Source organism: Diceros bicornis, chromosome 18, assembly GCF_020826845.1.
Source record: "Diceros bicornis minor isolate mBicDic1 chromosome 18, mDicBic1.mat.cur, whole genome shotgun sequence".
Lineage (NCBI taxonomy): Eukaryota > Metazoa > Chordata > Mammalia > Perissodactyla > Rhinocerotidae > Diceros > Diceros bicornis.
In genome coordinates, this window is record NC_080757.1 from 57,223,322 (window position 1) to 57,345,217 (window position 121,896).

At 46.1% G+C, this 121,896-nt stretch overlaps 1 protein-coding gene and 1 non-coding gene across 4 annotated transcripts; both read left to right on the top strand.

Moving 5' to 3' along the window:
- Window positions 1-24,398: 24,398 nt before the first annotated feature.
- Window positions 24,399-24,583, top strand: LOC131417988 (small Cajal body-specific RNA 16). Its single transcript, XR_009222787.1, has one exon. It is a non-coding gene; the product is annotated as a small Cajal body-specific RNA 16 (non-coding RNA).
- A 36,220-nt stretch (window positions 24,584-60,803) lies between these two features.
- Window positions 60,804-111,939, top strand: SEC14L1 (SEC14 like lipid binding 1). 3 transcript variants are annotated; one of them, XM_058561734.1, is made up of 17 exons: window positions 60,804-60,921; window positions 62,062-62,166; window positions 62,989-63,081; window positions 92,238-92,387; window positions 92,533-92,631; window positions 93,918-94,046; window positions 95,394-95,625; window positions 97,159-97,268; window positions 98,697-98,886; window positions 101,295-101,383; window positions 102,503-102,573; window positions 103,443-103,614; window positions 103,947-104,081; window positions 106,816-106,950; window positions 109,193-109,444; window positions 110,634-110,812; window positions 111,139-111,939. In XM_058561734.1, the coding sequence occupies exons 3-17, from the start codon at window positions 63,019-63,021 to the stop codon at window positions 111,242-111,244; spliced, it is 2,112 nt and encodes a 703-aa protein (XP_058417717.1). In that variant the 5' UTR covers window positions 60,804-60,921; window positions 62,062-62,166; window positions 62,989-63,018; the 3' UTR covers window positions 111,245-111,939. The 3 variants fall into 3 exon arrangements, with proteins under 3 accessions (XP_058417717.1, XP_058417715.1, XP_058417716.1); XM_058561732.1 differs by having other exon boundaries at window positions 60,805-60,921; window positions 92,500-92,631; XM_058561733.1 differs by lacking the exon at window positions 62,062-62,166 and having other exon boundaries at window positions 60,805-60,921; window positions 92,500-92,631.
- Window positions 111,940-121,896: the final 9,957 nt, after the last annotated feature.

Genomic DNA, 121,896 nt, shown 5'->3' on the forward strand with positions numbered 1-121,896 from the left:
TTAAGAACTAAAACGTCTTCACTAACCTTCCCCGCTGCCTCTTTGTCACCGTCAACACTAGGGCCAAAGAGCCTGTGAAGCGCCTTGCAGGATGGTTGTGATTTCAGCTCGGGGAACCGAACATGGCCAGGCGTGCTGGCAAATAATAATTGATGCTTCTCCCAAGGTTCTCAAAGATCTGGACGAACTAACCAATCTGGAAGGATCCTGTCTAATTTACGTGAAATGAATAAAGGACACGACGCTCAAAGTGACCAGGAGGCCTCATGCTTTTTACTTACTGGCAATTTCTTCCTTTCAGCATTTATGGAAAGCAAACATTCAGCATAGAGCTGCTCGTAGAAGGGACACACAGGGCCCTGACTTAACCCGTGAGCATCCTCCACTCCCTCCGGAGAACCAAATTATACCCCCACGAGCTTGGCAAGGGCACTCCAGGCTGTGCCTTCCCTGCTGCACCCTCCCTGATCGTCACTGTTCAGCCTCATTAACCAGCCAACCATATCAACTGCAGAACGACCTAAGAGGCACCACGTGTCCCACGTTTTCTCACCCTGCCAGACGCCCCTCTGAGCCTCCATGCCCTGTGGCTCCTCGGACCTTCCGCCCACCGCATTGCTTTCCCATTTGGCTGTGCTCAACAGCTCCCACTCTCAGCCTGGCCTTTAGACTGATGTCTGGTTTGGGGCTTGTTCTCTTGACTTTGCACTTGGGGCCCCTCAGGACCCAACTCCTGTATCACCTTCAGTCATCACAGAGAAAGGCAGGTGGATGCCCTCCCTGGTACCCCCGGCATGTGGCATCCTCCTTGACAGTCAGGGAGGGAGCACGCGTACATCTACAGACAATGCTGAGCGATCCACAAGAAGGGGTCATCCTGGGACGGTATCTAGGAAGAAGCAGGGTTGACCACGCTGCAATCCAAAGCTGGACTTCTCGTGCTCATACTGTCCATGCATGTGGACGAGTCAGGTTTTGTTTTGTTTTGTTTTGTTTTTTTACACTTGATACATCTTTCTGAGATCACCCTATGCCGTTAAGAATAATGAGGGTGATGAGGTCAGTGATACTGACAATGACATGTGCTCTGGGCTGGACTGGGTGCCAGGCACTGTGCATCCTTTCCTTGCACTGCCTCATGTAACCCTACCAGGTACATACTGTCATTACCCCCAACCCACAGGTAACAGGTTAAGCAACTCATTTGGGGTCACCAGCTGGTAGGTGTTGGCACCAGGCTTTACCCCTAGGCCTGTGTGCCCCCAGTGGCCTCTGCTATGCCCTGTGCAGTGGCCCCAGGCCCATCTCCCTGGGTCTCCTTGGCTTGACAGGCAAGTGGGCATCTTCCGGTCAAGCAGCCTCTGCTTCTGTAACGCCCACAAGGACTGCCTGGGGTTCTGGAAAGCCACCTGCTTCAAAATGGAGGGCCCGGGGGGACTCCCTAAGGAACCTTCTTCCAAGAGGCTCCTGTGCATCAAACCATTGGGCTCCCAGCCCATCCTCACCGCATGTTGATCCTTTGGTCCCCCTTCCTTGGTCCCTCAGAAGCACAAGTGGCTCAAGTGCCCTCTCTTCGCCCGCCCTGAGTCTCCTGGGTCTCCCCCACACCCCCTGTTCATCCCTCACAGTTAGACTTGCTCCAGGCTCAGTCTTGACTGCCATCTAGTGGCTCCCAGCCTCGCCACAGGGAGGAGTGTTCCAGGACAGAGACCAGAAATCAATGCGCCTTTAAAATGGTGCTGTAGAGTTCAGCTTGGTGGAGCCTCAGACGCTACCCTGGGCAGACTCAAGCACCAGCCCTCTGGAAAGCAATAGGCTTGGTGTGCCCCTGGGGTGACCTGTATGGGGAGTAAGTGGCTGCAGCTGGACATCCTGCTGAGGACCTGAACTAGTGGGCACTTGCTGTCCTGTGTGTGGAAGGACGTTTTCCAACCTCAGATGGTGGGCTCAGCCTTCCCTCTGGCATCCAGGCCCAACCCCTCTAACCACCAGAGGCCAGAGGATAGAAAGGGCAGTGTGCGGCCAAAGAGAAAGAGGGACGCGGAGGGAGAGGGTTAGCCCTGCCCAGGGGAGGAAGGTGTTATGGGCGAGCCATCTGAGTGGGTTTGCACCTGAGTGGGTGGGAGAGGAGAGGCGGAGGGGTATCACCGCCTCGGGCTGACCCTCCGAGGAGCCAGGCGGCCAGGGTTCAGATCCTGACCCCAGTACCAGACGATTGCTCTCACCCCTACCTGGTCTCACCCTACTTGGTCTTCTGGACTGGTGTCCCAGGTGTGAGTGAGTCAGGTGAGTGAAGGCGAGGGAGGAGAGGCAGGAGGAACAGGGCTGAGTAAAGTGAACCCTGTCTCTTAAACCTAGTCCGTGCTTAGCCACACTGGGGAAACTGAGGCAGCCTCCTGCGCTCTCTAGACCACACAGGGGCTTTTCCAACAACATATGAGTTTCCTGTGGCTGGCATAACAAAGTACCACAAACTGGGTGACTTACACAATGGAAATTTATTCTCTCTCGGTTCTGGAGGTTAGAAGTCTGAAATCAAGGCGTTGGCAGGAATTGGTTCCTTCTGAGGCTGTGAGGGAAAATCTTTTCCAGGCCTCTCTCCTTGGCTTGCAGATGGCCATCTTCTCCACGTGTCTCTTCACATCATCTGCCCTCTATGCGTGTCTCTGTGTCCAAATTTCTTCTGTTTATAAGGACATCAGTCATGTTGGATCAGGAAGGCTGCCCGTGAAGCTGAACGCTGCGCTGTCCCACGAGCAGGTGGGCTCGCAGACTCGCTGTGCAGTCACACGAGGCTCTCATGAAACACTGCTTTCAAAGCACCCGATCTGTGAGGGTGTTCCAGGCAAATTAAATATACAGCATCCAAGAAACCAAGTGGCTTGCAAAAACACATTTACCGCTTAACAAAAGATAAAGAGTTGGACAAGCAAGCAAGACACAGCACTAATTGGCAGCCACATTTTGTTTTCTCCCCACAGTTGCCTCATGAAGTCGTAAAAACAAACGAACGTGTCAAAGTCTTGAAATTAAACAAGTTAAAAAATGGGCTAATGTCCTCAGAGCCCATGTTTTAAAGACAGTTTTTGTTCCGTATTCTGGATTTCTCAATCAGCAGAAAACACCGTCTCCAATTGACAGGGGCACAACGAGATAAGCGGAGACACCGTCTTAAACACTTCTAGAGTAATTTTCTCTTCTATCTTATCACAACCTTCAAGATGCATTATTTCATCTGAAGTGTGGTTCCAATTTTTGGAAGAAAAAAAGCCTTTTCATCTCTCCCATGCCTCACTTCTTTTCCTTGGGGGAAGAACATGCCTCCACTCGCCACGGTTTTGGAATCCCATAAAACATGCCAACAGCTGGAGTGTTTGGGCCTGATAAACGCCTCTCCAGCCCACCATGCGGCTCCAGCACAAGCTCTCATGGCCGTTATGCAGACCTGGTGTGGGGGAACCAACACAGTCTGGCAGGAAGCAGGTGGGAGGTGCAGAGACGTGTGACGAAGGGCCTGTTTGCCACCCTCTGTCCCCACGCCTCCCACCCCCCGATGCCGAAGTGCCAAGGAGTAGGGAAGCGGTTGAAGGTCCCAAGTGCACTTTATCGACAAGAGCCCCACGTGTACCCCGTTTCCTCCTCAGGCATCCGTGTTCTCCTCGACCTGTGACCAACATAATCGCAGAGCTAGCCTTCCCACTCCACTTAAGTTCCTGTTCCTTTGAACCCTTTCTGCACAGAATTGGACAGCCTGGAGGCTAACCTTTCCCTGTCCTGTTTCCTCTCTGCCCCCCAAACCGGAGTAAGGGAGATTTCCAGAACAACCTGACGGGTGATGGTGGGAGTCATTCTAAGGCAGTCAGCCTCAGGATGGTCTGAGCTCTGGGGACCTCACAGAGCACCCACGCCGTTTGGGCAGATGAAGAAAAAGGGCCCACGTGGGGCCATGGTCTGTGGAGAAGTGGATCCCAAGCTTCAGCGTCTGTGTAGTAGCATGAAGTAATGTTGGGATAACGCCGCCTTGGGTGCCTGTAGGAGCACCACCCTCATCACGACTCATTCCTTCCTTCGTTCATTCAAAAAAACATCCTTGGTACCACTGTGTGCCGGGCCCTGCTCTCATTACTGAGGTTATAATAATTTTAAAAAAATCTTCCCTACTCTCATGGAACCCAAACTCTATGGGGGTGAACAGACAGTAGACAAAAAAATTTACACTGATTACATTTGGTGATCCATCAGCGAGGTGTCACCAATGGATTAGAATTGTGTCCTGCCCGGCCATTGCCAAGCGAAGGAAACACAGGCTCTCTCCGAGGCTGGTGCTACATCTCGCGTCACCCCTTCCCTCTAACTCCAGCAGGCTGTACCTTGCTCCTCCCTAGGTCACACGATCATCCAGCATCCTTACTCTAGGAACCCTGGGTTAGAGCCAGAATAGCAGGGTGACAATGGTGGCTCCAGGAGGGCTTGCAGTGGCCCACATTGAAGGGGACTCCCAATCGTGTCCTTGTAACATACCCCTCTCGCTGGGCACTTATGCAAAGAGAGCCCCTGTTTGGGAAGGGCCGACATCTGTCTAGTGAACCCATGGCTGGGTTCGCTTGGTCCCCTGCACTCTGTCTGCAGAGGTCTTTCCAGCAGGCAGGAGAGAGATGGCTTGTACGGCGAGTGTGGGGTTTAAACACTCTGCTCCCTCAACCATGACTGATGGATGAGGCAAGAACCTGGGCAGAAGAACAAATGGGTGATGTGTCACCATACCCAGGCTGTGACGGGGCACAGGCGCTGCTGCGGGACTGTGGAGCACTGCGTTTGCATGTGAGCGCTGACATCCACTGACACCCCTCTGGCAGCTTGAAAAACGAGAACCTCTAGAGAGACAAAAATTGGACTTTCAATTATTGTATTATCCTGCGAGTCCTCCCTTAGCCTGCGCACTCTCTCCACGCCCCCATCTGTCAGTCTCTCTGTGTCTTCGTCTCAGTCTCTCTCCAGCAGTAATTACAAAATCACGTGGAACAAAAGGCAACTTGTGTCCCTGTAGCTTATCGAGATGACTTCAAGACCTGGACTCTTAGACCCCTATGGGGTGTTGACTTTTGCTGGTGGTGATCCAGACTCACAATTCACTGCTGAGGGACACTCCTGCAAGCTGAGGAGGTGCTCCAGGAAACCTGGCTCCCTCATAAACTTGTACAAATCGGCTTTGCTGGCGTGTTTCTGTTTTACAATTGAGAAATGGGTCCATGTGGGAATTATTTTGCTCCAACCAGCTGGTGCCACGTTGGTTCCTAAAGTCCCCACGGCCCTGGAGGGAGAGTTTCAGACCTCATCATTCTTTCCTCCAGTCACAGGCCATCTGGAAGCGGCAGACAAATACCAGCTACAGAAGCACGTACTCTGGGAAAGGAGGTGCAAGTGTGCTGTTGGGGCTCCATTCCCCTGCAGGGTGGGCGTTATAGAGAATTCTGCTTTACAGACCGAAGCACCCACACCCACGCATCTCACCACATTATCTCAACCCCACAAGCAACCCACCCAGAATGCCTTTTAATCCTTTTCACCAGAAGAAATGTGTGTCTCCTTGGGTCCTCAGCATAGCTTCCCTCTTGTGGAATCAAAGGAAGAAGGAGGAGAAGAAAAATGAACTAATATCTTAGCATCTCCCAGGCACAGGGCACCACGCTGGGAGCTCTGTGTGTGTTCTCACCTAATCCTCAGAACAACCCCAGGAGACAGGAATTGTTCCTAGTTTACAAAGGAGGAAATGGAGGCTTTTGAGGGAATGTAGCTGACCTGGTCAAGACGACTCAGCCAAGCTAGGATGAGACAGGATGTCAGACCCCAAAGCCCACGCTCTTGCTTCTGCAGCGAGCTGCCCCCAAAAGGCTGATGAGATCCTGGTGGCAGCAGAGACAACTCTAGCTGTCAGGCTGCCCCTCTGCATGGTATTTGGTCAAACTGCCTGCTACACTGACCCTCTCGATTCTTCCCTAAGCTCTCCAACCAGCCTGTTATCTTGAGGGCTCTCCTTCCTGTTTCCGTTTCCTCGCCCAGGCAGTGCCCCTGAGTTTGGTTTTACACACTTGCTCTTCCCTTTCTGTGACTTTCCTTGGAAAATGCCGCCCGTCCCACCTACTCCATTGTCTCTGTGAGAATGGCCCTCCCTCCAGGCCTGGGTCCTGTCCTCTCTCCTAAGTCTCCAGCCTTCCGCTCAGCCCTGCACAGCCTCCCAGGGGTGTATCACCCATGTAAACATCATCCATCAGGTGCAAGATGGAGGGAGAAAGCTGAGAACTTCTGCACGACATGATTCAGGGGAACACAGATTTGTTTCAAAATCGTGCCTCTCATCACCCTCCTTACACCAAAATTAATTCAATTTGGATCATAGATATCAATTTAAAAAACAAAACCATTAAAGTACTAGAAGAAAACCTGAGTGGATATCTTTAGATTCTTGAAGTCGTAAAGCTTTCTAAGTGTAGTGGGTATAAATCCAAGTTAACACATTTAGGAAGAAAAGAATATGTCGATATTTTTTGTAACTTAATTTGCATTTCAAGGAGGCTGGTGGGGGCTCCACTCCATTAGTTAGGGCTGTGCCTCAGTTCCTGAGTCTTAAACTGTGCTGGTGGAGAAGATAGAGTTCAAACTGGGTCTCAAATGATGCATGGAGATTTTTAAGGTGAAAAGCAGGGAAGGGACCCACAAAGGAAGCAAACATTTGGTTCATTTGCCCTCAGAAGGGAAAACTCCCTTTATAGCTGTGTTTCCATGGTTTTACAACCCACGTGGATCATAACCAGAAGTCAAGTCACCTTAGGGGTAGGGTAACCGTGGTTACACCTAACTCAGGGGGGGTTCGATGATAAACGGCACTCGCCAGGCCTGAGTGTGTCCTTTCAAATAGCCATTCAACTCTATTTGCCTTTCTCTCTCTCTCTCCTTTCCTTTCTCTTCCTTCCTGTAGCAAAAAGGTGAAACCAGCTTGTAACATTTCTCCACTGGGAGGTGAGCTAGGGAGACAGGGTGGAGGGAAAACAGGAGGATTATAATCAAATATTTCTCTGGTTTATTGAGCAGTCTCAGACTCAGGGGATATAAGCATAAAATGGTTTTATATTTCCTCTAACCAATGCCTTCAGCCACACTCTGTCAAATTCCACTTTCTGTCTCCTACTGACATCTCAGGCAGATCCCACTGTTTTCTGATCACCTTCAGTTGTTAGAAATCCTTCTGGGTTTAAACCACCACCTCATGTCCAGTTCAAAGCTCTCAGGTCCCAGTCTCCAGCACCAGCCCAGCTGCAGCTCTGGGCTTGCTGCCCTTCTCTCTCTGACCTGGTCTGGCTCCATCCACCCTGAGTAGCTTCTGCTCTCAAGGTGCCCATCACTCCCTGAATCTCCTAGCATGTTCTTTAGACTCACGCTGGACATCTCCACCATTGAGGTCGCCCTCTGAAAGGTACTTTGGGCCCTGCCTGTCAGCACTTTGTGGGTAGCCTGGGCAGTCCATGACTCTGACCTCTTCTCGGGTCATTCACATGGTCATTCACATGGAACCACAGGAATCCATGCAGTCTCTGTAATGCCTTCCATGTGCCTTGGAGATGTGAGTTGGAGGATCGCCTCTCCTTTCTTCCTGGGCAGTTGCACCAAAGTCCCTACTTGCCCAGCCATCACCAGCTGCTCTGACCATATTCCGGCCCTCACAATGCTCCAGGGGGAAGCAGACATCAGTGTATACGTTTTCATACACATCACGCTCCAGAGGACCCCAGCCACACTCTCCTGGGTGCACCTTTTCCACGCCCCCATCTGTCCTGAGAGCAGGAATGGAGGAGACTGCGGCTCCATAAGCACTCAGCGGGGAGTGACTGCCTTGGCCCTCTTTGTGGACACCCCCAATCTCTAAGAGTTCTCCTCTGGAGTCCCACTTGTTTGATTTGCTTGGGAGGGAAACGCTCCCTCACTTGCCTTGGGTGGAAGGGAAGAGCTCCCCTCCCTGACTCTACTGGAATGACAGGACCATAGAATCAAATCCTAATAGATTAGACGCTCATCACCCACACAATTCCTATATGTGATTTCAGTTACCCTGAGAGACACATCCTCTTGTTACTTCCATCTTATGATGAAAAAGTTGAGATTTAGGGGACACAACACAAAAGTGTTGTGTCCAAGATTGTGCAATCAGAAGAGTGTATTAATCATTTTTGCTATATAATAAAACAACCTTATACATCTCAATGAGTCACAGTGGAGTCTGGCAAATGAAGGCCAATGATCCAGCCCCCAACCGGGTTTTCTACGGCCCACGGCTAAGAATGGTTTTTACAGTTTTAAAGGGTCAAAATAGTTCAACAGAGGAATATTTCATGATGTGAAAGAATTATGTGAAATGCAAATTTCAGTGCCCTTAAGTGAAGATTTACTAGACACAGCCACACTCATTTGTATCCGGATTGTCTATGGCTGCTTTTGCACTACAACAGCAGAGTTAAGGAGTTGCAACAGAGACGGTGTGGCCTGCAAAGACTAAAATATTTACTATCTGGCCCTTTAAAGGAAAAGTTAGGCAAACTCTGCCAACATTTATTTTTCTCACTCACAGTTCTCTGGGTTGGCAACGATTATCTCTGGGCTGCAGGGTGAGATCAGGTCGGCTCCATCTGCATCGTTCTGGAACCAGCAGTCACCCAGGGCATATTCTTCTCATGGCAGGGAGAGGCAGCGCAGGCAGAAACAGACGACACCTCTGGAGGCCTAGGCTGGGGCCAGGCTCACAGTCACTTCCTCCCGAGTGCCATATGCTCCCGCATTCTAGCGGGAGGGACTGCAAAGTCACTCGCCAAAAAGCAGCAGTTTCTAGTTCTGATACCAGGCGTGAGGAAAGGATTGGAAGCAAAGATCTCATGGACCACAGTTGGGTATCCAGGATTTGAACTCAGGGCTGTCTCACTCAAGAATCTGTGTGAATGTCCCTGTGCTACACCGACTTCTGTCCTGGGCAAACTATCATAGGTGCAATAAAGAAGAAAAAAATGGAGCCGGCCTGGTGGTGAAGCAATTAAGTTTGCGCGTTCCGCTTTGGCAGCCTGGGGTTTGCCTATTTGGATCCTGGGCGCGGACATACGCACCACTGATCAAGCCATGCTGAGGCAGCGTCCCAAGTAGAAGAACTAGAAGGACCTACAACTAGGATATACAACTATGTACTGGGGCTTTGGGGAGAAAAAAAAAAAGAGAGGAAGATTAGCAACAGATGTCAGCTCAGGGCCAATCTTCCTCAAAAACAAAAAAAAGGGAAAACCCCAGAAAAAAGGATGTAGAAAGATTTTTCCATGATCCTCTATCCACAAGGGCTATTCCGGAGCGCCACTGGGCACCATCCAGCACACCGCCATCTCAAGTAACCAAAAGAACCAGCAACTGTAAACAAAGTCAAAAATGGCTTCTGAAGACCCTGGAAAGCCTCAGCAAGTGCTCGCAAGAGCAGTATATTCTTCAGGAACGCCATTGTCAATAACTGAATGCACACTGACAGCAAACTGAAAAATTCCGAAGACCATCATTTCAATTACCCAGCAGGCATTCTTGGAGCAAGCTCCTTTCAGAGTCAGAATATAAACAAGTCATGTGTGTCTGGAAGCCCTTACAAATGAGAAGAAGAAGATGGGAGAATAAAACTTTACGATTACCCCTCTGCCAGTTTTCCACTAAAGCGGGAAGGAGCAGACCCACTGCAGAGCTGACTGGTGGTGAAACATGAAGCCCCGCAGGAGTTGGGAGGCGTTAAGTATTTGTGGTGTTGAGTGACAAGGTCGGAAGCAGCATGAGGGGGGATGATGAATAAATGCCCAGGCATTACAGACACTCGATGTGCCTCCCGCAGCCCGGAGTTGATTCTCCACGTCATAATGGAATCAGACACTTGCCAAGAAATCGACAGGAGGGAGAATGAATTTATAAAACACATACACGCTACTCGTTCTGTAGCTGTTGTTTTGGAAGAAGGACGTGAGAAGAAAAGAAACACAGCAAATAATTTAGTGACACTGACATGTTGTAGAACGTGGTGAGAGGGAGAAGATCTCTTCAAGCTCCACTGAAGATCAAAGAAGCTGAGAAATGGTGGACGGAGAGGATCTTTGAATAAACGTAGGTCAGAAATATTGTACTTGATGAGATGTCTTCTGGGCTCAAATTCCCACGATATTGTCCTTCTGAATTGTGTTCCAGGTAAAATCAAATACTTCTCAGCAAGTATCTTTACGTACATATATAGGGGAATGAAAACTACCATTTATTGAGAACTTTGTACCAGGCACAAATTACAGACGGCCCTACCTATGGGGTGGGCACAACCACGCCCACACTACACCTGAGGAAACTAACACGGAAACAGAAAGATTCAGTGACTTGCCTAAGGCAGCCCAGCTCCTAAGTAATGGAGCCAAGGCTGAAAATTGGACTTGTCTGAGCCCAGACCAGTGTTTTTCGTTCATTTCACAGCCTCCCAAAAGAGTAGATTAAAACGCGTTACCTCCAAGTGGACATGATTTAGTCAATTTACGTTGCTGTGAAATTTTTTTGCAAGATTAAAAGGTCGTCCTCCCAATTATGAGCTCCCTGCAGCCCTGACTCACCTACACATCAAACCCTCGAGGAGATCAGAACCAGCCCCAGTCAGTCCCCAATTTGTCTGCTCCCTTTACTACTGCGCTGAGGCTCCCTGGACCAGAGTGAGCCTACAGACCCACACTCGCTGGGTCCTCCCACCAGCTAGTTCCCTCTCTTTTTTTATCAACATTTTGTTATGAGCATTCTCAAATACAGCAGAGTTGAGAAAATTGTACAGTGAACTCTCATGTATCTGTCCCCTAGACTGTACCATGAACATTTACTGCTCCTGCTTTATCTGTCCATCTCTCCATCCCTCCACCCCATCGATGCATCTTATTTTTGATGCGTTTCAAAGTAAGTTGCTGTCATCAGTACAATTCCTCTAAATAATTCAGCATGCTTATTGTTAGCTAGAACTCCATATTTATTTACTTTTTTTCTTTTGAGGTAAAATTTACACACAATGAAATGCCCAAATCTCAAGTGTACCTTCGCTAAGTTTTGACAAATTCACACACTGTGTATCCCAAACTCCTATCACCATATAGAGTATAGGGGAGCAGAATTTGCCGCCTCGACATGTGTCTCTTTGGCTTGATTGCTTTTTTTTGGGGGGGTGAGGAAGATCGGCCCTGAGCTAACATCTGCCAATCCTCCTCTTTTTGCTGAGGAAGACTGGCCCTGGGCTAGCATCCCTGCCCATCTTCCTTCACTTTATATGGGACGCCGCCACAGCATGGCTTGACAAGTGGTGCGTTGGTGCGCGCCTGGGATCCGAACTGAGGAATGTCGGGCCGCCACAGCTGAGTGCACGCACTTAACCACTTGTGCCACCAGGCCGGCCCCTTGATTTTTTTTTTTTTTGTGACATAAGCAGTATAAGTAGATTTATTTTACTGATGTCATAATAGTTTATAACATTGTGAAATTTTGGTTGTACATTATTGTTTGTCAGTAACCGTATAAATGCCTCCCTTCACCGCTTGCACCCACCCCCCCAACCCCCTTGCCCCTGGGAACCACCAAACAGTTCTGTCTGTCCATGTGTTAGTTTATCTTCCACATATGAGTGAAATCATGCAGTGTTTGTCTTTCTCTGTCTGGCTTATTTCGTTTAACATAATACCCTCCAGGTCCATCCATGTTGTTGCAAATGGGACGATTTTGACGTTTTTATGGCTGAGTAGTATTCCATTGTATATATATACCACATCTTCTTTATCCAATAATCAGTCAAGGGACACTTGGGTTGCTTCCACTTCTTAGTTATACTGAATAATGCTGCGATGAACATAGGGTGCACAAGCCTCTTTGGATTGTTGATTTCAGGTTCGTTGGGTAGATACCCAGTAGTGGGATAGCTGGATCATAAGGTATTTCTATTTTTAATTTTTTGAGGAATCCTCCATACTCTTTTCCACAGAGGCTGCACCAGTTTGCATTCCCACCAGCAGTGAATTAGGTTTCTCGTTTCTCCATAACCTCTCCAACATTTGTTGTTTATTGTCTTGGTGATTATAGCCATTCTAACGGGTGTAAGGTGATATCTTAGCATAGTTTTGATCTGCATTTCCCTGATGACTAGTGATGTTGAGCATCTTTTCATGTGCCTATCGGCCATCTGTATCTTCCTTGGGAAAGTATCTGTTCATATCCTCTGCCCATTTTTTGATCTGGTTGTTTGTGTTTTTGTTGTTCAGTTGTGTGACTTCTTTATATATTATGGAGATTAACCCCTTGTTGGATATGTGATTTGCAAATATTTTCTCCCAGCTGGGGGGTTGTCTATTCATTTTGATCCTGGTTTCATTTGCCTTGTAGATAGCTTGATTGTTTTTAAGAACAAAAAACTCAGGAGGAAACTTTGACCTTCCCCTTAACTGCCTAAAAGAATTTAAGATAGAAGGCCTGTTTCAGGAAGGAGTTAATACCATAAGATAACTACGGTATAATATGAACTCAGTGTGGTAGACAGAGAGGAACCTAGCAAAGCCCATTTGATCAACATCCTCTCCATGCTCCATTGTCTCTGGAAGGCATGGCAAACATTTATTTACCAAACATTTGCTTCTCCTTCTCCATGTGAATTGCCTTCCTCCCCTTTGAAGCCCCAAACCACTACCCCCAACCTTCTCCTTTGTCTTTAGCTGAAGATGGTATTTAAGGTGATGGCTTTGGCCATTTTGGCGAGTTATTCAGTTTTCCTGGGTTTCTCCCATGTATGCATGTTATTAAACTTTGATTTTCTCCTGTTATTCTGTCTTATGTCTATTTAATTCTTAGACCAGCCAGAAGAACCTAGAAGGGTAGAGAAAAATTTCTTCCTCCCCTGCAAGAGCATTACTATCACCCTGGAAAAGTTTTCTCTTGTCCTAATCAATCCCCACTCCCAAATCCCAGAGGCAAAGGAGATGTGATAATGTGCACATGACCATGAGACCCATTGATCCTTCCATATACTCCATCACTGGAAATATGTGGACTAAGAGAACAGCCGAATGGCTCACTAAAGGCTCATCGAAGGCACCTGATAAGGGGTAACATCCTGCAGCATCCTATAGGACCCAGTAGACATACTAGATTGACAGCTGAGATATGGTGCTACGTCTACAAGTGCTAGAGCACACAGGTACTACACAGGGCTGTGAATACCAGAAAGCAAGAATCACTGGGGGCCACCTTGGAGCCAGCTATCACACCTACGAATGACCCAAAAGTACCAGAAAGTTAATGCCTAAGAAGTCAACTTGGACCCTCTGGGGACAGGAGCCAATGGAAAATGCTTCCCCTCTGCCCTTCCAGGCAGACAGTTGTGAGCTGCATTTCACGAGGCTCCTGAGAAGGCCCAAGCACCGGTCACCAATGGCAGTGGCAAAATCGATGATGCATTCTTTTTTTGTGTGTGTGTGTGAGGAAGATTGGCCCTGAGCTAACATCTGCCAATTCTCCTCTTTTTGCTGAGGAAGACTGGCTCTGGGCTAACATCCATGCCCATCTTCCTCCACTTTATATGGGACACCTCCACAGCATGGCCTGACAAGCAGTGCGTCAGTGCGCACCCGGGATCCCCGGGCTGCTGCAGCGGAGCACGTCCACTTTACCGCTTGCGCCACCAGGCCGGCCCCTGATGACGCATTCTTGTACTGGTTTTCCCTCCTCCCCTGTTCCACTCTCCCAGCCCCTGCTCTTTGGGATTACTTTTCAAATCAACAAGCCTTTGTCTCTGGCTGTGGTTGTCATATGTGTGTCTGTGTCTGTTGTGTGTGTTGAGGAGGAAGAGAACTAAGGTTAAGAGAGCTGTGTTTTTGTTGTTGGCTATTTATTTATTTATTGAAGTACAATTACATATAGTAAAATGCACAGCTCTTAAGTGTATGGTTTGAGAAATTTTGACAAATGTATATACACCCATGTAACTAACACCCCCAATCCATATGTAGACTCTTGCCAGCACCCTATAAAATCCCCTTGTGTCATTTTTCAGCCTATTCCCACCCTCACCCCCTAGAAGCAACCACTATTTAGATATCCTTTCCCGTAGATTCACTTTGTCTGTTTTTGAACTTTATATAAATAAAATAGATATGCAGTATTCTCGTGGTGGTGGTGGATGAGGGAAAGACGGCTGAAAGTTCTTTGTCACTTTCTGACAAGAGGTGGAGTCTGCTTCCCTTTCTCTTGCATCTGGACTGGCCCTGTCACTTGTTTTGACAACAGAAGGCTGCAGAAGGGACACTGCGATTTCCAAGGCTGTGACTTCAGAAATCTCAGCACCTGCATCCTCGACCTGGATGCTCCCTCTTGGAAGAGGTGGTGGCGGAAGACTGGCAGCAGCTGGAGGAAAGAAGTAGGGCCACAGAGACCCGCAGGAGGGCATACAGGTGTCCATACAATATCAGGACAGGGGAGACGCAGCCAACGTGGTACCGAAAGGTCGTCAAAACCCCTGAAAATGTGTATTAAAAATAAGAAAGATGGAAAATACGAGTCAAGCATGCAATTCAAGAAGCTAAAAAAAAAGACAGCAGAGCAAAGGTAAAGACAGTAGAATAAAAGAAATGATCAATGTAAAAGCAAAAAGTCGTGAAATGGAAAACCAACAATAGAGCATCCGTAAAACAACTAAAAACTAATTAAAAAGAAAAACTGGAGCCAACTGATGCAAGAAAAAAAGATAAAAAGACAAACAATATCAGGAATAGAAAAAGGGATCTAATTCCAGATGAAGCGGGGATTTTTTAATTATATGTAAATACCATGAACGACTTCACATCCACACGTTTGAGTATAGTTGGGAGACAAGCAGGTGGGGCCACAGGGGGGCAACTTGACTCCTCCCCCATCAGAGCTGTGAAATAGCCTAGTCAGCAGAAAAGCCATCAAAGGTACAGACTCTGCCAGAACCAGGCAGCCCCTGGGGAGGGGGCTGCACCCCGACTCCACTGAAGGCATGCCCACCCAGGAGCTCTTTGCCCATTTCAAGGTTTGGACAATTTCTCTTGACCAGGGCTGTCTCAGTCTGTTCACACCTTTAGGACCACCTAGAGCACCTCGATTTAGCTCCTTAGAATTACCCTGGGAGCTTCTGTTATCCTGATCCCAGGCCACACCCAGACCCCGAGAATCAGTGTTTCTGTGGGTGGTGCCTGGAGTTAGGCTCTTTAGAGCTCCCAGGTGATTCTGATGTGCAACCAAAATTGAGAACTGAGGACCATAGATAGAGTGGCTGCCCACCCTCCACTCCCATCCCTTATACTTCCACCCCCACCCCTCCCACCCTCTACCTCCCTCCCCATCCCACTCCTCTCTACCTTCTTCTCCCCAGGGGGGCCTGGCTTCCTTTGTGCCCCAGGAGGGAGTCACACAGACCTCTTGGGCTCCTAAAACTTCCCTACTATTGTGCAGAAGGGGCCAGTGGGGGCAGCCTAGGACAACTCCCTTTCCAAAGCCCCCTCCCCCAGGGGCAGTCCCAGGAGATGGCATCTTTTGAAAGTGTTTTGCTCCAGGACACGGAAGGAACCCACAGCTTGAGAGCAGCAAATGAGAAGAAATCTATCATCCTCAGAAAATTGGTTCCGGCCACCCTGCAGAGTGAGAGGAATTACAGAGGCCCTTCAAGTGCCGGCCAAATGAATAGGTTTAATAGTTACACACCAGCTGCCACCAGGAAGCTTGTCACCACGAGGTGGGTGGGCTGTGGGGCTGCTCGTATTTGCTCTGGCAGGGGCATAAATCCAGGCACCGGGGCTGGGGGTGGGGGTGAGGGGTGGGGGGGTGGAGGGTGGGGGTGGGGGTGAGGGGTGGGGGATGGGGGTGGGTTGAGGGGTGGGGGGGTGGGGGGTGGGGGTCGTGGAGGGGCAGCTTCCAGTGGCTCCTATACAAAAAGCAGAATGGAGCAGATATGCTTTCAGCCTCCAGAGAGTTTTCAGCCTGGGGAGAGCGGCAGTGCTAACCTCCGCAGGCTCCCGTCCCACCCTGGGGAGCAGGCTGGGGAGACAGTCTGGGAGGACAGGCCTGGCCACGACGGGAACTGGCCAGCTTTCCTGGCAGCCAAAACCCTGAGCAAGCCAACAGCCAGAAGGCTGAAGGGGGAGTACGACTGGTCTGGATGACCTTGAGGACATCACTGAAGACGTGGGGGCAGTCAGTTGGGGGCGGGTTCCAGGGTTTGTTGAGTGACCTCAGGCAAGTTTGAGCCTCTAAAAAGAAGGCACAATAATATCTTGTTCCCGGGGTTGCTTTGAAGGTTAAATGACTCGTGTACACAAAGGCAACTAGCACAAAGGCAGGAACCTAGCCAGCCACCTGTCAATGTTACTCTCCCTCCCCGCTCCGTCCCTCTGTATATCCCAAAGAATCAGGGCATTGGGCTTGGCTAGCCTCCATGTCCTAGACATAGCTTTCCCAAGGTGGGAAACTTGCGACCACTGAGTGCTTGGAATGGGGCTGGTGCAAAGTGAGACGAGCCGTAAGTGTAAAATGCACACTGGATTTCGAAGATTTAGTTTAAAAAAAAAAAGCAAAGTCTCCCATTAATTTTTATATGATTACATATTGAAACAATAATATTTTTGATATACTGGGTTCAATAAAATATATTATTAAAATTAATTTCACCTGTTTCTTTGGACTTTTATAATGCAGCTCCTAGAAAATCTAAAATTACGTATGTAGCTCGCATTGTATCTCTACTAGCCAGAACCGCTCCAGGTGGAATCAGAGGGAGTCCATCCAGGACCCATAGGGGAGGCTCCTGTAGGCTGAAGAGGGGCTGATGGGGTCAACTGCCACTGCAGAGGCTCCTGTCCGCCTCTGAGAGCTGGCGCTTCTGGCATGCCTTCAACATGCTGTACACAGCGTGGGGGAGGAAGACTGTCCTCTACCCACTCTGGGTCCTTCTGGCTGGGCTGCATATTAAATTGACATGAGACCGAACAGCAGGAGAAAATCAAACAAAGCTTTATAACATGTATACATGGGAGAGACCCAGAAAAACTGGGTAGCTCCACAAAATAGCAGAGGTTCTCATCTTAAATAGCGTATTCAGGTAAAGACAAAGGAGGATGTCGGGGATGAGGGAGTCAGCTATGGGAGATTACCCGAAAAGCACAGTAAACAAGAATATGCAGATTTGAGTCCTTGCCTTCCCCCTTGATAAGAGTTTCTAGAGATAAGTTCATCCCCTCTTCTTCCTGGTACAGAGAGGGAGATAACTTTACAAATGGAGATTTTCCTTACGAATGTAAATGTCTCTTACAAGGGATAACTTCTACTTTTACTTGGTTTTCAAAGCTTTGATAAGAATGGGCTTAGCAAGAACTCTCCCAGTCTATCCATACCCAGACTTATATATGGTGATGGCCTGTCCTGGGGACAGGCCTTTTATCTTAAATTTTTTTAGGCAGTTACTGTGGGGAGGGGGAGGTCAAAGTTTCTTTTAGAGTCAAGGTAAAGAGATATATTTTGAGGTGGCCAATTCTGATCCCCCACAACAGTAATTCTCAATTCTCACCAGAGAGAGAGAGAGCTGGCCCTGGGATTTGAACCTGGGAGCTCAGCTCAGTGCACGTGCTCTTGCATGCTACGTCACCCCGTCTCTCCCAGGTGGCCCCATGGCAGCCTCCCCCAAGGTTGCCACCGTCACCTGGGCAGAGGGGCTGTCCTCCCCTCTGTGGGTGCTTCTAGGCACAGCTTTGCCGCCCCTTCCTGTGGGTCTGAAGACAGACCCTCTCCCCTCCGAGAGGGGAGGCCAGGAGTTCCCAGGAAGAGCATTGTGTGGGCTGATGGGGTCCCCCCTTGCTAAGTTTCATTTGTCGATCTAAAATGTAAGCTGGGCTGAGTGAGCGATTACACGCCTCATATATCTTGAGCTGTGTGTCCGTGGGTGGGAGCATCATTCAAACCCCAGGCGGGAGCATTCTATAGAGTGCAGATGAATGTTCCCAAAGACCTCATCTCCTGCCTTCAAAGCCTTTTCCTTCAGGTCCCACAGCTTTGGAAGGGAGGAGAGTGGTCTGTTATGCAGGGCTTAAAAGCAATGGCTTAGGAGCCGGCCCCATGGCTTAGCGGTTAAGTGCTCGCGGCCCGGGTTCGAATCCCGGGTGCGCACAGACACACAGCTTCTCCAGCCGTGCTGAGGCCGCGTCCCACATACAGCAACTAGAAGAATGTGCAACTATGACGTACAACTATCTACTGGGGCTTTAGGGGGGGAAAAAAAAAAGGAGGAGGATTAGCAATAGATGTTAGCTCAGAGCCAGTCTTCCTCAGCAAAAAGAGGAGGATTGGCACGGATGTTAGCTCAGAGCTGATCTTCCTCACACACACACACACAAAAAAAGCAATGGCTTAGAGATGGGGGTTCAAACCCCAGCTCTGCCACTCATTGGCTTTGCGATCTCAGCAAAGTTACTTAACCTCTCTGAGCCCCCATGTCCCCATCTGCAAAATGGAACTATTAATGGCAGCCGCCTCCTGGGTTTTGTGAGGATTCGAGGAGCCATAGTAACCACACAAGACAAGGTAGCTTCCATTACCACAGGGTGGGGAGGTGGTACATGGGCTTTGGCCCACACACCTGCAGGAGGCTCCTGCACACAGGTGCTCCTGCATAGCTGGAGGCACAGCTGAGAGAGCACCAGGGCCACGGTGGGGCTCGCTTCCTGGCCCCAGCATCACGGGAGGGGAGCACTTCCAATGTGCCCGGTATCGTGTGCACTATCTTATCTCCTCCCCGCAGCAATCGTATGAGCTGGACGTTCCTCTCTGGAAGGACCCAGACTTCTGCTCCAACCAGATGAGCTGAAGGCTTGCCCAAAGCCACTGTGTTTGTTCCCAAACCTGTTTGTGTCAATTGAACTTGTTCAAAAATTACACAAATTAAGTATTATGTAGACTGGTGGATAGGGTAAAACAAACAGAATGGTTGCTCCTATTCAAAAACAAAAGAAAGAAATCCAAGTTGAATACTGCGGAGTCTGCAAAGCTGAGGATACTTCTTGTTGAATTAGTTGTGAGCAGGACAACTCTAATAGATTTAGGGTGTCATAACAATCTAGATGAATTTGCTCTCAGATTACTTTGCAAGCATATTGAGGACCTCCCTAGAAAGATACACTCTCACTAAAAGTAAAAGGCCTGAGCTTCATAACAAAAGATCGATGAATGGATGTTATTTTCCTCCATTTTACACTACAATAAAATGTATATAACATGTCTGCTTTTTTTTATGCCCTGCTTTTTTGGAATCAGGTTTTTGGATAAACTGATTCCAATCAGATTGTGTTGGTTAAAATGTTTCTACTATGCATGCCCCCAGCTATCAGGTTAGTTTCACATTTGGACCCTGGGAAAACTCTAGACAACATAAGGAGGATGCTGTATGTGGCCTGTGGCCCTGCTCTCTGCCCCTCCTCACTCCCATCCTCCCTCCACCACCTAGAGGGAGAGGAGGGCTGGCAGCCAGAGTTCCAGAGACCTGCCACCCTCCTTTGATTGGGACCTTGAGCCCCTACAGCTCCTCCAACCCTGGACACATCAGTTACACGAACCAATAAATTCACTTTTTCATTTGAGTTGGGTTTGTCACCTGTTCCAGCAAGACCCCAGACTCATTCAGGATGCTACCGGATGGTCCTGAAAGAGGAGGCCAGATGCCAGAGGGTGGGCAAAGCACAGAAGTGGGACTGGACAGGAGAGAGAAGACTGTCAGGTGAATTGTTGCGGATGGGCCTTCACTCTCTCTCTGTGAGATCTTCCCAGGAGGAGAAGCTTGCAGCGCCTGAGCTGGGGCCGGAGGGTGGCTCTGTTTTAGGAAGGACAGCCACTGGGCAGGACGCAGACACTGATGCAGCTGACTGGGCAGTGAGGAAGGAGGAGTCCCCAACGTCAGGCCCCCAGCTCTGATGGGGAGACTTCAGGAGAAAGGCAGTCTCTGTTCTGGCTGCTCAGGCATTCTTTTGCTGGAGAGGCCAGAAAGAAAGTAGATGGCAAGTATTTTTTGCCTTCCTTAGGTCAACTCCTTCTGGAGTGATGAAAATGTTTTGGAACTAGATAGAGTTGAAAGAACTAGTTTTGATAGTTGATAGATCTAGCTTTGGAACTAGATAGAGCTGATGGTTACACAACATAGTGAATGTACTTTAAAAACTGAATTGTACACTTTAAAATTGTGCTCAGCATTACCTGTCCCTCTCGGCTGATTCTGCCTATAACTCTGTATGGTCCCTGCTCTTACACGTTTGGCCTGCTCTTCTGATTTGCCCTCTGGACATACCCTCCTTTTCATTAAACGTGTTTGTTTAACGTCCAGTCCTCTAGAGAATGCCCCAATGGACCCCCATGTCCTTTCTCACAATTATCTGGACAGCTACATTTTTCTAATAGCTTCCTGTGAACTGGATTTCCTCATAGTGTTTTGAGCATTTGGTTTGATACCAATCTTTCCCCTAAACCTCTGCTTCCCCCAAAGCCAGTGGCTGCGTCTGACTCTATCCAGGGTTCACTTTCAGGTCATTTTCACTCTGAGATCATAGACTGTAAGAGCTGGGAAGAGCCCTGGAGGGTGTCCCATGGCTGGCACCCTCTGCTCTGCGGGCTGAGTGGTCCACAAAACCCTATGGGAGACCTCTGGGCCGAGGGCCACTCAAGGCCACAGGGCCCTGTCGTGTTTCCACCAGAGCAACTCCTTGTTTATCTAGTTTTTTTTTCACATGTGAATATTCTTTTTTATTATTTTTTAAATAAATGGCTGCATGCCAAACACATTGTTCTGCACCTTGCTTTTCCTTTCCCCTAAAAATGTACCTTGGAGGAAATTCTATTCACTTTCTCCCCTGTTTTTATTTTGCTAAAATATATATGTCATAAAATTTGCCATTTTTTTATTAGGAAAAAATTTATTGTGGTAAAATATACATAACATAAAACTTACTATTTTAACCATTTTCATATGTACAGTCTGTGGCATTAAGTACCTTCACAATGTTGTACAATCATCACCACTATCTACTTCCAACACTTTTTCATCACAAACAGAATTAAGCAACACCTCCTCATTCCCTACTCCCTCCAGTCCTGGTATCCTCTAATCTCCTTTGTCTCTATGAATGTGCTCACTCGATATATTTCATGTGAATGGAATCATACAATATGTGGCCTTTTGTGTCTGAGTTTTTTCTCTCAGCATAATGTTTTCAAGGTTCATCTGTGCTGTAGCACGCATCAGTACTTCATTCTTTTTTTTTTTTTTTTTTTTTTGAGGACAATCAGCTAACATCCATGCTAATCCTCCTCTTTTTGCTGAGGAAGACTGGCTCTGAGCTAACTTCTATTGCCAATCCTCCTTCTTTTTTTTTTCCCCCCAAAGCCCCAGTAGATAGTTGTATGTCATAGTTGCACATCCTTCTAGTTGCTGTATGTGGGACGCGGCCTCTGCATGGCCGGACAAGTGCTGCGTCGGTGCTTGCCCGGGATCCGAACCCGGGCTGCCAGTAGCGGAGCGTGCACTTAACCGCTAAGCCACGGGGCTGGCCCCATTACTTCATTCTTTTTAAGGCTGAATACATTTCACTGAATGTATAGATCCCATTTTGTTTATTCATTCATCAGTTGGTGGCCACTTGGGTTATTTCCACCTTGTGGCTGTTGTGAATAATGCTGCTATGAACATGGGTGCACAAACACCTGTTTCAGTTTCTATTTTCAATTTTTTTTTTTTTTGGTGAGTAAGATTGGCCCTGAGCTAACATCTGTGCCAATCTTCCTCTGTTTTGTATATGGGACACCACCACAGCATGGCTTGGTGAGCGGTGTGTAGGTCCGAACCTGGTAACAGAACCTATGAACCCCGGGCCACCAGAGCAGTGTATGAACTTAACTACTACACTACCAGGCCGGCCCGTATTTTCAATTCTTCTGAGTACATACCTATGAGTGGAAATGCTGGATCATATGATAATTCTGTTTAACTTTTTGAGGAACTTCCAAACTATCTTCCACAGTGGCACCACTTTACATTCTATCAGCAATGCACAAGGGTTCCAATTTCTCCACATCCTCCCCAACATTTGTTATTTTCAGATTTTTTGATTATAGCCATCCTAGGTGTGAAGTGGTATCTCATTGCAGTTTGGATTTGCATTTCCCTAATGACTAATAACATTGAGCATCTTTTCATGTGATTATCATCCACGTATATGTCTTCTTTGGACTAATAAGTTTATTCAAGTCTTGGCCCATTTTTAGTGGGGTTTCTTGTCTTTTTGTTTTTAGAAAGTTTATCTCTTGTAACTACTAGATTTCTGAAAAATATTGCATCTAAAAAAAGGATTTCACTGGTAAATGAAAGTTGGCACCCGGTCCAGCCTCTTCATCTCACACATGGAGAAACAGAGGCCTGTGAGGTCAAGGCCGCACAGTAGCAAAACGGCAGCAGGCCTGACAGATTGCCTCACCTCCTCTGACGTTCACTCAGCACCTGGAGTGAGCATTGACCAGGTACAGGCTCTGTGAGGTGCCAAGACCCCATGTCAACAAGTCCTGGTTCCTGCTGTGCTCTGTGGATTTCAGTCTGGGGGAGAGATAGCATAAGTGGAAGGCATTCCAGGCCAGAGGAACACCATGTGCAAAGGCAAATCGTGTCCTTCAAAACTCAGCTTCAGAGTCACTTCCTGCGGGAAAATGAGGCTGGGAGGGTTTGGGTATTTGGGGGCATGGTGAGAAGTTCCCTGTGGTTGAGGGAGAGAGAGAGTGGTGGCAAATGAGGCTAGATTCTGAAGGATTTGAATGGCAATAAGTTGGGATTTTTAGCCTAGAGACCCCAAGCCACACCTTCAAACACGTTCCTTGCACCACAGGTACTATACATGCGGAGAACAGTGGGTATAATGCAATAGAGAGTGGAGGGGGCTTGTGGCTAACCAAAGGGTTACCTGCCCTGCCTCAAGGCAGAATGCAAGCCTGCTGGTTTGTGATTCCTACTACAGAAAGCAGGGGCCGCTGATGGTGATTAAGCCAAGGAAGGTGGAGATCAACTATCTTGCAAGATGTGTTATTTCAACAGCTCCAGAAAACTCTTCCTCCATCACGGGATTAGACCCAAAGTAAAATGCTGCTCATTGCTTCCTCTTCCCGTTGAACCATCGAACTGTAGGGAATTTATCAGATGCTCAGTTTTTGGCAGAATAAGATTTCAGTGGATATCTCAATAGGCAAAGTCAGCCTCCGTCTTCATGTAACCCCCCTCCTCCTCAGCTCTCTGCTTCCTGCCACCTGGGGTGGTCAAAAGTGCACTGGATTTGAACCTGGCTCTGCCACTGCCTGGACGGCAGAGCTTGGGAAAGTAACTCAACTTCTCTGGAGCATCACTTTTCTCATCTGGAAAAGAGGAGCGATCATTGTACCTACCCCCTTCACAGGGTTGCGTGAGGAGTGAAGGGACAATGCAAGCTCGGCTCCAGGCACCGAGCACGCTCTCGAGAGACTAGGTGTTCCTTCTGCTTTCCTGGCTCTAGGGCCCTTTCCTCTGGCCCACGCTCTCATCCGCGCTAGTCAACATCTCGCCGGCTGCGGCCCCTTTAAGACGGCCTTGGAGGACCCAGTTTCAAAGCCGCGGGCGACCCTCGAGCCCCCGCCTCTATGGTAAGTCGTCACTTCCGGCCGGAAGTGCGTGTGCGGAGCGGCTTCGGCTCAGGCGCGGGAAGTGGGGCGAGAGGCGTCCTCCGTCGTGTCCGGGGAAAATACGCCCTCCGGCTTGTGGGCGACCCCCGGCCGCGGGGTGACGCGAGGCTCCGGCAGGCATGGCCCAGCCTGCGGCGTGGAGCCCCGCGTCGGGGCGATAACTAAGCCTCGCGGCGGGCGGGAGGCCGCTCCGCGGGCCCGGGACCTCAGGGACTGCCCCCCGCATAGCAACTGGGCTTGGACGGAGGAGGCCGAGGGAACTTGGTCCAAGCGCAGGCCCCAGGGCCAGGGTGAGGGGTGGTGGGATTCGCTGCGGCCGGCAGAGGAGCCTCGGGCCCCCGCTGCGTAGCCCGCGCGGCTGTGTGGGCTGCGCAGACCGCGAATGGGGCTTGTCCTCCGGGAGCACGTGGTATTACTTACTCCTTTTCCCCAGGGTTTCCGGAGAAAATAAGCACTGTGTAGCCCCCGGCGATGGGGTAAGGCATGCGACCATTATTTCCTCTTGCTCCGTCGATGAACGCATTCCCAGTGACCTCAATTTGGGCATCCAGGTATGTCAGGCGTGGAGACAAAGTGTCCTCGGGCGGATGGTCTGGGGAAAGGCTCCTGTGTTGTTGAACCCGCCCAGTGGTGGGTGCAGCCTTGTACCAGGCAGCCCGACCCTGACCTAAAGTAAGTTCCCAGGAGAAGTTTTCCTGGGTTTGAATTTGCAGTAACAGGTGTGAACATTCTAGCAGCAGTTTGATGATCATGTATGATACTGCAAACAGGCCCTTTGCTGAAGAAAACCGCTGTAGTTGGCACCAGAGAGCTGGTGGTTTTCAAAAATCTGTCAACAGTGTTGATTTAATAAATATTTATTGATATTGTGGCCAGGCACCATGCTAAGTGTTAGGGATACAGAGATGAACGAAACAGCCATGGTCCCTGTTCTCAGGGAGCTACAGCCCAGTTGGGGAGACAGGATTAAGTGATCTCACTCAAGAGGGTATAAGTCAAGCTGAGGTGAATGCTCTGAAGGAAAGCACAGTCCTGTAAGAACATATATCCCAAGGACCCTGATGGAGACTAGAAGGCTTTTCTGAGGATGGGATCCGTAAGCTGGACTCTGAAGGATGAGTAGAAGTTTCGTGGGAAGGCCAGGGAGCAGCATGTGCAAAGGCCCCGGGGCCTAGCAAGTGTGGCTAGTGGAGGAACTGAAAGAAAGCCATTGTAGCTCAGAAAGCAAGGTGGAGAATGATGTGGAATGAAGCTGAGAAGGTGGGGTAGGGCCAGACCACACAGGGCCTGTGGCTCATGTGGGCATTTTGGTCTTTCCTAAGAATATGAGAGGTCATTATGGGTTTTAAACAAGAGAATGATGTGCTAAAATCTGGAATCTCGAAAGAACACTACGTGCAGAATAGTTGTCCGATAGAACTTTCTGCGATAATGGAAATGGTCTATATCTGCATTGTCCAATAGAGCAGCCACAAGCCACACGTGGTTATTGAGCACTTGCAGTGTGGCTGGTGTGACTGAGGACTTGGATTTTTAGTTTAAATGTAGGTAACCACATGTGACTATTGGCCGCCACGTTGGACAGCGCAGATCTAGAATGTATTGGAACGGTGATGCCTTTATTGGAATCGTGACACGCAGATGCCCTTTTGCATCTCCTGTCCCCAATCCTTTCCTGAGTAAAGGCTGAGATGGATTCTGCTTTGGGGAGCATCCTCGTGGTGATCTCTCTGAGGATCTCACACGTGGGCGATAACTGCTTGTGGAACTTTTCGTTTGTATATCCTTGGCTGTAGTTTAGCCTGTCCTCGTGGAGCAGCTTGCTTCCTCCTGTCTCTGCCGGTTGTGTTGTCAGCACACAGGTTGGGAAGTGATACCTTTGACACATTGAAGTGCCTACTGTGGTCAGAGCGTTGTGTCTGTGCGTTGGAGGTCATGTGAAGAAAAGAGGTCCCTGGTGGTACAGGGCGGAGAGTCTAGAGAGGCAGGCGTCAGTAAGTGCTGTGGAACGACAGGAAGGGGCATTTTCAGTGGGACTCATCAGGATGTGACCCTGCGAGGAAAGAAAGACTGTTTCCACTGGTGAAACATGTGACAAAAGACAGGAAGCCTGAAAGTGCTTGAGAGGCAGTGGGGAGCTCATGAGTTAGGTCCGAACTGGGGAAATACATGGCTAGAACAAGGGAAGAAAAATATGAGAATACATAGGTTGGTGTTGGGTTATTGGGGGCTTTGTCGGAGTTCAGGTGTATTGTGGCTGTGTTACAGGCGGGTCTCTGAGGACGGCCCCGGCTGGGGGTGTGCAGGTTACAGCCTGCAGAGAGGTGGGTTAGGAAATGCTGTAATTGCCTCAAGGTAGGAGGTGACCAGCCTCCAGTGGAGCCCACAGACTTGGAAGGAGGAGGGGCTGATAGAAGCGGGTCACTCCAGGGCACCTTCCACATCGTGTTCTGGATGGAAGGTAGATTAATATTAGACTTTGGAGGGTATTTTATGGTGCTAACAGTTTTAGATTATCTGTTTGGACTTGCTAAAGCAGAATAAAAACTGATGAAGTGTACTTTCTTTGCAGATGAGTCTACTGGAAGACTTGTGTGTATGCTGGATCAAAATCTGCTGATTTCTTTTCTGCCTGGTTCTGTGTACCTGAAATGTAATGTTTTGGCTGAGGACTTTCCATGTTTTTTTGGTTTAATTCTTAACCATGTAGTTTTTGAATGCTGACAGGCTTAAGACCCTGTTTTGTATGGATATAAATAAAAGGAATCAGACCCCAAGGAGACTTTTCTTTTTTTTTTTTTTTGTGAGGAAGATCAGCCCTGAGCTAACATCATGCCAATCCTCCTGTTTTTTTTTTGCTGAGGAAGACCGACCCTGAGCTAACATCTATTGCCAATCCTCCTTTTTTTCTTCCCCAAAGCCCCAGTAGATAGTTGTATGTCATAGTTACACATCCTTCTATGGCCGGACAAGCGGTGCGTCAGTACGTGCCTGGGATCCGAACCCAGGCCGTCAGCAGCGGAGCACGCGCACTTAACCACTAAGCCACGGCGCCAGCCCCCACAAGGAGACTTTTCATACGCTTGATGGTTTCCGTGCCCAGTGACCCAGGGTTGCCTCTGCTTGAGATACAATGTTAGCAGCACTATTCCCAACTAAAGAGTGACTTCCAGAGCCACTCACAATTCTCTATAGGAAGTGTGAGCGTTGGGCACTGCTCACCCTTGAGGAGCCTGAACTCTCAAGAAATGGCACATGGAGGGAGATGACCATTGTCTTGGTAATCTGATGGGACGGGGGTGGCAAGTGTAGTTAAGGGTGGTGTTCACCTTGTTCAGAAGAAGGACCACTTCACTTTGGGTAGAATTTGCTAGAAAATGACCGCTGACTTCAGAACTGGTCATTGGTAGCTGCCACGCGCTGCCTGTCTCTGCTTCCTCATGTTAGTTGCTAACCCCGTGCCGAGCCCTTGCTCCAGCCTGCGCTCCTAGGTCTACACTTCACTGAGCACACTGCCAGCTTTCTGCAGGGATGAGCAGCTCCTTGCCTCGGGGGCTTAGTACTGTGGCTGTCAAGGGTCACACACCCTTTGGGCTGCCAGTGTCCTGTGCTGATAACTTAGCACCCCTGGCCCCGGAGGTTCTCAGTGGGAGCAGAAGACCCCCCCAACCCCCAGTACACATACATATCTGGGGGGGTGTTACAGAGATTGGGGTACTGCTGGCCCTGGGGGGTGGGGCCCTCCTTCACAGCAGAGAATTCTCCCCGATCCTGCTGTCTTGATGTGAACAAAGGACAAACCAGCCTGTGTTTTTAGCTGTCACATTGATGGTGGTTCTTCATGTAGTGCAAACACCTGACTATTCATGCTTTCTTCGTGTTATGGTTAGGGCTTTACAGATAAATGCGTTTTTTATGTGGTGGAGAAAGGTTACCTTAGACTTCAGACCTAGGCATGCCACTGAGGTACCTGCCTGTCCTCCTTGCTTGTATCTGTGTTTTTGGACATATGTGGTGAACCTCGACTTAACAGCCTCTTGCCCAACCCACGTCTTGTCCAGCTCAGCTCCCAGGAGGGTCTGCCCTGCTAGTGCTTGCCAAAGCCAAGAATATAACTTTGAGACTGCACGGTAAGCCGTTGGTGGGTTTTATAATAGACCAGAAACCTAAAAGAACTCCAGGTGCAGGGGGCAGACACAGCCACGTAGGCAGTTCAGGAGCACAGCAGCACTTCAGGTCAAGTGACCCAGGAGCCTCCTCAGCACCGGTGGGCAGAAGAACCCAAATTCTCCACGGCCTGCAGAGTTAGCTTGGGGTTTCACAGCCCAGCCCTACCATGGGCTGCTGTGTGACTGCGGGCAGGGGCTTCCCTGTTGGTACCTCATCCTCTTCAGTGAAGTGGGCGTGACGATGCTGACGCTGACTCCTGCCAGATGGGCGGTGGGTGAGATCGCGTGAAGCGCTCAGGAGCAGCCTGGGCCCCAGGAGCACTTCAGACCCTGTGCCGTCACTATTGTCATTTACATTTTTCGTCAGATTTTCAGAGTGTTCTCAGTGTTTCCAGCTCGGAACTTGTAGGGTGCTGCAGTGTGGGAAAGTGCTGGGGGCTTTACGAGGGCTGTTTGCCACAGGAAGACGGCCTGCTCCCAAGGCAGCGGACTAGCCTTGGAGCCAGGGGGGGCTTACTATAGGCTCTTGGCTTTTTACCGTTTTAGTGTTCACGTTTGGGCCACTCACAAGAGCATACAACTCGCTGTAGTTAACCTACACTCTCTCTACCTACTTGTCTGTAGAGGGAGAAAGTGTAATTACTGCCTAACTCCACATGCTGGGTCAAGATGGATACTGGGGAAACAGTATGCATTGGTATTTCTGGAACAAACAGTTTGGATGTCCCAGTTGCTGCTGCATTCCCCCCTGGTGGTTTTCTTGAGTGCAGATGTCAACTTCCTGCAGTGGCTGTGGACAGGGCCTTGTCCGTCTGTCCTCAGTGTCAGTCTGTTGAGCAGCTGTGGGGCTTCCTGTCTGTTATGAGAGGTTCGGGGGATTCGATCGGAGACGTAAAAGAAACTTTCCAGTCCAAACAAATGGACTGAAGGTATATTTTATTATATGGAGGATAGTAAAGGCGATAGTCTGCAACAGATCCGAATAGGTCAAATATTAAGGGGGAAAAATATCAGCTCTACTGGAAAGGGAAAACACCCACATCGACTAACGAGAAATGACACAAATCAACTGGAAAGAGAAACACCAGGTTGACCGAAAAGAGAACACATCAGATCAATTATTTCACAATAAATCAGTTACTTCACATCAAATCAATTACTCAACATCCACACCCCACTGCCAGGAGAGTCCTGGCAATCGACATGGCTGGGATCACATCCTACACCCCACAATCGGCTGGGCAGGGATCACACGTCCTGGGCACGGCGTCCCTTCCACAGGTGGAACTCTCACCGGGGCTCAGTTTTCAGCAGTTTTTATACCATCAGTAATTTTTAGAGTAAGCAGTTACAGAGTTTGCAGAGCAAGCATTTAGTGTTTCCATGCACAAATGGTTATCAGTGGCGTATGTGCACTGAGCCCCCTGGCTATCGTCCCAGCCCAGTAGTTGTGTACGTGCATTGTTCTCGCTGGTTATCATCCCAGCCCGGCACAGATGGCCGGTCCATCCGGCGCTACGATGCCCAAAGAGCCTTGAAATATTACAACTTGCAACTCTCTCCGTGGGAGAAAGGCCAGTTCCCACCACACAGAAAGCAGCTTTATATTTCTTTGTGTGCTGGTGGCTATAAGTCAGTGGAATGGCCAAACATGGCTGTACTTATGTCAAGACAGTGTCTGCAGACTAGGTTGAGGAGTTGGTTCCCCCTTTGGTTTGGGAGGTTAATTGGAAGTGTTAGTTCCTGGACCCATCTGAGAAGTAACGTCCTATTTCTAGCATGGAAAATGATCAAGTGGATGCGGTTAGTGTTGGTAGAGCTTTTGTGACTTGTGGGTGCCTTCCTCTGTTTTCTCATTTGGCTCTGACATCGACCGAGGAGGGTGCTTGAGTGTCCCTGGTGGGTCCATTTGGGTTGGTCTGGGACTTGTTAGGGCAGAGAAACCTGCCAAGAACGGGGACATAAGGATGAGAAGAGAGTGATTGTCCTAAGGCAGAGTGGCCTGGACTGAGAGATGTAATCTACCGTGGAAGCCTTCCACTGTCCCAAGATGCCTGCTTGTCCTTGCGTTTCTGTCCTGTTTCAGTGCTGGAATGCTGCACTAGTGAGGCTTGTTTTTTTTCTTTTTGTGAGGAAGATCAGCCCTGAGCTAACATCCATGCCAATCCTCCTCTTTTTGCTGAGAAAGACCGGCCCTGAGCTAACATCTATTGCCAATCCTCCTCCTTTTTTCCCCTTTTTCTCCCCAAAGCCCCGGTAGATAGTTGTATGTCATAGTTGCACATCCTTCTAGTTGCTGTATGTGGGACGTGGCCTCAGCATGGCCGGACAAGGGGTGCGTCAGTGCGCACCCGGGATCTGAACCCGGCCTGCCAGTAGCGGAGTGCTCGTACTTAACCACTAAGCCACGGGGCCAACCCCTAATGTGGCTTCTTAACACTGAACCTCCTCCCCTTTTCTCTGTGACTGCACTCCGAGAGCACAGTCTTCATTAATTCTCCTACACATTAATGCAGTGTGTAGTGCCTTTGTAGGTGACCAGAGGGAAGCCTAGAGCCCAGAAGAGGAGACTTGTGAGAACATTTCCTGTGGCTGATGCCATTCCTAAGTGTGGCTCCTGGAATATTCCACAGCTGTCTCCTGCTGTCATTCAGTTCCAGCTCCTTGGTGGAGTTGACCCCAACTGGCCTAGGCGTGGTTACGGCATACTTGTTTTCCTCAAAGAACATACGTATATTTAAAATAGGCTGCAGTGTATCATGGATGGGCCTTAGCATTTATGATTTTTGTTCCTCGGGATTATGTAAGAGAGGGTTGAAGCGGGCAAGATCCAGTCTTTCAAAGAGATGGTACTTTTAATAGTAGCAATGGATAATGAAATGTATGGACTTTAAGAAGTCATTTTTTTTTAATTTTTTTTTTTAATTTATTTTTTCCCCAAAGCCCCAGTAGACAGTTGTAGGTCATAGCTGCACATCCTTCTAGTTGCTGTATGTGGGACGCGGCCTCGGCATGGCCGGAGAAGCAGTGCATCAGTGCGTGCCCGGGATCCGAATCCAGGCCGCCAGTAGCGGAGCGCACGCACCTAACCGCTGAGCCACGGGGCTGGCCCAAGAAGTCATTTTTTAATGTTAAAAAATTGGTGTAGGGACACAAGAGGCCTGTAGCAGAAAACTTAATAAAAATTGAACTGAAGAGTGATTGTAGCAAGTCGAGATTTTGAACTTCTCTCTTTGTCCACTAGAGGATGCAGTCCTACACCAGATTGTGTTCTCTTTTGTAGCTTGCTACGGTTGCTATAGTTTTTTGTTTTTGTTTTGTTTTGTAATTTAGCCAAGATCTTATTTCACCAGAAAGTTATGCAGAAGGTTAATCTGCAGGGTTGGGCTCTTTCTGAGGAATCTGCCGGGGTATCCCAGTTGCATACAGTTCCTAGGAAGTGTTTATCGTGTCAGGACCAGCTGAACAGAACCCAGTCATAGGACACGGCCAGGCACTCGGTGCTTAGGGGGCGTGTCAGGCACTCGGTGCTTAGGGGGCGTGTTCTAATGCGTCTTTCCATCCGGATTCACCTCTGGTGCCAACAGATGGTTCTACTCAGTGTGAAAGATTTTCTTTGGTAAGGAATCCAGTGCAACACATACCAGTATTTGAAGTCTCAGATGGTGTATTAAGGATTTAGAGGCATATCTGGCCAGAACGTTGCTCATACTTGAAAGGTACATATCAAGACTGAACAAAGTTTGTGTAAAGCCAGTGTGGTGTAGATTGCTGATGGTTGTCCATTAGAAAAGTGCTGTTGAATTGGAAAAAAAGAATTACAACTCTGGAGATGTAAGTTTAAGTAGAGTGCTACATGGTCTCTGGTTTATGAACCTGGGTGACAGCTTTCTGATGTCTTAAACACATGTTGAATTGAGTGGTCACTGCTGGCCACATTAGACTAGGATGGGGAGCAAATCAGAGGCCACTCCCAACCCTCCAGGAGCTTCCATTCCCGTTCAGGGGAGACAGGAAAGAAAGCATTAGATAGTGGGATAACATGATGAGTGCTCTGGAAAAAAAGAGAACAATAGGGCTAGGATGGAGTTTGCAATTTTAGATAGGGTAGTCAGGAGAGGCCCAAAACTAAGGGATTGAGTTATGTGACGGCCTGGAAGTGTATCCAAGGCAGAGGGAACAGCCAGTGCAAAGGCAGCAAGTATGATGGAAAACAAGGGTTTATGAGGAGGGTTGGAGGGAACTGGGGACCAGGTCTTGCAGAGCCTTGTAGGAAAGTGCAGGACTTTGGCTTTTACTCTGAGTAGTGTTAGTAGCTCATATTTTCGTCTTCTCTCACCTTTTAGGGACCGTTTTTCCCCCTAATAAAGTAGTTTACATTAGAAGTATGCATTTCCTGTTCTTGTGCTAACAAATTTGCCCATTGAGAAGATCCCGGATCTATGCCTAGGGAGTGTGTTCTTTCCCTTGGCAGCTGCGGGCGGCTTGCTCTTGGCTCTGTTGAGCCATGACTGAGGTGTCCCAAGATGAGTAACGTGGAAAAAGATGTTTGGATATGACAAGTAAAGTTCCTGGCACAACTGACCACTTCACATGTGATGACTTCGTGCCCTTCACCTTGGAGATGGAGCCAGAGATGGCCTGAGTGAATGCCTGCCTGGCTCAGCGTAGCCGGGCTTCCATCACAGATCTCACCCATCATTCTGTGATTGTTCTCTTACTGGTTTCCATCTCATAGGGACTGTGTATGTACTTGTTTTTTCAACAAAGAGTAGATACATTTCATTTAAATCCTTTAAATTACTATCAAGACTACAAAAGTACATTGCCTTGTAATCTTTGTAATCTAGAGGCCTGCTTTGATTTTATGTGGTTACACATAATGAATGCATTTAAAACAATTATTCATTCTGATATTTTTTAAGATCAATTTCGCAGCTACAGGAAAACTAGATCTTTATTGCAGATTCAATTAAAGTGGAGCTGAGTAAGGCACTGGAAGGTCACGTGTCTCTTCGGCCTGTCAGCTGTGCAGTTGTGTGCCCGTTATGCAACACTGCTTTAGGACTGCAGCCACCATCAGCAGAACATTTAGACTATTGTGTGAAATTAAAATAAGACTCCTCCTTTCTTTCAACAGCAAATTCCTTGTTAACAAAACCAAGACTTGTGTTTTTAATACTAACTTCCTCTAGAGGCCCTGTAAGCCATTTTCCACCTGTACTGGCTGTCCTCATCAAGTAGCTTTCTTAAAGTCAAACTTCCACAAGGTGCCACTTGGTTGCCATCCATCACGATGAGTTATGGGGAAAGCTCCCATAAATCCCCTTCACTAATGTGCCATCTTTGTTCCAAATTACTTCACTCTTTGAAAGTTAATGGGGGGGGGGGGCGGGGCCGGCCCCGTGGCTTAGCGGTTGGGTGCGCGCGCTCCCCTGCTGGCGGCCCAGGTTCGGATCCCGGGTGCACACCAACGCACTGCTTCTCCGGCCATGCTGAGGCCGCATCCCACATGCAGCAACTAGAGGGATGTGCAGCTATGACATACAACTATCTACTGGGGCTTTGGCGGAAAAAAAATAAATAAAATTAAAAAAAAAAGTTAATGGGGGGAGATAAAAAGAAGATATTAAGAAGTCAAAATGAAATAAAGGTTTCACTTTCTCTGGTCATTTTAGATACGTATAAACACTGTTTGATGGTGTTGTTTTTAGTTTTTTCCTAGAGTGATCACTAGTTTTAAAAGTTCATAGGATCAAAAGGCTGACACTGAACAGCGGTTCCCTGCCCCACTCCAGTAGTCTTCCCCACAGGCGGTCTTGGTCAGTCCCTGAGCTCACTCTTCCAGGTACACTCGTCTCCCTGCTTCTGAGTGACTTGGAGGTGCTGCTCCTTCCTGACTCATCGTCTTAACCCTTGCCTGTACACTTCCCTTCTGGGGGATTTGGGCTGAGCTCGCAGACCTCCCCCTGCTTCCCCTTCCCCGCTCTCATACAGTCGTCCTGTGTAATTTCTATTTCAGTCAGCATTCAGAATTCGCGTTATTAACCATGTGCAGAATTACCCTTTGCACTTTCTTCTCATTCCCCCCTTCGCTGTCTTGCTGTTTCTTTGGCTGAGCTTTCTTTGAACCTCCCGCTAATTCTTCCCACATTTCCCAGTAGCCTCTCGGCGTGACCTTATACAAGGTCACCCACATTAAGTCATCTCTCCGTTCCAATTTTGTCTTAGAGGAGTGCAAGAAGACTTTTCAGACAGTTTAGTCATGAGTATATGTTAAAGTTTTGTTACAATCTTGTGTGAATGGGGGCAGGTGCTAGTAGGCCAATTCTGAAGTTCATTTTTAGGTAGGGATGTTTTATAGGAAAATATAAAGGTTAGATTATCATTGTTGGGATAAATACAAAAAGAATCGCTGGCGATAGGTCTTGGCAGAGGGTGGGTGAGTGGGTAACTGGTTTCCCAGAAAACTCCTTACCAATTTTATCAGAGATGCCAGTCTCTTCCCAGAAGGAGGTTATGAATTATATCAGGCAAAAAAGGCTGTTCCTGGGACCGCCCGGTGGCTTAGCAGTTAAGTGCGCGCGCTCCGCTACTGGCAGCCCACATTCAGATCCTGGGCGCGCACCGACGCATCACTTGTCCAGCCATGCTGAGGCCGCGTCCCACGTTCAGCAACTAGAAGGATGTGCAACTATGACATACAACTATCTACTGGGGCTTTGGGGGAAAAAAGGGGGAGGACTGGCATGGATGTTAGCTCAGGGCTGATCTTTCTCACCAGGGGGAAAAAAAAAAAAAAAAAGGCTGTCCCAGCCCTGCCTTAGACCAATTTTTCATTTTATAGTCCCTCTTTTTGACCTAGACATCATGTCTGTCTGGGTTAAATATCTGACTTGGTCAAGAAGGCTCATCTTTTCATTTTTGTTCTAAGAACATAAATTGTTGCCCAGTCCAGGGTTTCTCGGACAACTTGCACACAAATCGCCTGGGGGCTGCCAAATGCAGATTGTGGTACAGCAGGTCTGGGGTGGGGCCTGGGACTCTGCATTTCTCACCAGCTCCCAGGTACTGCTGGTCTGGGGACCACACTTGGAGGAGTGAGGGAGGGCGTTGTCAGTCACTTTGTACATTTCTCACAGATGGTGGACTTGGGGTAGGCTTCATTTGTACAACACATGCACAATTGTGATTACTAGCAGTATTTATACACATGGGTGTTATTCCTTTGAGCCGGTTTCCTATATTAGGGAAGAATTTCCCGACAGTCTGTAGTGGCAACGAATTCCTGTAGTCTGTGCACCTGGGCCTTTGCAGTGTGTAAGCTGGGTTCTATGTAGGTGCAGCAAGAGGAAGTGATAAACACCCAAAGACCACCTTGCTGTTTGCTTAATAAAACTGGAAGCACATGTTGGGGAAATGTAACTAAAAATCTCCCAACTGTCAAAAGAAAAATCAGAGCTGGACAGTAGTTAAAGCGGTCAAAACAGATTTTATTCAGAACTACTGCAATAGAGGAAAAGAGACCTCAGTACAGAACCAGGTTCAATTCCGAATACAGCGTGGGCAAGCGGGGATTTACAGCCAAGGAGCAGGGTGGGGACGGTGGATGGAAAATTACTAAGAAGAAACAGCGCAGTCAGGTGGGGGGTTCTGGCTAAGCTGACCTAATAGGATTCTTGCTAAAGGCAAACCAAGGTAGTCAGACATCACTGGTGGGGGCAAGGTGGAGCATGAGGTTGTCAAGGGTGATAGGTATGGAGCATGAGGACCTCTTACTCAACTGACTTGGCAGATGTTTTTATAAGTAGTGCGTAGATGAGCCTAGGAGAAGGTTCAGGAGCCTGACTAAAGTTTGGTCAAGCAAAGAGTCTTTGTCAGAACCCAGAAAAGCTCTCCACAAAGGTAGAAGAGAAAGAAAACAATGTTATCATTGAATAAGCATTAAACAGAATGTGATGAAATTCACAGACAAGCTGCTAAAGGAACTGCAAAGACAGAAGGAAAGAAATCTTGCTCTTGGCTAGAGCAAAGTGGCTACAAACCATCCAGTCATTATGTGGGTTTGCAATTGCTCAGTGACAGCAAAATCGTTCCCCTCTCCTCCCAGGAAACAGAGCTGTCTTCCTCCAGGATTGTATTTCTGAGAACTGGCTCTCTAACCCTTGAGCAGGCATGCCCAAGTTTTAAGACTGGCAAGACACTTATTTAGCCACTAAAAAGATTTACATACATTTGAGAAGGACTGAGGAAGAAATTCTGAAAGAAAAGGGAGAGAGGGTCGGGGGAGTCCCTTCCCTGGTTTTTGGCAGGGAAAACAAAGCCTCTAATTTGTAATGTGTATTTGCTCTTACACACACTGGGTGATTACTAAAGCCAAAGAGTTACCTTCTGTCTGGAGAGTTACAAAGACTCCAGAGCAACAGTCATGTCCTAGAATTCTTTTCTTCTAACTGCCTGTCATCACCTTTGTTCTCTGAGAATGGGGAACAAGGACCATCTAAACCGCCCCCTCTGTCTGTGTGTGGGGCTGCCCCTCTTCTCTTGGGAGTCCCAGACCTCGCTGGGTGCCTCGCCTGCCAGAAGTGACGTGACTACCTGTAAGGCTGTGACTCTGAGGCCGTGATTTCCTATAGGAAGTACAGTTCCCAAATGTGACGCTTCTGGCATCAAGACGAAAGACTAGACTTATCTAATTATATCCTGGCAGGAAGGAGGACAATTCATTGAGCCTCTGCAAGTAGTTACTCAGCCAAGAAGCATAGAGGGACTTTACATGGCATCGTGTCACTGTCTCATCACCATTAGGAGTTGTTTGTGGACAAGGCTCTTCCATATATGGCCTGTTTCTACCAAATCATGATAGACTCTGCAATCTTACATATAAAATTCAAATCTTGGTTTTGCTACAGAACCAGGTGGGAAACCTTGAACAAGTTACTGAATCTAAGTCTCTATTTCCTCCGTCGTGTGCTGGGCTCAACACGCACCTTCTGCAGTTATCGTGAGAACTAATCAGATCAGATGTGTGTGATGCTTACCAGAGGGTGTGGGGTGTTCACAAAAGCACTCGGTTATGTTCATTAACTACGTGGTAACTCGAGGTGTTTCCACTAGAAAGGAAGCTCCTGTCCTTGGGGCTGTGTCTGCCTCGTTGTCCCTGTGGGCCCAGCCTCTGTGCTCAGTGATCATGTGTGGACTTGAGAAAGAGTGGCTGTAAATAGGAAATGACGACCCAGGAAGAGCCCACTGTCTTCTGGCCACCTTTCTGAGAAGCTGGACTTTTTATCTTTCACTGGAGAACAGGGCAGAGAGCGGAGGCTGTATTGATTTACAGAGGAAAGGGCTGGAAGGAGGGTCCCAGGAGTTCAGAGAACGGGATGGGGAGGGAGCTTTTGAAGAGAGGGGGTAGAGAGCAGCTACTGTGCTGAGAGGGATTTCAGGAAAGAGAAGGCTAAAAACATTTTTTAGGATAATTTTGAGACATCCATTCAATGTGGGGTTGTCAGATTTAGCAAATAAAAATACCAGACAGGCCGTTAAATTTGAATTTTGGATAAACAATAATTTCTTTAGTATAAGTCCTAAATATTGTGTGGGACATGCCTATACTAAAAAAGTTTATCTGAAATTCAAAATATGACTGGTTCTGTATTTTATCTGGAAACCCTAATTCAGGGAAACCTCAATGATTTTTCAAAGCTTCCATTGAGAATGCTTTTGGCTTCGTCACTAGGCTGAAATGGGCTTTGACTGGGCAGGAGACAATTTCTGAGATCCTGTTCGCCCCCTCAGGAGATTTATGATTCCATCTTGAGCAAAAGCGGAGACTGGCGGTGCTGTATTTTACCTGAGCTCCTGGAAAACAGTGATGGTTAAGAAACACTTCCTCCAGCTGTTTTGTGTTTCTGGCAACAGTTTTAATGCCTTCAGAGTTAGAGAAGACGCACAGGTGTCCCCCTTGTTGACCTGTGTCAGGACCCTCCAAATTCCCGTTCTTGGCCTCACAAGCGATTAGCTGAACCGCCCATGCCACTGATCAGTGGGAACAAAGTGCTTGTTAGGAGACTTTGGTTGAGTTTCCTCCCTCCCCCGGGGCCCTGAACTTTGGCCCAACCCCTCCCCCACCGTTAGGCCCCTGGCAAGAATAGGGTGACTGAGGCTACAGCCTTCTCTGATCTCTCCCATCTGGCCACCCACACCTGGCCCTTTCTGGCGTTTTTCACTCCTCCCTATGAAGGAAATTTTCTTCTTGCCTAACTCTCGAGGCTCTCACAGGTCTCAGTGGTTAGGGCAGTCTCCCTGCAGCAGTAGTCTCCCCCCACCTCCTTTGAATAGTCCTTTCCAATAAAGTCTCTCTTTCCTAAGTCCGAATTTGTGTTTTATTTGACACGAGGCAGCAAAAAGGCCTGGTTCTGTTGGGGTTATAGGTACCCAGAGGCCTCAGTGGGAAGAAATGGGCTTCAGAGTCGGGCAGCACTGGATTTGCCTCCGAGTCCCACCACTAGTTCCATCCTGCTGGTGACCTTTACACTTGCTGTTCCTGACACCTCGAATGCCCTTCCCTCGACCTTCTTCCACCTGCTGCTTCTTGAGATTCTGCTCCCCACTGTGAATACTTGTGTCCGGCCACGGAGTTCCGCTCTGTGCGCAAGAGATGTTTGCGCGTCACCTGCAAGAGTTCATTTATCCCTCGAGGCGTGTAATTTACCATCACGGAGTCACTTATGTACTGGGGAGAAACAGCTGCTCGATGCGGAGTGTTGATGACTTCAGATTCTGGGGCAGGGATGAAGAGTCTTATTTATTGTGCCATCTGCACTACAGACCCACAGAGGAAGGCAGGAAGAGCTACAAGCAAAAAATAGCTTCCACTCCCGGACCACTTAACCCTCGCCGGCGCCAGCTGGTGCTTCACCTCCATCTCGTTTACTGTGCAGAACAGGTTTCTCAGGCCTGGTCGTTCTTTCCTCCACCTTATAGATGGGAGACCTGGGCACAGGGAGGGTCACTGCCGGAGCCCCACAGCTGGTGAATGTTGGCCCTGCCTGACTCGCACGACGATGTAAAATGAAAGAGTCTCATTCATCTGATTTTAAGCTAACAAAATATAAAAATATTAAGTGTTTTAAATACAAAATATCTATTACATATTTCCATTCTCTGTTATGCCCAGTTATTAAAGACACGGAGGAGAGAGAGAGGGAGGTTGGCAGAGTCCGAGAGAGCAGGGAGAGAGAAACCCAGAACTCTGAAAAGCAGGCCGAGGACCACCGCCCCCCACCCCCCCACCCCCCCACCCCCGCCCCGCAGCACATGCGGTGGATGTGGCATCGGTCATGACCCCATACACGCTGAGGGCGGATCCCCAGCGACTTACAGGTGCTGTTCTTGACGTCCTTGCTAACGACAGCGGCAACGTGCAGGCTGATTTTACAGTGTTTCTAAAGGCTTCACACCTGCGAGTGGTCCAGTTGGTTTTCAAGCTTCGCCCTGGAGAGTTCCAGCTCTGTCAGCAACACCTGAAATTCCCTTGGATGAAGGGACTTTGCTGATGGGTTTTATTCCACAATCTCTGAAGGCGACAGTTTGGGGCTGACACTTAATATCGTTGTTTTCAGCCCCCTCCCCGACGCTCTTCCACACGCACATGCGGACTAGCACACATGTCCCCATTTAAGCAGGTTTCTTCCAGCCCATTGGGTAAGTGTGTAGTGGGGACCAAGTAAATTAGTTCAGTAAAAGCTCTTGGTGGTGAAGCAGCCCAGCTCTGTCTGAGCTCTCCCGGCACCCTCGTCCAGCATCCTGACTTTCCCAGTGAACATGGTCCTCACAACCCGAGGCCCGCAGGTGTGTCCAGAGTGAGTCTGCTGGACAGGTGGAGAGGTTGGCGTGACCCCATGCTGCTCTCTCCTCTCCCCTGAGGTAAATGAAATGGAACAGAGGGCCTGGGGGAGGGGACCCCAGTTTTATAAGATCATTGTATATACACGTCGTTTCATATTTCCTAATGATGTTTCATCTCAGTTCTGTTAAGACTGTGGTCATCCCAAGAAAAAATTGTGATGACACATTAGTAAAGGATGTTGAATCAGATTTTTTCACTGCCTTCCTCTGAAAGAGAATGAACTGAAACTAACTGTTGAAAGGTATACTTTCTATTTACTTTCTGTAGTATTTATTTTTTATGCCTGGCGTTACAAGTATATACTAATCCATATATTCTAAAAGGAACAAAATAATCCACAAATACTTAGTACTGACTCATTTCCAGCCATCAGAGTCCCCAGTTTCACTACAGTTTATTGGACTGTTACTCACTGCATTAACTGCATGCATAAAATGCTGTATCCTAGTATGCACATTTTTTGAAAGTGGTGTCATAATTCCTTGTAATTTGTCAGCTTGCAGACGTTTTCCTTGAATACGCTGGGCTCCCCTGTGCTTCTCAGTTCTGTACTTTCCGTGCAAATAACACAATAGTTGGAATGGACTGCAGGCAAACTGCTTCGGGTTTAAACTTGTCCTGTGCCCAGAATAGAGGTGGGGATGTGTTTTCCTTGGTTTTCCTTGAGGAACAATCTTTGTCTTCCAAGGGATACACGAGAAGAGGAGTTCCTGTCTTAGAACACGAAGCTCTGAACAGTGACTTGTCGTCTGGAACAATTAGGCCGGCTGACTGAGTTCCAAGAGGAAATACCTTCTTGGTTGCCAGGTTTCGGGGAGAGGAAGTGGCCTGTGTCGTGGGACTGTAAGAAAACGATTGTTTCAGCGGGGGGCAGTCCTGTCGCCCCTCAGAGAGCCCTGGTCATGCATAGATCAGTTACAGCCACTCGAGCGGCGTGATGATGGCGTGTGAGGAGCCGGCCAGAAGGCTGTGCGTGATGGATTTTCACCTCCGGCAGATCTACTACCTCCAGAGTAAAAGAAGCCTGTGTCTCTGATGTTTAATTCTCAAAATTAGCCAAAAAGCAGAAGCAACCAGAGACAAAAAGTAGAAATCGATTAAACAAATTATGGTACAGCTGTCCAGTGGAGAGGTGCTTATGACATTTGATGAATGAGGGAAAAAACAGGTTTCAGCATACAGTACAATGACATTATGACATTTGATGAATGAGGGAAAAAACAGGTTTCAGCATACAGTACAATGACATTATGACATTTGATGAATGAGGGAAAAAACAGGTTTCAGCATACAGTACAATGACATTATGACATTTGATGAATGAGGGAAAAAACAGGTTTCAGCATACAGTACAATGACATTATGACATTTGATGAATGAGGGAAAAAACAGGTTTCAGCATACAGTACAATGACATTATGACATTTGATGAATGAGGGAAAAAACAGGTTTCAGCATACAGTACAATGACATTTATACAAAGTGCCAAACAGGCACAAGTAATTCTGTGGTGATAGAGGTCCAAAAACTGTTATTTGGGGGAGGGGCTGTAGGTGGGGGAAGGGTGAGGGAGCTTTGGGGACGTGCTTGTCTTGATCCTCAGGGCTGTAAATCGGGTGTCTGCATGTGTAAAAATGAAGTGCACACCTGAAATTTGTGATCTTCACTATATGTAAATTATACATCAATAAAAAAGAAAACATATTGTGTCCATATTGTGTGATTTCACTTATAAAGTTCATGAACAGGAAAAATCTCAGTTGTCTGTATGGATGGTGTCTTTCCAAGGTTCAGTCCGTCTAGCGGCCAGGACAGTCCTGAGCAGCTAATAGTGTGCCTGAGTCTTTAATGTCCAAAAAGATGAATTGAAAAGCACGTAAGCCTTGAGCAGATCACGGCCTTTGGAAACTCTTCTCCTCCTAGGCATGCTGAACAATCTTCTTATCCAGAAAAACAACTTTTCTGCTTAAAATTTTGATCAAACTTTAAATTTTGAAATAAAAGCATGCTTTACTATAGAATTTTAAAAATGTGTGAAACAAACGAATTACATTTTGGGAATGGAGTATTTGTAATTTGCCAGTGATACGTTAACATTCCTTTTCCCAGGAGGTTACCAGGTCTCCTTCCCGGTGTCTTTGAGAGGGCAGCGCTGCCTCTGCCCACAGAACCACAGACAGCGCCCAGTCGGCTCCACTTCCTTTCATCTCACGCCCTTGTCTTCCCAGCCAGCCCTCCTTTCTTGGCTACTTTCCAGGTCACAGGCTAAATGCACCCAAAAACGCATCTGCAGGAATACTACTCAGCCAGAAAAAAAAATCATTCCATTTGCAACAACATGGATGGACCTTGAGGGTATTACGTTAAGCGAAATAAGCCAGACAGACAAAGACAAACACTGTATGGTTTTACTCATATGTGGAAGATAAACACATGGATAAGGAGAACAGTGATTAGTGGTTACCAGAGGGGCAGGTGGTTGGGGGGTGGGCGAAAGGGGTAAAGGAGTACATACGTATGGTGATGGATAAAAGCTAGACTTTTGGTGGTGAGCAAGATGGAGTCTATTCAGAAGCTGATATATAATTACGTACGCCTGAAATTACACAATGTCATAAAACAATATGACCTCAATAAAATAATTAAAAAAAAAAAAGTGTCTGCAACAACCAGTTAAGAAGAAATACCAGGGGCTGGCCCAGCGGCATAGCAGTTAAGTACTCACGCTCTGCTGCAGTGGCCCAGGGTTTGCAGGTTCAGATCCCGGGCGCGCACCGACCCACTGCTTGTCAAGCCATGGTGTGGCGGCGTCCCATATGAAGTGGAGGCAGATGGGCACAGATGTTAGCCCAGGGCCAGTCTTCCTCAGCAAAAAGAGGAGGAGTGGCGACAGATGTTAGCTCAGGGCTAATCTTCCTCACAAAAAAAAAAAAAGAAGAAGAAAATACCAGCCAAGTTGAGTTTGTTTCTCTGCCGGCCCACCCCTGAAATACCACTGGGGCTGAGGTTATCCCAGCCTTTGGGACCAACAACAACTCGGAAGTGAAGACCCTTGAGGCCTCTTGCTTTCCATGGAGTGCAACAGAGGGTTAGACAGGAGCCGTAAATTCTTGTTATTTGGGCTGAAAAGTCTTGACTCTTACATATTTTTAAACCCTACAAAAATTCGTGTGCCTGTAAGATGCGTTTCTCGGGCTCTCGCTGCTGGAGGAAATTGGTGTGCCTGAGGGACCCCTACAAAAGGCAGAATCTTTTTTTTTTTTTTAAAGATTTTATTTATTTATTTTTTCCCCCCAAAGCCCCAGTAGATAGTTGTATGTCATAGCTGCACATCCTTCTAGTTGATGTATGTGGGACGCGGCCTCACCATGGCCGGAGAAGCGGTACGTCGGTGCGCGCCCGGGATCCGAGCCCTGGCCGCCAGCAGCGGAGCGCGCGCACTTAACTGCTAAGCCACGGGGCCGGCCCAAAAAGCAGAATCTTATGAGAGCTGTAATAATGGTATGAGCAAAACTGACCCAGAACCCAGAGGAAGGAGGAATTAATTCTGACCTTTGCATCTGGGTGTTACTCGAAGGAACTGAACCACGAGGGATGGGATGGGATTTTGGAGAGCAGAGATTGGAAAAAAGACCTTCCAGGAGAAGAGTCTCAGAGTTCTAGAGAGGGCGACAGGGAGAGAGGCATGTGCTCCTGGGACAGCGAATCCTCAAGGCAGCAGCATGATGGACCTGGTTTTTAGCCCTTGGCTCTTGGGGGTGAGTAAAACCAAAATCTTGTATTTTTATCACTGTTTTCATATGGTGCTTTTCAAGTCTAAGAACTAGCACGGGCATAAATTTGCTTAAAAGTCAAGGTTTTTGTTTCGGAATTCAAAGGGACCTTTTTATCAGTAACAGCATGTTCGAACAATCTTGAAATTACACAGACTTTTCCAAAACCTCCTCCCATTCCTCCAAGGAGCCACCTGGCAGAATACTCAGTAGCTGACTACAGAATTCATCCCTCTTCATGGAATGCTGTGGATGTGAGTGAGGGCTGGGCTGCGGGTAAGAGGAATTTTTTGACTGTGATTCCAAGCCAACACCCCATCTTTATCAAATCAAATCTTAAGCATCATTTTCATCTGCCATAATTGGTTATCTCTGTGTCTGTTGAATGCCGCCTACCCAACAGTTTCCAGTCTTTCCCTATTCTCTGCAGTAAATGCTACTGAAGTCATCTGTATGCAAGGGCACTTTTTGGGTGCATGCAAAAACCCAACCAACATCTTTGCAAAAGATTGGTATTTTTAAAAGCCCTAATAAGCTATTCTCACTGGCTGAATGAGTGTTTTGACAGCCTAATGGTGATTGATGTGTTCTATAGCTTTTAGACAGAGCTGATGAATTATAGAGTAACTTCATAGATCAAGCCCTAGATGAGAATTTTCCCATGGAGTTGTCCTGTCACCAACGAATTGCTCAAGAAAACTCTATTGGCCCTGGCCATCTCCTGCAGGAAGAAAATTTGGTAGGGCTGAGGGGTCAGAAAGTCCTTCATTACAATGGAGTCGGGGGAAAAGGTTTAGTTCGGGGGCATCAGATCTTCGAGACTCTCCTAAGACTATTGTCCAGTCCTTCCCTCTTTACTCTCATCGCTCTAGGTGAGGTCTATGTAGAATGGCAGAATGATTTGGCCTTTTACAATGGGCCTCGAAAGGACTCAGCATAGTGAGAAGACCCTACAAATAAGACTGGCCCAACAGGTAGCCAGCAGCCGCTGCACAAGCCTGGCACTCACGTCCTCCTGAACCGACGACAAAAAGGCCTGAGGCTTGGAGGCCAGCAGCAAAGTGAACATTTCATCTTGCTCAGCTTCAGGGTCAACCGGATTCCAGGAATAATTTTATTTTTCCATTTGGGGCAAACCGAATAGGCCATCAGGTCCACTTGGCTTAGGTTGGTGACCCCAGTGCCCCAGCATCTGGGGGTATGTGCTGCTCAGAGCCATTAAGGGTGGGTGCAGCAGACAGCTCTTTAGAAGAGTTTGGAGGGGCCGGCCTGGTGGCATAATGGTTAAGTTCGCACATTCCACTCAGTGGCCAAGGGTTTGAGGGTTTGGATCTCAGGCGCGGACCTACACACTGCTCATCAAGCATGCTGTGGTGGTGTCTCACATACAGAATAGAGGAAGACTGGCAATGGATGTTAGCTCAGGGCCAATCTTCCTCACCAAAAAAAAAGAGTTTGGAAAAGCTGTTTCTCCCTGTTCTTTCTTCAACCTAAAGCCCTCTTGCCCAGGCAGGCTCTCAGGGGGTCCACACCTACGAAGGGTCTTTGTCTCCGTTCTTCTCCTTGAGGATTACAAATTGGTGACCTTAAAATTTATCACCCAAACAGGGCACTTGTGAGAGTGAAAGGGGCATTATCGACAACTACCTGGAGTCAATAGGCATAAACCAAAACTGTCCCTGGCCAACCAGAATGTCTGTCACCCTAATTATAAGCCGTGGAGGAGGGAAGGTATGTGACTCATTAATGAGGCCTATTAATCTCCACCCAGGTAGGTCTGTCCTTTGAGCCTCACACATTCCGAGTGACAACAGACACTTTTCTGTTATGTAATACAATCCCGGGCGCCACCAAGTCCAAAGGTAACAAAGGACAGAGCCTTTCCAGCTGCCAGTCCAGGAGTGCCATTTAACCTAAGGAGAGCCTTGGCCCAGCCAGAGAAGTCAAGGTTATAATTATGCAGAATGAAAGCTTCCTTCCCATAACTGTTCTAATGGTCGTGCAGGCATGCCTGCAGGTGGTGCACCTAGAAGCTTGGGTCTATATTTAGCTGCCATTAGCATCGCCTCCGTACAACATTCCTATCTTATTATGCAGGGAGCACTGGCTTTGACTGGCAAGGTAATCCCAGGAGGCTTAGAACGGGAAAGAAATAACTACTACGTTCCAGTAACCATCTCACTATCTTCAACAAGATGAAGGTAGCCCTGGCTTTGCTGTCTTCCTAAGCAGGGTCCCAAGAGCTAGCTTAACATCCAGGAAAACTAACTTCTGCATGCAGTGACAGGAGAAGGAAAATACAGACTAGAACATCATAGGCTACCTTTCCTTAGGGGTGATGGATGAATTCCAGGCTTCTGTCCTACTCTGGAACAAATACCTGCTACTTTCAGGATGAGTCTCATGTCACTGCATTAGCTGGAGGAAAACCTCATTAAGGAGCTGGTGTCCTTGTGAGAGAGCAGAGTGAGTTGTTGTTAAGGATGCCAACTCTCTGGCAGGACAAGAAGCAACATTTCTTTTATCCGCCCGCCAGATAAAAGAGTAAGTATTTGACGAAATCATTTATGCTGAGTGAATGCAAAACATCATCTACAGTCGCAGGTAGTTAATAACTTCATCCGTATGAAGAGGCTGCAGTCTGGCGTGTGTAACAAGGGTCCTTATACTCCAGCAGTACATACTCATATTATGTGTGTGATCCCTGGATTACATACACCAACCTGTGCTCACACCTACTGGTTCCCCTCGCTCTGGGTGCAAAGGCTGTGATTATTAGAAAAATTAGAGCCTGTACAGATACATTCTGATCCCATGCCAGAGACAAGGCACCAGCTTAGAAAAACAGGGACAATTTCAGGAATCTGGGGACTTTTCCAGGCTGCACTGACCCTCAGGCTGCATTTGCCCTTACAATGTTTTCCTTGATTGCACTGAAAACAATTTCAGCACATTTGTTATACTGCTTGAGATTTCATCAACTGGAGATGAGAGTTGACAAGCATAGGGAAGGAAAAATTTTCCTCAACCTTCCTAGGGGCCCTGGCCGGGTCTGAAAATTAAACTGACAAAGACAGATTAACAGGAGAAAAACATACAAATTTACTTAATATAAGTTTTATGTAACACGAGAGCCTTTGTGAGGAAATGCAGACCGGAAGAAACAGTTAAACCTGAGCATTTTTGTGCTAGGTTTGAGGAAGAGTGGCTAGTCACGGAGGAATATGAAAGGTCAGAGAATGCGAGGTCGTGCAGTGAACAGGGAGCGCTTGGCAAGGCGGCTTTGTTTGGATTCTTCAGCATCCCTTTGTCTTTGGAGATAAGGATGCTCCCGTCTTGGATTCTTCAGCATCCCTTTGTCTTTGGAGATAAGGATGCTCCCGTCCTCCCGGTGTAGGGAGGGACCTCTCCCACAAGGGTTTTGTGACCTGTTTCACGGGAGAAAGGTCACAGTGACGTTCCTGCTTCTGCCATTTTCTCAAACTCCTTCAGCTTAAACTATTTAATATGCCAAGGTGCCATATTTTGGGGTAGCATGTCCTGAACCCCATCCCAAGCATCTTCTTAAAAGTGTGAAATGTGAAGGACCCATTAAATATGTGCCGCTGGGAAGGGATTGTTTGATCACCTTGCTTTGCCCCTCACGTCTGAGCTCAGCTCGGTATCTAACTGGAGCATATCACAACGCCGTCTCTGACGGACGAGGACAGAGGCCCATGACTCCCCACCCATAATCTGAGGCTGCCCCAAAGGTTTGGAACCTTCTCTCCCCATTCTGATTGTAATCAGATTTCCAGATTGTAGGTATCCCCTTTCCAACGTAGAAATGGGAAACCTGCTGGGGTTCAGATGGGTGATTTAGATTCAACTAACCACATGCTCCTGCAGGAGACCTGGACTCAGAACTGACGACGTGGAGACGGAGACAGGGAACAGGGCATTGTTTCGTTGGCATGGATTCTGGCAGAGGGAGGCTGGCTCTGGAGACAGAAGCCAAGGCAGCAACATCCTGACTTGGCATCTCCCTAATGCTGGTGAGGTGGCAGTTCCCTCGGGGAGCCAGTTCTTCAGTGTGACTCGGGAAGTTGGTTGTTCCTGGAAACTGGCCTACTGCCTGCATCTCCGGCCCTCACGACAATTCTGTGAGCTCTCTATCCCTTCATAAATCCACTTTGGCTTGAACTAGCTGGAGTGGATCCTGTTGTCTGCAACTAAGAATCCCCTGGCTAATACAGATGGAGTGCAGACAGCAAGGGGCAGGGAAAAGAGATGTTAAGGATGTGACAGAAGAGTCTAGAAAGAGATATGAGAAGTCGGCAAATATTTTGAATAATGGCTACCATTTATTGAGGCCATACCATGTGCATTATCTCTCACCCTTACAACAACTCTGTTAGGCATTATTATTTCCATTTTACAGATGAGGAAATAGGCTCAGAATGGTTAAGGGACTTGCCCAAGGCCACCCAGCCTTCAAGGATGAATCAGGCATTTGAGCCCAGACCATTTGAACTCAAAGCCCAGGATCTCTCCACTTTGTTACTCTTCCCAGGCCAGCCCTGCTTGCAGAAAGGAGTGGAAAATCCTTTCCCTATTCCTGCTACTCCTCTTGGCTTCCCACTCTCAGAGCCCAGATGTTCAGCTAGTCTGAGTCACACTACAGTTTACCTGGCTTACAAGGTTATGTGGGCCTTCATCAGTTGGGAGCAGCCCATACAGTAGCAAACGCTGGTAGAGGGGGGGATTCCCAGAATAGATGACACACTGCAAAGGGTCCATCTGCGAGGGGGTGGGATTACAGGAGCTCTACTTTCTGCGTTCAACAACTGTGCTATTTGATTTTTTTTTTTTTTTGGTGAGGAAGATTAGCCCTGAGCTAACATCTGTTACCAATCCTCCTCTTTTTGCTGAGGAAGATTGGCCCTGGGCTAACATCCGTGCCCATCTTCCTCTACTTTATATGTGGGACACCTGCCAGCATGGCTTGATAAGCGGTGTGTAGGTCCACACCCAGGATCAGGACCTGCAAACCCCAGGCCGCCACCCAAGCATAGCGTGCAAACTTAACCACTACGTCACTGGGCCGGCCCTGAATTTTTTTTTAAAAAGCAAGCGTATTACTTATGTAACTATATATCACAATTAGCACCACGAAATCAGTGGTTTAAGAGAGATGGAAAAGCAACAGAACATAAATTGTGGTTATTATTGGATGATGGGACTATAGGCGATTTTTAGTTTCTTCCTTACGCGTTTCTGCATTTAAACGTTTCTCAGGTTGCTTTTAGCTACAAGGAACAGAAAACCCTTCCTCAAACTGTATTGCACAATGACGACAGGGACGAGTTCACATGCCTAGGAGTCTAGCAGAAGGAAGGCCCCTGACATGGTGGGGACAGCAGTGTCACCAAAGACCCTCTCTGCATCTTCCACCTCTCCTCTCTGCGGTCCCAGCATTCCCCCAGCAAAGTCTGGTTCCCTTCATGCGCACAGCACAGCTGTAGCTGGAATCAGAGCGGGCCCAACAGTATCCAGACACAGAAATGGGGGCCATCTTTTTAGTGTCTCCTTTTTCAGAATGCAGGAACCCTTCCAGAAACCCCCAGCAGACTTCCTCACGGGTCTGCATTGGTTAACGCTGGGTTACATGCCCACTCCCACATCAGTGCCTGGGAGAAGGGATGCCTTGCACTCACCTGGCCTACCTGTTGGAGCTGGGACAGGGGCCAGCTTCCCCTGGAGCCCCCGGCCTGTGGAGGAGGGCGAGTGCCTGAACAAAATTTGGGCCTTGGGAGGGAAGATGTGGGGAAATGCTGTGTAGACAGTCTGCTATGGCGTATTTTATTTTATTTATTTATTTTGGTGAGGGAGATTGGCCCTGAGCTAACATCCATTGCCAGTCTTTCTCCTTTTTGCTGAGGAAGATTGGCCCTGAGCTAACATCTGTGCCCACTTTCCTCTATTTTATATGTAGGATGCCCCCACAGCATGGCTTGATGAGCAGTGCATAGGTCCAAGCCCGGGATTCGAGCCTGTGAACCCCAGGCCGCCAAAGCAGAGCGTGTGAACTTAACCACTATGCCACTGGGCCGGACCCTATTTTATAATTTTAAAAATTACATTGATTTTAAACATTTTCAAATTTGTTTTTTGAGGAAGATTGGCCCTGAGCTAACATCTGTGGCCAATATTTCTCTTTTTCTTTTTTCTTCCCAAAGCCCCAGTACATAGTTGTATATCATAGTTGTAGAGCTGTAGTTCTTCTGTGTGGGACGTCACATCAGCATGGCTTGATGACCGGTGAGTGGGTCCACACCCAAGATCTGAACCAGTGAACCCTGGGCTGCCGAAGCAGAACGTGCAAACCCAACATCTACGCCACCTGGCTGGCCCGATTTTTAAAATTTTTAAATTACCCTTGTGTGGTTGGCACCACAGTTGAGGGCTTGGGTGGGAGCTGTGTTGACGGGTCCCCTCTGTTGATGAAACTTTCCTGCTCCTAACGGAAAACAATCATGGCCTAAATGGGAACAAAACCCCTCTCCTGTTTCTGTTTAAGGATATTGATTGATCTCTGGGAACATCAGGATCCAAACCAGTCCCACCCGGCAGTCACGGGACCTGAATTTTCTCAGGTGTGTCTGTCACTTGGGTCACACGAGCCAGACCGCTGACTTAGCACTGTGAGGAGTGTTCAGCTTTTATCAGACGTTATTTAATGAAGACTTCTCAAATATTTAAGTGTTTGGTCAAGATGCATGAAGTGGTCTTGAACGTGACTCAGACCCAGCCTTGCAGATCTGGGGGTGGGGGCAGGAGAAGCCACTTGGAGGCACCTCGGGGTTTCCTGAGTCCACAAACATTCTCAACATTCCTCTCGGCAAGTTTGAACTGGCTGCAGGGAAATCATTGGTTCCTTTCAGCTAGTTGTCCAGTTGCGTAACTGTTTAGAGCAAGAGATACAGAAATTAAGACAGTGCGTTCAATGTCTTCCATCAGAGAATAAGCTTTCCTTTGTATTGAGATCCAAATTGGCCTAGCAGTCTTTGTTGCTAGGACGTAATAGGTAGATTGAAGGAAAAAGAAAAGAAAGAAAAAAAACACTTACTACTCTTTTCACCAAATTAAGGGTACCTTTAATTTCATCCAGCATTCTAAAATCTGAACTTAATCCCCAGCTTTCAAAGTTGCAGAGTTTTCTTCCTTCCATTATGTCATGTGCTAGGCACTCAGGAGTTCCATTATTATAAACCTCAGAACAATGAACGGATGGGAGAATTAATGGAACATTAAAAAGTCATCCAGGTTATTGCCACTTGCTTTTTAAAGAATTTATGAGCCAAGCCAATTCAACTGCTACACAGGGGCCGTACGGAAATATTTTTTCCAGATATGTTCTTGGTTTGCCTGCTCAGCAGAATGTCCCAGGAGGCACAGGCACCTACATCCGTCAGGTGTTCATGCACGGCCTTCTCCAGCTGGATGCCACTTGAGCATTCCACATGCCTTATGTGCTAATGAGTGACAAGCTTTCCACCATGACACCTGGACATACAAATCTTGAAAGTGGTGAACTGGAAGAAAGAACAAAAACCAGAAAAACTGTGTTAAGCAGAGAGAAGTTAATGCAAAGGAAACACCGCCATGAGCGCTGGAGTCAAACAGTGGTAGGTCAGATTCTCTGCCCTGGAAGTTACTCACCTTGTGTGTACCTTGGTGTCCCCATCTGTAAAATGGGCTCTTATGAGGATCAGTGATGACGTATGTATAGTGCCTGGTGCCAGGCCTGATACAGTTGGTGTGCAACAAGGAGCTGTTATTAGCTGTAACTAAATTAGAGTACCATATTTAGTTATCATACGTGGAGAGAGGTACTGTCACCAGGCTCCAAAGTTCTGAATTCTCTGTAGGAATTAAACAACCAGTTCTTTTTGCTTTGGTTTCCCTGAGTGTGGAATAAGCTCAGGTTGCCAGCATCATAGGGGTTCCTGGAAGTCTCCCCTGAGCTGCCAAGAGGCTGGTCCCCAGAGAAGCCCTCTGTGAGACGCAGCAGGCCCCGTGAGTCAAACTCTTCTCCGGGTACACATTTTTTTTTTTAAATAATTTTATTTATTTATTTTTCCCCCAAAGCCCCAGTAGATAGCTGTATGTCATAGTTGCACATCCTTCTAGTTGCTGTACGTGGGACACGGCCTCAGCATGGCCGGAGAAGCGGTGCCTCGGTGCGCGCCCGGGATCCGAACCCGGGCCGCCAGCAGCAGAGCGCGCGCACTTAACCACTAAGCCACGGGGCCGGCCCTCCAGGTACACATTGACGAACCTGCGAACCAAGCCAGCCCCAACACAGAGGCCGCCCTTGGCTGCCAAGGACAGCAACATCTTTGTTCTCAGGCTTTTCAGAACCCAGGGCCTACGAAGTGGACAGGTGGCCTGCCTTGTCCTTCCTTTGGCCTCACTTTCCTTAGAGGCCACAGTGGTTGCGGGGTCAGGCAAGAGTGCACGCCCTCGGGGTCCTGGGGCCCACTCTGCGGGTTGCAGGCAGCTTCTTTTCTACTCAGGATGAAACGGTTGATGTCAGTGAAAGGAGAGCGAGCAGGAGTATGCCCCGCTCCCTCCAACAGGACTTGGTGTTCTGATCAACTGTAGAGGGGCGAATGGTGGCCTCCCAAAAGGTGTCCAAGTCCTCAGCCCTGGAGCTGTGGATACGCCCGTATTTGGAAATAGGGTCTGTGTGGATGTAATTAAGTTGAAGATCTTGAGAGGAGATCACTGTGGATTTAGTGTGGGCCCTGAATCCAATGACTGGTGTCCTTAAAAGAGAAAAGAAACAGGTTTGACACTCAGAGGCTGGGGTGATGCAGCCCTAAAACAAGGGCGCCTGGAGCCATAGAAGCTGGGAGAGGCAGGAAGGATCCTCCCAGAGCCTCAGGAGGGAGCGTGGCTCTGCCAACACCTTGGTTTTGCCTCCAGAACGGTGAAAGAATAAATTTCTCTTGTTTTAAGCCGCCCAGTTGGTCGCAATTTGTTACGGCAGCCCCAGGAAACTAACATGCCAGCCATGTGTGCTTCCTGAGCCTCTGTGGTAAAAAGTCTCCTTTCGCTTCTGCGTAGAGTTCAAAGGTGTACCTCGTGTCCCTGGGGGTATGGCAGAAGGTCGGCAGGCTCTTGGTTCTGCGTCTGCGTGGTTGTACATTTCTGGGGAGCACTAGAACCCCCTCTAATATCCTGGAGGCAGCTATAGGTCATGCCTTGGCATGAGCACAGCACCTGACAGACACCACCACGGGAGGCAGGGCTGACAGGCACAGTCCCTCTGGGATCAGTTATTCAGTCACGCTTGAGCATTTTAGAGTCGAGTGAGCTTTCTGAACTTGGAGGGTGGCAGAGACCGTTGTGCCCACTAAGCAAGATGACCATCTCTGCATGTGTTCCCTGACCCCTTTAAGTCCCTGACCCCTTTACGCTCATAATTACAGAAGATGCTTTACCAAGAAAGACCACCATATTTTTTCAGTGGGTCTGTGCTTGCAGCCATTCAAGTGAGGAACCAGTCTTTCGATCAATGTTCTTCCTATTTTTCTGTTTGGGGGAAATTTAAGATGAGAAAGGACCTATCTAAATAAATAGAGGATGATGCTGGTAACTAACCAGAAGAGTAGGCAGGATAATAATAATCTATGCTTACGGAACATTCTGGAGGCAGAGCTGTAGGATGCTTGACTGTGGGAGGCATTTACATAGAACCTAACCATTTACAAAGTGTTTTCACAAACATTTTCTTATCTAAGCTTAACAACCCTGTGAGATACATTTTCGAACACCAAATTCCATCAACTTTCAATTTAAAACAAAAAAATTTTTTTTTCCTTTGGAAGAGAAAAATACTAAAACCTGCTTTGGGCTACTGAGATGGCTCAGTCAGGCACACAGGCCCTGCCAAGATGGGAAGGGATGGGAGACGGAATTTTCAGGGAGGTGTGAAATGAGCAGATGTGTGATCCTCAGTGGGAGGTCACAGAACATTCTGGAGGCGGAACTGTAGGATGCACCCCAAATAACGAATTGAACTGAAACACTCCTCCCACAGTCAAAAGCGTTTGGGGTGACAGGAGATTTTGGGGTCTTAGACGGCCCTCTCTTTCACCCATGTCAAGGAGAAAGTGGGGGAGCTCTGGGCTCCAGGGACCCCCCTGTCTCTTCCCTGTGCGGTCCGGTCTCTGCCCACAGACCTGAAGGTGGAGGACTTTCTCTTCCATATTCAGCCTTGGAAAAATTGCTTTACTAATCGGATTTAGGGTGCTCTGCTTCTTACTCCTCACCCAGTCCCCTCTTGTTAGGTGGCCTTTGGTCTGTCCCTTGTTAGCGCTCCACTTCTTAGAGGCCAGCCTCACCTCCTGCTTGTGTGACCAGCAGTGGGCAGCCTGGGGACGAATTGCTGACTTGCTAACCTAAGTTCCTATCTGGCCTATGAAGGTGCCACCCAGCTGCACCAGGGTAGGAGAAGCGAGGACTATATTTTGTGAAACAAACAAACCAAAAAGAAGTATGATTGGGTTGGCTATTTTTATTTCTCTGAGTGGGAAGCTAAAAGGCCTCAGGTCATCCTTTGTCATCCTAAATCTCATCGGGTGTGTTCCATGCTTCCCAGGGCACACTGCATCCATTCTCTTAAGCCAGGCTGCTTCCCTGGGTTTGCTGTCCTACCTTGGTGACACAGGAGACAGAACAGAGTGGGGTGAGAGCATCAACCCCAAGGACGCTTCAGCTCAGTCCATGGGACATGTTTAATGGACTCAGCATAAAGGCCTAATCTAAGGCTCATCACTTCAACCCAACCAATGTTAACAGGGTTCTGGATGATGCCAAGCGCTATGAAAGGTAGAAGAAAAGGAGTGGAGATGGTCCCAGGGCACAAGCAACTTACAGTTCACTGGGAGAAACAGACCTGATTCTTTTACAATCTCATTTAAGGCAGTATGCCTTATAATGGTGCCAAGTGCAAAGGCACATAGAAAAAGAAGAGGTGAAAGGAAAGGCTTTAGGGAGGGCCACAGACTTACAGGCTGCGTTTTCACTTGAAGGAAAATCTGTTTTTATATGGTGTATCTTCCTACATGCCTGTGCTTAATATGGTGTCTGAATAAATTAAGGGGCTGAATAAATGTTTGCTGAATTAACAAAGGAAAGAATAAAAGAACAGATAAAGTAGAGATGAAAATAAAATCATCTTGGGCAAAGGAAAGCTGGGGACAAGATTTATAGAGGACCTCGGGTGGCAGGCTTGGAACCTTAGATTTAATTCTGTCGTCAATGTAGTTCTTGAGTGAAGGAGTGAGTTTGGGATTTTGAAAGAGAATTCTACCAGCAGTGTCAAGAGTACCCTGGAAGAGGGAAGACTTTTAGGCAGGGAAACCAACTAAGATATGGTGAGCTTTGCCTCTCCAGATTGAAATGAAATATTTTAGAAATATATAAGGCCAGATGATAACTTTTGCAGATCTGGCTTCTTGGCCTGAAGTTTTCCCAGGTTGGGAGTGATGCAACGGTATCAGCTAAAGGCCACTGGATGACTGCCAGAGCTCAATTAGGAAATTGTGCCTTTAGGGTAACCTACATTTTCAGTACTTTTCCAGGCTGGAAACTTAGCCAGATGGCCGATGTCAGGAGAATCTGTCATGCCTTGCAAGGCTGTTCCCCACCCCCCTTTTTTTTTTTTGGTGAGGAAGATTAGCCCTGAGCTAACATCCGATGCCAATCCTCCTCTTTTTGCTGAGGAAGATTGGCCCTGGGCTAACATCCGTGCCCATCTTCCTCTACTTTATATGGGACGCTGCCACAGCATGGCTTGACAAGCAGTGCGTCGGTATGCGCCCGGGATCCGTACCTGCGAACCCCAGGCCACTGAAGCAGAATGTGTGCACTTAACCGCTACCCTACTGGGCCGGCCCTGTCTTTTGCTCTTTTACCATCAAATGAGAAAGTAGTCTCTAGAGATCTGACATGTCCCTGTAACCGACCACAGTGAAAAGCACAAACGCCAGGGTGAGTAGGGCCACCAGAGAATCAGAAGCAAGTACTTGCGGCCGGCCCGGTGGCGTACTAGTTAAGTTCACATGCTCCGCTTCACTGGCCCGGGGTTTGCAGGCCTGGATCCTGGGCGCGGACCTACATACTGCTCATCAAGCCATGCTGTGGCAGGAGTCCCACATATAAAGTAGAGGAAGATGGGCATGATGTTAGCTCATGGCCAGTCTTCCTCAGCAAAAAGAGCAGGATTGGCAACAGATGTTAGCTCAGGGCTAATCTTCCTCACCACAAGAAAAAGAAGCAAGTACTACCTTCCTCACCACAAGAAAAAGAAGCAAGTACTACCGGGCCTCAGGGCACAGCCTAGATACTCAATTGACCCCGACTCTTAGTAAAGTTCAAAGGGATCATTCAGACTTATCTCCTCTTTCTTCTGCTATTGTGGGGAAAAGGTTGGGCTCCACAGGCTGAAATTTCAGTAAGACTGTCACTTGCCTCCCAGTGTCTTTCCTACAATGACCCTCCTCTTAATCCATACCTCAAATCCTCTTGGTGTTACCAGCTTCCCATGCATTCCCTGGGATGACTCCTAATACTGCACTAAGAGGGATGGAGAAGACGCGGCCGGAGGCACCAGTAACAGTGTCCTCAGCTCAGGTTAATCCTGTTGGGGAGGATGTAACAGGCCACAGTGTCGGTGCCCAGGCAGGTGTGAGCAGCTGTTGATACCACATCCTCATGTCAGCCAGAGGCGGCCGCATGGAACGGCAGCTTCAGACTCGGGTTCCTAGTGGGGACTCAACTGAGCAACCCAAAGGAACCAGAATGTCTTGCTGTGGTTGCCAAGACTTGGGAATCCTTGCTCTCTAGCCCAAGGACACCTGATAAGTGGCCTTTACCCAGCACCCATCAAGGCTTCCATCCATCAAATGAGAGGCGACAACAGACAGGCGAGGAGCTTACTAATAAAAACGCTCGTCAAGCTAGGGGCTCACTCAAGCTGTTACAGAATACTCTCATAATACAACTGGAGAAAGAGTCTGTCTGAGGAAGCAAGCAGCTATGCTGTTGACGACAAGGGCAGCAGCGCCGTCTCCATTAGAGCACTGCTATCCCACCAGCCCTGGCCTTTGCTCTGCTTGTTATGCACACACCACTGCACGCACATACACACAGCTTCCAAGGAAGCGTTGGTCAAGGAAGGACACTGAAACGAGACCACCTGCATCCATGTAGCTTAACTATCAGGAAAGAGATCTAAGACCTCCTGTGTCAACAGGACTCACTATTTATCTGGGAAATTCTTGTTCAGGAAGATGAGACTGTAAACCAATAAAGAGTCTGACTTTTTTTTTGGTTTGTTTTGTGAGGAAGATCAGCCCTGAGCTAACATCCATGCTAATCCTCCTCTTTTTGCTGAGGAAGACCGGCCCTGAGCTAACATCTATTGCCAATCCTCCTCCTTTTTTACCCCAAAGCCCCAGTAGATAGTTGTATGTCATAGTTGCACATCCTTCTAGTTGCTGTATGTGGGACGCGGCCTCAGCACGGCCGGAGAAGCGGTGCGTCAGTGCGCGCCTGGGATCCGAACCCGGCCCGCCAGTAGTGGAGCGCACGCACTTAACTGCTAAGCCATGGGGCCGGCCCAGAGTCTGACTGTTTGCTTCAGGAAATTCATGAAAAATAATTTCTTCTAACAAAAGATGGCTCATCTTGGCAAAAAAAACCCCTTCTCAGGATGAGAGATGGCTCATCTGGGCAAATAGCTTGTTTATCAAACAACTGTTCATTCATCAAGACTCCACTCTTCAAGACTTGTGTCCACCGGGTGTACACTACTACATCATAAACTTGGCCCAGTGCTTCTTAGATCCCAGCCATGAGAGGCCTGCCTTGAATCCTTGAGCCGAAACCCCCACACCCTGAAATACCCTTCTGACTCTTCTGACACACCCAGAGTGTCTTCGGGCTGACTCTGGTCAAGGCGGCGCTCTCCCCTCCTGCAGTCGGTTTCATCACCTTAGCTTTGCTTCATTGGCAGGTTATTCTGGAGGTATTTTGGGAGTCAGCGGTTGACAGTGATCATCAAGGCACCACTCCAGCCCTGGACTTCAATCACATGAGAGGGACACAAACTGCTATCTTGTCAAGATGCTTTTACTTTGAGATTTTGGTCACTGGCAGCCAAACCTGATCCTGACACACTTTCCACATCCCCCTCCATACTGTACTCATCTTTTTTTTTTTTTTTTTTGTGAGAAAGATCAGCCCTGTGCTAACATCTGCCAATTCTCCTCTTTTTTTTTTGCTGAGGAAGACTGGCCCTGGGCTAACATCCGTGCCCATCTTCCTCCACTTTATATGTGACGCCACCACAGCATGGCTTGCCAAGTGGTGCGTCGGTGCGCACCCGGGATCCGAACCAGCCAACCCCAGGCCACCACAGCAGAGCGCTCGCACTTAACCGCTTGCGCCACCGGGCTGGCCCCACATACCGTACTCATCTTTACACCGCACACAGTGTCTGACACATACTAAGAGCTCCCTCACACGTGTGTTAAAAGGACGAGGACTGGATCTTCTCATTGAACTCTGCAGTACACTGCTCAGTCGAGTTTCTTGTAGATTCCGGACACCTGTCCAATAAAACTGATTTCAAAACAATCAAACATACCATGACTTATACATTTAAAGGAGTGTTGTTTCCTTCAAATTATTCACCTTGGGAATCTGTTCATGTATCTTAATGATAATGCTATCGCTTGAGACATTTTCAAATACCTCTTTTGTAATTATGTCTTGATTTGCCATCCTCAGTGGTGACAAACCATCTTTTTTGTGAAAAACATTTTACTACGGATAATTTCAAACATATACAAAAGTAGACAGAATAATATCATGAACAATTATCAACTTAGGACCAATCTTATTTCATTTAGGCCCTTAACTCTTCCCTTTTTTCATCTGGATCATTCTGAAGCTAATCCCAGATACCACACCATTTCATCCAAAAATATTTAAGTGTGTATTCCTAAAAGATAAGGCTTCTTTAGGGGCCAGCCTGGTGGCATAGTGGTTAAGTTCATGTGCTCCACTTTGACGGCCTGGGGTTCTCAGGTTTGGATCCCGGGTGCAGACCTATGCACCACTCATCAAGCCATGTGGCGGTAGCCTCCCACATACAAAATAGAGGAAGACTGGCACAGAAGTTAGTTCAGGGACAATCTTCCTCAAGCAAAAAGAGGAAGATTGGCAACAGATGTTAGCTCGGGGCCAATTTTCCTCACCAAAAAAAAACCCATAAGGCTTCTTTAAAAGCTATTAACTGGGGGCTGGCCCACGGTTTAGTGGTGAAGTGTGCATGCTCCGCTACTGGTGGCTCAGGTTCGGATCCCTGGCGCACACCGACGCACTGCTTGTTTGGCCATGCTGAGGCAGTGTCCCACATACAGCAACTAGGAGAATGTACAACTATGACATACAACTACCTACAGGGGCTTTGGGGAGAAAAAGGGGAAAAAAAAAGATATTATTCATAATACCATTATCCCACCTAAAAATTAATAATTTTTTAATATCATTATATGTTCAAACAATGTTTAAACTTCCCTGTTTCATAAAAATTTCTTTTACTTTGTTTGTAAAGATCAAGATGGAAATAAAGTTCATATACTACAAGTGGTTGATGTTTCAAGTCTCTGCTTTTTCTTTAAAATTTTTAATTGAAGTAGATTGCCCCTTTCCCTCTTTTTTCCTTTGGAATTTATTTGATAAAGAATATGTTTGTCACATAGTATTTCCCACATCTATAGTTGGCCATTTGTTTCCCAATGGTATCATTTAGCATGTTCCTCTGTTGTCTATCTCCAGTAAATTGGTAGTTACATCTAGAGGCTTATCAGATCAGGTCAATTTGGGGCAAGACCATTTCATAAGTGCTGCTGTTTACTGGGTTGCCTCTTTCTCAAACCATCTTTTGAAGGTGGATGTGATTTTTACAAACAGGCAAAAAGCCAGTTTGGGCTGAGTTTAGTGAGCAGTGTGGGTGATCAAGTTGGAAAATGATGGTTTGAGTTGAAAAAAAGGTGTGATCCAGTAATGAATGATTTTCTTGTGTGGCTGGTAAACTGGCCCTGAAGGAAATCCCAAAAGTGTTCCAAAAATGTTCTGTGCAGTGGCAGCGTCAAACGTACAGCCACCCAGGGTGACTAATGTGAACGGAACAACAGTGACATTGATGGAGAAATTGTATGTTGGTTATAAAACCAGCCTGGCCGTGTGGGTGGACGTGTGTGGTGTCCCTCTGTAGTCATTAGCTCCTCTTAAAGACCCCTAACTGTCTCAGTGTGTATCACACTTGTGTTTTAGAGTTGGAGCTGGAGCTGTGGTGCTCTTGCTGAAATGCAGCCTCCTCTCCCCTCAGGGCAGACCCTGGCTCCAGTCTTAGATCCATCGCACAGCCTGGACGTGTTGACGAGATGCTGCCGGGCTCCACCCAGCCCCTCCCAGCCCTGGCGTTTGTCTCACCTGCATTACTCGGCGACAATGTGGTCAGGGCACTGCACCGGGGAAGCCTGGCGCTTTTGAGCACTCAACAAAAAATGAGGAAACACGAGGGAAGAGGGCCTCGGAGCAGGCAGCCCAGTCCCCGGCCCCCGGCAGCGGCAAGGCCGGAAGCCCGGGATTATTTTGACTTCTCGCACACTGCCAGTTCCAATTCAGCGGAACTCCTCCGCCCTCGGCTCGAATCCCCTTTTGTGTCTCACCCCGCCTCCGCCCCGCTACTCGGGAGCCCGCCCCTCACCCTGGCTCCGCCCCACGACGCAGAACTGGGCGGGGCCAGGTGCCTGGGGCGAGACCAGCCCGGCATCAGGGCCGTCGCCGGCTCCGAGCTCTTCCCATGCCCGCCGGCCCGGAGTTGGCGCCTGCGCAGCTCGTCCCGGCCCCTGTTGTCACCCCTGCCCCCTCCCTAGCAACCGTCGTCGCTCCCGCCTCCGCCCCTCGGCCGCGCTCGCGCACGCGCGCCCCTTCCGGCCGCCGGCCCCGCCTTCCTCGTCACCCGTAACAACCACTCGAGCTCGCCGCGCCTGCCCGCTGCCGCCCGCCGGCCCACTCCCCGGAACCGGCGGAGGAGCTGCGGCCGCCGGCGGTGGAGCGACGACGGCGCCGAGGAGCCGCCGGTATGATCGCACCCCGCCACCCCGCGTCCCGGGCCCGGCCCTTCTGACAAGAGGTAGGCGCGCGTCGCGGCAGCGGGCTCCGAAAGCCCCCGGCCCGGCCCCACCTGGCGACGCGGGGGCTCCGCGGCCGCCCCCCGCCCGGCCCGCCCTTCCCCGGCCCTTCGGCCCCCTCGGCCCGGCCGGAGCGGGCCCTCCTCCCGCCCCCGGCCTGGGCCCGCCGCCCCCCTCGCCGCTCCACTGTGCTGGTCTCCCGGCCGCCAGTCTTCCCACTCCGGGAGCCCCCGTTGCGGGAGGCAGAGTTTGGGGTCCGGGCCTGTCCCTGGGGTCCCCGGGGCTGGGGGTGCGCCGCAGCCGCCGCGCTGGACCCCCTGAGATCCGAGGGCCCGGCCGCCCCTCGAGCCCGCTGGAGATGGACTCACTGGATCTGGCCATTGACTAATTTTGAAGCCCCGATTGTCATGCAATAGAGGCTGCCCTGGGCTCGGATGCCACTTGGCCGTTGTAACTCCGGATTCCCACGTAGGACTTTTCTCTGGACCAGAGCATCCGAGGCTGGGAACTGGCAGGAGTTCAGAAGCTTGTGAATTGGCAGGTTCTTCAGCGTAGTCACTGTGGGTTCTGCCAGGCGGTGGAATCCTGAATGGATGTTACAGCGTCTTCACCCAGCATTCCGCTTTTTTGCACCCTCCCCCACCCCTTTTTATGCCGGGAATCACCCTCCCCTTATCTGGGAGATACCCTAAAATTAATTTTCCCCGTTAGGTTTTTAAAAGGTTATTGAATTCCCACTGTGCACCAGCATTGTCAGGTTTGCAAAACTAAATAGAACGCGGTCCCAGCGCACCAGGACCTGCCAGCCCCGGAATCAAGATTAATGACGGCTTCCAGTTGAGTGGGGTGGAGAGCACAGGAGTTTGGCTCTGAGTCTCCTGCCTTAGAGCTGGAAGTCTTTCAAGATTATCTCACCCAAAACCTCATGTTACGGAGGTGAAACTAAGTCCGAGGGAAGTCAAATGACTTGCTTGAGGTCACCCAGAGTTATTTTTCAGCTGTTTTCCACCATAACCTGTTCCTTCTGAGACGTATGCTAAACAAACATACCAGAGAGAATTCTAGTCCTGTTTAAATGTAATAATATAGATAGGAATCTTCTGAAATAAAATATGTTTTCGTAATTTTGTTCTTTTTTACAGCTAGACTTTGGGCTCCTTGAGGATATTCCATTTTGTACTTTTGAATATCCTCTCACCATATTCAGCATAAAATAACATTCTTAATGAGTATCCTCGGCAGGACAGGTAGGTCTTTGGATTTGTTTTTCTTCCTCACTTTTAAATAGGCAATTAAAGTCACACAGAGGACTCCAAATAAAAGTGTTTTCAGAAAAATCTGTTCAGGCTGGGACAGCGGTGTGAATACGTACCTGGCAGGAGGATTCCTTGAGCTGTGAAGTATGCTCGAGCATTTAACTGATTGCTTACGTGTTACAGCTGTTTGAGGCTGGCGATTTCAGTGGAGCCTGTAGCCAGAGCGCTTGGTGTCCCTGCCATTTGAAGACAGGTCTCTGAGGTCGTAATCTATGTAGAAAACAGTGATTGACAGGTTTCCTTTGAAGCTAGCTTTTGAGGAATGTTCCATAGTTTGAGGTACAATAGTATTTTCTTCCACTTTTATTTTTGTGTGTCCTTGGACTTAATATCTTAAAGTGCCACCATTTTTATTGGGCTTCCAGTAGAAGTTGTTGAAGTGGAAATGATTCAAGAACTGATTGTATGAGTTATCAGAATAGTCGAATCATAACATTTTACTGCTGGAAAGGACTAGATTATCTAACCCAGGGTAGCCCCTGGGGAGGCCCAGTGAGGCAGAGAGGGGAATGGAGTCCTCCAGCCCTCAGACCAGTGCTGTCCCCTCCCACCACGGGGCTTTCTTCACCTTTTCTTACTGTCTTATCACCCTCCCCTGCCCTGTATAATTAAGCATCATCTCTGGATTTTTGTGTGCATAGAATTATGACCTATTGAGGGCCTTTTCTACCCTTAGCCTGTAGTGTGATGTGTAAACGCAGACTTAATTTTTTTCCACATCACACTGGTTTATCCCGTGTTTATGTTTTGCAGGTGTGAGACAACTACTATTGTGTTACAATCATGGTGCAAAAGTACCAGTCACCAGTGAGGGTGTATAAACACCCCTTTGAATTAATTATGGCTGTAAGTACTTTACATTTTAATTTACTCTTTGGCTTCTTATTTTTTTAAGTATTCAGATTTGATGATCTGTAAACTAATGTTTATTTTATTGTTTGTCTCCATTGCTCCACTTTTGCTTATTCTGTTTTTATGCTTATGAACCATATCTGGACTTTCTGAAATGTTTTTAAACTATAAGTCTCTGAAAATCAAAATCTACACGTTTGTTTTTTAAAAATGTACGTCAGCATAATGTGTGAGTTAATTCTCCCTTTGGAAACCACAGAAGTGGGATTCAGACTAAATACTTCTTCCTCTAGACTTTGCTCTTTTGTTTGTGTAGAAAAGGGATGTGGAGGGTGGTTTCTTCCCTCTGCTGCTCATTTGGAAGAGTGCTCTGGTTGTAGGGTGAGTTGACTTTATGTAGACCTGAGCACTATAGGAGGGAGTTCTACATTATTCTAACAACTCTGCTGAATGAGTTTTTGCCCCTAATATCAATTTTGTGAGTCATATTAGAATTCTATGAATAGGGCAACTCAAGTCTTAATTTTCTTTGTTATTTACCTGAAGAGTTTGGCTGAAAAGAAGCATTTCACTAGAGGCAAAACAAAACAAACCTTTTTCCAATCATGTGTAGATTACTATAAGGTATTCCTTCCCTTCTCTTTTGTGTTACTATTAAGATACAATATAATATACATACAGGAAAACGCTTCTGTCATGAACATACACCCTGATGAAAATGTCATACTGAACCAAGCTCAGGAACCAAAACATACCAGCCCAGTAAGAAGTCCCACTCAGCCCTGTTCTGTCCCTCCTCCCTCCCCCCTTCTCGAGATTAGCCACGGCTCTGACTTCTAACACCATGGATGAATGTTGTCTGTTTCTGTTCTCTATATAAATAGAAACTCAGGTGTTTTTGTATCTGGCTTCTTCTGCTCAGCATTGTTTGTGAGATTTATCCAGATCAATATAGTTTTGAAAGACAAAGCTGAAACGCAAGTCCTCTCAAGGGAATAATTTAGATTTAGGGAGGTTTTTTTTAATTAAGGTATAATTTACATACAGTGAAATGGTCACATGTTAGGTGTACAGTTTGATCAGTTGTAACAGAAGAGTGACCTTCCCCTCTATCAAGATGCAGAACCTTTCCACCCATCACCTCAGAAAGTTCCCCATGCCCCTTCTCTGTCAGGTGTGAGGTTTTGGGGGGTGTGTGTGAGGGGGGGTGTTTTTTTTATTTCCCTTAAATACTAGGACTGTTCAGTATTTTATGTTACTGGCTGGGGAAGGCTTGTTTCCTGTTTACATGTGTGCTGGTTTACCTTTTGGTTGTATGGAGCAAAGATCTGCTTCAGCGAGCTTGAGAAGGAGTCTTGTTAGTGGGAACACATGCAGTGTGATAGGAATCGCATAGAAATCCAGGAATGCGAGCTGGGATGGGCTGAGCTCCAAGAACCTGGTGTTGGAGGGTGGTTCCTGGCAGCTCTGGGGCCTCGGAACAGTTGTCCCTGGAACTTCACCCCGTGGGGCTCTGCGGAGTTCCATATGCTGGAGCCTCTCTCCCCCTAAACCAACTGGCTGCTTTGCCCACTCCTGGTTTTCCCTCCCCTGTGGCTTTAGCTCACATGCTTTTTTAGCTGGTCAAAACCCCTCTGGCCCCAGTTCAACTTTGTGACATTTCTTGTTGCATTCTTTCAGTTTCTAAGTGACCAATTCTTGTCGTATTTCCTGGTTCAGATTCTAGAGAGAGACTTGATCTGGTCATCTTTCCCCTGGATCTAGGATAATAGGTTCCTGGCCAGCCTGTGGATTATTTCCCCGGGTTGGTTGCCTAATCCTTGTTCAGTTGGCTGGGCCTGGTGGAGCTGGGGGAGAGGTCTGGGGAGCAGTGGAAGTGGAAGGGCACTGTGTGTGAGGCAGAGAACTGCCCCCCCTGGGCGAGGGGGACAGGCACCATGACTGTGCAGTGTGTTTTCCAAAACCTTAAATATGATTTTACAAGCTTGATGCAGCCCTGATCATTTGAGACAAAGGTGGTCTCTTCTGCAGACACGAGATTTAATAAAGAGGTATTTTGATTGTCTACTGTTCAACTGCCTTATTTTCCTCATTTCACTGTTTTCAAAATGGTAAAGTTTACCCTGCCCCAATTTTATGCATGGATTTACAGAGGAATTTGAAATTCAAATTCTGAACCACCCCCAATCTTTTAAAATTAACTCATTTTTAAATTGCTTTTGTTTTGAGGCAGTAGTAATTTTCTTTTGAGTTGTTAGAAAATATTTTTTAATCTGAAAATGAAATGTTTTTTCATTTTTTTCCTTTTCCTTTCAGAATTAAAAAACTAGAATTTTGTTAAGTCTTTAGTGATTTTCGTGTGATGTCATTTGCTACTTTTCTGACTGTAATTGTACGACATAGAATCTTCAGTATTTACCTTGCTTTATTTTTTTCTCATTCAAGAAAAACAGTAGAATAATAGAGTCACTTTGAAAATGTTGTTTTCAGTTCATTCAGAGTGAGGAAAGAGATAGACGGTTAAAGCAAGGACAGAACTATAGCTTCCACTGAAATATTTGTGAGAACCTCAGAAAGTGATTGTGCTCTGTAATCACAGCATGTGACAGTCAAGAGAGTGTTTGGCAGATGATCAGCCTATGGAATTGATAGGTGGATCCAAGTCCTAAGTTACAGGAGTCCTGTGAGAAGAAAGACTGTTGGAGAAAATGCCACTCAGTAAACTTAATACCTTAAACTCTTGTTTTAACCAAGAGGTTTATTGTAAGTTAGTATTGCCAGAAAATTGTTTAGGTAGAGAGTGCGTCTTGTAAATAGGTACATGGTGGGTATCAAATATGTTAGTTGCATTTTAATTGATTTAATGGAAATTTATCATTTGTTTTGGGTTAGTATACTGGTAGCATTAAGAAATCACATAGTGTTCTCATTAACTCATTTTAATTGAAAAACGGTACACAAGCAAAATTAAAGTGGAGGTTTTTCAACAAGCGTTTGTGGCATTTTAGGGTTCTTTTGTTAGCTGTTAGCCCAGAAACAGAAGGTTAGAGCTTAGTGAGTTGAGAGATCACCTAGCTCAGCCCCACTTTGAGGGTGAGAAATCTGAGACTCAGAGAAGTTAAAGCTTACATACTTTATGGTAGAGATCTGATTCTTGAGTTTCGTGTACTTTGTATCATTCCATGGCACTCCCGCCATAATGTGTATCCTGGAATGTTTTATGAGGGTGCTTGTCCATGAAGATGTCTTTAACTTTTCCAGTCTCAGCCAAAAACATTTCCTGGGGCTACTCTGCCAATTTAATCAGTGAAAGACACTGCAGTCTATAGCACCTTAAAGGATTTGTGGTCTCACACAGGCGGAGTGATGTGATCCCATAGAGATCATAGAGAGACTTAGAGTGGGAGGTAGGCTTCCGAGATACTTGGGTTAGAGTGTTGCATTTTGAAATTTCTAAGGTAATACACAAATTTTAAAACTTTAACATTATCAAGTACAGTTTTCCTCTTCCTGAGTTAATGGCCCCTGAATAAATGATAGAAAGGAAAAATAAGGCAATAGAGAATCAGTAGAAGAGAAGTGTAGCCTAGGAGGGCAGCATGGGGATCTCATACAGGACTGAGAACCGTGTGAGAGAAGACATGCGAGTCCATCTTCTGGAACAGATAGATGTCTGTGGTAACGGTCACAAGTAAGGCAAGGCTTGTCTCTGATCCTTTTTCGCCCAAGGACAGCTGTCATTTCGACTAGTTGGAACACGTGGTAGGAGAGGTTCCACTACTTTCTGTGACACCCCACAAGTCATAGCCTTGTGCAGCCGCGTTTCCACTTGGGCTTTCCGTTATCACAATAGATATGGTCACATCATTCTCTCCTCTCTTCATCCACCCACTCTCCCCAGTTTCCCTGTTCTCTCGATAGTACCTTTGTTCTCCCTGATCCCCCTTCACCATCTGTGTCCCTCTCAGACACAGCCTTTAGATTATGCCATCAAGTGACATTGCTGTCCTTTTCTCTCCCGGGCACCGCCATCGTTCGAGCCTAAGTCCTCGTCTCTTGGGAGGGAGAGACCAGAGTTTACTTGTTATTTTCTTTCTTACGTCTTTGTATCCCTTTAGGTCATCCTGCATTCTGTTGTTTTCCATTTGTCAGTCCTGTTTGTGTGGTCTCTTATTATCTGCCATATCTGTTCTCAGCTCCTTTGCTTTTTCTTCAAGGCTCTTCATGTCCTAGCCTCTCTGTTTAACCTTATTTCATAAATTATGCAAACTTCCCAACATGAACTTTTAAATCTATTCTCTCCCTTCCTGGTTTGCCACTCACCATGGCTTCTCCTGCCCCTCCCCCTTTTGAGACTTCCTTCCCTGCCTTATGTTTGCCTCTCCCCATCTGTCTCTGGGAATCTGAATCTTATTGACCCACCGCACTTCCCTGCTGCCTCTAAGATGCCATTCATGTTCCTCTCCCTTTCCTCTGACTCCTTCTTAACAGTGTTGTCAGTGTTAGGGACTTTGACTTGTATTTCAAGCTTCTTTTATTCTCAGAGGTTCCTGAGTTACTCTCTGTTTTGTGTGTTCCTCAAGGGCAGTGACTTGCTGATTTCTCAGGTTTCCTCCACTGTGGGTGTTAAGCACTTAGTAGGCCCCCCGGCTGTGTTTGATCAGTTGGTGTCTGTTCACATGAGCTCTGAGTGTGAGGACTTGGGGAGTGGGTTTGATGGAAGCTCCAATCTGGAATGTAACTCTGAGATCTGTTTTCAGACAAGGGATTTATGTTTTCTCCATGGAAAAGAAGTAACACACTATGATCCTTCAATTAACCAATGCCTCTCTCAGGAGCAGAGCCCTTTTGTGATGAAGTTGGCTTATGTATTTATTTTACATCTTCAAAAGTTATGCAAAAACCTGTTGACAAACACTGTAATAGTAGTTTAAGCGATGTACTTTTATAGATTGAATAACCAAAAAGCCTATTTGCCAGTGTACGGTTGTGGATTAAGTGGCCCACAACAACAAAATTTGCTTTTGCTCTTCTCATTCTCTTGTGGTGTTTTTGTTTGTTTGTTTCATTCTCTGTTTTTTTTCAGTCCCTTTTCCCTTTCCTCTCAGATATCTCATGTCTTCCTCCTAAGACTAAAGGATGAAAGGAGGAAAAAGAGATTTGCTGTGAGACTAGGTACAAATCTGGGCCCTGCCACAGACTAGCTCTGTAACCTAGTAACTAGGCCACTTACTAGTAGGAGACTGTTATGAGGCTGTGATAGATTAAACAGACCACAGCTAGGAACGTGGGTAAGGCAGGGCCTGGTGACATCCATGTCCTCCTCCTCCCTTTCTGATGTCCAGTCCTTTTCCCAGGTCCAAATACGACGTGAAATGAATCATTTCATATGTCACTGACTCTACTATGACAGTGTAGATCTCTCTTTGGGATTAAATAGGCATTTGTATTTATATTTAAGCTTTGTTCCATCCATTCAAATTTCATATATCAAAACAGCTAGGGAGACGACGGGGACCCCAGGGTGGACTTGTATATCTGACTGCAGTCTGAAGAGAGCCTCACATTGAGTAAAATCAAGACTGGTCTTTTTTTTTTTTCTTTTTTTTGAGGAAGATTTGGCCCTGTGCCAACATCTGTTGCCAATCTTCCTCTTTTTCTTTTTTCTCCCCAAAGCCCCAGTACACAGTTGTGTATCACAGTTGTAGAGTTGTAGCTCTTCTATATGAGCGATGCGTAGGTCTGTGCCCAGGGTCCAAACCTGCGAACCCCGGTCTGCTGAAGCAGAACATGGAACTTAATGGCTACACCACCAGGCCGGCCCCAAGTCTGGTCTTTTTAGGGGAAGGGTGAGGTGTGCAGAAATCCGAAAGGTAGAATCCTTGGAACACCGGCCCCCCTCTCCCTCCCCCGCAGCTGTTTCCAGATTGTTCCTCTGACTGGATGGGGCAGAGGAGCTCAGGTCCTACTGGACCCTGTTCTTGTTTTGTCCTTTCTCACTCTGTGTGGCAGCCAGCTGCCTTCTGAAGCACCATCCACTCACCCACCCCTTCCTTCCTTGTCTGAAGATATTTTGAGCTGCCTATCCCCTTTTTTCTAACTTTGTTTTCTTCCTCTGACCCAAGTCCCGTGCATATTGGGTTTTCAGCATTATTTTAGTTATGAAATGTTTTTATTCCATCTTTTTATCTTTCTTCTTGAAGCACATCCTCTTCCTCTCATCCTAGATTTCATCCCTGGACCTTTTTATATTTCTTTTTTGTTTGTTTGTTTGTTTTGTGAGGAAGATCAGCTCTGAGCTAACATCCATGCTAATCCTCCTCTTTTTGCTGAGGAAGACCGGCTCTGAGCTAACGTCTATTGCCAATCCTCCTCCTTTTTTTTTTTCCCCAAAGCCCCAGTAGATAGTTGTATGTCATAGTTGCACATCCTTCTAGTTGCTGTATGTGGGACGCGGCCTCTGCATGGCCGGAGAAGCGGTGCATCGGTGCGCGCCCGGGATCCGAACCCGGGCCGCCAGTAGCGGAGTGCGTGCACTTAACCGCTAAGCCGTGGGGCCGGCCCCCTTTTTGTATTTCTGACTCTGGTTTCCAAGTTTCTGATGGTTAGGTGTGATATTGAAATACATCTTTTTCATTAATCAAGGTATTGTTAGATCTTCAAACAACATAATATGCACTAAAATTTGTTTTTACTCAGTTGAATAAATAGTCTGTATTTTGGGGTAGCTGACTTTAAACCCAATTTTATTCAAGTGTAGTAGTGGAGGGAAATGATGCAGTTTCTCTGATGATCTGTTAAGAATCTTGGTCAATTCTTAGTGGAGGGAGATTGTAGTCTTCTCATTTATAAAGTTTTTGAATGTTATAGTGTGAGTCCTGTTGCATTTAATAAAACCTGGGGTGTAATTAGTCAGATTTACTTGGTTTTGAAAATGGACAATTAGAGTATGCTTTCATTATACTCTATACAGAACCAGGCATTTTCCCTTCTCTTATACCCACTCTCCCAACCCATTATGTATTCTGAATTATTTTTAATGTGCTAGGGTGAAGACAGTTGTGGTTCAGTAGGAAATATTTCAAGGAGAAATAAAGTAGGATCCGATTTGGCTCCATGCCTCTTTGATTTACCTGTTTTGGTAAAACAGAAACAAAAACAAAAAAACCCCAGAAAACCCAAAACCTTGTATTATGGAAAATTGCAAGCATACAAGTAAAGAAAATAGTGCCCATGTACCTGTCACCCAGCTCCAATTGTGTCGGCATTTTGCCAGTATTATTTCATCTCTCCTCTCCACTTTTTTTCCCTGGTGTATTTAAAGCAGATTTCAGACATCTTGTTCATTTGTTGGTAAATGCTTCAGCATGTGTCTCTAACTAGTAAGGACCTTTTTTTTTAAACATAGTGACACAGTAGTGTCACTGTCACACCTGACAAAAATGCTAATAATTCCTTAATATCATCTAGTACCAAGTCCGTGTTCAGACTTGCTCAGTTGTCTAAAACAATGTCTTCCTATAAGTTGTTTGGATCCCGCTTTAAATGTACCACTGCACTAGGTTCTTAGGTTTCTCCAGGCTCCTCGTTTTCTCTCTTCCCCCTTCCCTTTGTTTCTTTTCATGCCGTCTCTTTGTTAGAGAAACTGGGTCATTTATCCCGTGCAGTTACCTTAACCTTTTGCTGGTTTAATTGTTCATTACCGCAAATAGGCACAGGAGAAGGCGCAGACCTCAAATCAGTCAGTTCAGCTACTTTTTAGCAGCTCTGTTTAAACGTTTCCTGGTGGAGATGGAAGTGAATGGCTAAAACCAGCTGCTCTCCGTTCATCCCTGTGGTTAGCCTACGTAATTTTGAGTTTCAAATAAGATGCGGAATATTTTTTTCCCAGATTAAACTAGGTCTTTCTACTTATAGTTACTTTTTAACCTACTTCGTTGGTCCTACTATTTCATACAGAAAGCAGTTGAAAGGAGTTAATTTTTTGGCAGGTCTGATTAAGAGGGTTTCCATGTGGCACATGCAGCGAATACTTGGCAGAAGTCTGGCCCAGGGCTAGTGAGGTGGGGGATGGCTGTGATCTGAGGTGTCCAGCCGTGCTGGTCAGTCAGCCTGTCCTTTGTCTGTGCTTCTTTCCTTAGAGCCCTGGATAGGGATATCAGGCTGGCTGGAGAAGCTCCCACAAGAGAACTCACTGAAGAGAGGATTTTGGTAGCCTGATATGCTAATTGATCCTTCTTTCTTGATTTTTAACCTGTACAGAGAAAAACAGTTGTGTATATTTCTAGTGTAATAATTTTACATGTTGCTACAGAAAGCATATATTGCATTATAATTTTCTTGAAAGGTACCATTTGATGTTAGGAGTATTAGCTTTTTTTTTTTTAGAAAAGTCTGTGTATATGTAATTATTACTCTATATAAGATAATTGCTCTCTGTGTCTTGATATGTACTGAATCTTCATTCCATTCAGAGATCTACCATCTGTATTTCTTAGATCTCTCCCGCATGTTTTTGCACTTGAGTATTCATAGTGCACTTGAGTTACTGGTAAGCGTCCAGTTGGTAACTGTCTTGCGTTTTTGGTTAGATGGCTGCGTGCATAGCTCTCTTCCTCTCAGGTCTCTGCCTTCCCTCTGATCACTCGTGCTTTTCTTTCTCTACCTACCTCCATGCCTTTTTGGGTACAGATGGACTCTTCTTTTAATGGTAACTTGTTTTGCTGTTTTAAGACCCTGGTTGTGTATTTTGTGTTTTTTGTCCATCGTGGATGTTTCACTTGGTAGTTGTTGCTATTTTAGAACCATCCAGCTCTCTCTCCTGATGTTTCTTCCTGGGCAGCCTCATTTAAACCTGTGGCTTCCACTGTCACCTTATAAACTGCAGATCTCGAAGCTTATCTTCAGCCTAAACTCTGCTCAGGAGCTTCCAGACTCCTAGCCAGATGCCCATTTGACTATTCCAGGCAGATTTAGTACATCTGAAACAGAATCCATCCTCTCCTCCTGCCTGCACAAAGAACACATCCCAACAGAAAATAAACACACACACACCAAAAAAACCACAACAAAATGCTGCTAAAAAGCTCTACCTTTTCCTCTGAGCTGCTGCTTCTGACGAGTGTCACCATCACGTGCCCTACCCTCAGAGCAGAAACCTAGGCATCCCTGGCAGCCTTCCTTCCTCACCCCTCGACCCCAGTGATGACCAGACCCTCTCTTGTCGAGGATGTCTCCTGACTTGTTTCTGAATCTGCCCCTCTCTGACAGTGTTGGCTCAGTCTTAGATCACAACTCATTACTTCATGTTCAGGTCCCTGCAGGAGCCTCTGGACTCTGAATCCCAACCCCATCGCACCCATCCATTCTTTCTCAGGGCTGCTGCCACAGAGTCTCTAACTTGTGGATCTGACCATGTCACTTGCTAGTTTAAAATTCTTAAGTGGCTGCACCTCACCTTCGAGATGAAGTTCAGAATCGTTAGCTTGCTCCCCAGAGCCCTTCCCCATCTGCCTCCTACCTTTCTCTAGAGCCTCATCTCCACCTGCGAGGCCCCCACATGTGCTCAACAGTCTAGATATGTTGAGTTCCTTGTAGTTTCCTAAGTATGCCCTTATTTCTCATGGCCTCTGTGCCTTTCTACAAACCAGCCTAGAATACCTTTCTCCCTCTTTCTTGCCTGACTAACTCTAACTGGTCAAATTCACTTTTCCTAGTAGGAATTCCCTCTCTGTGCTCCGATGGCCCGTTATCACCTCACTGGTCACTCTGCCTTGCCGTGGTCACTAGGCTTGTTGACTTGCCCTTGACGCAAGCATCTGGAGAGTAGGAATTCAAATCATCTTGCTTTTTATCCTGAGCATATAGTAAGCCCTCAAAAATAGATTTGTCTAAAGAATAAGTGAATCTGGGAATGTATGCTTGTGTTTCTTGCTTTACTTCTGCTTCTGGTAATGAAAATTTTGACAAAAGGTCACATTGAAACATTCTTTTGGTTGAGGTATTTACTACTTTTACTTAAATCATATTTTGAAGGAATCTGATGCAAATCATGTTTTGTGAGTAAAATAAAGTTTATGTTCAGTGAACTGAAGCTTATGATTACTGTAGTTGACTGAAAAACGTGTCCTAGTTTATGTGTCACTTGGTGTTTTGAGTAGCTTTTCTCCCCTAGTGATGAATACCAAATATATAAAGAATTCCGTTTCTGTCGTTCTCCTACAAAAATTCTTGACTCTGATAGAATGGTATTCTAATTTTCTTTTGAGATCTCTACAGGTTATTACATGACTCTTTTTCCTTAATTAATGTATTCTGTAATATCAGGAAGTCCTATTCATGAAATGTGTGTTTCTTTTCTTTTTCCTAGTTTAATGCCTATGTATCTTTTAAAAACCAAGTCCAGAACTAAAATCTACAAGGTACATATCTTAAGAAGTCAGTTGATTTAAGAGCTTGTTGGTTGTATTGCAGGATGTATGCTGTTAATATTTAGAAAGCTCCTTCCCAACATCTATTATCTTTGTTTTACTTTTCTTAACACAAAAAAGTTGGGTTAGAATGCAAATTCTAACACTTCTACATTCTGATTCTCCACTGAATCAGAATTTCTGGGGGTGGGCCCAGCATTCTCTGGTTTCACAAGCCCTCCCTCAAACCTGCCTGCTCAGGTTTGAGATCTCCTTAATTTGAATTTGTAGCAAATGGTACAGGAAGAAAGGAGGTTGGTTTCAGTTATAACTTTTTTTTAATTTAAGATTTTTGAAAGGAATAGATTTTTTTAATAGGCTATGTAATAGAGACTCTCATTATATTATGTGTTCTTTTGAAGGATTTAACTAACATATGCCAAAAGGAAACTATTTATTTGCTTTATGTGCTTCTCCACATTGCTGTTCTTAAGTTTATTTAGTGATACCAAAGTTATAACAAGCATGTGCTTCTTTGAACTTGTCTTAATTTAATTATTTGTCTGACTTCATTTGCTAATTTTTTCAAGTAGAGTAGATTTGTACTCTTTTTTTTTTAATTGTGGTAAAATACACATAACATAAAATTTACCATTTTAGCCATTTCTAAGTATACAATTCAGTGATATTAAGTACATTCACATTGTTGTGCAACCATCACCACTGTTTATCTCCAGAACTTCATCGCCTAAGCAGAAACTCTGTCCCCATCACTCACTCCCCTATCCGCTCCCCGCAGCCCCTGGCAAACACCCCACCTTTTCTACTTTCTGTCTCTGAATATGACTGTGACTGTTCCTTATGTAAGTGGAATTATACATTGTTTGTCCTGTTGTGACTTGCTTATTTCACTTAGCGTAATATCTTCACAGTTCATCCATGTTGTAGCATGTGTCAGAATTTCTTTCCTTTTTAAGGCTGAATAATCCATTTTATGTATATACCACATTTTGTTTATCCATTCATCCATTAATGACACTTGGATTGCTTCCACTTTTTGGCTGATGTGTTTACTGTACATTTTTATTTTTATTTATTTATTTTATTTCCCCCCAAAGCCCCAGTAGATAGTTGTATGTCATAGCTGCACATCCTTCTAGCTGCTGTGTGTGGGACGCAGCCTCAGCATGGCCGGAGAAGCGGTGTGTCGGTGTGCGCCCGGGATCCGAACCCGGGCCGCCAGCAGCGGAGTGCCCGCACTTAACCGCTAAGCCACGGGGCTGGCTCATACTGTACATTTTTAAAGTCTAGTTTTTGACTGTAATGCTAACCAAAAATAATTGTATATCTTTAGTTTATTTTTTTTGTCTTTTATATTTGATAGATTCTAGATCCAAAACCCAAGTTCCTTGAGGAGTTCAACCACTGTATTTTATTTCATCTATTCAAAAATCTGTCTTTAGTTTACGTCTCAGGATTGCCATTGGTGTTAGTTTCTTAAGACAGGGCAGCACCTAAGAGCAGGTGTGAGTGATGGGTGGGGTGGTGATCCCCTGGACTGAAGTGGTGGCTCCTGCCATAAGGGAAGGGAAGCGGTAGAGAACTAGAGAATCAAACACTTCAGGGTCTGTGAGGCACAACTTGTATATTAGGCTTTTAATAAATAGTACATCATGGATATCTTCCTGATGGATTAAACCAACTCCCACTGTCAGCCTACTGACGAAGGGGTTTTTATTCTGGTTCGTGAAACCGGATAATATTTCCATAGCTCATTACATTCTTTTATGTGGGCAAACACATGGCATCTTTAAAAGCTGACAGCTGCAATTCCCTGGAACACCAAATGCTTTTCTGAAGTCCATGAATTTATTTTTTACACTCTGGAAAGTAAAACAGTACTCTGCCAAATCCAACTTGGTTTGAAGAGGAATATGCAAAACTGCTATTTTTGTTGTCACATATACTCAGTTTGCTCTTTATTAGACAAAAAATTTTATGGCTTAGCATAAAAAAAGAAAAAATCGTCCCATTTGCAACAACATGGATGGACCTGGAGGGTATTATGTTAAGTGAAATAAGCCAGAAAGAGAAAGACAAACACTGTATGATCTCACTCATATGTGGAATATAAACCAACACATGGACAGAGAAAACTGTATTGTGGTTACCAGGGGCAATGGGGGTGGGGGGTGGGCTCAAGGGGTGAAGAGAAACATGTATATGGTGATGGACAAACAAAAATGTACAACCAAAAATTTCACAATGTTATAAACTATTAAAACATCAATTAAAAAAAATTTTATGGCTTAGGAATGGTTTTGGAAAATCATGACACGCTTTGGTTTCATTGGCTCCTGGCTCAATCATGTGATTGCTCTAAATGCAGAATTAAGCTCATGAAAAACTAAGAGAAGACAAACCTTTCATAGCACTCCAGACATTCTTGTTTGCCTAGGGCTTCAGTAACTGTGGCCTGTGAAACATGTGACCTTCGAGATGTATTGACACAGTAAGATATCTTAAGTATAAATATCTACTTAAAGATGTGTATACCTCTGTTTTTTCTAACTAGTGCCCTTTAATTCTCTAACAGGGATGGGTTAATGTTGTGCTTTTATTTTGACAATCAAAAAAATATGTAAACACATTGAGATCTCTGGATGCTTATCATAATGATAGCTAAATGCTATCAGACAGTACTGGTTTGCTATGTTTATTTTTTGGGCACAAAATAGTACTATTTTAATGGTTGGAAGCAAATACAAAAGGAATAGAGGTGGAATTAATATGTAAATGATGTGTTTGAGCCAAGTATAAGCTAAGTTACTTTGCAGACAGGGAGCTGTACAAATAAAGATTTAAATAGAGAAAAGTGGTGGGCGTGGTGAAGCATCACACAGCATCTCCTGGTGCGGGCCTGCCAAGTTGGAAAGCAGCTGTGCCCTGCCGATGAGTTCCATATTCATGTCTTCAACAAATTGTCATCCTTCCCGTTAAATGTATGTCGTTAGTTTGGGTTTTAGAATTGTATGAGTTTTTACCTAGTATATTTGTACATATTTAAATAACGTTATAATAAAAATAACTGGTCAGCACTAAAGGCCCGAGGAAAAAACTTCCCTTTTAAAAGGGGTTTATACGTTCCTCAAGCTTGACGAGCAGTTTCTCTGAGTCACATTTTGCTATACTTTCATGAGTCCAAATCAGCCAGTTCCTTAAATTGTGTTTTGAAACCCAACCTGAAGTTGAAAACAACCAGAGGCGTGGGGGGCGGTGAACATTTTGTGTGATTCTATCTGTACTTCACTTGAGTGGCTTGTTGGCTCAACTATTTTAAATAATAGTGAGCAGCCCTTTTATACAGTGAATCAATGGTGATAGTCCTTTGATAGCCATTTTAATTGATTACTGACAGGTGAGGCCGAGAAAGGAAAATAGGGATGGCAGACTCTTCAACTTCTGGGTCTCACTTAGATCTGTGGAAATTTAACACAGTGTATATACATTTTGACTCTGCTTTGTCACCCTACAGTGGAAAGGTGGAAAAAAAAAGTCTGTATCTTTGTGATTCTCAGGATCATGTTTCTTTTTCATGAAGGAAATTTTAGAGTGTTTTGTAAATGATCCTCAAATACAACTGTATCGTGTTTTTAGCTTTAATAGTTGAAAACTTTTTAAAGCAATTTAGTTTGAGAATGTTAGTCATGTACCTGGGAGGCAAAGTAGGATTGGATGCCACAGGGAGATGGGAAACAATTCTAACACAGGTCCTACCTTCAGAGGTCTCGTCTCCGTGAGCTTGAGCGTGCTCCGTGCTTGTCTCCACGCTCCTTTAGCATGCTGTGGGCTCTGCTCTCAACACGCGTACAGTCCAATGAGCAGACCTCGTTGCCTGGGCCCCTGTGGACAGATAGGGATCCTACTGCTGAACCACCATTTGAGAAACACTTAAAGAACGTATTAAAGGTCTAAGATTAATGGCGACCATTTATGGGGTGCTTATGTGCCAGTATTTCATTTATTGCTCACACTGAATTTGTGGGGTAGGCTCATCTTTATTTTTACTCCAGCTTTATTGAGATATAATTGACAGGTAACAGTGTCTTGGTTTAAGGTATACAATGGCATGATTTGATATATATACATATTGTGAAATGATTCCCACAGTAAGTTCCATCTGTTACCTCACAGTTACGTATTTTTTTTTCTCATGATGATAATTTTTAAGATCTACTCTCTTAGGAACTTTCAAATATACAATACAGTATTGTTAACTATAGTCACCATGCTGTATGTTACATCCCCAGGACTTACTTATTTTACAACTGTAAGTTTGTACCTTTTAGGGTAGGCTCTTCTCTCATTCCACTTTACAAGTGAGGAAACTGAGGTTTAAATTGCTTGCCAGGTGATCGTCCCTGACCTGGTGCCTCACCCGCTGACAGGTACTGACTGCCCAGGTACCGTAGTTCTGAGCCGGCCGCAGGAATGCACAGACTGCCTGCAGCCAGCTCACCTCCAGACAGACCTGGATCTCACCAGTCAGCTGCCAACACTGAGACCTTTGGCTTTCCTGGTTCTGGACAGGGCCAGTTTGCAGTCTTTGCTTTAAAATTCCTCCCCATTTCTCCTCCCTCAGCCTCCTTCTCCCTTTGATCTCTCTCTGTCTGACCCCATTCCCTGCTAGGCAGTGTGACTTCTTCCCCTAGGGCTCCATCTTTGATGGCTCACAGTCTTTCTTTCTCTTGTCTTGCACAGAAGGCTGTTGCTTGTGGCTGGCATTGCTGAGATTCAAATCAAGGCCCCTGACACTAGAGCCCAGGCTCTCCATTGACTCTGTCGTGTACCTCCCTGGTTTGTGTCTTAGTCCTAAAGTGGCAGTGCTCCAGGAGTGGAGGAACAGGACACTGGTGGGTAGCTGAGTTGAATACCTGATAATTGGGTGGGGGTGGATGGCAAGTCACTAGGAACTCTTGAGTTTAAAGTAGTTTGAGGTCGTGAGTGCTGGTGCAGTATCCTCTCTTTGGTCTACAGTTGTTCGAGGTTTCCCAGAGAAGGGTTTTGTCTGTCAGTAGAACAGTAGATGGCTCTCCCAGGACCGTGGGAACAGCAGTCTAATGTTTACATTTATTCAGGCCACGATGGGAGCTGAGTGATTAGTTTCCTGACATGAATTCTTTCCCTTCCAAGTCTATTGTGTTTCTTCATTCTGTGGCAAATGTTAATACCATTAGCAGTAGGCCTGGTTCATGGCTACCTGTACCTGAAACCTTTTCAGAGAACATCTTGTTATTCAGCACCACCACCCCCTGCCCCCCAGTTTATTTTATGAAAGTCCTCTTCCTAACTTTGGTCATGTTTCTCTTCAAGGCCATATTTTCTCCTTCCAGCAAAGAGTACAATATATTTAGCTGACTAATGAGTTATAGAGTTATAAGTAACTTAAATCTATCATTTCTTATATTTACTTCATATTACAAGGAGAATGTTTTACTCTCACTGCCTAAATTGAAATAAGATAATTTCTATCTTTATCTTCTGTTGGCTTTTTCTTTTCCTTATAGAAGGGAGACGTATATGATACGTTTTTCCTTTCTTATAGAAGGAGACGTATATGATATTATTTATACCTGGTTCCTATTTTTATAGTTGGCTAATTATAAACTTAAAATAATTGGTTTCCAACAAAGCCTTATGAGATTTACATCTTGTGTTTTTAGGGCCAGGGAGGATGTAATTATCATTTTAGTCTGGTGAACACATGGATTTTTTTTTTTTTTGGTGCATTTTCAAAATACAGTAAAAAAGATAAATGTCAAATGAAAAATGTTTAGTTTTTAAAGCTGTTTGCATTAGAAAGGTTCCCTTCCTCTTTTTGTGCATAGCCATGTTGGTTCCTGGACTGTTGGATGGCACTGTCTTTACTTAGTGTTCAGTCACTTCTTTCCTCTTTGAGAAGTTCATGTGCAGCATGGAACAGTATCCACATTTTTTTTAACTATTGTCCTTATTCTCTGTCAGGGCCTGCTAAACACTTTACATTTTTTTCTTTTTTTTTTTTTTTGTGAGGAGATCAGCCCTGAGCTAACATCTGCCAATCCTCCTCTTTTTTTTTGTTGCTGAGGAAGACTGGCCCGGGCTAACATCCGTGCCCATCTTCCTCCGCTTTATATGGGACGCCGCCACAGCGTGGCTTGCCAAGCAGTGCGTCGGTGCGCGCCTGGGATCCGAACCGGCAAACCCGGTGCCGCTGCTGTGGAGCGCGCGCACTTAACCGCTTGCGCCACCAGGCCGGCCCATACATTTTCTTCTTTAGTCTTCCAAAATTTTGTGCATTAGAGAAGATGAAGAAACTAAGATGAATTGAAGAAGGTAAAGAAACTAGGACTCAACGAAATTAAGTAACCTTGCCAAGAACCTCTTCTGAGGGTGGAGCTGGAGTTTGAAGCCAGGTCTTCTCTCGCAGGGCTTGTGCTCTGAGATATAATGGTGCCTTCTTTGGAGTGGGACAGACTTGAGTTCAAATCCTGGGACATTTACTTCTCTCAGCCTCTGTTTTCTCATTTTAAAGTGGGACAAACTCATTACGTAGAAAGATTATGCCTAGTAAATGCATTAATTTTTGTGAAACTGACTATGATGCATGCATAGTAGACTCTCAGTAAGTAGGCGATGGTTTGGTAGTCTGCTCTCTGATTTGTTTCTCCCCTTGGTGAAAGCTCTTCACAGATGGGGTCCCTGTCCTGTAGTCCTACATCCTCAGCACCTGCTTACAGTGCCTGTCATGGGGAAGGGAGTGGATGTTTGTTGAATAAATGATGATACGAATTTCTCTAGGTTCTTTTAAAAGAAGTTTGCCTTTTTCTTTTGTTTTCTTATAGCATGAACAGTTAATAGCTTTTTACTTTTCGCCAATGTGTTGCTTGATACCTTTTTAAAAAAAATATTTGATAGATTTTATTTTTTAGAGCAGTTTTAGGTTTACAGAAAATTGAGCAGATAGTGCAGAGAGTACACCCCTTTAACAGTTTCTCTTGTTATTAACATCTTGTGTGGTATGTTTGTTTGAATTGGTGAACCAATATTAATACATTATTATTAACTAAAGTCCCTAATTTACATTAGGATTCACTCTGTGTTGTACAGGTCTGTGGGCTTTGACAAATTCATAATATCATGTGTTCACCATTGCAGTATCCTGCAGAATAGTTCCACTGCATTAAAAATCCTCTGTGCTCCATCTGTTTGTCCCTCCCTCCTCCCCTCCAGCACCTGGCAGCTGCTGATCTTTTTATTCTCTCCATTGTTTTAGCTTTCCCAGAATGTCATGTAGTTGGAATCATACAGTGTGTAGCCTTTTCACACAGGCTTCTTTCACTAAATAATAATCATTTAAATTTCTTCCATGTCTTTTTGTGGCTTGATAGCTCATTTCTCTTTATTGCCGAATAATATTCCATTGTATGGGTGTATGACAGTCTGTCCATTCACCTTTTGTAGGACATCTTGGTTGCTTCCAGTTTTTGGCAATTATGAATAAAGCCTTTTATGCTGCATTCCTTTTCAGATAACCTTGAGAGTTTCTTACTCTATACCAAATGATGGCCAGTCGAGTTTCTTTATCAGGAAGTACTGGTCACTATTAGAAATGCATCCTTGAGTTGGCCTGCCAATTAAAACTATGTGTATTTGTGTTTCTTTTTTTGTTTGTTTTTTTAGCTTCATTGAGATATAAATGACAAATAAAAAACTGTACATTCTAAAGGTATATCTTTGGGTGAGTTTTGACATATCTGTAGATCTGTGAAGCTGTCACTGTAATTAAGACAATGAACATATCCATGACCTTAAAAGTTCTTTATGACCCATCCTAATTTCTCCCTCCTTCCTACCCCCAGGCAGCCACTGATTTGCTTTGTTACGATAAATTAGTTTGTATTTCTTAGAATTTTACAGAAATGGAATCATATATACTCTTTTTTTTGCCTAGCCTCTCTGATTCAGCATAATTATTTTGGATTCATTCGTGTGTGCATGAATAGTTTATTATGTTGTATTGCTAGAGTGTTTCATTGGGTGGATATACCACAATTTGTTTATTTACATATATTGCAGCAAAAAACACTGGCATTAAAAAAAAGATAGTACTTTTTGATTTCGTGGTACCTTTCTAAGGTTTTGGATCTGTTAGGATCAAGAGTAAAACCTATAATTTATTTTAAAATCGAGATGAATATTTGTAAACTAGAAAACAAAGGGATACTTTTCAGGCTGTCAGTAAAAAAAAGAGAGAAAAATAGTTACTAAAGTTATATTCTAGGCAGAAAACAAAACTAGATCTTGGGACCAAGAGAAGGGAGGGATAAAGTGGATAAAATTGGGGAAGAGTTGAGCAGGAAGGGAGCTTGCACCTTGGGGGGGAGGGGAGAGCTTCCAGAGGCCTGACCTCCAGAATCTCTTCAGAGGAGGCCTTTGAGCCGCCTCAGTAAGCTGTCCTTGAAGGAATTAACTGATGTTTACTCTTAAGTTAGCTTTATGATTGGTGTGAGTTTAGAGGCTGCCTTTTTTTTTTTAAATTCCCTCTAATGCCAGAAATTTTTAAACCGGGGATACAGCCTTCTATTCTGTATCTAGACAAAAGGCTTTAAATAACAAAGCCTAGTTGATAAAAGAGATTTGAAACTCATTGTGATTAATTTATCAATAAGTGTGAATGACTCTCTGGGCTTCATGGAGAGAAGAAATTTATCACAAGACTTATTATTTAGGGCATCTGCCACCACAGCCTTACAGACATTCTAAGGACAGTAACTAGGACAAAGATATGTAGTTGTCAGGTCAAAATGTTTGTTCCAGAATTAACTTACTCATGTGTGTCAGCCATGAATATCAGAGCAACTTCCTGAACTTGAAATGTGGCTAGTGAGACTGAGGAACTGAATTTGAATGTTAGTTACTTTTAATTAAATTTAAACAGCCCCATGTGGCTAGTGGCTGCTGGTTTAGAGGATGCAGTTCTGGAGCCCATCTGTTCACTGAGTGGCATGGTGGGTATTATCCTCACTATTCAGATTCATTCTCTCTTCTTCCCTCCTCCCCACTTCTCTTTTGGGTTAAGTGTACACGGTCAGATTTGCGTATGTGAGTTGGCAGTGCATTTGTTGGAACCCTGCTGAACAGTTAAGTACAAACATATTAAGTGACAATCCACTGACTTGATAATCCTTTCTGTTTTATTTAAAGTTTTTTGTCCTTCACTGTTTTGACTGGTTGGCGTTTAAAACAACTCTTGAATTTTTGTGAGAAAATAATTAAATGGAACCTGTTACCGTTAATCTCTTAGATCAGGAGTGGGCAAACTGGCCTGCTGCCTATTTTTGTACACGAGCTAAAAATGGTTTTTACATTTTTTAATGGTTGGGAAAAATTTTAAAGAGTAATATTTCATGGCATGTGAAAGTCTGTGAAATTCAGATTTCAGCATCCATAAATATAGTTTCATTGGAGCACAGATGTACTCATTTGTTCACATGTCGTCTGTGCTTGCTCTTGTCCTGCAAAGGCAGAGTTGAGTATTTTCGACAGAGACCGTCTGGCCTATAAAGCTGAAAATATTTACTGTCTGGCCATTTACTTAAAGAAAAACTTTACTCACCCTTCTTAGATTTTTAAATGCCTTTATGCAGAAATTGGAAACTTACTAGAACACTGGTTTGTATTTGATAGAAAGTTTGATAGTACAGGATAATCAATCATATTGAAGCTCATTTGTTTAGATTTTGAATAATGCATCTATAGGCAAAGGAATTTGTGAATAAATGGATAAAATTTAAAGCACTTAGAGCCACAGTTCCCAAACTGTGTTCTTGTTACCGCACAAGGTGCATGATCTGCTCACCGCGAGACAAAGCCAATTGTCAAGAGGTAAGATGGTGGCAGAGAAAGGGCAGTTTATTACAGCTTGCTAGTAAGGGGGAAGATGGCCGACTAATGTCTAAGAGAACCATCTTCCAGAACAAAGACTACAGGCCAATTATATAGGGGGCCGGTCTCCGGGTGGGGGAGGCATCAGGTCTCAGGATGGTGGCATCCATCTGATCTCCAGGTGGAGGCAGACATATAGTCTCAGGGTGGGGCATCCATCTGATCTCTGGGTGGAGGCAGATATCTAGTCTCAGGGTGGAGGCATCCATCTGTTTTTAGTTCCTGATAGTCTTTTGTTTTATAGGATATGTGTCAGAGACCAGAGCAATGCCCTATACCCCGATCTTTCACTTGTCGTTGATGATGGCTGTCAGCATAGACTCTGCCCTGGGGTTATCACATCACATTCCTAAGAAACTCAAAAGAACAAAGTTATCAACTTATAGCAGCTGGGAGGGGCCATAAAATCTACAGAAATTGTGTGGGTTAGTTAGTCAGAGGTCATTCAAAGTTACAATAGGGTTTCTTTTCTACAGTATGGCTTCCCTTATGTCAACCTTGTGTTGAGCCGGCATCATTCTGAGGTACCCCAGAGCACCACAGTGCTGTAGAATATTTTTAATTTTTGAGGAAACCCAGTGATACTCGACATTTCTTGGACACTGCGCAAACTCCTAGTTCAAGGTAGTTCACCATTTCAAGATTAGATCACACTGCATTTCTTGTGATGATGTCATGTCTTTGTGAAGCTGGGTTTGCAGTGGTTGCATCCTAAAAAGCAAGTACCACATAAGAAGCAGTGGGCAACAGGAAATGAGAGTAGCGGCGGCCCGTGCGATTCCAAGGCTGGCCAGTGCCTGAGAGGTGCACACATCCTCACAAATAATCCTGGTTATTTAAGAATGAAACAAAAACACTTTTTCTTTCAACATTTAAATGTTTTATTTTTTTCAAATGATTACCAAGTTGTTAGGACACAAATGCTTTATAAGTTGTTTGGACCTAATAATTTAATAAATGGTATTTCTTTTGGCCTTGGGCACCATGGAAGAGTTACTGAGATACCAAGGGTGCTGTGAACTGAAATTTGGAAGCCTCTGACAGAGCACCATGCGACAGTGCTTAAGGACAAATGTCCCCAGAGAAGTCAGTCAGAAGTGTCGTCAATGATTATCTTCAAGACAATAAACGAACTGGAAGGACGGAGGTGTCCCCCCATCCCCGGACCCCCTCCCATCCCGCCCTTCTGGCTTCGTCTGAGATGTCAATCTTGAGATCTTTCAGAGACATAACACAGCTGAGCAAGCGTAGGCCTTACTTTTCTAATCTGAGTTCAAATGCAGAAGATGCAGTTAATGAGGCAGACTAGATTATTCTTTGAATTTTATTTGAAAGTTCAAGAACTCTATGTCAATCTATTAAATTGTGTTAACAACAGTTTCCAGGTGGTCTTGCCTGGAAATTCTTGAAGAGGAATACAGGTACTGTAAGATACAATATTCTAGAAGCCCTTGCTAAATCAAGGCTTTAGCTGTACAGTTGGTTGCGTGTGTGTTAGGTTCAGCAAGGAGGGAAGGAATGGTATATGTTTGTCTTTAACCAGGAACAACCTGGAACTGTTCTGTTAGACATTATATCTAAGGCAAGATCCGAATGGTAGTACACAAGCCAGGTTTTTAGTAGTTTTAGGTGATTACAGTAGTCCCCCCTTATCCGCGGTTTCACTTTCTGAAGTTTCGGTTACCTGTAGTCAACTGTGGTCTGAAAATATTAAGTGGAAAATTCCAGAAATAAACTATTTATACTTTTTAAATTGCCCACCATTCTGAGTAGTGTGATGAAATCTCGAGCTGTCCTGCTTCGTCCTGCCCGGGACGTGAACCATCGCTTTGTCCAGCAGATCCATGCTGTATGTGTTAGCCGCCTGTAGGTCACTTAGTAGCCTTGATTATCAGACTGTCACGTAAGACAGTGCTTGTATTCAAAACCCCTTATTTTTCTTAATAATGGCCCCAAAGCGCAAAAATGGTGATGCTGGCAATTCGGATATGCCAAAGAGAAGCCATAATGTGCTTCTTTTAAGTGAAAAGGTGCAAGTTCTTGACTTAAGGAAAGAAAAATGATTGTATGCTGAGGTTGCTAAGATCTACGCTATTGTATTATTAGTTATTGTTGTTAATCTCTTACTGTGCCTAATTTATAAAATAACTTTATCATAGGTATGTGTGTACAGGAAAAAACATAGTATATAGGGTTAGGTATTATCCGAGGTTTCAGGCATCCACTGGGTGGTCTTGGAACATATACCCCTCAGGCAAGGGGGGACTACTGTATTTTTCTTGTAAGAATAATTCTTTGTTTTCCTGCTTGTTTTGTCCTTATAGCAATGGTTTAAATACTGTGAAGCCAGGGTACTCTTTCCTGAATGTTGTGAAATACTGATAGTCATTTCTTCCTGTGAGCTGGACACATGACTGTCAGATGTGCAGTACAAAGCCACAACCACAGGTTTGCTGTCCTCTGGGGGGAGAGTGCAGGGCAGGAGGGCACTGTCACATCATGCTCTAGGGGGATGACCCAGTTCTTTGCTAATAATATTTTCCTGCTGCTCCTTTGTACCCACTCCTTTGTTCCTTTGCTTACTGATTTTTTTTTTTTTTTGTCATGTACCAGCACTTGTTTTTAGGACCCAAAAGGTTAGGAAAATTTGTGGTAGAAAATCTTTTTTTTTTTTTTTTTTTTTAATTTTATTTATTTATTTTTCCCCCAAAGCCCCAGTAGATAGTTGTATGTCATAGCTGCACATCCTTCTGGTTGTTGTATGTGGGACACGGCCTCAGCATGGCCGGAGAAGCGGTGCGTTGGTGCGCACCTGGGATCCGAACCCGGGATCCAAACCCGGGCCCCGAACCTGGGCCGCCAGCAGCGGAGCGCACGCACCCAACCGCTAAGCCACGGGGCCGGCCCTGTGGTAGAAAATCTTAAAATGGAGAGAACTCTATTTAGTACCAATTTGTGTTGCTCTTTAAGAGGAGATCATTGTCAGTAATTTGGCTTCAGAGCCCTTCTATCCACTTGTTGTTCAGATCTGCAAGAACCCTGCCTTTTGGAATAGAGTCAAGTACACTTTGCGTTTCACTAACCTGAATTATTATTATTATTTTTTTTTAAAGATTTTTATTTATTTATTTTTTTCCCCCCAAAACCCCAGTAGATAGTTGTATGTCATAGCTGCACATCCTTCTAGTTGCTGTATGTGGGATGCGGCCTCAGCATGGCCCGAGAAGCGGTGCGTCGGTGCGCGCCCGGGATCCGAACCCGGGCCACCAGTAGTGGAGCACGCACACTTAACCGCTAAGCCACGGGGCCGGCCCTAACCTGAATTATTTTAAGAGGTCAGAAAAAGCCCTACTACTGTGTGGATTCTTTTTTTGACACAAAAAATATCGTAGTATGGATAAATCAGACTTTTTACATTTGGAGTCTTTTAATTATGTGGGTGATATTTACCAAGTCCTTTAGAATTGTGTCACTGTTGCCTGCTAATAGTCACCTGAAGGTCAGTTCAAGGGCAGGTAGTAAAGGTGGAGTCCAGTGCAGGCTGAAGGGCAGAGTATACAGGTTGTCATTGGGTGTAGTGACCTTTCCTTGATGCAGGCCCGACATCTCAATTGGCACAAGTGCCCTGAGTCCGTGTGCTGTTTCCTAAGAGAAAATATGTGGATTTTAGAAGGAAGTCTGAAATTTCTTCTGTCCTTTAACAAAAATATTTCATGTTTAGAACTCTTGGAGCAAAGGAGTGGATATAGGAATGAAGGAAATTGATACATTGATGCAGAATCCCTCACATTTCTTGACCGTTGTTTGCCCATTCCCTCTCTGTTGTGTAGAGCAATAAATATGGAAATAACTCCTTTATCAAAAGTAAATATAGCTGGTTTATATCTTTGTGTGTTAACTGTGAGAGTGGGTGTTGGGAGAGAGGGATGAAAAAGAATGTGTTCCTGGTAAAAAATGTCTAAAATATTTGGAATTGCAAACATTTTGGTGTGTGGTGTATGAGCAACACATTTGCCATCTGTTCTTTCAACTATAATTGTGCCTTCCACAACACTCATCATAATCCTACTTTAATGAGAAGGTCCTAGGAAAGAAGTGAACCTCTTTGATTGGGCAACTTCAGCATCTGTCGTCCTTCTCCCAGATGCCCTTTCCTCAGTCCTCACAGCACTGTGGGTTGAACTCACATCTTTTCCAGACTAAACGTTACTTCTGGAAAAAGTGTATTATCAGAACCGTGGGATTTGAGGTTTTCTAAGATGAAATTCATAATTTAAACTTCAAATGTGTTTGGTCTTAGAGGGAAATGGCTTGGGGTATATCAAATTTTTACATATTTCTTTTTAGTTTTACTATAATCATTATATTTTCTTGTTTGATCTTACCAGTGGATATTCCAGTCTGTTGTTACGACTTGATATTTTGGTCTAACTGAAGACTGGTGACTGGGGGAAATGACTTTGGTTTGAATATAGTGCTTACCCAATACAGTTGTGCATGTCATTCTGCTGTTGTTAGTTTACTCATAGTCTTGTACTAGTTTGAAAATAGCTAATCTGATTGGGTAGTAGTAAATATTTGGATGAATGAAGTGCGTCATAACTAAGTGCATTATAACTTTTCTTTAAAAGGGCTCAAATTTTCACAAATTTTAGTTTTTATAAATACTTTATTAAGTATGAACATGTTTATTCACAAATAGCATATACTTTGGAACCTCGGTTTACTAATGGACTAAATAGAATTAAGTTTCTCTTAGTAGTAGTAGAGGAGGAGCGCAACAGCCCACAAAGGATGGAATTGTGATAAAGGCAGTGTCAGGGCCCCCCGGGTGCCCCAGTGGTTGTCACTGGTAATGTCTAGAATCAGCTTAGATGTTTATGTGCTTTTGAGTTTCAGCGACAGACCATGGTGCTTGCGGCTGTGCGTGGAGCGACCTCCTGCTTGAGCCAGCTGCTGGGTAAATGGGCGTTGGTGAACAGGGCTGCAGGACTGTCTGGAGTTGTCCATGCTTGGCTCCCTTGTGGTTTTGCTCAGCTTCCTCCCCCAGGAATGTCCCTTCTCCCTGGGCTACTTCTCTAAAGCTTCGCACCTTCGGGACCCCACACGGACGTGCTCCCTCAGTGGAGCGTTCTGTGACTGCCTCAGCCTGAAGTCATTTCCCCTGATGTCTGAAGCCATTTTATTGTCGATACAGTTCATTTGGTGTTTGTCACTTCCTCCCTCAGTCTTCTTTTCTATTGCTGTATGCAGTTACATGTTTTTATGTCTTGCCTCTCTAAATAAGCTCCATTCCTTGTCTTCCACTTTTGTATTCTCTAGAATCTTAGTATTAGTGCCTGTATACATAGGCCCTCTGTGTATATCTGTTATTTTGGTAGTCAATGAATTATAGAATTGTATCGCTGAGGGACTTTGGCCAATTTGCCACATTTTCTTGATATGTTGTATATTTGTTTCTTTGAGCACTGGCAACTTCTAAGAGAGACTTAAGCCATTGTTAGTTTTTTCACTTACTGATTCTTTCCGGGGTAAAACCAGATCTGTTTATAAGTGAGTTTGATGGTCACTGTCCAAGTTGTTATATGGAAAGCAACTGGCTTAGTTTGTTGGCTAAATTGGGTATGATCATGGTTCAATTTATTTATTTATTTATTTATTTTTTGTGAGGAAGATTGGCCCTGAGCTAACATCAGCCAGTCCTCCTCTTTTTTGCTGAGGAAGACTGGCCCTGGGCTAACATCCATGCCCATCTTCCTCCACTTTATATGGGACGCCGCCACAGCATGGCTTGCCAAGCAGTGCGTTGGTGCGCACCTGGGACCTGAACCGGCGAACCCTGGGCCACCGCAGCGGAGCGCGCACACTTAACCACTTGCGCCACTGGGCCGGCCCCGAACATGGTTCAATTTAAAGGTACCTTCTTTAAATGGATTTTTTTGTGTGTGTGTGAGGAAGATCAGCCCTGACCTAACATCCATGCCAATCCTCCTCCTTTTCTTTCCCTTTTTCTCCCCAAAGCCCCACTAGATAGTTGTATGTCATAGCTGCACATCCTTCTAGTTGCTGTATGTGGGACGCGGCCTCAGCATGGCCGGACAAGTGGTGTGTCTGTGCGCGCCCGGGATCTGAACCCCGGACCACCAGTAGTGGAGCGCACGCACTTAACCGCTACGCCCCGGTTCCAAAGGGGCCGGCCCCTTGGAATTTCTTTTAAATGGGTTTTCCTGGCAGAATGCAGTGTTAAGCTCATTCATTCTCAAGTTGAAATGTCTTCACTAAAAGATGGTTTTCTTTAGCACAGTACAAGCTTTTAATATGTCAACATTGCATTCAAAGGCTGGTTAAAAACTGAAAGTACTATTGCCAAGCTCCCAAACTGCAGGCTCAGAAATCCCTTTTGGAAGAGGAGGAGTGGGTGTAAGAAGGTAGGAGGAAGCTAAGTTACCCAGAAGGCAGCTTTCTTCTCTGGGGCAAATGGATAAGGCCCTCATTTGGTTTTTGTTATTGACACAATTTCTATGTTAAACAAAAAGAGTGATCAAATGATTATGATAGTTATCTCTCTTACAAAAGTAATTTTTCCTTTAAAGAGGAGACATCAAAGAACTTTTCTCTCGCACTGAAGAAATTACTTCTGGAAGAGTTCATTTTGTTCAGCCTTTCTTGATTTTTGTATTTGATAAATGTTGAATGTGATTAGGAAATGTCTTGATAATATTGCAGATAGTTTGCAAAAAAGTAAGAAGACATTTGGAAATTGCTGCTCTTCTGACACAGTGATTTGAACCTGTTGAGAGTTGAAACGGGGTTCTTCCTCAGTTCTCTTGTAGAGATTTCTTAGTGCAGAGATAAAAATTGAAGGCTTGCTGATGTGGGCTCTTTGGCCCAAACAGGATTTTAAAATAGGGAAGCTTCACATAAAAATCCAGATTGCTGGCTTCTCTTGAAAAACCAGAAGCATGAGCTCTCTGGGCCTGCATCTCCTCAGAGCCACAGTGAGCTCTCTCCCTCCCTGTGAGAAGGCACAGGTCCCCGTTGAACTGCACAGTTGGCCCGAGCTTTGGGCAAACCAAAAATTTGTATAAATTTTTGTGTATAAAATGTGACAATGTCATTTAATCAGTTATGTGCAAAAGCACTATTAATTTACATGTGGACTTTTCTCCCCAGAGTTACCTTTTCCTATTAATATTTTCCCCAGCTTCTTATTTTGAGAAATTTCCATTTTTAGAAAAGTTGATGTAGTGAACACAACTGTTCACCTAGATAAATTAACACATTTGCTTTATCTCTCTTTCGCATACACAAACAGCATTTTTTTTGCAGAACCATTTGAAAGTAAGCTGTGTATATCATAACACTTTTGCCCTAAATACTAAAGCATGTATTGCCTAAGAAGAGATATTCTCCTACATAATGTCATTATCAGACCCAAGAAATTTAACACTGATAGAATAATATTATTTAATATGTAATGCATGGTCACATTTCCTTAAATATTCTTTATAGCTATTTTTATTTCAATACAAAAGCCAATGCTTGCTTTCCTTGCTCCAGACTTTTAATTAGCCATTTCTCCAAGGAGCATGGATTCCTTTTTAGTAGGGAATGGTATTTAGAAACCAAGATCTGGATGCCAAGTTTGCTCATTGCTACTGAGGTGTCATTGCTTCTTGGCCTTTCCTATGGATAGAGCTAGGACATATATCAAAGTTTTTAATAAAGTTGGAATGCTTCTGTTTTTCAGAGGCTAGAGAAACTTTGTAGTTCATGCTGAAAAACTAGGGTATGGTGTCTATAAGCAGTTTCAGAGACTAAAATTATGTCAACTTTTTGCAGTCTTCTTTTCCTTAACCCTCCAGAAAGTTAAGAGTTTTCTGTGCTAACAGTGTGCAGAATTCATTAGCCGTACATATCTCTGAAAGACAGGCCAAGGTAAGTGAGCACAGAAACAAAAAGCTGGACTCATTGGTTTATTTAGTAAGCTTTTATTCCATAATTCCAAAAACGTTTATTGAACAGCAACTTTGTTTTAGGCATTGAGTAAGGTCCTTATTCTCCTGTGGATACAAAGGGAAATTGGGCTTGGTCATAACTCTAGGCTCTGAAGTTGATGGCTGTAGCTGCGTAGTAAGCCTTAATTATAGTAAGAGGTAGAGCGCTTCCTCCCAATTTAGTCTTCTTTTCAAAATGATGGTAGCTATTTTAGTTCTTTCGCCTTTCTATATAAATTTTAAAATTATCTTATTTTTGGATATGAAAAAAAATCTTGCTGGGATTTTGATAAGAGTTATGTTAAACCTCTATATCCATATAGGGAGAATTGACATTACTATGTTGAGTCTTCCAATCCATGAACATCGAATTCTTTTTCAATGAAAGCTTAAGGTGTAAAGACAAAGACAGTTGTGATGTAACATGTTGACATGTATTAAGAGGTGGTTTTAGGGCCGGCCCCGTGGCTTAGCGGTTAAGTGCGTGCGCTCCGCTGCTAGCGGCCCGGGTTCGGATCCCGGGCGTGCACCGATGCACCGCTTCTCCAGCCATGCTGAGGCCACGTCCCACATACAGCAACTAGAAGGATGTGCAACTATGACATACAACTATCTACTGGGGCCTTGGGGGGAAAATAAATAAATAAAATCTTAAAAAAAAAAAAAAAAGAGGTGGTTTTATTCCAGGGAGAATATCAATGACAAACTGTCAGGTTGCATCTTTATTCAATTCCTCATTTTAAAAATTTATCCGTAGGCCTATGAAAGGAGGTTCCCTACATGTCCTTTGATTCCGATGTTTGTGGACAGTGACACTGTGAGTGAATTCAAGAGTGAAGATGGGGCTATTCACGTCATAGAAAGGCGCTGCAAACTGGATATAGATGCACCTAGACTGTTGAAAAAGGTAACTGAAAAGGACATCTTAGAGGCAATCCCCCAAAACCAAAACAAATTGATGCTTGCACCTTCTATTGCAATTGGGTGTTATTAATAAACTTTTTATTTCTTTTTTAAAGATTGCAGGAGTTGATTATGTTTATTTTGTCCAGAAAAACTCACTGAATTCTCGGGAACGTACTTTGCACATTGAGGCCCACAATGAAACATTTTCTAATCGAGTCATCATTAATGAGTACTGCTGCTACAGCGTGAGTAATCTGGTGTTCAGTGAAAGATGTGAGAGTGTGCAGGCATACAGCTTCCAAGAATTGTTTGGCCATCTCTTTAAACAGTGCATTTCTTTGTCTTAGAATGCAGTTCTTCATGAAATATTGTCACGTTTCCGATTAGTGGGATAAGCAGGGTAGTAGGTGTGGTTTACTGCAGAACGGCTTGTGTTGTTGTAGCAGTTAAGGTAGCCAAGTGATGCCTTGATTTGTTTTTTAATCTTACTTTAATATGCCACTTATTTTCTGGCCGTACTGTGACACTTGAAAGATGTATATTAAAGGACCTAAGATATTGTGCACCTCTAAGATGAGAGCCGAGTACATCTGTCTGCCCCACCATCTTCACTGCTTATCACCCGCTTTCAAGACTTCTCTTACCACATTGTTAGAATAGCCTAATAGACTCTCTGCTTCTGCCCTTACCCTCCTACAGTATATCCTCAACGCTGAATCCAAAGTGATCCATTTAAAGTATGTCAGATCATGTCATACTTTTTCTGGGCTCAAAACTTTGCAGTGTCTCTGCATCTCACTCAGAGGAAAAGCCCAGAATCCTTACAGTGGCTTACAAGGCTCTACATTTTCTCTTAATCACACCTCAGCTGTCTTGCTTGCTTGTGCACAAGGCTGCCCACCTTCTTGCTGTTCCCTCATCATACAGGCATGCTTCCTGTAAGGACCTTTGCTCCCGGGCTCCCTCTGCCAGGATCACTTTGTCCCCAGATCTCAGCTTGACTCCCGCCCTCACCTCCTTCAGTCTTTGCTCAGCTTTCCCCTTCCCCTTGAAGCCAGCCCTGAACAGTCTGTTTAATTCTGCAACCTGCCCCCCATTCCTTTTAACCCTGTTTCAACTTTTCTTTTTTCCATTGCACTTATCTTCTGATGATGATATAATTTCTTACTTATTATGCTTCCCGTTAATTGCCTATCTCTCCTTGCTAGACTGTAAGCTTCACAAGGCAGGGGTCTTTGTTTTGTTCGTGATGGAGAACACCACTTGATAAATATGGTGAATGAATGAATGAATGAACTAAGAATGAAAAGGAAGCTGTCCTTTTAATAGTCATTTTTGGAATATTTTAGAATATTACTTGGGCTTTCATGATTTTGAACCTCTCTGTAATTTTTCCATCTGCTGTTTTCACGATAGTAACATTATTAGTAAAATAAGTGTTTTTTCTGGTTACCAGTTGATTGAGGAGCAGACAAATGATTTTCTCCAATGTCAGTATAGTTAAAGGGAATGCTTTCTCATTTATCTGCAGGTTCACCCTGAAAATGAAGATTGGACCTGTTTTGAACAGTCTGCAAGTTTAGATATTAAATCTTTCTTTGGTTTTGAAAGTACAGTGGAAAAAATTGCAATGAAGCAATATACCAGTAACATTAAAAAAGTGAGTCTATCTTGGAATTTTAGGAAAAGGGTGGGCAGGAGTCTCAGATGATCTGAGCTGGCAGTCTTTTTATTTTTTGTGAGGAAGATCAGCCCTGAGCTAACATCCAATGCCAATCCTCCTCTTTTTTTTTTTTTTTTTTGGCTGAGTAAGATTGACCCTGAGCTAACATCTGTGCCCATCTTCCTCCACTTTATATGGGACGCTGCCACAGCATGGCTTGACAAGCCGTGCGTCGGTGCACGCCCGGGATCTGAACCTGCGAACCCCGGGCCACCACAGGGGAGCGCCCACACTTAACCGCTTGCGCCACTGGGCCGGCCCCCAAGCTGGCAATCTTTTCGGAAGGCTGAGAACGGATTAGTCAGGGACCCCAATCATTTCTTGAAGAGGAAATGCTTTGACTTTTCCCCATGCCTTATGGGGAAGAGAGAGATGAGGATTCAGGTTGCCAGTGGAGGTAAGGAGGGGAGTGTAGCCACTGGCTTATGGCCTTCTCTGCTTGGAGTTGCTGGGAAAGGTGCAAGGTGCGGGGAGGCAGGAGTAGCTAGCTTACAGCACCCCAGGTGCCACCTCAGGGTCTGCTGGTGGGAGGTCTGCTGTACTGAAGAGATACTGACCAGGTGATCTCTCAGGGGTCCCCAGCCCTTCGGTGACTAGGTTCATCGTCCATGGAAGAATTTTCCTTCTCATTTTTATGCTGCCGCTGATTATTGCTGTGAGATTTTGATTTTGAACTTTATCATTATGGGATTATGGAGTACTTTTTTTTGAAGGCTTGTTTTAAATGGTGTCGGAAAGGGTTTGGATTGAGACACAAAGCGCACATTGAGTCCAAGTGTGGTAAATCAGTGCTTTTAATTAGTCATGTAAAAAATTCCCTCTCTTTAGATATGTTTCCTAGACCTCTGGAGAAGAGGAAGTAAGTAATTATGAAAAACAAAAACAAAGGCATTTGGCTTTTCTGTTTCTTATTTATTCCATAGCAGTTCAATTTTTATTAGTGTTTTAAAAACCTGTGATGGGGGCCGGCCCCCTGGCTTAGCGGTTAAGTGCATGCGCTCTGCTGCTGGCGGCCCGGGTTCAGATCCCGGGTGCGCACCGATGCACCGCTTCTCCGGCCATGCTGAGGCCGCGTCCCACATACAGCAACTGGAAGGATGTGCAACTATGACATACAACTATCTACTGGGCCTTGGGGATAAAAAGGAGGAGGATTGGCAGTGGATGTTAGCTCAGAGCCGGTTTTCCTCAGCAAAAAAAAAAAAAAAAAAAAAAAAACCTGTGATGGATTAATAGTTTGAATGTTGAATATATACTAACCTTAGAACTGATTTTGTTTTAAAGGGAAAGGAAATAATTGAATACTATCTGCGCCAGTTAGAAGAAGAAGGCATAACGTTTGTGCCCCGTTGGACTCCACCTTCTGTTGCGCCCTCTTCAGAGACATCCACGTCCTGCAAGAAGCAAGCCGCAGCCTTGGCTGTTGTCCCAGATGCTGCTCTGAAGGAGGGGCTGAACAGCGAGGCCCCCAGTCACCCAAGTGGGGCTCCTGAGCCCGCGGTGGGCACCCCTGACGGTGGGTCTGAGAGGCTTTGTTCTGACAGCAAGACTGGTGAATTACGTGGAGTCATTTCCTCTCTGCTTACTCTAGTATCCTTGTTTCCTTAGGGCATTTCGATGTTACATAAAGAAAATGGATCTCATTACTGTCCCTTTTCCTCTAGCTTATGTAACACATTCATTTTATTTTTTTCCTTAGAATGAAGAAACAGGATTTTTTTTTATTTCAGTTGAAGGTATCTTTAGTGAACGTAAGGTAGCAGCTAATCCTTTTATCACAATTATATCATCATCAAACACTTATGCTTACTACGTGTCAAGTACTTTATGAGTATTAGTTCATTTGATAATGGTTCCTTTTAGGTAGGACATGCTTACTATTCTCATTTTATACATGATTTATCATGAGGAATTGAGTAACTTGCATACGGTCACATGGCTAGTAGGTGGCAAGGCTGGGATTAAGCCCAGGTGGCTGTCTCCAATGTCTGCTTTTAGCCGCTGTGCTCTGCTGCGTTTCCTGTCTGTTACACACACACAAACACACACACACAACTTTGTTATTTCTAAGTATTAGCCATTGTAAAAAGTTCAGAAAACATAGAAAAATAAGAAAACAGAAAATTCTACCACTCAGAAGTTTTGTTAAACCGTTGGTATTTATCTTTCCATACATTCTTCTCTGCAGCTAAACTGTGTTGGTTGTTAGCTTTCAAGAGGTGGCAGATGGCAGATATTTTAATTGGATTGAGACTGCATTTTATTTTTCACTTTGTGAATTTTTCTTTGCTATACTTAATTTATTTCATCCTTCCAGTTTATGTTACCGTATTATGAAAAAGATTTCTTGTATTCTTGAACATAGTAGCTTTGTTCATAATAGGTTTAGATCCATTTGTTTACTTTATTTCATGTTTTTATATTATGTAAGGACTCTTTATATAACTTTGAATTAAAAGTTATTAAATATCTGTTATAGCCATTGTTCTATTATGAATAGTATTGAGATTTTGCAAATAGAGGTGATCTGATGGTAATCAGAGAGAGAGCATTGAATCAGCAAGTGTACCTGTGGCTTGGTCAGTGATTTTATTTTATTTTATTTATTATTTTATTATTTTATTTTTTTTTTTGTGAGGAAGATCGGTCCTGAGCTAACATCTGCCAATCCTCCTCTTTTTGCTGAGGAAGAGTGGCCCTGGGCTAGCATCCATGCCCGTCTTCCTCTACTTTATATGGGATGCCGCCACAGCATGGCTTGACAAGCGGTGCGTCGGTGCGCGCCCGGGATCTGAACCGGCGAACCCCGGGCCGCCCCAGCGGAGCACGTGCACTTAACCACTTGCACCACCGGGCCAGCCCCAGTGATTTGATTTTAAAGACTGTCATTGAGGTTCTCCAGGGTGGCTGGTTTAAATCTGCCATCCCTGCAGTTTCATTCAGCTCTGAGACTCTAGGATCACACATGAACTTCGCTGAGCAGGACTTCGGAATACTTCAAGTTCCAGCATTCTTTGTTGTAAATGATTTCATGTAACTTATATTCCAGACAAACTAGATGCAGACTACATCAAGAGATACCTGGGTGACTTGACTCCACTACAGGAGAGCTGCCTGATCCGGCTTCGCCAGTGGCTCCAGGAAACCCACAAGGGAAAGGTGAGAATTGGCATCTGGCGTGCAGTGGTGCTGTCTGGGAAACCCTGGACCCCTGACCCCATTCATAGTTACCTAGAGTCAGTGTTCCCAATTGCCACGTTGGGAATGTAAAGTCATTGACTCTGTATCTCTGTGTGGCATCCAAGTCTTTCGTGGCCCTTCTGTGTGTAATTAGCTGTATTTTTCTAGGTTTTACAGAGAATGGTCTCATTTAAAAACAATTACATGTCAAGTTACAAAGCAACATTATGTTCCAAGTATTCATACATTTTAATTTTCAGAAGATTTGGAAAGAGTTCTTAGATTATTTAGAGATTAGAAATGTTTAAGCTTTGATTCTGAGGTTTTTGGTAAAATTTTAGCCTCATAAGGAATTAGATTTTTATAATAAGCCTCATCCTAATGGAGACTCAGAGGCAGATTTCTTTGTCTCGCTTGTTACTGACATTATTTAGTAAAGGGAAGCTGGGCATTGCATCCCGTGGGCCTACTCTCTCATTCTGTCAGTCTTGGTTACTAGAGCCCAGATATCCGAGGACTGTTTAGTATCAATATTGAGAAAACAACCACAGGAATAATAGCTATCATTTGTTGTGCATTTACCATGTACTAGACATGGTTTTAAGCTTTTTAATAAATCCTCCAACAGCCCTACGAGGTGGGTGCTATTTTTATCACCACTGTTGTGCACACGAGGAAACTGAGGCACAGAGAAGTTGAGTAACATGCCCAAGGTCTTACAGCTAGTAAGTGGTGAGGCCATTTGGTTCCAGAACCCACATTCTTAACCACTTCCCTATAACAGTGGTCCTTTCTGAGTGAGGATGATGCCTGCTGGGTGCTTGGAGTTGTTTTCCCAGGAGTGGGTAGTGAGTCGGCTCCAGCTCCCACTCACTCCTCGTCGCCTGTGGATCAGTGGTATGCATTAGTGAGCGTGTCGCCGTGGAGGAAGACAGCTGGTCCGGATGGGACTCAGGCACGGTCTTGGCCTTATTTTTACTCAGGGAAGCTGACCTGTTGATTCCCAATAGCGGGATCTAGAGACGATTCCTGAATGTTAGCAATATCACCACTACTACCAAACCAACAGCACTTTTTTGTATTCTCTTTAAGTGTAATATGTATACAGAAAAGTTCACATCATAAAAATTCATAGTTCAACTCAGTGAATTGAAGCATTTGATGTTTAAGAAATTATACCTTCACTCTACTGAAACTAAAATGGAATGCTCTAAAGATTATTTAGACTAATACTGATTTTCTAAAGTGTTAAGGAAGGTTTTTCTGGTGATGGCTAATTTTAAATAGTCTAATAATGCAGCTCACTCTTGATAAGAAGTGTAAGTTTTAGTCTTGTTCACTTAGTAACTTGGTTTTTTCCCTTAGCAACTTTTAACATTATTTAGAAACATCTCTTTCTCTTAATAGATCCCAAAAGATGAGCATATTCTTCGGTTCTTACGTGCCCGGGACTTCAATATTGACAAAGCCAGAGAGATCATGTGTCAGTCTTTGACTTGGCGAAAGCAACACCAGGTAGACTACATTCTTGATACCTGGAACCCTCCCCAGGTCCTTCAGGACTACTACGCGGGCGGCTGGCACCATCACGACAAAGGTAACCTGTGAACTTGGCATTTAAGTGTGCTTAGAGACCTCCTTCTACAGAATTAAGTGGGGCCCCATGAGTGCATTGTCCTTTCCATCTCTCAGCTTGAACAAATTGATGATACGTTTTGTCTCATCACACCAGTACTGCACTCCTCACCCACCCCGGAAATGCCCTGCGGAGTAGTGGAGGAAGGACCTGAGACTGTGCTTGCTTCTTCCTCACAGCTCACACTGCCCTTGGGCAGATTATTTCACTTCTTTCTTAGTTAAATGGAGTTTGTTTTGATTTATTTAAAAAATGAGGGGGCCCGGCCCGGTGGCACAAGCAGTTAAGTGCACGCGCTCTACAGCAGCGGCCCTGGGTTCAGATCCCGGGCGCACACTGATGTGCTGCTTGTCAAGCCATGCTGTGGTGGCGTCCCATATAAAGTGGAGGAAGATGGGCATGGATTTTAGCCCAGGGCCAGTCTTCCTCAGCAAAAAAGAAAAAAAAGAGGAGGATTGGCAGATGTTAGCTCAGGGCTGATCTTCCTCACAAAAAAAAATAAAATAAAATAAAAAATGAAACTTTGATGGCAGAGTTTTTTCAGTATGACTGTGTTAGTAAAGGGACTTTTCAATGACTTAAACCCCGACAGTATCTGTAAAAATGTATAGCCAGGTTTTCTACATCAAAACAGTGAAGAACTTCAGCTCCTTTTTTGGGAGGAAGCAAAACATAAATCAGGAACAGTGATAGATGTAAAATGAAGAGTGATTTCAGGAAGCGGGATTCATTCGGGTTGCAGTGCGCAGCATGCCGTACGGGAAAACCTGCATTGTCAAGGCTTGCTCACTGTCTCCTCATTCGAAGTTTGAGTGTGAACAGAATGGAATCACAGAGAGGCCACTGAGATTGCTCTGGGACTCCCTCTTCCACCGCCAAACAGGTCCCTTCAAAACTGGACAGTTCTGATGTTTTCCTGACTTCATCTTTTGTACTTTTCCAGATTAATTTATAGCATTATTAATTTTTACTAGAAGCATATATTTATTCCACTTTCCAACCCTCAAAAGATTAAAAAACTTGGTAGTAGGACATTAACAAATGTATCTTATTAAATGTTTGGAGAGACTTTTTATAAATCTTCCTTTCAACAAGATTTGGGAGCACAAAACCCTTTTTGCTTTAAGTAGGACAGGTCTAGATCCAGATTCTCCTAGGAGGTGAAGTTTACCAGGTGATAAACACAAGGTAAATGTTGGACCCTTGTGTCAAGATGACAGCACTGACCCTCCATTAACAACAGAAGACAAGTCATATTTCCTCTTGAGGAGCTTAATCCAAGCCTTTTCTTTCTGCTACTTCCCTGTGGCCCCGAGTGGCAGGAGTCTAGGAGCTGTTGACTCTAGGGATACTCTCTGGCCACCAAAATCTCTTTCTTTTGGTGTAGCTGGCCCATGATGACAGAGAGTTTATATAATGAGTTAGGTTCCTCTCAGGCTCCATGCGTTAGACCTCCGGGCTGTCAAGTAGTAGAGCCAACATGTTCTGGTTGGTGTGGATGTAAAGATTTCCAGAAAGTCCTCATTTATCTTGGTCCTTAGGGTGGGAGTTAAGGGAAGCTGGCTTTTAAAAAATCTTGAGGGCCGGCCCCGTGGCTTAGCGGTTAAGTGCGCATGCTTCGCTACTGGTGGCCCAGGTTCGGATCCCAGGCGCGCACCGACGCACCGCTTCTCCGGCCACGCTGAGGCTGCGTCGCACATACAGCAACTAGAAGGATGTGCAACTATGACATACAACTATCTACTGGGGCTTTGGGGGTAAAAAAAGGAGGAGGATTGGCAATAGATGTTAGCTGAGAGCCGGTCTTCCTCAGCAAAAAGAGCAGGATTAGCATGGATGTTAGCTCAGGGCTGATCTTCCTCACAAGAAAAAAAAAAAACTTGATATAAATTTTTTGGTAACCTGTGAAATGAAAAAAAAATTTTTTCCCTAGAAAATGAAGTTTTACAAGTACTTTGTATTCATAGAAGAAGTGTGAGTTTTCTGTTGTTGCCCTGCTGTTGAAAATCAGAGCTGTGTTCAGCCCTGCGGCTGTTTCAGTGAGGAGGCTGAGCCCAGCGCTGCCCATGGCCAGCATGGCCAGTGCAGGTTAGAGCCGGGTGGAGGCTCCCCTCCTCCTGGGCAGAGCTGTCTCCAGAACCCTGCTGAGCTGCTCCATCAGTCGGCTTTTGTTTTTTTCTTATACAATATTGGGAAGAAAAATATTGCACCCTCCCCTGGCCCCCAGAAAGCAGCTGCTGCTTCTAAGAAGGAAAAGCTTGAAGAGCTTCATGTGGACTATGGGAGAGCACATTTCCCTGTTAAGGTTCTGAGCCTTGTGGCTGTGTCAGGAACGGTGCTGGTGATCCTTTCCCTCCCCTCTCCTGCAGATGGGCGGCCCCTCTATGTGCTCAGGCTGGGGCAGATGGACACCAAGGGCTTGGTGAGAGCCCTCGGGGAGGAGGCCCTGCTCAGATACGTAAGTGCTCTCTTTTGGCTTCACAGTTTCTTTCTCTGCCAGCAGGATTGGGATATTACAGCTGTCCTGTCATAACAAGCATTTATTGCCTTTGTAACTAGAAAGGAAAATCTATTAATATGTTTTAAAAATTTCAAAAGAGGACACAAAAGTTATAAAAATGTTTTTCACGGGGAAGCTTCAACAAAAAAATCTGTATATCCACTCAAGATGACTACTTGGGAGCTGATTCTGAGTCATCTTTCCCTTTACTCCCACATTGAGCTGGTCCCTGCTCTCCTACCCCAGCTCTCCTTCTGAGATGTCTCCCAGATCAGACCTCTTAATAGTGTTCTTGCTACTGGCATTTCTTCAATCCAACCTCTTAGCGTCTTTCATCTGCACTATTATAAATGCCTCCTTCCCTGTCTCCCTGACTCCAGGCTCAGCTCTTCCACTGCAGCCTCCACAGTGTGGGCAGTTGGAAGAGAAGAATATTGTCCTTAAATTAAAAAACAAACAAAAACTTTAAAAGGCACATCTATGATCCCGTTATCCTAAAATATCCACTTTGGCATTTTGTTATGTATTCTGTTAGCTCCCGCCACTGTGTTCGTACGTGCACACATATATGTCCACATGTGCACACATTGCGCATAAAGATATGGATGGACCACTTCTATAGGGGAGGATTTGTCAATCCAAATCGAGGGGTTCCCTTTAGCCATCCTTCAAGTCTGTTCTAAGACTGCCCTTTCTCTTGCCTGGTACGTGTGGAATCAAAATGTTTCCCAACTCAACAGTCACTTACCTCCGACTATTCCAGATGCGCTTCTTCTAAAGACAGGTGAGCGGGTCATGCCCTCCCTGCCCATCTGGTGACTGCTCCTAACTGATCTCACTCGGGGTAGCTGTCACCTTTGCCACAGAGAACAGTGCTCATTCTCTTTTGAGAGTGAGGTATTTTTTTGTCGGTGATCTGTTTGTGTGTGTGAATGTGTCAGAAAATCTAAGTAGATCACTTACCTAAAATGCTTACCTAAAATATGCTGTAGTATTGTCACTCTCTTTCATGGCTTGATACAGTAGTATTACCTTCTTAGAATAATCATGGGATTTTTATGGCCCTTTTATCCATAGGTTCTCTCCATAAATGAAGAAGGGCTCAGACGATGTGAAGAAAATACAAAAGTCTTTGGTCGGCCTATCAGGTAGGTGTGCGATTTTGTTTTTCCTTCAGTTTATTGAGAATATGAGTTAAATATTTCTAGTTGATTTGTAGAACCAAAATCTCGTTTGATTTTTAGATTTTGAGGACCAAATCTAAATAGTTTACTATTTTCCATGTGTTCTAAAAGGTAGAAAATAAACATGGAATATGGACAGTTGTGAGGACCGTTGCTGGATTTTGGTATTTCTAACCCCCTAGGCGTTGCTGTCACCTCTTAGTCTGCAGGGTCTTTGGGAGCCCAGGGTTGCAGGTTTTTGGGGGTGCAGAGGGGAAAAAACTTTTCCTGTGTTCCTAAACCATACTTCTAGTTATGGTAAACTGTTTTGACAATGTACAGTGATTCAGAGGTTGGCGCTCTGAGAAGGGTATAGACGGGTAACTGGGTATGTTCCCTGAGGGCAGGGATTGGGGTTTTTGGTTACTGCTCTATTTTCGGCTCCTGAGACAATGCTTGACTCAAATATTTACTGAAAAATAGCTGATTGTAGTTGAGTCACACTGCATATTAAAATGCCAGCTACGTGCCCTGTTGGGTCAATAGATGTGGCTCAGTGTGTTGCCTTACTGGCTGGGTCACTGAGTTTGTCAGACTGAGGTTTTTATTCACTGTCGATTAGCCGTTGATTGGTTTGATATTTCAGGGATTGGTCCTGCCACACTGATCCCGTGTGCTTTATACAAATAGATGTAAGTATGGTTCATAACACTGTAATTAAAAAACTGGTACATCTTTGGAAATGGATATAAATGACTATTTTATAATGTCAGAAAGAAAAAAAAACAGCTATAGGACGCAGTTTGCTAAATATGCTGTCTGTTGAGTAAAACGCATGTCTGCACCTCCTGTAGTTCGTGGACCTGCCTGGTGGACCTGGAGGGACTGAACATGCGCCACTTGTGGAGACCTGGCGTCAAAGCCCTGCTGCGCATCATCGAGGTGGTGGAGGCCAATTACCCCGAAACGCTGGGCCGCCTGCTAATCCTTCGGGCTCCCAGGGTGTTTCCTGTCCTCTGGACACTGGTAGGTTTAGGTGCTGTTTCACAGTAACTGTTAGCCATTTGGAAGGTAGATATACATGCATTCATGTACATATGTCTATGACTTTAAGTCATAGGAAAAAACAAAATAAGCACGAAAAGATATAAAATTTCTCAAATTGTTTAGGGGAAGAAAGAATTCCTGAGTGTCCTAATGTCATGCAAGTGGACTTTACAGAAAAAGTCTATCAAACTCGAATTCCCTTTCCCCCCCACCCCTACCCACCCACTCATAATATGACATTGTAATTTTAATCTTTGAAAATCAGACAGCAAAGCAAATAGGACTACATGGTCTTTTCTAATTACTTACAGGTTAGTCCATTCATTGATGACAACACCAGAAGGAAATTCCTTATTTATGCAGGAAATGACTACCAGGGTCCTGGAGGCCTGCTGGATTACATTGATAAAGAGATTATTCCAGATTTCCTGGGCGGAGAGTGCATGGTATGTATTTAGGCCAGTAGCTGCACATTTGGCTACGTAAAGACTAGGAAAGGTGGATGTTGGTTTGCACGAATGATTTTCAGAACTTGTAGTGTGGATTGTTTGTTTTTCTTTTTTTGGCTGGCATCTCTCTGATTCAGGGTGAAACTAAATAGAACCATTTAGGTAATTGTTGATAACATGCACATTTCTGCACTGTTAAATACTAATGAGAATTTATTTTAGAATCTAATATAATTGCAGCTTGCTTTGATCACTCGGCATTGTGTGAATCAGATTGTCAAACTGTTTTAGAGGAGCTGTACATTTTTTTTTTTTTTTGCTGTCAAGTTTTCTTTTTATTTATTTATTTATTTTTTTCCCCCAAAGCCCCAGTAGATAGTTGTATGTCATAGTTGCACAGCCTTCTAGTTGCTGTATGTGGGACGCGGCCCCAGCATGGCCGGAGAAGCGGTGCGTCAGTGCTTGCCCGGGATGCGAACCCAGGCCGCCAGCAGCGGAGCGCGCGCACCTAACCGCTAAGCCACGGGGCCGGCCCGGAGCTGTACATTTTTTTATTTTATTTTTTTTATTTTTTGTGAGGAAGATCAGCCCTGAGCTAACATCCATGCCAATCCTCCTCTTTTTGCTGAGGAAGACTGGCCCTCGGCTAACATCTGTGCCTGTCTTCCTCCACTTTATGCGGGACGCCGCCACAGCATGGCCTGACAAGCGGTGTATTGGTGAGCGCCCGGGATTGGAACCCGGGCCGCCAGCAGCAGAGCGCGCACAGGTAACCGCTATGCCACGGAGCCTGCCCTGTACGTTTTTTTTAAAACCGCTATTAAAAAAGTCAAATTGATTATCAAAAAGATTTCCCCCTTGACAATAAATCAGGATAATGTTTTAAAGAGGATAAATTAAGGGAACTAGTTCTCTTTTATGTAATTTAGGGTTTTTAATTCATTGAGTTGCTAGGCCTCCACTGCTACACTCTGCACTGTGACTAGGGAATCAGAGAAGTTTAGTTCCTTGAGGGCCTTATGGCCTCCAGAGCACAATTGCCTGATGTGAGGGTGAAGGGACCTGAGGCCTGGAGAGGTCCAAGTGACTGCTGAAGTGACAGCTGAAGCCAATAAGGAGTCATGGGCTCGCACGTCTGGTTCTTGTTAGAGAAAGGATCTCTGTCATCCTTCATAAGACATAAAGTTATCCTTTAGAGATGTGTACACACTGGATGTGACTCATGTATTTAGCTAATGAATTGGACTTTCAGGGGAATTCAGGGGAAATCTTCCTGGATGGTTAGAGGAATTTAAACAGCATTTGAATTCAGCTCTCAGTTCATCAGTCCTGCTGTAAGGAATTGCAGGCATAATCACAGTGCAATGCAAAGAGCAAGTAAATTACAGGACCCTAACTTACCAAGTGCCTATGAGATTAAACCATGAGGTGAGATTTGTAGAAACCCACAATGACTTACATTATATAAGAGAATGATCCCACGTGGTTGCTCCTCCTAGTTATGACCAGAACAATTGAGCTGGAGCAGGAGACTTGACTCACGTCAAATCGTGCCTGCGTTTGTCACGCACTGACCGCTGTGATGTATTCACGATAGTGTGAGTCCTCATTATTAATTGAGATCTCCACACTCTGACCTTTAAGGCTTCTTCTCAGCTCTCTTATGCTACTGTGCAAGCTGGTGTTGAAGAGGCGGCGCTCACTTCTGCTTTCCTGCGGCTGGAGGGTCTTAACCACATGTCACTCTGCTGTCTTCTAACATGACATCATTGCTGTGACGTGTTCCCAGTCATGCTACACTGCCAGCTGAGGATGTAGTGTTGGCTTTCCTCGTGGTTGCCTCCCAGGGCCGATGATATAGGGAGTACTTTGGATTTTATGAACTTTAGTATTGTCATTATATCAAGGTCAATTAGGAAATTTATGAAATGTACAAATTCTAATTCAGCTTATCCTGTTTCAAGCAAATTCAAAAGAAGCTGTCATTTATTAATTTTTGGCTGGTGTTATGGACCAGTCGTTTGACTTGGGATACGCATGAAGCTTCCATCATTGATTATATTTCTTGACTATAATTGCATATAATAAAAATAATGCCTATAGCTGCTGGGAATAAAACTCTTTTTTTTTTTTTTTGTGAGGAGATCAGCCCTGAGCTAACATCCGCCAGTCCTCCTCTTTTTTTGCTGAGGAAGACGGCCCTGGGCTAACATCTGTGCCTATCCTCCTCCACTTTATATGGGACGCCGCCACAGCATGGCTTACCAAGCAGTGCGTCGGTGCGCACCCGGGATCCGAACCAGCGAACCCCGGGCCGCTGCCGCGGAGCGCGCGCACTTAACCGCTTGCGCCACCGGGCCGGCCCCTGAGAATAAAACTCTTTTTTTAACATAATGTTTTCCCTTTACAGTGCAATAGAAACACTTATAATTCTTATATAAACCAACTTTAGTAGTTGAGCCCAGTACCTCATACATATTAGTGTGAATTCTGTGGTAAATCAGCTTCAACTTGTTCTCATTTATTTAAAGCAAGACACATGTATTTAAGTGGCTTTAAAAAATGTTTTCCTAAGTACTACAGAATATTTTATGACATTGCTGGTGTTCACCATTTCTTGAGCAGCCTCAGGGAGTCGAGCTTATCAGGATGTGGCGCTTGCCAGTCTCTTTGGTTTTCAGAGGGTTCGTTTGTGTTTGCACAGCGTTCATTGCTCTGTTTACATTTCCAGTGTGAAGTGCCAGAGGGTGGGCTGGTTCCCAAGTCTCTGTACAGGACTGCGGAGGAGCTGGAAAACGAAGACCTAAAGCTCTGGACCGAAACCATCTACCAGTCTGCAAGTGTTTTCAAAGGAGCCCCGCATGAGGTATGCCCTCCATGACGAATGCGCAGGGTGGCTGCAGCCCTCTCTTCCGACAGAGATTCTTCAGTGGTTCTTGCCGATAGGATTCAGTTTAGAAGAATCAAGTGCTTTTTCTGGCCTTGGTCTTTAGATTTTTGTTGACACGTGGTCTTTGTTTGGGTAAATGTCGACACCGAAGAACAGGCACCTCTCAGAATAGAAAGTAGCTGTGCTTGGTCAGAGCACCTGGAAAAGGAGAGCAGGTCTCTTGACCTCCGTTTTACTAGGGACTCTTCACACAGAGGGATGAAGAGCAAGTCTTTCCTTGTGGGAAGATTTTTGACTCTTAAATTTAGTTTATTTAATGATTATATAGAACCAATTTCATTTTCTGTTTTTTCTTGACTGGATTTTGGTTATTTATATTTTCTAATGAATTTGCCCATTTTTGTGAGTCTAATGGAGTGAAGAAAAACCAGCACATCTCTATTTTCCCTTCTTGCTGTCACATTTTGGTGCAGGAGCAAGAGTATTGCTGTATTTTTATCTATACTGTGTGTCCTATAACATCGTGAGTGACTGAGGTGTGAGGGGCTCACAACTGTGTTACCCTTTCCTGAGTTCCAGGGTGAGGTCTGTGGCTCCGAGTTGTTGGAGAGGACGCAGCACTTGGTACAGAGTGGGTGTTCAGTGAGAATGGGCTGCTGGCTCAGGCCAATGGGGTTGGCCAGGAGCGGACCCCTTACTGCCTCCTGCCACTTGTCCTTGCTGGTGCATCTCGGTATAGCCAGCCTGCTGCTTGTGGGGCAAGTAGATTCTGTTGCTGTGGTTTGAGCAGGCGGAGACAGATTTGGTGTGTCCACTTCATAGATTCTGTAGGGGGAATCTCCAATTTTCATACTGTGTCTGGAGGATTATTTGTATTAATTTCTTGTTTGGAGGGTGGGCTCGAGAAGGCGGTGTTCTGGTTTGTCTTTTCTTGGGTAGCTGTCGCTCTTTTCCCTGGTGGAGAACTTGTGGCATGATGTTTCTTGAAAGTCACAGGGTATCTGTGAAAACGCGTAGCCAGGTTTTCTACATCAAAACCATAAAAACTTCAATTTTGCTTTAGGGGTTAAGTAAAGCACAAGTCACAGAGAGTGATACCCCTAAAATGAAGGCTGAATTAAATGTCCCCATTGTAAATGTGGGAAGAGGGTGCCTGTCAGCAGAGCGGGGCTAAGTCTCAGGAGAGCTCCGCCCCTGGGGAGCCACTTTGCTGAAGAAGGAGAGTGGGCTGTGTCATTAGTGCCACCGCTATTGTTAGACGTGACTCTTCTGCTTTATGGAATCTGCTCTTTAAGGAAATTCTGAAGTGCTGTTTTAGTGGTGAGAAGTGACAGTGGTGGAATGGAAAAAAGAGCCCGCTTGACGAGAGGCGAAGTGCTGAAGAGACAGCAGATGTGCGCAGAGGGCTCACCAGGCGTGCTAGTGGGAAGGTGGGGTGCACACAGGCCCTGGCTTCTGCCAGAATTGTTTAGTGACTACATAACTTTTTACAGCTGGTTTTAATCCTCACGTCCCTGCCACAGTAATCTTCTGAAACTAAAACTGATCATTCCCTGCTAGGAATCTTTATATGGGCACCGTGACAAGTTCAGCTTTTAGGTTGGCACTCAACACCCGAGGCCCGTCCCGCATCCCGCATGCCACATGGCTCCTCTCTGTCCACCCAGCCCCAGCTGCCACTGTCCCTTGCATGAGCCTCTGTGCAGAGGCCGGCCTCCGTCCCTGTGCCCACACCCTCCCCCTGCTTGGGACACTTCCTCTTGGTGCTCCGTGTGCTCTTTGTTTAGCTTTCACCTTCTCTGGGACCTTCCCTGTGCTCGCCAGCCTAGAACCACGGAACCACTTCTGTACCATCTTGTGTTATTTCTGTTTTGTATTATTAAGACTTTTTTTTACAGCCAGGCCCTGGTATTTTAGAGTGCTGTCTACAGATCATGTAATGGGGAATCTTGGACTGAGGGGTAGCTAATGAAGAGCACAGAGCTTGGCACATAGCACGTAGCAGGAACCACTGGTTGAAAGAAGGAAGAGTGAGTGGGAAAGCTGGGTGGTTGGATTATGGATCTGGGTGAAGAGAGCTGCTGATAGGCCGGACGCCTCTGCCTGCCTCCCACACACACACAGCTGGGCTGAAGGCTCCTGGAGGGACGATGCTGCCACAGCGTGCTCACGGGGCCTCAGGCCTACTATGGTTGGTTGATGCAGTCTCTTTCTCCAGATTCTCATTCAGATTGTGGATGCCTCTTCCGTGATCACGTGGGATTTTGATGTGTGCAAAGGGGACATTGTCTTTAACATCTATCACTCCAAGAGGTCACCACAGCCACCCAAAAAGGACTCCCTGGGGGCGCACAGCATTACTTCCCCAGGAGGCAACAACGTGCAGCTGATAGACAGGGTCTGGCAGCTGGGCCGTGACTACAGCATGGTGGAGTCACCTCTGATTTGCAAAGAAGGAGAAAGTGTGCAGGTAAGAAGTTGGTGATTCTCCACAGCTTGTTTTGTCTGGAGAGGAAAGAGTGTTTTGCTTCCTTCCTATCCTGCGTGGCTGGTGCTGTTGGTCTGTGGAAGAGCGGTTAGGGGTGTCGGGTTTTAGTTACGTCAGGGTGACTCGGGAAGCCAAGTGAGTCTTAGAAGAGAGAGAACTCAGACCTGAGCAGTGGTTTTGGGCAGAATCCATGACTTATATCTAAAGTGCATGAGTTGTCTTGAGAAGTGTTTTCACAGAAGCGACACGGGAAGGAAGGAGAAGGCATTATCCGTGCACACACACAGCTGGGATTCAGAAGACTTCCACAAAGATGTCCTTTGACTGTGTTGTGTTTGTGTCTTTCAAAGGAAAATTACCGCAAATAGAAGTGAGAGAAACAAGTACTTAGAGAACTATTAACTGTCATTACTGAGTATTCTGATCGTTTTAAAATGCTCTGTCAGTTCATTTTTAAGTTTCATCCAGTTATTTTGAGTGCTTGTGCTTAGAGTGGTAGTTCTTGGGTGCTTCTGGCCTTCATAATAGATGTGTAATTTTGCTCCCTTTACAGTTTTCTGGGATAAATCTCTCAGTGTTTTGGTGGTCTTAGAAGCAGAGTAAAAGAGAGTATTTTATTCGTTCTAAAAATAATGAGCATTTTAAGCTGTATCACAGTCTTTAATTCCAGAATTAATGGAGAAAGCAGTTTTCACAGATTGACATTCTACTTTAGATTGACATTCTTTTAACACAGAACGTGTTAGTGAGGTCATTGGAAGTGTGTCAGCGAGAGCATTGCCTGGTCCAGATGACCTTTTCTGACTCCCTCGAGACTGAGTGAAGGGCCCCCCAAGCGCTCCCATCCTGCCAGGCACCTGCTTCCGGTGTGGGCTTCGTCCCTTGAGGCTGTGAGTCCTTGCCATGGACAGACAGACAGAGAGAGTCCCCGTGGCCTTCCCAGCACCTAGCAGAGGCCTCGCCGCAGGGCTGGCACTCAGGTGGAGGCAGTGTGGGACCGGCCCTGATAATGAATCAAAGTAGCAGGTCCTTCACCTGTCGAGATGGTCAGTGATCACTGCTGAATCCGAGTGGACTCAGGGAGGGCTCCCCTTGGCATTTGGCAGACCCACTGTAGGATAGGGACTTGAAAGTAAATCCTCCTCAGCTGGCACTGCCTGACTTGTTCCAGGGCTCACATGTGACGCGGTGGCCGGGCTTCTACATCCTGCAGTGGAAATTCCACAGCATGCCAGCGTGTGCTGCCACCAACCTGCCCCGGGTGGACGACGTGCTGGCCTCCCTGCAGGTCTCTTCTCACAAGTGTAAAGTGATGTACTATACCGAAGTGATCGGGTCTGAGGATTTCAGGTACGGGCGGCTCTTTCAGGGGGTGGCTGCCGTGTGAGTCTGGTGTGGTCAGAGGGAGGCTCAGCAAGTATAGCGGGTCTTGGGTACAGGTGAGAGTGGCCTTTGGGCCGTTTGTTGTTGCCAATTCACTATCATCTGTGTGCGAGGCCAGTGGGGTGCCATGTCTCTGGGGGACCCTGCCCAGCCTTGCTTTGTAAGTGCTGCTGGGGAGCAGAGTCAGGGGAACAGAGAGCAGGATTGGCCAGGAAGTCCGGAAGGCAGTGTGGGAAGTGGGGTAGCCCATGGTGGGGTCCTCACGCCTCGTCCCCTCCCTGTGCTGTTTGCAGAGGTTCTATGAGCAGCCTGGAGTCCAGCCACAGCGGGTTCTCCCAGCTGAGCGCCGCCACCACCTCCTCCAGCCAGTCTCACTCCAGCTCCATGATTTCCAGGTAGTGCTGCGATGCCTGTGCCCAGTGCGCAGAGGGGACGGCCGTGCCTCCTTGGACAGCCCGCTGTGCTCCGCCCACTGCCCGCCTGCCCAGCGGCCACATTGTGCAGACTCCTCTCACCCTCTAGGTAGCAAATAGCTCTCCAGATGGTAAATGTAGTCATTGATCCCAAAACTGTCTCGACAGGTAGTTTTAACTCTAACTGTCATTCAATAGCCATAGGTTTTCTATACAGTGCACAAAATCAAACCAGAGCACAAGGGCTCCCTTGAAAGAAAAGTAGTTTATATACCAATTAAGAGGTTGACTTTGTCTCAAATGTTGATGCAAAAAATGTTTCCAACAACCTCCACGCTGTCCCTTAGTGGATGAATTCCTACACCATCCTTCAGAGGTGGCCCCACCTTCCTACGTGGAGCAGAAGCTGCCAGCTTGTTCCCCTAAACTGCATCGCGGTCCTCGTCTTCTCCCTGCTGTCAGTCGACACGGTCCAAGGATTGAGTGATGGCCCGCTAGGTACCTTTTCCTCTGAGCAAGACGCTGCTTAAATTGGAAGGACGCAGAGGCAGCCTGTGGGAGCACCCAGCCTGGCTCCTGGTGGCCACATGGATCCACTGTTCTAAAGTGGGTGCTGGCGGGTCGGGGGCTCCCCGTGATCCACGAAAAACATCGCCATCATTAAACATGATTTTCTGTTTCCTCCTTTTCACATCTTTTTGATACTTTGAGAGCAGGATTTTTCTGTATGTGAACTTGGGCAGAGGGGATTCTTTCCCTTTTCCTTCTGGTGTGTTGCTCTTCCTACCTGCAGAATGTTAGTCCTGAGCTCCTTCTAGATTTACCTCCCCAGTGCCTCCTCATAGCTTAATGGCATCAGAGCCCAGGCGGTCCTTCTAGTCACTAGAAGGGTATTTTGAAGACAGAATAAGTCACATTTGCCATTTTGAAACTATCCAGTGTTCGTTCTAGCTAACCAGCGTTCTCACTGAGTGGCCACTCCAGGATAGCACATGGCCTGTAGCAGCCCAGGGTCTTTGTGAAAGGAAATTGCAGGCTTGTGGGGATGTGTGTCTGTGTGTGGGGGGGGAGGGGTGTCGGGGGGGGGCACGTAGAAACTTAGTTCTTATTACAAAGGATTCTTCACAGAAGCAGATCAGAATATGAGATTGGTTTGGAAGCAAATCAGAATATGAGATTGGTTCGCCTTTTACATTTTCTATTTGATTCCCAATTACAAAGCCTGGTCTATCTTGTATAGGCCCTCAATTTTCACCTTTTTATGGGAAAGGCAGGTTATTTGTGAATCTGTCTGGGTGTTGCATCAGGTTTGTTTCCGTGATAAAGACGTTATGTGTGGTGGTGTGTGTGGCAAGTCTGTGCTTTTAAAGCCATGTGCCAAACCCCACACGGCCGTTACGGCGTGTGCGATAGGCACGTAAGCCCTGGGTTGCATTGCTGTCGATCTATTCTGAAGGTGGGTGGCCGTGTGACTGGAGAGCTGGGGCGGGGGGGTGTGGGCATCCCATGGGGGAGGCATTGGGGGGCTCGGCAGCAATGGGGCAGCCTTCTTGCCCAGTCTGTGAAGCTCTGGCTGCCTGTACACTCAAGACTTTCTTGGGCTTCTTCCATGATTGCCGACCTTCCCAGAGCACAGCTGTGCATTTCCTTTGAAAAGATAAGTTCATTGTTGGCCCCTGAAGCCTGTTTCCAGAAAGTACAGTAGGGTTGGTTAGTGCGTCTGTGCTGCTTCCAGTCAGTGCTTCCTGTTTCCAAACTATAAGGACCTGAGATGGTCCCTTCTTTCTCTTTCTTTCTCTCTCTCTGTGTCTCAGATGGCGATTTTGCTGACAGCTGCCAGAAAGTGCTTCACTGGACAGTCCACACCAGCCCAGGGATGTTGTAGAGCTATTTGAATCGCAGCCACCTCCCCACTCCCCCTTTGAAGATCTGTTCTTTTTAAGTTGATTCAGAAGTGGCACTGTTTTATCCCCAAAGAATTGACTGCATCCTTTAGAGCTCAAAGCACATGACTGCACAGACGCTCACAGGGTTTCCCATGAGTAACACACCACCCACTTCCCCTGGGAAGGGGCTGGGGACAGAGACGCTCAGATTTGTGGTTGTCATGTCTCTCTCCTCTTGGTGCCCTACACTCTTTTTAAAATGCTGCTGTCTTTTCCCCTTTTTCCAGCACTAATGATTCTTATGGTTTCTCCCTCTATTACTAATGTCTTAATTCACGTTCCTTCCTAAATTCATTATTTGCATATCAAATTCTGTAAATGTTTTGTACACATATTACCTCACTCTTGGTAATACAATACTGATAGTCTTTAAAAGATTTTTTTATTGTTATCAATAATAAATGTGAACTGTTTAAAGAAAAGAAGGTCTTTTTCTTACTGTGAAGCGGCAGTCCCCTTTGAAGAGTTTGACATTCTTGGGAGACTAGATATTGGAGAGGGGAGAGGCCCTGGAGCCAGAGTGCCGGTGTTCTGGAAGTTGGAGAAGAGTGCCGAGCTTGTGCAGGACCGTTTCGCAGGAGCAGACAGGTGGCAGTTGTGTGCTGCTGCCACAGAAGTGGGAGCGGTGCTGGCAGCTCCCTCGCTTCTGTAAGAACACGTGCTGTCGTTTTTCTTCAGCTCCGCAAGATCAAGCACAACTCATGGCATGGTGCCTGGTGTGAAGTTTCTTTAGTAATAAAATGGCTCTTTAATCAGGTGGCCTCAGAGAAAGTAAAATGGGCCACCTTATCCCCTATGGACAACTAAATTGTATCCTTAAAAATGGTTAAAATGGCAAAGTTTGTTATATATATTCTACCACAATAAAAAACCCCTATAGACATTATTTACAGTAAAACTAGGTGATAAGTTATCCCCATAAATGCCAAATAGAGGCAGGAACCACCAACAGTCACAAGATCCATGTGTTAAACCATGGAGTATCTGATGGACCGTAGAGCAGGGCACATCAGAGCCCCTCGGTGCCCGGTGGAAGCACAGGGGCCAGTTTGAGCACAGCAGGTGGGCCAGGCCGGGGGTTGTGCTCCTTCCAGTAGCTGGTGAACGCCAAGGGCCACTGCTGGGAGGTGTGTAGGGTTGGAGCCTCTAGCCCCTCTGGACTCCCCAAACTGACCTGCCAGGGCTCCCTTCTAGGAAAGGACCCCACACTGAGGAAGACTGCTTGGAGTAGAATAAAAATTAAGCAGGAAGGGACAGGAAGTAAAGAGAAGGCCAGGCTGAAATTGGGAGGGCAGTAGCCAGGAAAGCTCTGGAAGTAATCGGACACATTTTTTAAACACTTCGCAACAACAACAGAAGAGGGAGCTCTATAGAATTAGAAAAATTTTCTTGAAGCCCACTTCATTCCAAAAGTTTATGAAATATTTTTACATAAAAGTAAACATCAGAAAAGTATGCAAGTCAAGTCCATACAAAGCTGAGAATAGGAGAACATCCTACGATGAAGGCAAGCCAGAAAGATGTGCCTGCAAACAGACAAAAAACAATTCGTTTTTTAAATTTTATTTATTTATTTTTCCCCCAAAGCCCCAGTAGATAGTTGTATGTCACAGTTGCACATCCTTCTAGTTGCTGTATGTGGGACGCGGCCTCAGCATGGCCAGAGAAGCGGTGCGTCGGTGCGCGCCCGGAATCCGAACCCGGGCTGCCAGCAGCGGAGCGCGCGCACTTAACCGCTAAGCCATGGGGCCAGCCCAACTCGTTTTTTTAAATGAGCTAAGAGACATAAAGAAAATATGAGACATGAAAGAAAAGCATAAATTAGAAAAGCTCAGAAATGAGGTGACAGAACTCAAGAAAGAATGGGAAATGAATGAAAAAAATCATTTCAGAAATTTAGAAGGAACACTGAAAAATACAACAAATAATGCTTTAAGAAATGAAAGGTGCAAAAGAGGAAAATTGTGTAAAGCAAAAAGGAATTAAAAGATGCAGAGAGTTAGAGAGAGAGACACGTATTGAAGAGAAGCAGAGAAGACCAAACATAAGGGTGATATTCGGAGGATGAGCCCCTGAGAAGGACCAACACAAAGAAGTGTTTAAAAGTGCTGGGTTCTAAAGTAAGAAATCCCTGAGGCATCTGGGGAGAAATCAGGCTTTTCAAAGGCTGAGATTTATGCAGGGAGAAAATGGAGTAATTGAGATTTTCAAGGAAAGAAAGAGTGAGCCAAGGAATTTATATCCAGCAAAACTGACAGTCGGGTGTGCAGGGCACCCACGAAGGCAGCCGTGCACAGCCCACCCGGGAGCGCCGCTGCCACAGGCCCCTCCAAGGGCTCGGGGAGCATGAGCCTCAGACGGCTCGTGTGCGGGAGGCACGAGGACCGCCAGCTGTAGGTGTGTGTCGCCTGTAGAACTGAGGCCGGTGAGGTCATAGAGGGGATGAGGGTGGTACCTGTTGGCTACGTGCTCTGACAGAGTCTGTATCTGACAACTTTTAAAATGGGAGGAGAATGGGGAGAGCATAGGCAAAAAATTGTAAGTCTTGAGTCATCATATTAGTGGCAGTATTTACATGGTTCTTCTGAGAGTCTTGGTAACGTGTGTGTGTTTATACGTGTATGGGTACGTGTGTGTGCACACGTGCCTGTCTGCCTAGAAACAATGACCAACCCAGTGACCATGAGAGTCCCCAGCACGTGGATTGTGTTATTGAAATACCTTCCTCACCTACAGCCCTGTGGTGAGGGGTGGGGGGGCATGGGGCAGTTCTAGTTCATTGAGTCATTGATAAGACTTGTGTGCTCTTTCTGTATCTGTTTCATTTTACAATAAAAAAGTTTGTCGTCGTTTTTGTGTTTTGTTTTTAGTTAGGCTTTAGACAGGTTAGTTTGCCTTAAAGGAAAGTTCTTTTACCCAAATCACCAGGCAGGACTTCTGGGGTCTGTGGCCCGGACACCGTGTCCCAGGATGCACCTTTTAGTAGCTGACGTCTGAGTCTGTGTTTGTTGTGGCCATGCCCAGGACAGCAGAGCAGAGCACATGGCTGGCGGCGAGTGACAGCAAGGCCCTGCTGCTCTCGCAGAGAAGCTCTGAGCCGGGCCCAGTACTGCTCTGCCCCTTGCCGCATGCTGCCTGCGACCCATCCTTTCTGTTTCTTCAGATAGAAGCAGCTGGACTGTTTCCCACTCTGACCTTGCCTTGGGGTTTAAGAACTCAGTCACCAGGACTCAGTTTCGACAGCGACAGAGAAGCAGTCATCAGCCCTTGGATGTTCAAATTACTGAGCCCCTGTGCACCAGCCCCCACCACTCCATCATAGTGAGGGATACGGAGGAGAGGAAAGTCTGCTGCCTGCTGTCTCTGGGCTATTTCTGGGAACCAGCGAGGGGCAAGAGGCCTGGCTGCAGAGAGGAGGAGCCTGGCAGCTCCATCTATAGGGCATTCCAGATTTCCATGGAGTTCAATGGTAAGTCTGCCCTCCCTCTTGCAATGCCAGTCTGCACCCATGATCTGACAGCTCCTGCTGCTACAGCCAGAGGTGAACCCAAACTCAGCCCCCCAGGTAGAGACCCTTTCTTTCCAGCCCGCTGAAGGAGGGCCTGGCTCCATCCGTCCAGGCATTCCTCCCCTGGCACCACCTTGTGGCCACATCGGAGACGTGCATTCCCTGTCACGCAGCTGGGGTGAGGATGATGTCTTTGCTCCCTGTGGCTCTGCTCTTGGAGTCAGAGCCAGGGGAGGAGATTCTCCAGCCCTCATGTTTCCTGAAATCTTACCTCAGAAGGGGTGTGATGGTTAATTTTATGTGTCAGTTTGACTGGGCCATGCAGTACCCAGATGTTTGGTCAAACATTATTCTGGGTGTTCCTGTGGGGGTGTTTTTTGGATGAAATTAACAGTTAAATGGGTAGACTGAGTAAAGCAGGCTGCCCTCCTTAGTGCTGGTGGGCCTCATCCAATCAGTTGAAGGCCTGAATAGAACAAAAGGCTGACCCTCCCCCAAGTAGAGAGGATTCCTCCTGCCTAATGGCCTTCGAACTGGGATATTGGCTTTTTCTGCTGTCGGACTGAAACACTGGCTCTTCCTGGTCTCAAACCTGCTGGAATTGTACCATCAGCCCTCCTGCAAGTCTCCAACTTGCTAACTGCAAATCTTGGGACCTGTTAGCCTCCATAATCATGTGAGCCAGTTCTCTGTAATAAATGTCTTTCTATATATACATCCTGTTGATTCTGTTTGTCTGGAGAACCCTGACTAATACAGGAAGTGTGCTGCAAAATCCTAGAATTACCAAGCCTTGGCTTTTACCAAAAAAATGGTTAATCTTGAATCATATCTCTTTGGTTTGTGTGTGCGTGTGTATTTTGGTTTGGGATTTCTTCTGTCAATAGGCTTATCCTTCTGAATGTAGAATAAAAATGTAGATTGTTCAAGCTGGGGGAAAAGCTTAGAATGATCTCTTTCCAGCTCTTCCAGCTCGAGGAAGGTGAGGCCCAGAGAGGCGAGGGGGCTGTTCCCTGAGCAGGCGGCTGTGAGTCCCACTGCTGAGGGACGTGGGGGAATCCATGTGGCCTCCCTGAGCCCCACTTCCTATCAGTCAACAGTGGAGCGGAGTCCAGAGATCTCCATCCTGCTGTCGCTGTGACTGATCATGAAATGCGAGGACATAAGTCATCTCATTGGGATCGTTATCAAGACAGAACAAGTAAATGACCGTTAGATCATGCTGTACACTTTCAGTTGCTTTGCAAATGTGAGGGGTTTGGGATGTGCCAAGGACTTGGGAGCATAGCTCTGTGCCCGTGCCTGTGGGGAGGGTCCTCTGGGAAGAGAACGTGCTGGGCATCCAGTGGAAGACAAGCCACTGAAGGAGACATCAGAAAGAGCAACTTCAAGTTAAACAAAGTAAGAAAGCTTTACAATACACTTTCTTCCCTTTTCAGGAGAGGAAATGAGATGATCACAGGGGATGAAGTTAAAATGTCACCCGACTGCCCCTCGGCTCAGCCGCCCATGGGAATGGGAGGACAGACAGCCTGTTGGGGTTGAGAGCCAGGGCCTGTGGAGGGAGATGGAGGGCCCAGGAGAGCTGCACCCAGGCCTTCTAGCACCTTCTCTTGGCCCCACACACCCTCTGGGGGGACTCAGCCAGCTGGAAGGCATGTGGGGGCGTAGCTCCACAGACTCACGAGGCCCAGTGTCTGCTTTGTTCACAGCTCTGCCCCTGTCGGGACCTAGGCACAGGGTAGACACCCCGAAATATCCTTAAGGTAGAAGTGGAATGAATCGTAGGTTCTGGCCTTGCAGGTGGCTGTATTCTGACCCCATGGGCCTAGCACTTTTGCCTTCCTCCATTAAAAAATGTTAATGAGTATATTTTACAACTGGGTTGATATAAAGATGCATATAAACCTGTCTGGATTCATTATACGCTCAGCAGTAATACACTCGTTCTTTTCTTCTTGTTTTAAAAGAAACTAAAAACATTTTCACGGATCCCTGAAAGAATCATGGGCCATGGGCGCTGGGCCTCCCAGGCCTTGTGGAGAAAGCAGCCCTGCTCCCAGAGAGCTGGGGCTGGAAGGCCCCTGAGAGCTCCCATGCCCTGCCCCGAAGGGGGAAGGAGAAGGGACCCACCAGTTTTCCAGACGTCAGGATCCACCTTCTAACAGGTAAGCTTTGAGCCCTGCTGGGGCGGCACTGGCAGCACAGGTCCCTGCAAGCTCTTCCAGGAAGGGACGTGGCCGCCGCCTCATGCCCCCGGCAATGGTGTGTGGGTGTGCTGGGTCTGTGTTGACCCTCTGCCCACCAGGACCGGTGCAGAACTCAGGATCCTACAGAGATCTCTGGAGAAGCTACGCCCAGATTGCCTTAATGAGCACCACAGGCTGTGCTGGAGAAGACTGGTGGGGAGGAGGCAGAAGGGTTTCCCTGATGGTCGGTCGGTGTGTGGGGCAGTGACTGTGCTCCGGTTCCTGGGAGCTGCTGCTTCCTTGGGCCCGGGGACTCCGGCCTGTCTGTGGGATGCTCGCCCCTCAGGCCACACTCACTGCATGATTGCTCCCCTGAGGGAGGCACCAGCCCTCGGCTCAGTCTGAGCATCAGAGGAGCACAAGTACTGACAGCTTCTAGAAGGCTCTGTGGCTGTGTGGGGAGAGGCTCTGGAGACCGTTAGCGAGTCAGGGCCTGTCCCCAACTTCTCCCTCTCCTTTTGGCGTGCCCACCTTGGCTTAGCTTGCAGGGGCTGGGAGCTGGGGGTGTTCTGGACGTCACGACAGCCCCTGCTCGGACTGCTCACTCTGCCCTGGAGAAGCATCTGGCAGACGGGTCCCGGGGCTGGAAGTGGTGGTGCACCCCATGGTGAAGGAATCATTTGTTCGGGACTTGAAAGCCAGCTCCTCAGCTGCTCCGTTTATTTGCAGCCTAAAGGTGTGGCCAGGCCCAGGGTGCATAAGTGTTCTCTGAAGGAGCGGGTGGATAAGTTAATTTATTCCTTGTTGACTCTGAAAGTCGAGTCTAAAGCTCCCCAGTGGAATCCTTGCTAATCCCTTTTCCTAGAGGCGCTAAGTTGTTTGTGAAGGGATTCGAGCTTGGTAAGCACTGACCTGCAGTGGGATCAGACCTGCTTGGCCCCGCGCTGCCCCCTCTCCTTCCCCTCAGGCCGTTGGGCCGCTGTTCCCTGTACCTGGAAGCCCAACTCCCACTGGGAAGGAGACCCCAGGAAGCTCTTCGTGTCCCTCTGGACCCTGTGCGGACTCTGTGCAACCCCGAGACCTTTATGGAACTGACTTGTCCAAGTGTCTGCTGCCCGGTCCTAGACTGGAAGCTCCTCCGGGGAAGCCTACCTGTGTGACCAGGACCCAGCACAGCGCTTGGGCCACAGAAGGTGCTGTCGTGTGTTGTGGAGGCAGGGCCCTCCGTGAGAAGGGCGGGTCCTGCCAAGGCGGTGGGGGGGCGGGACTCCTGGGACTTGGAATGAGGCTGAACCCCTCTCGTCCTGGGTCCTCAGTCTTTGGATTTCACAGGCCAGAGCATTTCCAAAGAGACTGTGAACACTGACACGTGGGAGTGTGCACACGTGCGCACATGCGCACTCATACATACACACATGCATGTATACATCTGGTTTTAATGTAGAGAAAATATACCCCTTGTGAATAAAAACTGAAAGACCATAAAGATGTAAATACTTCCACATACTCCTTTTTCTTTTAAAATTGCAGATGTGGGTTCTCAGATGATGGCAGCCTGTGTCTCAGAAGGCCTTGTAAGTTTAGTAGAGTCCCTGTGCTGTCGGACACCCTCAACCAGTCACAGGTGCACCTGCCACCTCCCTGTGTGACACAAAGTCTGTGTCTGAGGGACCTACCCTCCCTTTTTTATTTTCATTAACTTGAGTCACTTTTCTTTTTTAAGTAATTGGCTTTTATCATAAGAAAATACTTCCTGAAGGGCCGGCCCGATAGCATAGTGGTTAAGTTTGCGCACTCTGCTTCTGCGGCCCAGGGTTCGCAGGTTCGGATCCCGGGCATGGACCGAGGCAACACTCATCAAGCCATGCTGTGGTGGCTTCCCATATACCAAACAGAGGAAGATGGGCACAGATGTTAGCTCATGACCAAGCTTCCTCACCAAAAAAAAAAAGAAAATACTTCCTCGTAGTGGAAATTTCAAACAGAGGAGAAGGCAGTAAAGTAGAAATAAATGTGTCCTCCCTCCCACCACCTCCTGGCCCCCCCAGTGCCCATCCTACTCCCCAGAGACAACTACTGTGATGTTTCAGGTGACCCTTCTGGACCCTTTCTACACATATGAAGCGCACACGTGTGTGTAATTATGTCTTTTTCTCTGAGTGCTGACCCGCCCCTGCTTTACTCCCTGCCCTGTGTCTCAGAGGCCTTTCCACGTAAGCACCAACAGGTTCCCTCGTTCTTTGCTGCCTGTCCACCTCCTTGGTCCATTTCTTGATCTGGCTATTAACCTTTTTGTTTTCAACTTGAAAGCTCTCTTCACATCTTCAGGAAAGTGTCGTTGGCCTTCCTAGGTGGCAGATATCTTCCCCAGTGACTCATTTATCCATTCATTCATGCCAGCGTTTACTGACGTTCACTGTGTCCTCAGGTTCTAGGTGGGTGCACAGAGCAGTGTGTTAAGGAGGAAAGCCTTGCCCTCAGGGAGCGTGCGTCCTAGCTTGGGACGCCTGACGAAGACAGATAACCAAGTACACCACTGGACTCCAAGCCTGCCCTCTGCACTTTGTGCTGGGGCCTCTGCCCACCACACTTCCTGGGCTCCTTTGCGTTTCCAACCAGGCCCTGCCTGTGGGAGGCCCTGGTGGCAGATTGAAGGGGAGGGAGGAGAAAGGGACTTCCTTCCCACTCCCTGCTCCTGTGGCATCCTGCCAGCAAGAGAGCCAGCTTCTTTGGCACCAGCCTCAGCACACAGCCTTGGGATACCAGCAGCAGCCAGGCCACGTGCCCCGAGCTGCTGACTACCTGCAGCGCTGTGCCCACCTGGAGATCTGAGCACCCCCAGACTGCGCCCTTCCTCAGGCCCCGGAACTGCTTGGAGTGTCCCTCAATGCCCTGAGCCAGCAGGCCTGCCCTGCAGCCCTGGCTTCCGGAAACCCCACTTCTTCCGGCATGTTCTCCTAGCCCAAGGGAGTAGCTGCTGCCTGCGGATGTGAAT

Excerpts from the sequence above, each read along its gene's own strand:
- SEC14L1 (XM_058561732.1), top strand. The coding sequence starts at position 63,019 with ATGGTGCAAAAGTACCAGTCACCAGTGAGGGTGTATAAACACCCCTTT. Across the intron at positions 104,082-106,815 it reads TCCTGGGCGGAGAGTGCATG|TGTGAAGTGCCAGAGGGTGG; the intron begins GTATGTATTTAG and ends TTACATTTCCAG. Across the intron at positions 110,813-111,138 it reads ATCGGGTCTGAGGATTTCAG|AGGTTCTATGAGCAGCCTGG; the intron begins GTACGGGCGGCT and ends TGCTGTTTGCAG.